The 121,854-nt window shown below is 41.8% G+C and overlaps 6 protein-coding genes and 2 long non-coding RNA genes across 23 annotated transcripts; 4 read left to right on the plus strand and 4 right to left on the minus strand.

Moving 5' to 3' along the window:
• Positions 1 to 7,925: 7,925 nt before the first annotated feature.
• Positions 7,926 to 8,639, minus strand: LOC148648213 (uncharacterized). The gene is made up of 2 exons (XR_015926807.1): positions 8,517 to 8,639; positions 7,926 to 8,120 (listed from the first exon to the last, which is right to left on the minus strand). It is a non-coding gene; the product is annotated as an uncharacterized LOC148648213 (long non-coding RNA).
• tp53inp2b (tumor protein p53 inducible nuclear protein 2b) lies at positions 7,956 to 22,816 on the plus strand. Of its 5 annotated transcripts, none has more exons than XM_088608302.1 (5): positions 7,956 to 8,097; positions 14,728 to 15,040; positions 15,834 to 15,851; positions 16,206 to 16,341; positions 17,069 to 22,816. In XM_088608302.1, the coding sequence occupies exons 2-5, from the start codon at positions 14,917 to 14,919 to the stop codon at positions 17,319 to 17,321; spliced, it is 531 nt and encodes a 176-aa protein (XP_088464428.1). In that variant the 5' UTR covers positions 7,956 to 8,097; positions 14,728 to 14,916; the 3' UTR covers positions 17,322 to 22,816. The 5 variants fall into 5 exon arrangements, with proteins under 5 accessions (XP_088464428.1, XP_088464427.1, XP_088464430.1 ...); XM_088608301.1 differs by lacking the exon at positions 7,956 to 8,097 and adding an exon at positions 8,683 to 8,969; XM_088608304.1 differs by lacking the exons at positions 7,956 to 8,097; positions 15,834 to 15,851 and adding an exon at positions 8,683 to 8,969 and having other exon boundaries at positions 16,209 to 16,341.
• A 1,769-nt stretch (positions 22,817 to 24,585) lies between these two features.
• On the minus strand, positions 24,586 to 44,577 carry ncoa6 (nuclear receptor coactivator 6). 3 transcript variants are annotated; one of them, XM_088608297.1, is made up of 15 exons: positions 44,437 to 44,577; positions 41,991 to 42,263; positions 41,484 to 41,639; positions 41,028 to 41,150; positions 40,629 to 40,757; positions 36,983 to 37,783; positions 35,969 to 36,112; positions 34,538 to 35,834; positions 34,161 to 34,282; positions 30,888 to 33,884; positions 30,380 to 30,433; positions 30,102 to 30,135; positions 29,701 to 29,742; positions 29,292 to 29,455; positions 24,586 to 28,138 (listed from the first exon to the last, which is right to left on the minus strand). In XM_088608297.1, exons 2-15 carry the CDS (start codon positions 42,220 to 42,222, stop codon positions 28,086 to 28,088), a joined length of 6,348 nt encoding a protein of 2,115 aa, XP_088464423.1. In that variant the 5' UTR covers positions 42,223 to 42,263; positions 44,437 to 44,577; the 3' UTR covers positions 24,586 to 28,085. The 3 variants fall into 3 exon arrangements, with proteins under 3 accessions (XP_088464423.1, XP_088464424.1, XP_088464425.1); XM_088608298.1 differs by having other exon boundaries at positions 41,991 to 42,230; positions 44,437 to 44,534; XM_088608299.1 differs by lacking the exon at positions 29,701 to 29,742.
• Positions 44,578 to 46,048: 1,471 nt separating this feature from the next.
• ggt7 (gamma-glutamyltransferase 7) lies at positions 46,049 to 58,332 on the minus strand. 2 transcript variants are annotated; one of them, XM_088607519.1, is made up of 16 exons: positions 57,707 to 58,332; positions 56,796 to 57,212; positions 55,935 to 56,161; positions 55,392 to 55,543; positions 54,368 to 54,485; positions 53,939 to 54,006; positions 53,177 to 53,250; positions 52,746 to 52,939; positions 52,314 to 52,401; positions 51,712 to 51,839; positions 51,444 to 51,538; positions 50,889 to 51,041; positions 50,536 to 50,653; positions 49,794 to 49,931; positions 49,314 to 49,413; positions 46,049 to 48,726 (listed from the first exon to the last, which is right to left on the minus strand). In XM_088607519.1, exons 2-16 carry the CDS (start codon positions 57,013 to 57,015, stop codon positions 48,563 to 48,565), a joined length of 2,037 nt encoding a protein of 678 aa, XP_088463645.1. In that variant the 5' UTR covers positions 57,016 to 57,212; positions 57,707 to 58,332; the 3' UTR covers positions 46,049 to 48,562. The 2 variants fall into 2 exon arrangements, with proteins under 2 accessions (XP_088463645.1, XP_088463644.1); XM_088607518.1 differs by having other exon boundaries at positions 57,676 to 58,332.
• A 1,796-nt stretch (positions 58,333 to 60,128) lies between these two features.
• Positions 60,129 to 71,031, plus strand: cyld2 (cylindromatosis (turban tumor syndrome) 2). Of its 4 annotated transcripts, none has more exons than XM_088607514.1 (14): positions 60,129 to 60,240; positions 61,122 to 61,573; positions 61,739 to 61,865; positions 62,430 to 62,671; positions 63,233 to 63,401; positions 64,016 to 64,145; positions 64,579 to 64,686; positions 65,585 to 65,664; positions 65,821 to 65,887; positions 66,304 to 66,433; positions 66,884 to 66,992; positions 67,486 to 67,604; positions 67,949 to 68,153; positions 69,329 to 71,031. In XM_088607514.1, exons 2-14 carry the CDS (start codon positions 61,163 to 61,165, stop codon positions 69,511 to 69,513), a joined length of 2,082 nt encoding a protein of 693 aa, XP_088463640.1. In that variant the 5' UTR covers positions 60,129 to 60,240; positions 61,122 to 61,162; the 3' UTR covers positions 69,514 to 71,031. The 4 variants fall into 4 exon arrangements, with proteins under 4 accessions (XP_088463640.1, XP_088463642.1, XP_088463643.1 ...); XM_088607516.1 differs by having other exon boundaries at positions 64,019 to 64,145; XM_088607517.1 differs by having other exon boundaries at positions 61,122 to 61,561.
• A 127-nt stretch (positions 71,032 to 71,158) lies between these two features.
• Positions 71,159 to 79,776, plus strand: LOC148648218 (protein spire homolog 1). 3 transcript variants are annotated; one of them, XM_088607521.1, is made up of 16 exons: positions 71,159 to 72,420; positions 72,698 to 72,729; positions 73,291 to 73,473; positions 74,495 to 74,620; positions 75,015 to 75,077; positions 75,174 to 75,338; positions 75,769 to 75,846; positions 75,940 to 76,069; positions 76,850 to 76,974; positions 77,518 to 77,581; positions 77,778 to 77,893; positions 78,189 to 78,287; positions 78,396 to 78,463; positions 78,755 to 78,782; positions 78,985 to 79,124; positions 79,270 to 79,776. In XM_088607521.1, exons 1-16 carry the CDS (start codon positions 72,168 to 72,170, stop codon positions 79,436 to 79,438), a joined length of 1,839 nt encoding a protein of 612 aa, XP_088463647.1. In that variant the 5' UTR covers positions 71,159 to 72,167; the 3' UTR covers positions 79,439 to 79,776. The 3 variants fall into 3 exon arrangements, 2 of the variants coding, with proteins under 2 accessions (XP_088463647.1, XP_088463648.1); XM_088607522.1 differs by having other exon boundaries at positions 77,823 to 77,893; XR_015926637.1 differs by lacking the exon at positions 78,755 to 78,782 and having other exon boundaries at positions 79,270 to 79,405.
• Positions 79,777 to 81,840: 2,064 nt separating this feature from the next.
• On the minus strand, positions 81,841 to 87,822 carry LOC148648219 (uncharacterized). 3 transcript variants are annotated; one of them, XR_015926825.1, is made up of 3 exons: positions 87,128 to 87,822; positions 83,205 to 84,794; positions 81,841 to 82,116 (listed from the first exon to the last, which is right to left on the minus strand). It is a non-coding gene; the product is annotated as an uncharacterized LOC148648219 (long non-coding RNA). The 3 variants fall into 3 exon arrangements; XR_015926824.1 differs by lacking the exon at positions 87,128 to 87,822 and having other exon boundaries at positions 83,205 to 83,425; positions 84,537 to 85,141; XR_015926823.1 differs by lacking the exon at positions 87,128 to 87,822 and having other exon boundaries at positions 83,205 to 85,141.
• top1b (DNA topoisomerase Ib) lies at positions 87,822 to 118,027 on the plus strand. 2 transcript variants are annotated; one of them, XM_088608424.1, is made up of 21 exons: positions 87,822 to 88,045; positions 88,369 to 88,393; positions 99,564 to 99,660; positions 102,699 to 102,813; positions 104,236 to 104,294; positions 104,698 to 104,790; positions 105,553 to 105,625; positions 105,776 to 105,876; positions 106,477 to 106,592; positions 107,034 to 107,155; positions 107,856 to 107,978; positions 108,749 to 108,936; positions 110,070 to 110,214; positions 110,542 to 110,685; positions 111,311 to 111,496; positions 112,344 to 112,412; positions 112,913 to 113,027; positions 114,349 to 114,476; positions 115,772 to 115,866; positions 115,963 to 116,112; positions 116,646 to 118,027. In XM_088608424.1, exons 1-21 carry the CDS (start codon positions 88,013 to 88,015, stop codon positions 116,746 to 116,748), a joined length of 2,280 nt encoding a protein of 759 aa, XP_088464550.1. In that variant the 5' UTR covers positions 87,822 to 88,012; the 3' UTR covers positions 116,749 to 118,027. The 2 variants fall into 2 exon arrangements, with proteins under 2 accessions (XP_088464550.1, XP_088464551.1); XM_088608425.1 differs by lacking the exons at positions 115,963 to 116,112; positions 116,646 to 118,027 and adding an exon at positions 114,581 to 114,722.
• The last annotated feature ends 3,827 nt before the right edge of the window (positions 118,028 to 121,854 follow it).

Below are 121,854 nucleotides of genomic sequence, written 5' to 3' on the forward strand. Positions count from 1 at the left end.
AGCTGGGACTTTTTTAAAGCTCCTCATTACTTCCTAGATATGACATGATGGACAGTGTGAGAGCAAATGCTTGTCACAAAATGTGAGCTTGCAAGTTTACACATGCAAACGTGATGCATGTCCACAAAGACACAAAGGTTCACCAATTTTGGTATATACATACAGCAATTAACAGCGTATGATGCCACTGTTCCCTGTTAAGAAGAAGGAAAACACTTATACTTACTGTAAAGCACTGTGAGAATCCACCTTTAAAGGTGCTATATAAAATAAAGTTATTTTTATTATTATAATTATAATATCACAACTATAGTGTTAATGTTACAACTATACGCCACTGGACTGCATGACTATAGTTTTCACATCGTCCTGATAGTTTCTAGTATACTGGCAAAGGAGGTTGTGTTTTCTACTGAATCATAGTTTTGTGCCTCATTTGGGAAATGGTCTAGCAGTATGTAGAACAAATCTTGAAAGCTTTGCTGAAATCTCTGTTATAGAACAACCTTGTTTCAGCGGTGGTAGCACAATGGAGTATTGAGTCATGACTTCAGAATTTTGTTTCTGTTCATACACTGGACAGTGCTTTGTTGACCAGATTCTGGGTCCTGTGCTTCTCCTGTCGTAACTATGGCAGCAGCATAATCCATCAATCCTTTAGCACATCCCCAAATATTAAGGGCACTTTCTGCTTCAATCAGGAATCAACAACAGACTGGCCCACTGGACCTATGAATTGTGTTATTGTTTATATCAGCCACCACCAAATAATTTGGCTGACCTGGTTACTTGCTTTTCGGATCTGTCAATGCCATTCAGTTGAGATGCTTGTGTCCTAGGTAATGATAGCAGCACTAGGTATTGACACTATACTGTAAACAGGCGCCGTCCTTCGGATGAGACGTAAAACCGAGGTCCTGACTCTCTGTGGTCATTAAAAATCCCAGGGCATCTCTCGAAAAGAGTAGGGGTGTAACCCCGGAGTCCTGGCCAAATTTCCCATTGGCACTTATCAATCATGATAAATAATCCCCATCTATGAATTGGCTTCATTACTCTGCTCTCCTCCCCACTGATAGCTGATGTGTGGGGAGTGTTCTGGCCCACTATGGCTGCTGTCGCATCATCCAGGTGGATTCTGCACACTGGTGGTGGTGGAGGGGAGTCCCCATTACCTGTAAAGCGCTTTGAGTGGAGTGTCCAGAAAAGCGCTATATAAGTGTAAGCAATTATTATTATTGATTATATTGAAAAGAGGTTCTTGATATGAACAAACTAAGTGAACCACAACATATGTAACTTTCCAACCTTTTTTCAGAATCCTGGTCACAAATGTAGAACAAAAAGGTTACAGACAACCCCACATTTTGAAGAATACATCTACCTTTAAATTTTCTCGTGTTTATCTTGAAACTAAGTTGTATTTTGTGTTAAAGGGTATCATTTCAAATAGTACTAATAACACGGTCATGCGGTTGCTGATCTTGGACACATTGTATCTGAAACAAGATGATCCTCATGGATATTTCCATCCTGTTTCTAACCGTTTCTTCCTGTTCAGGTTCGCGGGGGAGCCGGTTCCTATCCTGGCAAGTCCTAATGGATATTTATCAAACTAAATTTATTTCAAACAAAGTTTATTGAACACACATGTGTTGAAGAAAAGGAGGACTTGCTAAATTCTTCACGTATTTCAGAAGAGCGCACTGGAAAACGAGATTGAACAATAAAAGGGCGCCCTCTGTTGGCTTCAGGTGGTTAAGTGACTAACAAAAATAAGTGCTAAGACGCGGGGTGGCGCTTCATCACTGACCAAGTTGAGGAAAAATAAAATTTAACATTTCTTCTTTAAAATGTAATGCACTGAAACCTACAAAGTAGATACATTGTTTGCTTCGAATGTTTTTTTATGCTTAAAAACCTGTTGCAGGTTGTGCATAAGTTATGGAAAACGATTTTTTTCATTGAAACTCACAAGGCAGAAAATGGAGTCATGTTCTTGTTCATTAAATTTTCCAGTACACCATTCAAAGAAAAGAAAAGGTAGGCAGCCATTTGCATCATTATGGTTTCCTATGTGGTTCGTTTGGTACTGTCTAATGTTCCCGCATGAACTTATTTATCCATTAAAGAGCAGTTACTGAAGAAAATATGTCCAAAACTAAATTCAGTACTATACACTGTAGGGAGATACAAATCTAAATGGAAAACATGAATAAGCAAGAAGATGTTTTAAAAGGTGCAATACTACTGATGTCTTTCTTTTGTATTCTCTTTTGTATCTACTTTTGTATTGCTTGTCTGATCAAATACAAACAAAAAATCCAGAAATACATAGTAAAATATATTGCCTTCAAATGGACTAGATGTACTACGCTGTAGTGGCTTGTTCTGTGAACAAGGACAGCCATTGTTCAAAACGCTTAACTAAAACAATGTAAGCAGAAAGAATCATCTTTCTGTGGATCTTGACAGAAATGTGAGTTTTCTGGCTGTGCTCAAGGCCTGTGTAGAGTATGATTGCTCATGTGGGGAGATTTTTTGGAATCAGTTATCATAAGGAGGCAATTGAAGACAGGTAAACTGAACCTACACTCTAATCATTTCAGACCAGAATGCCAGATCTGACAGGGTGTTTTAAAAGCGACTAATTATAATGAATACAAGGCTCTGGTCTGCACTATGCATGATGCAATACGATAGAATCATTACATCACCCAGTAGAAGAACAGCATACACCTGAAAGAAGAAACAAGTGGTTTAATTTACATATATAAGATGATTTTCAAAGCCCTTTACTCCAATCAAAGCAAAATTCAAGATTTCATTCCATTTCACAGATGTGGAAAAAAAAGCACTTAATACTGTTTTAGTCCAACACGGTCCTAAACCTTCAATCAGAGGTGTCTAGTTCTGGTCCACAAGGGCTTCAGTGTCAGCACGTTATCAAGTCCTTTTAAAGCAGCAGCACCTGGAGAGTGCAGAGAAGCTGGGAAACTAATAGTCAAGCTAGTAATCTGCAGAAATGCCCTCTCTTTACAACCAGAACTGGACACCTCTGTTTTTGTTGGACTTAATCTGAAGACTGAAGAAGTGATGGATATACCACACAAACTAAGTTGCTACCCAGTAACAATTACTAAAGGCAGCAAGTGGATACCTGTTTTATTAGAAGAAACTGCCCCGGAGTAAATAATTCACTTTAGCTTTTAAAATAAAACTTCATCTTTAACCATGTTTTGGCACAGTAGCAGTATCATCGTCCCCAGTTATACGCCACCAAAACTAACTGAAAGCAGCCAGTGCACACAAAATCAATGTCAATCTAGTGACATCTTTCTCATTTGCAAGGAACCTGATAACACTTACAAAGCAGGAAGTGACACTAAAAAGAAACACTTACAGTATGTAGCATTAGCTCTGAAGCAGTATCCCTTGGAGTGTATCTTATACATATACAGTATAGATTCCCTGGCAGCCAAATTAAGATGTGCCCCTGTTGAACCTGCCTAGTGAAAGGCGAGCTGAGAGACTCATGGATATTGAATACTCAGTTATATTTGAAGGGAAGGCAAGAGTTATGTAATTTGGGACTCTATGACCTCACAGTTCCATCACACCATATTCTATGGGTTGACATGAACCTCTGAATGTGCCACAGTCTGCAGGGTCACCGCAGAGCTCAGGCTGGGGGCAGGTGCAAGGCCGGGGTTAATAAAAGTTCTTTTTATTGATGGCAATCTTATGGGACTGAGAGAAAGAGTGGGAGTCTTGCATCAGATGAGCTATCCTAATCCAGCTAGGATTAAAAATAACACACCCATAAAGCTTCAGAATATTTCCCACAGGGGCCCTGTGCTGTTTTTATTCTGCGTTACAGGCTGTCTTTGCTTTGTTTCCCCCACTCTCCCAGTCCAAGGGCCAGCAACCACAGAGACCTGGTTATGCACTTTTACTCATGCAAAGAAGCGGCGCTAGCAGTCTGGCGTGACAGCTGAAAGCTTGTTACATGATGCTGTCTTGAGCATTTTAAATGTTAGGCTACTGCACTATAGTCAGGAAACCGGTTATATCTTTAAACTCAGCTGAAGATAAGTGTCACGTTAGTTCTATTCAAATCAAACTGAGCTGTGGTGAATAATCATAAATGTTGTGTTCATCAGAAATTATTCAACCTTCACAACATTGTAGTGGTTTAGACAGTTTTCTTTCTGGATTTGGTGTATATTATCTATTTGAGTCTCCTTATGACTAAGAATTATAAAATGCGAAAATTAGAACCTAGAACTAACAATTATACTCTTAATTACTTTGCATAGAATAAATGTGTATTGCAGTGTTTCAGTTACAAAATGTTTTAAAAACCCAATGCAATGACATCGGCACACCTTGTTGCAAAATATTGTTTGACCATGATTTTCCCATTTATTGTCTACATTATTTTGCCTGACCTTTCTACTGCAATAGGTCTTATCTGCTTTACGTGTGTAGCTATGTGTCACTCAAAGACAAAAAGAATTTCTAAAATGCACAGCAGTTATAGAATGCATATCCTTAGGTGCCTTTTGATCCGCGAATTGTGTGCTGCTTGCTCATATGTGTCTACATGTTTTGGTTTCTTGTTCTGCACAAAGACAAGTTCAGATGTAGAGACTGACAGAGCACATCATTAAAACAGAAACTTAAAGCTATTCACCATCAATCTCAGAGACAAAAAGCAGTAACATGCTGAATTTGTCTAGGAAATAAATGAAATTTAATTCTGCAGGAGATCAAAGAGCTTGCAAAGGGAAGATGGGTATGATCTTTTTGTACACTTAGCATCCCATCTCACTTAGCACCTCATAATTAAAACAGCTCACCCCAGTGCGGTCTTCTTTTATTCAAGTTGAAAGGCCATCTTTATAACCTTGCGTTAGACAAACAGAAAACAACCCCTGGGAATGGAAATACACAGATAGTCTCATTAGAATTTATAGTAATTCCTGTGTCCTTTTGCAATACATTTAAAGGGAAAATAATGCAGACACTGAATTTATTAAATACACATTTAAAGAACGGTGCACAAATCATCTTAATAGCATTTTTTTAGTTTTTAAGAATTTAACTCTTCATGTCCTGTCTGTACTACAGTAAAATAACATTTTATTTTCAGTGTTATTTATAGGTGTCAGTTACTGGAATCAATATGTTTTCCTCTGGCTTGTTCTTTTATAAAATGATTAAAATACTGTGTTATGTAACTTAATACTGTATATTGTTATGGCCTCCTGCTAGCAATGCCATTGTATTAGGTAATGCAAGTTACTGTACCTGAATATTGTGTGTTTCTTAAACAATGATGGTTAATGTTACAACTATATTTAGTGTTTATAGCAGGACATGGGAAAACAATAAACATATCCTCTGCCAGGTACAAAGATTTCAAACTGTGATCCATGCTTCAGTAATCCTATCTCCTCAACACTTCTCTCATTTCTTGCTGAACATTTGCATGTAAAACTGGCCCATGCAATATTAGCTCTACCAGAACATTTCACGCTCATGGGAAGTTATTAAAGCCCTCAAGGTCTTAAATGCTTATTTGGTGGTGTCATATGTCAACATTCCTGAATCTGGAATTAAAGAGTGACAATGTTCAAATATCTCCTTCCTTGTGAATGTGAAGTTGTAACAATAGCAAAACTGTCTGAATCTGTTGGGTCTACTGCAGATAAAATGCACTTCAGTAAATTGTTCCACTTCTTATCCTTCCTGTATCCTATTACTACTCAACTCCAAATCCCATGTTATAGAAATCTATGTTCAAGGTCAGGGCCCGAGTCTAACTAGCAGAAGCTCACATGAGGGATTATTCCTCCAAGAAATCGCAAGGGTCTCGGGTTTCTGATAGAGTAGACTTACCTTTCTGTGTTCAAGGTGTTAATGATGATGATGTGTAGTGTTTAAATCACTGTACATTAAAACCAAACAATTTAAATAATATGAATGATTTGCCTAAAAAATAAATTACCTTCTATAATCTGAGTCTGAAAAACACTGATAATTGTTTGACCTTGACACTACTACAGCATGCTGGAAAGCTGGTATTTGCAAGCAAGTATTTGTGCTTGTGTATGTATCTGATTATTGGCTGCAGGCTCCTTCTTTATTAGGCTTAAAAAGACAAATGACAACCAGAATTCCTTTCTGGGTTCAGCTTGTACTCAGATAGAGTGCTGTTCAAAACTCCAGAGGTGATTGGCTGGTTAAATGCTGCATTCATCTTCTGATTGGCTACTTTTCTTAACCAGCCTTTAAAATAAAGCTACTCAGTGTTAGTGACTGATAGGGAGATAGGGAGAGAGACAGAACAGGAAGATGGAAGTACTGAATTTGCATAGGGAAGTTAAAGACACAGTACTCTCCTGTGATCCTCCATCTTGATCTTGTTGCACTGATCAATGTACTGATTTCCCTGTCACCACCATTTTATTTTGGACAAAACAGCAAGCCATCGCAAGTCTTCGATTAAGAACAAACATGTATATTACATTTTACAATGGCACTATAGAAACATAATGTATTTCCCAAACAAGGTATTTTATTGTCTGGGAAGAGAAAGAGCAGATGCTTAAAAATCTAAAATTTTCTGGAGTTTTGTAAACTACAATAAATCACATTATGTAGGGATTAGGGTAGAATGATGCTCCAATCAAGTATCTTAAATTAGATCTATTTATAAATAGGATGTGATTGAAAGCTCTTCATCCTGTTATGCTAAATCTGGATATTTGATTATGTATGTAAACTACATATGGCTTCGACCTCACTGTAATGGCCAGATTGCAAGAAACTAGGTCAGGCAACAAAGCCTTTCTCCTTTAGACTGTGCCTGGAGCACATACTTTTTCATTATTTCTTTCTACTAGCCTTAGAATGGCACTTACTGACCAAAGCGTACAATAGTTAAGGGAGGCAATGGATCTCAGAGCTGGATCTATTAATTGGCTGTATATATATAGTCAGATATAAACACCTAAACACCTATATAGGAACATAATAAAGGTTACAAATGACAGAAGATGTTCAGCACAGCTAGCCTGTGGGCTCCTGGGAGCCAATTGATCCGATGATCTTGTCTGGACGTTTCTTGAAATAAACCAGGGCTTCATCTCCAACGACGTGGCTGTAGAGCCTCTAGTCTCCCACCATCTGTGTAAACTACCTCCTGGTCTCTGTGGTAAAAGCACTTCCACATAGTTTCCACTTGTGTGGCTTGCTTCGGGTTTCATTGTTGCGCAGTTGGGATTACTCTGTCGGTCGTTCCTTCTGAGGATTTTGAATAATGCCTGAATTAGATCCTATTCTCTGTTTAAGACCAAAACTCTGAAGTGTTGGGTATTCCCTCATTATCAGAATGCATCTGGTCGATCTTTTCTGGACTGATTCCAGAACAGCAATATCTTCTTTTTTTTTTCAAACATAATGAACAAAATTGTACACAGATTGTATTCTAAATGAGATCTTTACTAGAGTATTGTACAATTGCAATATATCACCTTCTAACTCAAATTTAAAGATGTAACTATTTATCCTATTTATTCACTTGCTCTTCTAATTGTTTTTCCACATTGTCCAAACACGAAGACAACGTTAATAGTGTTGACAAATAGTGAATTTTTTATTGGTCATTTTTTCAAGCATAGCATTTCCAAGTTTTTCTCTCTAATTCTATCTGCATGCACTATTCTACACGTCTGCATTAAATGTCATCTGCCGGTGTTTGCGCAACCTTAATTATCACAATCTTTTCAAATTTCCTTTGCAGCTTCTACAATGTTTGCTATTCCTGCTACTAGGGTTTCATCAGTAAGCTTCATTGGCTTGATAAGTATACCAGAATCTAAATCATTATTAGAAATGATCTCACGTACACTGGGGAGATAATAAAAAACGGCTGTTTTATTACGTTAGTGACTAAGTCACAATAAGCGCTGGAGATGATGGATACGGTGATGGATAACGAGGTGAAGGATACGGTACATGTCCGTCTTGATCGGACTCGGCTGGCTGACAGGAAGAAACTGGTGCTGGAATGCATTCCGTGAAGAGGGTGTGAGTGGAAATATTTCATCAGACTAGATTAAAAGAAGATATAAACTTGCTAGGGAACAACGGAAACAAATGAACGCTAAAAATACGTACAGAATGTAATCAATGGGTTATGCAAATTAGCCCCCACTTTCCTTTAGTTCATGGCTGCCTATTCATGAGTGAAGCAGCGCAGATGAGAAAAGTCGTATCGTGTTATTCATGACCGTACTATCAAAACATAAAAATATATACAGATAACTCGATTTTACTCACGGTAATGCGATTCATATTTGCGTGTTTTTATTTTGAAATACTGATAATACGTTATTATAACGTCTGTTACTATTCTAGTGAAATTAATATGTAAAGTTAGGAAAGGGTTCAAAAATCAGTATAGTGTACACAATCTTGTGTTTATAGTTCCGTATTCAGCGTCTTACTAGCCTGGTGACGTAACATGAAATCGCTCCATGTAGTGAACGGTTGACAGTTCTCTTTCTCCGCCCTTCACCGAGGCCGCGCCTTATAGCTTGTGTAACTTTCCGATTGGTCGTTAAATACGAAGTAGGCGGGGATTGGGCGGGATTTAGGTATTGTGACATCACAATCAGCTGTTGGTATGTTCTAAATTCTGATCCAAGGATCAGCTGGGCGCAGCAATAACAGAAAAAAAATCTGCAGGAAAAACCAAGGGTAAAACTGCAGATTTGTTAAGAACAGCATCAATGCAGTTTGAATGCACCACTTCTTCTGAGAAGAAAAGCCTTTTTATTTTTTTAATGTTTTAAGAACTACCTCATTTCAAAGCTTCCTAAAGCTGTACTTGACGATTGTTGTTTTTATAAAGTATTTTGAACGTTACGTTTATAACTGAAATAATACGACAAAGGCAGGTAAGATGTGGGATTTGTATCTACTCTTTTACACCTGGTAGTGTATTGTGAAATATAAAGAGGTTTGGACGGTGTCCTTATTTATTCTATTCCAAAGACATCATGTTTGCATTGTCGAGAGCAGAAACGTCAAAAATACAACTGCAGTGAAACCGAAGTGTGATTTTGGACATTAATAAACGGCGAATCATCATCCGAGTCGTTACATAACCTTTTAAATGTGTGTATTTTATCACTTCAATATCACTGTGTAGTAAAGATCTTTTTTTTTAATTCAATACCTTCTACACGATCCCTATATATTTCGGCTTACATGTCACAGGGTCTTTCTAATTCAATATTAGAAAGATTAGACTGGTAATTCCTCTGTAGACGTAATGCAGTTTTTTTAAGAGGTGAACCTGTTTTTGCATGTACCGCTTCACCTGAGAATTTCGAAAAATCAAGAATCGATCAACCCTGTTCTTTCACATCATACGGCTTAGGCAGATTTGTTTGGCGGTGTTTTGACACATTTTAGAAACGGAAGAAAGGAGATCTTAACGCTTTCTCCCGTTTTTCAATCGGTTGTTTGCTCTGCAGGATCGCTCCAAGGTTTCCCTTTTCTATGAACTGTATTTTCTTCAGATCGTACACTTGGGGTTATTGATACTCCCCCCTCAATCGCCGCCGTTGTCTTCATCCTGCCATTTCCCTGACCTTTATGTAAAACCAGTTTTTAATGCGGTGGGATATACAACCGATGCACGATAATGCACAGCGTGTTTTTTTTCTGCGATACATGTATTATTTTACAGACACCTCCGTCTTTTAAGCGAAAGCAAAGCCTTTGTTGTTTCTTAACGGCCTTTTGTTTATAGAGGTAAACACTGTTACCGGCTGTCGCTAGTGCGCCCTTGGAACAAGCCGTTCTTTCGTCTGTAATTCTGTAGCTAAATACGGGAGTTAACAACTGAAGCACACAAAAACGAAAAATGCTCGAATTGAAGCCTCTTATTTCCCGGGGGATGTGTGCAGTTTTATTCACCGACTGCATGGCTGAAATGTTTGAAACGTACAGTTTGGTTTTTTCTGTCTCATTTCTCCCCCCAACCCCTCGGCTGTCCTTGGTTCTAAACGCATAGATGAGGTGACGTCAGCTCATTACCGTGCGTGCAGGCTTGTTTTGTTTGTACGGCTCTTTCCACTTCAAACAGAGCTCCGCCTTCTTGGGCAACAAGAGTGGCCTTTAGTAGCCTTGCATGCTGGGATACGTAGTATGTCATGCCCATCCGTCAGGATGTTGATTTAGGCGTAGGGAAATAACTGCTTTGAATGTCATAAGCCTAAAGCCTGATGCTTATCTCCCGCTAGCTGTCCCAGAGTATCTCTTAGCATCATGGATATGTTCACTGTGAATCTCAGTGTACAGCTTTGCTTCGATTTCGAGATCCAACAACATCTGGCTGCAGACTAATTCTACTACTCTACTACAGAGTAGTAGTTTTACTCGAAAGATGTGCTGTGTGATCAAAGTTTTTTGTCCTTCTAGTTGGCCAGAATACAACTAATTTAAATTTTATTTTGATTTTTTTTTTACTTGAAGTATTTTAATCTTTAATGAAGCTGGTGTTATGTTCTTCAATTATTTAGTATTTCTATACTGCTGACTTGTTATAGTCCTAATTTATAATCTATCATCCTCCAGTATTCTTCTCATGAACTGACATAATGTAAATATGGAATGAACTTTCATAGGTAAGATGTGGGAGAATTTACAGTAAAATTCTGGATTTTTCTCCCACTTAACTTTTCAGAATGCTCCCACCCTACGTGACTCAGAAGACCTTTCTTTGGTTCCATTAGAACTGGGAAGCATTAAGCTTATGTTAATAGCTACTCCACCCTTCCTGTATTGTTAAAAAATCTTCTGATGCAATACTGTTAAAAGCAAGCAATGGATCTCTAATTGGTAGGTTGCTCCCTTAGCAAAATACCAAAACAGTTACACCTTTTTAATAAACTCGTGTGATCCCTGCTCCCTTAAGTTATGGTATATAGCACAATCAAAGGACTGATTCATTAATTTACTGATTTTAAAAATGCTGCCACTCAACCTATCCTTCTCTAATTGTCACAATTAGCCTTTTAGTAGCTTCTAGTAGACCCAAAAATCTTCGCCTGCCATTCCTTTAAGTTCTCCAGGGAATCAGCTTTGATATCATGATTGGGTAGCTTTTTCCAGACTTTCATAACTCTTTGAGTGAAGACATATCTCCTGTTCTCATAGATAGATTATCTCAGAAAACACTGGTTCCAGGTAGATCACAAGGGTATGGGAGAATGTCTAGTTAATTAATCACAAATGATGCCTTCTGTCAATTATTTTCAATAGCTAAAATCCAGTGTCATTCCGGCAATAATTAGCAAATGTGGCTCACTCCTTGTCAGGTGAGGTGAAGGCACCAGGGTTCAACCAATGTCTCAATGACTGTACAATTTAGAAACAGTAGTTGTTGTTTCCACACCCATTTGTGAAGTACGCTTGTCTGACAAAGCTGAGATGGTTTCTAAAAGCCCTCTGAACCAGTGGAATACCCCCACCTCCTTCTCTTGGTGACAGCGTGCAGATAGAAGCTAAAGCAGAATGAATGTGGTCACAAGATTAAGAAATTCCTATTAATTACCTGAGACCCAGCTGCAGATGGAAAAAGGCATCATATGCTGTGCTCTTTGTAAATAAGGGCACAGTGATCTTATGATATTTCCTCGGGGATAATGATTAAAATTGATTTCATACTATTATTATTAATCAACGTGAATGAAAATGAAATGCCATTTTCCCAGGGTATTTCTTCTTGGAGATCCCCCCTTTTAGCTACCTTGGCTGATAAAACAATATCACTCATTTACCCATTCTGATCTAAGAAAGACATGCAAAGTAATATAAATGCAAATCATTAGGAATCATTATGCTTTGAAATGCGCAGCATGAAATTGGTGCGCTAAGCTTTCAGCAATGGAACAAACATCTCTATGTGGCAAATGTGTAGAGGTGTAGAAAAAGAACATTTTCACCTTTTCTACTAGTAAACAATAGCCATGGCAAAGACCATTGACCAAGGACAAATCTACTAATAGATTTTTTTTAAGAACACTAAAGTCATTTTAATTCCAAACGTTTTTGTTTGGCAGTTTCCCTGTTCTTTACAGCTTTTTATTGTGCAAGAAGGGTACAATTTATATGGGAAATCATGGCACTACAATGTGCGCAGACCTCAAAGGCGAAGCTGTTTAGTTGTAATGGATTCCTTGAAACAATGACAGGAGAGGAGAGCTTGGTCTCTGTCTGCTTCAAACAGATGGCAGTGCCCGTCTGGATTTAATTAATAACCAGATTAAACAATATAGCACATCGCATGCAGGAAAATGCAATTCCCACTTGCTTCCTAAGCAAATGGCAGATGGAAATGTCCTCAGCTCAGGTCTACATGCCACTGTCACTTGGATCTGTTTCCATTAGAGCACATTGATTGATTATTGATTGATAAAAGTTGATTTTTTTTGCTGATTCAAAGATTGGATTCCCCCATTATCTCCTACTGTCTCTTAAGTCTACCTTGCTGCTATTTATGGGAGCACTCAGAGAAGCTTTCCTGCTGGACTCAGTACTCAGTGTTTTGTTTTACTGTGCTTGCTAGCACTCCTGTGATACCAGTACTCTGTTTGGGGTTACTGGTGTGTGTAACCTACCAGGAAGGAAAACTGTTACTTCCCACTTCCATCTCTGCACAAGCGCATTATTTTAAGTGATTTAATATGTGTACCATCAGATGAAGCCAGTTTAATGTAGACACTAAGAAGCTGTCTATTTTCTGTTTCCTGAGACGGGAGTGTCTTTTATTATAATCAAGAAAGTTGTCTCCTAGTGTAAAAAAACTGTAAAATAAACCAAGAGTCCTGTCCTATAGCAACGATGATTACGTCTGATTCATGGCATCCCAGACAAGAGGTCTCCAGCAACTGTTAACAGTTTACCATCACAGTTATCCCTTTTTCTACTTAGGAGTTGATCAGTTAAGCTATCTTTGAGACTGTCATCTTGATGACCACTGAAGACCTATCTCTATCGCATCTCTAACTCAGTGATTATCCTTCAGCATCGTCAATGAAACATTTGGAAAAACAGGATTGTGATTAGAGCACCGTGAGAGAAAGAAAGAGGAGAAGGAAATCTAGCATGATTGTGCTTGTTGATGTAGCTGGGACTGTCTCTTTCTATGGAAATGAAATCTTCTTGTGATCACCCATCAGATTTTGTTTTCCTAAAAAATAGCATTTAGCACATTTATTGTTTAAAAGTATTTGGTGTTTAAAAGTATTTGGTGTTTCCTATAAAATAACCATTACAAGAAATAATAAACTTAGTTTCTTGAATTTAATCCTCCAAAATCTGAGCATATGTGTGTCATATTTATTAGATGGGGAAAAAAAATCGGCAGTCACCAGGTTCAAAGAACATTAAACTCATTATTAATGCATGTCTTGTGTCTTATGCTGTCAAAGCTGTTCAATGTAGGCGTAAAAAAGCGTGAATTCACAAGCTTGGCAATGAGGATCCTGGAATCTTACTTTGAATTTCTTAAATGGCTCCTCATGCCACCACCCTTTTCTGAATTCGAGAACCGTGGAGTCACAAGGTGGAACGGAGGATGGCAAGAGATAAAACTTGACTCCTAGTATGAGTTTTGTTTCAGTTCATTGACAGCAAAAAAATCGGAAACAAGGTTCAGAACTTTCTCAGCAGCTACTGAACACAATTTGTAACAGACTCAAAGATAAGATATGAGACATGACAGAATACATTATGTGCGGTTCAAAAGTTATTCCATTTGATTTTGTAAAAGAATTCCTTCATATCCATAGCTGCTGAGTAGGACTAATGACTATCAAAATCTAATTAGCTGTGAGAATGTGCCATAAAAGGACACTTTTTGTAACAGTCACAAGATTCCATTTGAAAGAAACTAGCTGCTAGACTATACAGGCTTAATTTTTTACAGTTCAGTTGGCCTGACTTTCACAGCCTTTTCAGGATCAGCATGCACAGTATATACCAAACTTTCAGAGGGACACTTTGGGCAACAGCACATATGAAGTGCTTAATAATACGTATTCACACACGTGCATTATAATATTGTTTTTGAGTTTCCCTTCTTTAGAGAACAATTCCTCATTGGTCCCACTAACAAAATAAATCCAACTTAAAGAATCTGAGTTACAAGCAGAATTTGATTTTCAAACTCACACATTTATATACAGGGTGCTTAGAAAACTAGATAGCGTCTTACAACAACTTAATCATGAAATCTATGTATCATGATTTAATGATATTCGGTTTACCTACAGATAGGACTATGGTGAGGACAATGAGAGAATGACCAGTTGACTCTTCATTGGTCAGTTTCTCTCCCACTTGGGTCCATTCTTGGCCTGCATGGATGGGACAACATGGTACAGTGCACAGCTGTGTGAAACTACTCAGTTTCACCTATAGGCGCACCAAATTGCTCCAAAGCCTTTTACATGGCAAACGCATTGAAAATGTGCAACACAAAGGTTTAGTGATTCATGAACCTGAACCGTAACATATAGTGTGTAGCCTGTGGTGCATTAAAATAGATAAGAAGTGGAAGCTGGCAAATGTGTTGAATTCATAAATAGAAGGTATCCATGATTTATCCTCTCTGTCCCTCTCTCTCCAACTCTGTGAAAACAGGCCTTTGCCCTAACACCACGTGAGACCTCACATTTGCACTACACGCTTCCTTGCCTGGACTGAGATTTCTGCCTTCGGGATCAAGAACAGCCAGCACAGAGCACAGAGCTTCCAGTTCTCCCATTTCAAAAGGCAGCTACGCGGAGGACCTCCTCCTCTCCTTCCCGCAGTCCCGGTTCCAGCCGAGCCATGTTCCAGCGACTCACCAGCCTGTTCTTCGGAGAGGTGGAGGAGGTGTACAAGGAGTGCAGTGGACCCAAACCCTGCATCTCGGAGGCCGACGAGGATGACTGGCTCCTGGTCAGCCTGCCTGGTGAGTCTCATTGCCAGGCTCTTACAGCCATTCCAGAGGAAGGGGTCTGTCCTGGTCAAAGGTTCATAGGTTGTCTAACATTTATATTATAATCAAGGCTAAATCAGTCAAACCAAGTAATTTAAGTAATTTAAAAATTTAGGCCAGGAGTTCTGAGTGGGGGAAGAGAGAAAGTGATCTATTGTGAGGGTGGGGGAAGCCCTTTTGCTTCCTATATTTTATTTTTACTTCCACTGTATAGGCCCCTTCAAAAGCAATGCAAAATATGAAAATCCACATACAACCTCCAAGTTATTTAGAACTGGAGGGATAGAATGCAATGTAAAGGATATCACTTTGTTGAAGACATCAGAAGTTTGGAAGTGTGATTCCCAGTGTCAAGAATCAAACTGAGGCCATGCTTTTGTCCTTGTTTCTAATGCTTAACTCATTTTTTGGCTTTATCACAAGATCTAAAATTACTTTGCATGTAACCTGGACATCAAAGTCACCAACAGCCACAAAGCCTGTCAGAATTTAAACCAACAGCCCCGCTGGTTTTATTGAGCAAGGCAAGGTTTTAAATTGGCCTTCCTCCAACATAGGGTCAGGAGCGACAGCAACTAATAACTCCTATTTTTGTTTTTTCTCTCCCACTTTTTGAACCACCTTCACACTCCTCTACTGAATGTGTGCGCCCCTCATAATGCATGCACTCCCTACCTGCATTGGCTCTCCTGCGGTTATGCTACTAAACGCTGGAACGGCACCCACATGTGTGTGGATGCTGCTGCCTTGCTGGTCGCTGCCGTAGCTGCACGCTTAAAGGAAGGTGATTGGGAGGAGTTGGGACAGGGCGGGGCTAAGACACCACCGCTGGAACATTCCAGTCTTGAGAGCCACTGGGTGGGGGTGGAGATGAGAGGGGTTTCAAGGACTGGTACCCCCTCACCTTCCCCCCATGGTTACTGCAGGACAGGCCTAGGCAGGGCCAAAGCTCTTGAACATTCATCCCCTGCCACCCCCCGTTGGTCAGTGGACGCAGTACTATTTACCAGCCCTTTTCCTTGCCCCCGAGGCTCCACCCCTCTGTCCCCTGGGTGCCAGAGTGACTGTAGCAGTGGCTTTGAGCGCTGCTGTATGGATGAGAGCTGGTTTGTCACCCCTCCCCCCTGTTTCACTGCAGAAGGCAGCACTCCTGAGGCCAGCCCCATGGAGGATCTTCTCATTGAGCACCCTAGCATGTCTGTCTACGTCTCCACCGGCAACCAGTCTGTAGCCGAGGAGACGGGGAGCCTCGTGCTACAGGAAACCAGTCAGAGGTGAGTGGCTCAAATACCTGTCTACAGTCTCTCAAAGGCATTCTGTCATTTCAAAAGGGTTGAGCTCAGTCACGCTTTGAAGGCTTTAACATGCAGAAATATTCCGCTAGTTTTGAAACCCTGTGCCCTTCAAATTGCTGCAAACTTCTCCCGAGAACGTGGTGGTCCAGACCTTTTGATAGTACTACAACATGTCAGCTCAACCCTCTTAATCCTGAGCACTCTTTCACATGTATTCTGTCAAAAAGCCATCTGTTCAGATGGGAAGACACCTTTGACTCTGTAGTTCAATGCAGTAAACCCTGGCAGAGCACCAGTTACTCCTGTTCTGGCGATATTTTCTGCAGTTTAATGAGACCAGCCATGTTGTTGAAGCTGATACCTTGGTTTGTTTCAAGAACCATTTGGGTGAGATAACATCAGCTGTTATGAGTGCCTCCCTTTTGTTTGTAGTTATTTATGTATTTAGTAGATGGCAAAAAAAAACACAATTTTAAAGCTGTTTTGGGCAGTATTTTAAAGTTTAATTTAAATTTATTGTGGTTGTATGAAGATAATAATACAACTGTGCAGCTTTACTATATTGTACTATTTACTTTCCTGTTACTTTATTAGTCCTAAACCCACCATCTACTGGTGTAAGCAGGACAATTTCGAAGCCTCACTTTGCCAGCAGATTTGAATGACTTGGTAATCCCTGGCTGTGTAACCCCCCTTCCCTCCCCAGGGTGGACCCCGCCGTCTCAGCAGGGCGGGCTCTCTCTGGCCGCCCGCCTCGCGGCTCCGCCTCCCAGGCAGCGGCCTTGGCCAAGGTGGCCCAGGTGAGCCGGGTGCAGAGGGCCAAGGCCCGTTCGGAGCGGCGCCAGCTGGGCCGCCATCGCCTGCAGCGCCAGAACCGCCTCCGCGACCTCCCGCGGCACAGCGGGCCAGCCCGCGGGGGCTTCCTGCACCAGCCCTGCCAGCGCCGCTTCAACTACTGAGGCCAGCGCCATCACCACCATCCCCCCCCGCCCTACAGTGTAGTCAGCACAGGTCATTTTAACCTTCGAAATAAAACCACGTACCACTACTAGCTCTGCAAAGATGTCTACATTTGCATTGCTAATATGAGAAACTTAACCTTTCGTGCCCACCAGCTCTCACTTTCTCTCTCTCCCTGGATTAGTGGTGGGCAACCTGGCGCAGGACAGTCTCGTTTAGATGTGGCCCCTGGAAACTGTGGACTTTAAAATCTGGACTAAAATCGGTTTTAATAAGGTGCTGTTACAACCATTTATAGTAATCCCTCAATATATGTGCTTTGTTTGGTCCTCCTAAGTTAAAAGGTTGTATAAGGGAAATTAAATGACTTCCTGCGTTATAATCTCCAATTGGTTCCAGAGCGCACAAATGTTCCATGAAACACGCAGACTTTACCTTAATACAGCACTGAATGGCACCTAAGTATGAAAATGATAACATTTCTAATTAATTCAAGTAACGTGCATAAAGTTATCGCTCGATAAACACTAGGTAGAAAAACAATAACACTCCTGCTCATTTACAAGTGCAGTACAGTAGTTACATCGTTAACATTAGTCGTTAGCACATGCATAAACATTAGGTACTATCCTGTACTATACGCACTTAACACACACAAGCCTTTATTATAAAGAAATCCTCAACTTAAAAAAAAAAACGGATTAAATTCAGCATCCAAGAAGATGAGAGAAAAGAATCTCAGCAGTGCTGTACGAGAGCCCAGCTCCTAAGAGTGAAGATCTGTTCGTTAATTAAAAAAAAAACAGTATGAACAAACACTCATATAGGGGTTGTTCATATAATGAGGAATTACTGCACTATAAAAAACATTAATTAAGGTTTCCCGTGGTCCTGCTGTTTCTTGTAAGAGTTGTTGCTGGAGGCTGAGGCTAACCTCCAGGGCCAGAAATATAAACCTCCACTCTTCCCTGTGGCTGCCACTCACTGTAGAGACCACAGATGAGAACCACGTCCCTTTATCTTGTACTGTCCCAGCTAACAACCCAGGAGCTGAGTAATGCTCATTCTAGTTACCATTTTACATTCTTACCCAAGAGTACATAGGGGTCGAAACCTGGACTGAACACCAAGAGAGACTTTTGGGGAAAGGTTAAGTCTATTTCAAAGGTCTACCTCTTTTCTATAAAGGGCTTTCATACAGTACAGTGCAGCTGGATGTCTCCCTCTTCAATCTGACTGGAGTGTGTTTTCATATTAAAAGTCCAGTCTGATATAAGAGTTGTCATGAGGCATCAGCGGAATGTCTGACGCTGTTAAAGCAGGTGGTGTCCCCGCTAGAAAGGCTGAACGACAGGAACTGTGATGCCAAGTGTTAACATATTAAAAAATATCTGCCAATTCCCATGAGGTGGAAAACAGCAGCAACTCAGGTTTCAATTGCAGGATTGGCTTTCTGTCCCGCAGCAACTAAAGGGTAGAGAAACAGGTCAGGTGGAAGTTAAATGAGTGGTGTGGAGATTTTTTAATACTTCGAGGTTTTAGCATGTAGGTGATGTGGTAAGAGAAAGAGTAACAGATTAACAGGATGTCAGTGAAGAGAGAGGAAGAGGAAGGGAAATGGAGCAGAAAGGAAAAAAGACACAGCAAACCGTTTACTGTAAATAGCAGTTTCTTTAACTTTAAAACCCCAAAAAGATTTGGCCTACATCGCTCATTAACTTTAGAGTAGCTAATTAATCTGAGAATCCAAACCAGCCATTTCTTTATATATGATATAAAGGTACAGTATATGATTGGCTTGGTTAACGTGTTCCATGTATAGCCACAGTTCTTTGTGTCTACAAATTTCCCAATTTGTAGCCAAAGGAAACTATTTATACAAGCAAACAATTATAGCATGAAACACTTCACTGGACTTCATTCAGCTTAGTGGATGAACTAAGGATTGCTTACTAAGGAAAAGCAAGGAAATCCATCTATGAAGTGAAGCAATGGTATCATTATGCAATACAAAAATTAAAACATCACACTTTAGTTTAAGGGATGCCAAAAATAAATGTAGAATCTGTAAGGAGTTATTGTTACTAACATGCAACAAATCTACAGCAGGGGCAGGTTGTTATCATAAGTACAGCTCTCTACTAATGTTTTATTAACAAATTCCAGTTTTAAAACTTTTTAAAAAGTCATTTACAACCACTACTCTGAAGTACTACCAAAACAAGGTAAATATACTGTATATGGAATGAGACTTGTCTCATGCTGCGGAAAAAGTAAATATTCAACTGAAACCCTGCCTATGAATCATTTTAAGCTTGAAAGACTTTTAGGTTTTGCTGCATACAAGCTTGTTAGCTGCCACCATCTTATCATGTGCAGGTCTTAGTAGGTGTTGCATTCAATGAGCAACTGAAGACATTTATTGGACAAAAATTAGTCCAACCAAGGATCCTTTAAGATCACAGGAGGTCAGATTATAGATGATATATTTCTTCTGCCATTTATTGTACAACGGTTTCAAGATGAGCAAAGTAATGGACAGATGATAAGACAGACTACCTTTATCTTTATTAAGATTGTTGCATGAAGCCTCTCCTGTTTGAAATGTCCAGACACTCAGTTTCAGGAACAGCTGTCAGACGCTGCATTATGTACAGTATGAAAGCCTTTCTTTTCTAGTTCATGAGTTCCACCAGTTACAATTTACAGCATTGCCTAATACAGCTGATGTCATGACAGCACACGACATGACAGTGTGAGTAACACTACAGAGTACAGAGTACAAAGACCACTCTCCTTTCTCATCCTGGCTTGTGTTAACGTCAACATACATATGTGTATGTTAAAACTTTCTTCTTCAAGCACAGAGAAGAAGAAATGCACTTCAATCAGGTAAAACGCTAAATGCAGTGTAAAGACAAAAAATCCGATTTCACTTTAGCGATCAGTATTTGTGAAAAAGAGAGCTCTATTGCGTTCACATATATGATTCCTTGAAGTGTTTCCATCACTGAAGCATGTGAAGTCTCATGAGTCAGAATGTGACTGTTTCATTGCCTTTTTCTTTAGAAATAGATTCAAATGTAATAATGTCCTCCACCTAAAGATATACATATATTTTAAAAAATAACTATGGTGCTGAAGTATATAAAGATATACTTGTCTGTAAATTATATAAAACATGGATGTAAGTTTGCATAATGTTTCACATTCTTTTTGAGTCAAGTTTTAGCAGTGTGCTGTTTGCTGTTATTTTTTCTGAACAGTAAAATCTGTGTGTGAGAGGACTGTGATGTCGAAGAAAAACTGAAAAGTTCTTGAGATGCTAGAAAATTATATCCGTGATGTTCACTGTACTTTGTTTTTTCTTCTGTGAGTGTGTTGTTTTTGTTAGGAGGTTTTAAGACAGGGCTGTTAACATTTTTCAGTACTTTTACATTAACTCACCACTTGACTGCTTTGTCAGAAAGAAACCAAATTAATCCAGCTCAGCCTATGGCATTAAGCCTACAGCTTCACAACAGTAGCAGAGTTAGAAAAACAAGTTTATAACATTACATAGTTATTCAGCTGCAATAAAACCAATAGAAATTTCTTACACACTGCCCTCTAGTGGCCGTGAGTGTATGTAGTTATATAAAATCACATGGTATAAATTGTATGTTTTCAAAAAATGTTTTTGCAGTTTTTTTTAGTTCTGTGCAATTCAGTGGGAATGAGGGTGAAAACATATTAACAATGTTTGAGTGTGATTAATTTCAGTCTATAATTGCTAAGTCTACTTAATGCTTTTATACTGAGATTCCACATCTTGCTTGCTTTTAAAGTGACCAAATGAAATCTACGATTAGAGTTCTAATGAACAATTCATAATTTTGAGATTCATATTTCATGAATTTTGAGATTGTGTCTTCCTACAGCCAGAATATTACACCCCTGGCTAGTATAAAACAGTTTAAAAGCTCTAGAAACCACTTCTTCCCATCTGTTTGCGAATATTTCAAACTGCAAAAACCTCTAAATTTAACATACAATCTGCCGCAGTCTAGTGGTAGGTAAAGCTCCTAGGGTTGTTACCTCATTTAGAATCTTTTTTTTAAATGAAAAACTAGTAATATCTACCTGTTACTAGATCAGATCACATCCAGCGTTTTTCTTTATATGATGGCTGATTCTTTGTATTAGCTTTTTTTAGATATTATGTCACTAGGTGTAATCCTTCCAAGAAGGTGCAGTAAATTGGGCATTTACAGGTAAACGCATATCCTTTACAGAAAACCTTATGAAAGGTAATGTACTTAACACCACATCAGGCCAGCTTCTGCTCTCTAGTCCCTTTCCCTCATTGCTAAACCATAGTGCCTCTTTGGTTCGCCTGTCTTCTATTTCAACTAGCCAAGGGCAAAGAGGATGATTATTACCAAGGCTGTCTTCTGCTCTCATTTTTCCATTTACTGTATGTTTGATGACTGAGAAAAGGAGCATTTCCACCTTGCAGTGCTGGAGCCCAGGGTTCAATTGCCGGGATGCTGTCTGTGTGGAGTTTGTATGTTCTCCCCGTGTTCACATGGGTTTCCTCTGACCGTCCCAAAACATGGATGGATGTTTGCCCGGCTCATGGGGGCAGCAACTTCCTGTTGCTGTTACCATAACATTTGGTTTTTACAGGACAGGGTTGTTAGCCTTGTGCCCAACCTCCAACATGGAGGACCTGGCGCCCGACGTGGGACACGAACCCACTACCCTGAGAGTATGAGACTCATGCTCTACCAGCAGAGCTAGCTGGGGCCGGGGTCCAAAAACATACTAGCAGGTTAAATGGCTTCTGGGAAAATTGGCCCTGGTGCGAGTGCCCTGCAACGGACAGGTCTTGTCTAGGGTGAATCCCGGCTTGCACCCATTGCTTGCCAGGTAGGGCCCAACTCCTCCTGTATTGGACAGAACAGTTAGGAAGCAGATGGACTCGAGAGTGGACAAGCTGCCCTAGGGTGACAAATTAGTGCGCAAGGGATGCAAAGATTACACAGTGTGAAAAACAGGGAGGAAGGGGGCATCACTAAAAACTTGCTTTTGTCTCCCATTTTGTCATTGATGTGGTTGTGCACTTATAATCCTGGGGGTCAAAGTTTAGGGTCTTACTGGCAGTGTGTCATCTGGTTTAAGACTATTGCACCTCTAATGTGAAATCTTATTTTCTAAGGTATAAGACTTTAATTGGTATAAGACTCTCTCTCCTCTACACACCAAGAAGAAAAAGAGAAAAATTAAATCCCCGTTGTATCCTGTACCTGAACATGATGTATCTGATATTCTATGGTGTATGTGCCTTTCTTTTCTGCATGGTTTGTGATGTTTTGAATACTTTTCTATCCCCCGAGGATACCAGTCTGTGACCAGCTGAGACCTATGCAAATAAAGGATGGGTGGTCCAGCACCCATTCTGAACTGCAGGTACTAGATGAAAGATCAATAAACACTCAGGATGAAACCTGAATCATGTATTCTCATTTGCATCACGTGCAGTCAGCTTTTACAACCGGCATCCTCCTTGGTTACAGTCCACACTGTAAGTTCAAACCACTTCCATATTCCAGAAGGAAATTCTTCCCAACTCAGTGCTTCTGGAGAACCAAAAGCATTGTCTTGGTGAAGAAGTCCTGAAAGACTTACTGATACTTCTATTAAATTGGGTGATTTTCAAAGCTGTGGTATAGGAAGTAAAGGTTTAAGATGTACTGTATGCACTTCAACAAGTTAAGCAGCTCCCCGTCTTTAAGGTTGGTGCAGAACAGAGCAGAAAAAAGCATTTTTCAGCACTAACACAAGATTTGATTGTTTGATAGATCAATTGAATGAATAAAAATGATAAAGGCTTACCTATTACTATTATCACTTGCAGTTGCAGTACAAGGCTACATCCAATCTTATCCTGTGGACCTCCTAAATCCATCGCACAGGGGCAACATTACAGCAGGCTTTCTAAGTCTCTTTAAACCATCAGTCACACACAAACTCAGGAAGAGGGTTCAAATCCTTCAATGTTAACGTGAGCCACTTTAGCACCACAGATAATGGTTATTTCTGAGTCATGGGGCTTACAAAACATACTGGACAGGATCCCTAGTTCACTGAACCTGAGCAGTACTGCCTTAACCTGTGAAACATACGGTCAGATGTGCTCCATATGTTGACCTATAGATTATTTCCACCTATATTATTGAGAAGAACCAAGGAACAAGTTATGTGCTGTCACAAAACCATAATTTGTTGCTTTAAAATTAAGAGAAGATCTACCATGATATGAAGAAAATAAGAGCCATTTTTTTTTACTAAAAAGTCAAAGAATTATCACATGGAATTTAAACATACACAATACCTAAAGTCAATTAAGAATAGGGTATTTAAGTTCAACTAGATCACTTAAAAGTGACATTTCGTCTTAGAATGTCATCTTTGAACTGTTAAACTTTAACAGACCTATTTACACACCTGTTGGTTTGTCAGATGGAGAATCTAGAGCGTGCTTATTGAAGAGAAAGCAAAGCAAAAATGAAAGCACAGTGGATGATAGAGGTAAGTCTAAATCAAGACAACTTGATTTTATTATCAATTAACATATCCACAATCTAAACCCACATATTGTTTAAAGACAACTAAGTCCAAGAAGTCCAAGTCCTTTACTGGTTACATCATTGGGATTTCATTTCTGAAAAGTTATTTTTTTTCTAATGCTGTACAGTTATCGGTCAACACAGCTACTGGAACATAAGACTCCTGGAAGGCTACTGGAAGAAAACTGCAAAACAGGTTTAAGAGAACACTGTGTTTTTCATGGAATGTATTCTTTTAAAGTAATTTCAACCTTCAAGCTGTAGAAGGTTACAAAACCTGTTTTTTCCTGTTTTGTACCACACAAATTTGTAGACTATTTCTTAACTTTTGTAATTTGCATTTTTTCCCCAGCTCCTGTGCAGTTCTGGAATTCTATTAAGAACTCAACTCATTTCCTATTGGGCCCTACTAATCCTCCATTAAAAGTCAATTTCATTACAATCATGGGAAAAAAAAGGATTACAAATGAAATTCAAAATTCCAAATGAATACTACATTTGGCCATTATCTTTTAAAGTTATCAGGAGGTTCTGTGGTTGACCATTATATTGTTAGATCTTTTTTACAGCACACATCTATATACAGTACAAGCTACATTAATTATGGACTCATAAGGAAAGAAAGGAAACAAACTTCAAACAGGAACACAAGTAGGAATTTTCCATTTAATGCTCATCTGGATTAAATATTGCAAGCCATAGACAAGCAATGTTTTAAGGAAATTGTAACATTTATTGTGAACATCACACTATTACATGATACAAACCCTTAAAATAGTCATTTAAAAAAAATTCATGTGTTTTACTGTGGTCCATTTCTACAACTTATGTCAGAAATATTCTACAAAAGTATTTACAACCACAAAAATAACAACCAATAAAAAAAAACCCTAGGCATTGGTACACAAATTAGCTTCTATTCACATACAGTACTTAAGACTGAAAAAGCACTTTCAAAGAAAAATAACATAAAAGCCCAAACTAAAACATATTATTTTTCATATAAATTTCTACCCCTACAGTTACATGGGAGGGCACACTCAAGGGTAAATTTGCCCAGGGAATTAATATTGGAGATGCTGGATTCTGGGGGTTTTCTGTCAACTTCATAAACTCTAAAACCGACACTTCATATACTTGTATAGAGAAAGAAAAACTTGTCCCAAAACTACAACTGAACATGGCATCACCTAAAAAATACTTCTTTCCATGAAAGGGGAAACATTTTTATGAAGACACTACTTTACTATGATCTAAAAACCACCCACTGTGACAATGAGGCAAGCGAATCGCACACTTTCACTCTTATGAACCGAGAAACTGTTTGAAGCTGCCTGGCTGTGATATTAACACCTGGTGAGAGACGCAACACTGTACACATGTGAATTGGTCAAAGCTAGTGCCTCCATAGGTAAAAGGAGTTTCTGTGGTGATTTTTTTAGTTTTCAATATACTTGTTTGTTATTTCTTATTTCCGGTTTTAAATTTCCATATGCAGTTGGGTTTGCCAAAACCTCTGTGAAAGTTTTTTAATTTGAAGACTTTCTCTAAGAACTGTTCTTGCATTGCAGGGGGGGGGGAGGGGGGTGGCTACAAAGATTACGTATCTCCTACAATTACAAATACTCCATCTCCAGCACACTAATCCCAAGCTTCTGTAACTGTACACTGTCTCAGTACTACATAACCACTTGAACAAATCATATACAGGTAAAACCTGATTGTCTTTGCCTTAAAATCATCAATACAAAACATTCAGTAAAGACCACACTTTGCAGGTTATGATCTTTTGTAGGTAGACTACCGCAGCACAAAAGGGCCTGTGGTTATAGGTTCTCTCCACTCAATGATCTGGTTTAACTGTAAAATTTCATCCTCATTCATTTGGCAACAAAAGAAAATAAAGTTATTCTTTAAAAAAAAGCAAGTATCACTTCAGTCATGGATATTAAGTAGAATGATGTATCATGTGCCACCTCACAATAGCTGACTAAGGGCAGAATTAGCTTAAATCAATTTGAATTTGACACTTACTGAATATTGGTTTATGAGACAGGACCAATCATAGCAATAAGTGAACTTAGAAGAAAATGTGCATAAAATCAGTGACAGGTGGCTTTATTAACTTTAGTAAATCCAGATTTTTAAAAACTATACAGAAATTCTGTTCGGGTTTCTGCCAAAAGGTTACTGCATGACACAGCACTGTTTCTCTAGCAAAAAACTGTGCATAGCCATTTAGTATTTTCACACTAAAGTTCAAAACCCCTTTTCTCAAACGGTTCACTATTTACTATTGGTTCCCATTTGAAATCCATAAAATAATTAAGAAAAAAATCCAACCTTTTCTTTAAAACATAATTAGCAAAATCAGTAATAGTTAACTTCAGAAAAATCAGTTCAATTAGCTGATAACCTAATCAATGGAGTGAAAGAAAGTACATTATAAGTGGGAATTTTCAGCTTTCTAAGATATGTCCAAATTCAGCTTTAAATATACCCAGTACAGTAAAACATGGGCCTGTAAAGTGCTTTGTGGACACAATGCAAGATGTGTAGGATGTGAAAATCTATTTGGGCTCACAATTTAAAAAATAAATACGTAATATCAAAAAGCAAAACTATAATTTGGAGAAAGAGGAAAATAATCTTCCAAAGCACAAGAATACTAAAGCCATAATTATTGTTTTTGAAGCCGTACAGGCAAGGGGCTCCAGGATTCTTTTGTCCTTCAAGGAAATGGGCTCCTCAGAACACAGGCATGTAGCAGCCATGGAAATGAAGATGCAGTGCATTATTTCAGCTGTTTCCAGCTAGAGAACCAAGAGCCACTCACAGGGCCTCTGACATAGTCTGGATAACCCCAGACACAAAGGGAGACCTTTCACCTTCAGTCTAGCCCTGTAAAATCAACACCCAGACCACAGACTGGTTCAGGTGGCTCCACAAAAATGTATATATAAATGTAAGTAATTATTATTAAATATTAACAGAGGATTTGCCTACCTACAGTTCAGCTTTAACTTTAAAACACCAGTACCACTGTTTTTAACTGCTCCCAAACCAAAACCGTGTCCAAGATTGCTTAATGGGTCCTTACAGGGAATTTATTCAAAAGCAACCCCTGTCTGTAGAAGGTGGAAAACTCCTTATCTGTTCAATTTGCTTTATATGTTCAGCATCAAGTTCCACTTTACAATCAATTTAACCTGAGTGAGCACTCCTGGGTTATTTGTTGGGTTATTATTCACCTGAAAGATCTAAGACGTAGGCTCCACATATAAATCCGGCCATTAACATCTAAAGTAAACCAACCCACAAAATTGCTGTTAAAAAGAGAGCCTGATGAACCGTTTCCTTTTGAAAATGATGCTGTTTAAAACTTTAGCCAATTACTTCAAAAAACATCCCACAGTCTCAATGACAAGATTTCCCTGCTCAACACATTTAAAATGATGCGCTAAACTCATGGTTCCTCTGATATAGTGAATTAGTTAAAAAAAAAACATGTGCTTCCGGCTCTTTTCGCTGTCAAGATGAAGAGGAGCACTCTACACATACCAAAACGTAAAATACCAGCAACATAATTAACAGCTGAACATCGTCCCAGTAAACAAAGCATGAAGGCATATACACAGAATAGCAATCTTGACGTGCGTATTTCCGTCATTTACAGCTGGGACGAAACTATAAAATCAGTCACATCAGGACTATGATTTGTGTAAAGAAAAGGAGAGATAAAATATTGCCAAATAGAAAGGACAGAACACTTAAAATACAAGAATCAATTTTACTGCTAAAACAATGGAGAAGCAGTAATCTACCCTGATGTGTGTTAATGGCTTCCATGATCTACTTTAAACAGAGGAAGGTAGTATAAAATTTAATTCAGAGTAGCAACAAAAATTATACAATAGGCATTTTGATGATCAGATGTCTGAACAGAATTATTCCAGCATTTGAAAAATGAAAACTCTTCTAAATTAAAACTCACATTGCTGCGGGAAACAACACCAATATTATAATTATTAAAACAATCATCTGTACACAGTTATTTCTTCCATTAGAAAGAAAATTAGCCCAGGAAAATAAAAAAACAAAAATGATCAAAATTCACAAAAATGTACAATTCACAGGTTAACAGTACAGGGGTCATTTTGATTTCCTTCGCTTGGCTTGTGTCGGGCTGGTGCCTGTGTTTGAATCTGTAAAGACAGCAGGGAGTTTAATTTAATTAAGGAATATTAACCAAGGGAGTATGTATTTTTTAAAAAACAGCTTAAAACGTTCCTCAAACTCCTGGAAAACCACATTTGTGCAATGTTGTTTTTTTCCGCATTTTTGGAGGTTCACTCTACATAGCAAATGGATTTCACAATGTTTTGTAACCCAGTTTTCCAAAAACAGGACCTGCAGGTGCACAAACCATTCTGGCAACAAAGAACCAGGAGGGACCTTCTGAAGACGACTTGGTGAGCTCCCCACAAAACAGTCAACCACCTACACACCCCGTCCAAATGCCCTTCTTGTTAAACCTGAGCGTATTATTTTGCAGTCATCAAGTGCAGGCTCAGAATGGGTCACAGCGACGAGTCCTCTAAAAACACATCTTAAGGTCCTCTTTAAGTGACCAAAATTTGAATCAAACTGTGGGGAAAGCTGTTAGGCCCCATAATTAGTGGAACTGGATATTTGGGAGAAACAAACCTACCGAAACAGCTGCCCACAGGGACCAAGACTGGACACTCCTGTGTCAGACCAGGGGTTCCCAAAACTGAAACTGGGGGACCTCTATCTCTTCTTGCTTTTGTTTTAGCTGAGTTCTTAATTGCAGGCTAATAGAATTTCTATTTTGTGTCATATTTGGAAATTTACGAGTTTCAGAACTTCCCTTATTTAGGTGCGTTGTCTGAAATGTAGCCAAGTCAGCCGCCGCAGATGGAAAAATAAACGCTCATTGTGGGAACGACTGATGCATCATTTCATTTCCAGCTGTGTCTGTTCTTCAGAAATGAATACGTTTAAAACCCTTTTAGTCATAAATAACAGTAAGCAAGTGTTTTCTCCAGACAGAGATTGGCTGAAGGTTTGTCTGCTGTTAACTGCGGGAAACAATTTGCTTCAAGCAGAGCGTTTTTTGAAACTCGGTACTGAATGCAGAAAGAAACCAAGTCTAAACAAACAAGCCGATCAGTTAAAGCCCTCAAAGAGCATCAGTGATGGAGAGCTGGACCAGCAGACAGTGGGTTGGGGAAGCACTATTTTAGAGAGACAATCCGGCAGTCTTCTCGAGCCCTGGTCACTCGTGCTCCGGGACCCCGGCCCACCCCGCAGTGGGCAGCGATTTCTCCTCTGTACCTTTCAGGGCAGTGCTGGCACTGGCCGCGCCCGGCCTGGCCGACCTCTTCCTCTGCCCGTTCTCCGCAGCCTCCAGCGGCCCCGCTCCTTCCTCCGTGTCCCTGTCGGCCCGGGAGCTGCGCCTGATCGAGGCCTTCGGTTTCTCGGGCACGCCCTTGGCCTCCCTAAAGAAAAGCGGGAGGCGCCGCCATTAAGGACAGCTAGAACAGTCCCTGCGCATTCTGAAGACCTAGGCACCGCGTCTGGATTGCTTTGGGCTGCGGCTTTGATCACACCAGACTGCAGGGGTGTACAGGAGAGTGTTTCTCTTGTGCTGTTTTTCCCCACCTAACACAGATACCGTCCGACTTCGCCTGATCGTATAGGAATGGCGACGTCGTGTGCAAGACCAAGCTACGCACATACATACCTCGGGTCAAGATGGACAGGCGTCTTTCTTTTCTTTACAGATCTGTTATAGAAGTGGAAAAACAGCAGTAAACTAATATTGAATAACATTTTTAGAAATGTATCATCTAAAAACTAAGTGATTCGGAAGTCTTACACTGACACAGAGCAGCTCGGTACACCAAATTAGGGAATGGAAATGGAAAAGAAAACCACCAGAGTTAACCCATAAATCATAGAATATACTGAATATACTATTTACTTCCATCTGATATAGAAATACTCAAGATCCCTAATCAATATAGATTATTTAAACTCTATAACTATTTAAGCAGAGAAAATAAGAGGGCCTCCAACAAAGGTCAAAATCATTCCTGATTTTTTGCTTTAAAAGGATATCTGTAAATTTTAAAGACTTCTTACCCATGTTCTGTTACAGTAGCTGCAGCTTCATCGCCTGTGAAAAAATAAATGTTACTACTAATGACTTACATTCAAGCAGTTTCCCTTTAAGAACGATCAAAATAATTTAATTTAATTTTTTTTAAAATAATGTGCTAAGACTTTACTAAAAATAAACCCATGTGGTTTTACCCATGGTATATTGCAAATTTGATCCTTTCTCATTAAGTAAGAAAATAATGAATTTCTCCATTGTTTCACTTGTTATTAAGAATATGAAGCAATTATGATCGGCTTACCAGTTTTCTCAACTGTAGGGAGCTCTTGCTGTGTGGGTTCAGGCTGACTGGATGCTGAAATCAAAACAAAGGAACTGGTGAAGGACAAACATTGAGGTAAACATTTGCACATAACTCTCGAATATTAATTATCATGCATTAACTGCAAGTATTTTTATCTTGATGTCTGCCACTGCTTTTTTCCTATGCTGGATGATAGACATAAACATTAAGAACCAGTAAGTTCCACAGAAAGCTCAGTTATGAGGTTCAGTTACTTGTATTGTTTATTGCTATAGAAGCAGCAGTTAGCACTCACTGAGGCCAGTTCAGCTCTTTAACACACCACTACGCTGCATCATGATCGGAAAGAGCAATGTTAATTTTCTAAAGTAAATATGAGGTTTAAAATTGGAACTTTGTTAGCAGTTGAACAATTATTATTCTTATTCCTCCGCTATGGCTAAAGTGCAGATGAAAGTGGATTTTATCCTGTGATAATGATTATTTCTTGATTGAAATAAATTACCTGTGCTTTGAGTGTTCCCTTGCAACCCTTTGTCCTGTGTCGGGTCCTTCTGTTGCGCTAGCTGACTGGTCTCGGGCACTGGAGGAATAGGAGGACCCTCTGTGGGAGTAACTGGTGTTGCTGATGCAGGCGAGCTGCCCACAGAATTAGGAGGCCCAGCAGCCGATCCAGCAGATGCAGGTACAGGGGCAGGAGCAACTTTCAAGGGGGCAGGACGCTGTTGCTCTCCCTCAGGAAGGTTGGTCTGTGCACTCACATGAGAAGCCTGATGACATGGGCTCTCAACAGCTGATCCCGGCTTTGCTTCAACCACAGGTGGTGTTGGATGGTCCTCATTTTTTGGTGTAGATTCAGACACACCCACACTTGTTTTGGTCACACCCATCTGGCCAATTTTCTCAAGCTTACTCTTGCTTGATGTAGCTGTAGGAGACATTGGGCTCCTCCTGGCATGTACTGCTCCTGGACTGGCACAAGGTGGAGGACTAGTCAGAGGCTGGGAGGATGGGGAAGGAATGGTATTTGGACGTGGTGAAGGTAGCTCTACAGGGCCAGGCTTGGACAAAGGAATCTCAGCATGGTTCCCTTCTTTTGGAGTTTCGTGGTGCTGCTGTTGGGACTGGTTAAAGACATTCGCAGGAGGTCCCTGGCTTGAAGATGCCTGAACCTGTCCCAGGACAAGAGGGCGAGTGGTCTGGGTATTGGGTGGGTTGATGGAGGCAGGCTGAGTGGTTGTAGATGCTGGAGAAAACTGAATATTAGATGGCATTTGAAGTGGCCCAACCATAGTGACTGGCTGGGTCATCACATTTGTACTAGGAGGCATGGGAGAAGCAGGCACCTGAAAGATGGGGTTGATGAACACTGGTCCTGTAATAAACTGAGCTGGGCGGGAGGTGGCAGGGGCCGAGGTGGACGCCTGACTTTCAGAAGACTTAATATTCTTATTAGGCACAGTTACTACAGTAGACACTAAGGTGGGGGGAACATGAGTTGAAGCACTAGTAGATGAACTGATCTGATTGGAGGTGACAAAAACCGTGATCTGGCTGGAAGGAATGGAAGTTGATGAGGCTGGCCTCTGCATGACAGCAGGCACATTTGGCACCGGGTTGGTATTTGGGAAGGTTTCTGAATCATTCACAACAGCAAGAGTGGCTGCATCATTGCTCTGTGAAGTGCTAGGATTCTGAACGGCCTCCTGATCCCCTGCAAACCGAGGAGACACTTTCCTATTCTGATCATCTTCTTGAGGACCATCCAGAATGGGCTGTAAGGAAACATTGGGAGCGCCTGAAATGTCCAGAAGCTGGCCGAGAGACGTCGGAGCATCTCTCAGAGTAGGAGAAGGAGCAGTTTTGGAATCCTCTGGAGTTGAAAGCAGTGGCTGAACTTTCTCTGGAACAGAGGCATCTCGTCTAGATGACTCCTCAACTATAGACTTCTGTTCTTGAGAAGCACGGGGACTTTTTATCTCTGGTAACGAGGGGTCTCTTTGAGACTGTGCTGTATGGCGTGCTTCCATTGCTGTGGTTTGGCCTTCCTTGTTCATTTCCGTAGGATTGCCAAGGGGAGAAGGGAAAGGGTTCTGAATGTGCTGCGTGCCTGAAGTACTGGATGGCACAGTATTGCCAACAGAACTGGGTAAAACTGGAGGTGGATTCCCTAATATATTTTGGGGATTCACCATGGGTTGTTGGTGCTGGGGAGAAGTAAGAGCAAGCTTGGCCTTTGCATTTTGTCTTCCAGGACTTGGGGTTGTCTTACGACTAGAAGCTGGGCTGGACCGCCTGCTGTTGCTTGGGCTGCTCCTCTTTGCAAGACCTCCTGTGCTAACCTTCTCCAGCTTGGTGCCTGTACCACCTGCATTGCTGCCTGAAGTGAAAGTCTGTTGTCCATTGTTACTGTTACCTAGAGACGTTAGACTGGACGGAGCCTGTCCAATGGCTTTCAGGGTGGTAGGGTTAAGACCCTGCTGGTCAAATCCTCGATTCAGATTGGGCTGCCTTGGGGGCAAAGGGATATTAATCTGAGGGGGGAAAAGGCCAGCAATGGAAGCATTTAACCTCTCAGGAGAGAGATTGATTTCAGAGGGTTCTGTGCTCGGAGGACGGTTGGTTGGAGTATGTGGATAGTAGGGCCTAGGACTGGCCCGGTTTGGTGTCTTAGGCCGAGAAGCCTGCGAAGTGGTGGGAGCATTGGGAAAATGAAGACCATGTGAACCAGGTATGGGACCCGACTGCTGCGGCTGCTGCAACTGATGCTGAGGGCTAGCACCCTGATGCTGGGGAAGAGGTGAAGGCCCAGGCTTCATCATTAGCTGGCTAGCACCTGGGTTGCCAACTATCTGTGGTCCACCATTTCCAGCCTGGTGACCCATTTCAGAGGTTGAACCATCCTGCAGAGTGTGCATGCCAGCAACTTCCTCAGAGCTTAAAGATGGGACAGCCTGTGCTGCTTCCCCAAGAGGCATTCTCCTTGCAGCCAACTGTGGGTTTACCATTAGAGGACCTCTGGGTTTATCTGGGGAAGGAGGAATGGTGCCTGATCCTTGTAGACTGATCATCATTGGCATACTGCCTTGTTGGGGAACTGGCATCCTCTGCCCATCTGTTGGATTAAGGGACCCTCTAGGCTGAGGTCCTCCCTGAGGCAGAGGTAACCTGACTGATTTGGGATCCTGCTGCATCATAAGCATCATCATCATTTGTTGTTGTTGCTGTTGCTGCTGCTGTTGTTGTTGCTGTTGCTGCTGCTGCTGTTGTTGCTGTTGCTGCTGCTGCTGTTGTTGCTGTTGCTGCTGCTGCTGTTGCTGCTGTTGTTGTTGCTGCTGTTGTTGTTGCTGCTGGAGCTGATTCTGGTGCATCTGAGGTTGGCCCTGGGACATCACCCCTGCCTGGCCTGGTGGCAGACCCTGCATCTGTTGCTGCTGTTGTTGCATGAACTGAATGGGTATTTGCTGCAGGGTTCTTTGGTCTCCAGGTTGAGCAGGAAACCCTAAAAACACCATATAAAGACCAATGAGTCAAGGAACCAAATACAGAACACAGAACACAAAACACAAATACAGATGTTGAGCAGATCATCAACAACTACTATATACCTCTTCCTTGTGGGACGTCTACACTTCTCTGCTTCTGCTTTACCACCAGCCAGGAATTTACAACAGGCCCCAAGTGATTCAACTACTGATTTTTCCCCAAAACAAAAGGAATATATTGGATTAAGGCTAGAATGTAAATAAAGCAGCGAGTTCCATGTTCTACTACTGACCTGGAGGCCTATTTGTGAAGTCTGAAATCTTTGGGCCAGCTGTGTCCATTCCCACTCCTTGCTCTCCAGTCAAGGCCTGTCCCTCAGCATCTTCCATGCCAGGAGGTCGTCCATCAAGTCCACTAGAGCCAAAAAAATGCCCCTCAATTAAAACATTACCCCTACAAAACCAACTTTTCCATTGTGTTTTATTTGTAATATAATGGCAGAAAAACTATTTCGGTCCTAAAACTAGGAATTTAATTACTCATTTGTACATGCATGCTTTTAGCATGCGGTCTTAAGCTTAAATCAATATGTGGGTAAACTCGTGAAAACAGGTTTACACAACGGTTTTACCGTGTCCGCAAGAAGAGAAGATACTGAATTTTCCTCACCCAAGACCATCATCTGGCTGCTGTCCTGGTGGCCCACCGTTATTGGTTTTCTTCTTGCGTGGTGGTTTCTTCTTCTTGGGTTTGGTCTGGTTAACTCCTGTTTGCTTTCCCCCTTGACCAAACTGACTGGCCGAAATATCGCTCTGCAGCAGGTTGACCAGAAGGGGACTGGTCAAAGTTACATCTTTGTTTCCAGGGAAGCCACCAGGTTGCACGCAAGGACTCCCCATGGGCATCTGACCGCCAAACTGGGTATTGAAAGGCATTCCATGACCAGGAAAATGTCCATTACCAACCTGCATATGAGAGGGGCCCACCATTCCCTGTTGCTGTGGTTGCTGGGATTGGACATCTGGAAGCATCTGCTGCAATGCCATCTCTCCAGCACTACTACTGGGGTCACTAAGCTGCTGTGGCTGTTGCTGTACCACCTGTTGTTGCTGCTGTAGTTGTTGTTGCTGCTGTTGTAACTGTTGTTGCTGTTGCTGTAGCTGTTGTTGCTGCTGCTGTTGTTGTTGTAGATGTTGTTGCTGTAACTGTTGCTGCTGTAGTTGCTGCTGCTGCAGTTGTTGTTGTTGCAGTTGCTGCTGCTGCTGCTGTTGTTGCTGCTGCTGAACCAAATGATGGCTTCCTGGAAGCCTCATGGGCTGTCCATGGAGGCCCATTACTTGGTTGGGGTTGCCATTCATAGGAATTTGTTGCGATTGTTGCGGCTGTTGTGTTGCTTGCTGTTGCTGCTGTTGAGCTAACTGAGTCTGAAACTGGACCAGACCGCCCTGCACATTAGGTGAAGGCCCCCTCATGATCTGTCCTTGCATTACACCTGCCTGACCCTTAGCTCCAAATTTGTTCCCTTGTATCTGACTGGCAATCATTTGCTCCATCATAGCGTTCTGCGGCAGGATGACCTGATGACCCTGGCTGCCCATTACTTGTCCATGACCTATCATGGTCTGGCCCTGCTGGGGCATCATCTGTTTTGGAGGAGTCATTCCTCGCTGAGGAATCATATTTGGGTTCTGCCCCCCAGTAAGAATCTGCCCCTGGTTGATGATCTGAGCCCTGGATAGTACTGTCTGCCCACTTTGGCCTTGGACCATCTGACCTGGGGATGAGGGGATGGGCTGATGTTGCATTCCTATCATTTGGGTCTGGATGCCCTGTGAGGGCTGCCCCATGCTACCAGCTGCAGTGCTCCCAGGAGGCTGGTTGTTCATGCTACCATGAGGACCCATTACATTCGGCTGAACATGGGTTCCCTGCATATGGTTGGATACAGAGGCAGAGGGCTGTACACCTGGATTAGAGAACAGAACATAATACAAAATTAGAAAACAACAAAACAAAAATCGGGCTGCATTTTCTGCATTCACCTGATGATCTATGATCAAATTCAACATTTTCTGCAGAATTCATACGGGATACACATACCTGCATGCTGAATGCTCTGGCTGCTCTGAAGCTGGGGATTTGTGTTTACAAGGGTTCCCGAAGTGCTAGGTGTCACTTGGCCCTGAAGGAAGTTCTGGTTGCCCTGTAGATTTTGGAACCCCATGGGCAGTCGTTTGGGAATGCCTAAAAAGATGACAGCAATACGTAAGATGCATCTGCAAATGTACTGCTATTACTTACTCTAACTCATTTTTTGTATGTAATGAACTGAATTAAAAAACAAAGCTATGGAATCATATTTATTCTGCAAAGTTAGAATATTTTAAATAGGCACTGAATATCTAAAAATTAATGATGAGATTAAAAGACCAATATGAACAGATAGCTAACTACATAAGTTGTGCTACATGACAAATCTGTTAAATACTGTAGATTATTTAAGGGGAACTGCAGTCACAACTTCTCAGACCGGTTATAAAATCTCATCAACAAAATAAATTTTGCAAATACCGAATTAAGCACAAAATCCTGAATTTTGTGAAATTACTGTACGATCACCACATTGTCACAAACTGCTGGTCTTGCCACGGGCGAGAGCGAGAGTTGGTGAGGATCGCAACATGAAGCAGCCCTTCCTGCTCACTAGTCACAGCCTTTACTTAGTAATGCGATGTACAGGCGAATAAGTACAGGCTGTGCAGCAGACATTACACCGCAGAAATGTTCCAAGGTGATCTGTAGTATTTGTCGGCAGAACCGTCTCAAAGTCAAGACCAATATTTCTATTGGATTAAAAGAGATGTATGGCAATATGGCTCTGCGCATACCTGAAAATGTTGTCTATTTAGTGATGTAAATTGGAGGATTTATACATGATCATGTACATTTTACTTTCAATGTAGTTTGAAATGCACTCATCGATGCCGATTCTCTCTAAACCCAAAATATAAAATAAGTGTTGCAGTTCCCCTTGAATCACTATTACTAGATCCCAATAAGTCAGACATAAAGGAAAGTGAACAACACTTGGGATTGGACAGAAGACCAACTTGCCTCCCATTCCAGGGTGGGATCCCTGAGGGATCTGTCCTTGCTGGGCCATCACCATAAATCCAGGCTGCATATTTCCCTGCGGTCCTAACACAGCCCTGCCTGGGGAGCTGACAGCCTGGGGAAAGCCCTGCGGGACTGGGGGGCGAGGGGCCAGCTGAGCTGGGCTCTGTCCCATCATCGGCGGTGTCCCAGGAGAGCCCTGCTGGAAGGGCGAGGGAGAGGAGACGGGGGACTTGGAAGTGAGGTGTGTCTGCGGGGCTGCAGAAGGAGGTGGAGGTGGGGGGCCCCTAGGTCCAGCCACCACAGGGGGTCCCTGGAGGTTTTTGGGCTGAGGGGCTGCAAACTGGGGGTTCCCAGCCTGCTGAGGTTGCTGCCCCATAGCATTGAAGGCCTGTCCAGCTTGCTGGCTGCCAAAAGGGTATGGAGGGGGAGGATGACTGGGGGTCTGAACCGTTGCCAGGGAGGGACGTGTTGCCATCTGCGCTGGGGGCATTTTCTTCCAGGCAGGTCCGAGGGGCCCCTGGGCTGGCGGGGGCTGGAGAGCGCCCGAGGGCAGCTGGTTCCAGCCCGCTGGAATGGGGATCTGGTTGGGCGGCGTGAACTGAGTGCGAGCGCCGCTTAACGGGGGGTGCTGGGGCTGCTGTTGCTGCAGCTGCTGGAGGGCGGCAGGGTTCATCTGCCTGGCGGCCTGCACGGTCGGCATGTGGTGAGCCTGGGCCTGCAGGGGCGCGGGCACGTGAGGCGGCGGCTGCACCTGCTGCTGCTGCCCAGCCAGACCCGACAGCAGGGGGTCCATCGTATCTGGGAGGAAGAAGCCACAGGCACAAAGATTAAAACCCAAATCGCTCCGTATGCGACAATAAGTTATCACAACAAATATCTAGAAGATGCCGGCAACTTAACGGACTCCAAAGATTTCTCATAGACTCGTAGAAAATCATACGAATATGGTTTGATTTAAAAAAAAACATAAAGCACGTGTTTTCCTACATTTTACTTAAGAGTTTTAAAAAATGATTTGCTTGTTAGGAAATCGCCGTAAATTTTGAAGGGGGGAAAACCACCAAAGAAAAACTATATTTTTATGCTCATTTATCCTTTTTGAACCAAAAATGCACAAGAAATAATTCTTCATACACATTGTTGAAGACAACAATGACTGATAATAATGTGATGCCGTCTAAAGCACATGGCCTGAAGTGGACGTTTCCAAAGGGAATTTGTTAAAGCTGTTTTATTGAGGTAGAGAAGTGAACAAAACTCAATAAAGCAAGGCTGAGCACCCGCCTTCAAATGTTGCCATCCTGACCAGGTGGCACTGGATACAACTACACAAAAGGGCTCACATTATTATATAGATAATATTCATTTAAATTGTTACAAGATTCGAAATTGCACCTCTCATACTTTTTTTTTACTTAAAAATAAGGTTGGCATTAGTTGCCTTTTTTCTGATGCTCCTTAAAATGACCTTTTCCACTAGCTCATCGGAAATCCATCCATTTTCTAACCCCTTCCTCCGATTCGAGGCTGAGAGGGAGCCAGAGCCCACCCAGACGTGCAACAGGTGGAAGGCAGGATACACCCCTGATGGGATGCCAGCCCACCACAGGGCAAACACACAGACACGTTTTGCATACTTGAAGCCAATCAGCATGGTTTTATACTAAGGAAGGGAACCTAAACAGCTGGTGGAAACCCACACGAACACAGGGAGAATATAATAATAATAATAATAATAATAAATTGCTTACACTTATATAGCGCTTTTCTGGACACTCTACTCAATTATTATTATGAAGCTCAGCAGGTGTGAGCCTGGTCAGTACCTGGATGGGAGACATCCTGGGAAAAACTAAGGTTGCTGCTGGAAGAGGTGTTAGTGGGGCCAGCAGGGGGCGCTCACCCTGCGGTCCATGCGAGTCCTAATGCCCCAGTATAGTGACAGGGACACTATACTGTAAACAGGCGCTGTCCCTCGGATGAGACGTAAAACCGAGGTCCTGACTCTCTGTGGTAATTAAAAACCCCAGGGCGTTTCTCAAAAAGAGTAGGGGTGTAACCCTGGCATCCTGGCCAAATTTCCCCATTGGCCTTTACCAATCATGGCCTCCTAATAATCCTCCTCTATGAATTGGCTACATTACTCTGCTCTCCTCTCCACTGATAGCTGATGTGTGGTGAGCGTTCTGGCGCACTATGGCTGCCGTCGCATCATCCAGGTGAGGCTGCACATTGGTGGTGGTGGAGGGGAGTCCCCATTACCTGTAAAGCGCTTTGAGTGGAGTGTCCAGAAAAGCGCTATATAAGTGTAAGCAATTATTATTATTATTACATGCGGTTCTTTTTTTCCCTGAGTTGTTTTTAAATCTAGCACATTCCATTTTTCAAACTTCTAATGTGCATAATCAATGAAACGTGTACATTCTTGTCATTATTTCTTAATGCAGCAGCATTCCATACCATTATGCAAGAGGATACTAATGTTACATTTACAAACTCTATTACAAACATATTTGGCCGATGAGCACCTATACAACTGAGTCATTCACATATTTAAAAAAAACAAGTACCGTGTTTGCCAAGTTGTGAGCAATCAATATCCATTTAACAACACTTGATATCCGTCAGTTTATGATATCATGTACCAAGCTTCATTCTTTGAACAGGTAAAATCATCATCACCATTTCCATTTATGTGTTTGTCTTCATGTATATTACCCCCACATGAACATTTAAGCATTTCTGATTATCTTGGACTGACTAAAACAGAAATGTCAAATATAAATACTTAATAATAACACAAAAAAATGTCAGAGGCAACAATGATAGAAGTGTTAGCAATGATTCCACTTTCAGGGCAATTAGTCTGAGAATGAGACACTGGCTCATGTATTAGAAATGCATTATGACCACCCGATTATGTATTTTCACAGACCAAATATTTCAAAAGGCCACTGACATACCAAAATAAAAACATACTGCAAAACCACTGAAACATGAGATAATACATACAGATTTAAACAGCAACAATTAGACTCAAAGAGGCTCAAAGTAGCCTATTGTTTACATCGTTTCCTTCATATTCTTAATATTCACAGCAGACAGAATACAGGAGTCTACTGTACACCAAGAGTCATACTGATTTAGAAAAAGAGTTCCTGAGCAGTTAACATTAAAGTGCTTTGCACAAAATCAAACAGTCACATCAATCACATCATGTGACCGGTCTGTTTGACCATTTTCCCTTAAATACAATCAAGGATAAATGAGGGTTTTGTAAACAACAGCTGTACTATTTACTGTTCACCAGAAGAGAGGTTTTGAAAATATTCTGAAGATCAAGCGAAGTACAATATGGTGGTTCAATAACACTTCCTCATTCAGATATAGGCTTGCATAGGGCTTTTAGTACCTTTTTTTCACCATTTAGTAAAGCCCGGGAAAAAGGATCTCAGGCATCTGTTAATTTTTGGAAAGAAATACTCAAACAGTACTTTGAATATTTACCCGTCCGATTACATTTTTTTGGTGACGAAGAAAACTAGCATGTGGATAAAAAAGCAAGACCATGCACCCTCTGTCTTAATTGATCACAGCGGCTTAAGCCCACCCCTAGAGAACCGAGCACGAGGACAGACCCTACCTGTGTGGGAAGGAGGCCGCACCGTCTGCACCCGCATCTGTGCACCCCCTCCTGGGACCAGCAGCTGCGCCCCCATTCCTGGTCCGGAGGTCACCATGGACACAGAGGGGCTATTCATCCGCATGGGGCCTGTAAGAAAATAACCATCGGCAACTATCGGAAGGGTCACGTTAGCTCCCTTCTTGCTTTTTCTTCATCGATTTTCACCAGGCCCTGACACTCAACCGATTATTCTCCAAGTGCCAAGTCAATAAGTGCTTAGGGCACAGTTAAAGGTACTTGAATGTATCATCTATATCCAAAACCCACAGTTTAGTTTTTGAACAACATACATGCAGCGAGTGACATGTTTCTGATGATGCTTTGAATAATTATTAGAATAGTCAGTAGAGACTGTACCTGGACCCTGCTGCATGGGGAAGCCCATATCCATTCTCATCTGATTGGCTGCCCCTATGGGTCCATTGACTCTGACCTCTTGACCTCTGTTCTGTGCCAGAGCTACATTTATAGCACCTTCCCCTAAACACAAACACCATGATTGAAACAGAACATTCAGCATTATATATACATTAGTGAACTACTGGAATCAATGCTGCACGGGATCTGATCAACAGTCACAGCATTAGAAGCAACACATTGCTCATGTGGTCTTGTTCTGCATAACCAATTTGCTGAAACTAAAAAGAAAAAATACATCAACGGAAAAAAAAATTCTGCATATCATTGGGGAATGTTTCCAAATGATGATAAAGAAACTTCACACAGAAATCCGTGGAACATCTGGTTTAAATATTTCTCCAAACCCGGACTGCAGAAATATTTCAAAACGGCTGTCCACCTGTCCTAGCTCACCTTCTATCTGCACAGACAGGATGCCCAGATCGCGCAGCTGCTGCTGGTTGTTCTGCGCGATCAGCCGCAGGCGGTCGGCGGCGTCCCGGGGGATGTTGAACGTCACGCGCACGCTGTTCCAGGGCTCCAGCCGCTGGGGCAGCAGCCGCTCCGAGTCTGCCCGGGCACAGGAGGGAAAGACGGGTGAGAGGAAACCACGAAGAAGCCCCGCCAACGCCCAGCCGCGGCCGGTGTGAGTGACAGAATTCGCAGTTAAGGCACTGAAAAGTAGGAGTTTGCACTGATGTTTTGTTTTATGTAAATGTCCATACCTGATGCTGGATTCTACTACCCTAGTCACACTATTACAAATTTCCACTGTTACCTCTGTACTTGGTTCTGTATAAAAGCATAGACAGATTGTGATCCAATATCGTTTTCCCAGTGAGATCAAATCTTTGCTTTTATCCATAATGTGGTGGGTACAGTGTATTTTAATTCTCACAATGCTATCGCGTTGTTGCTCACCTAGTTCCAGCATGCCTGGCATACTTTCTAAGAAGTTGTGCAGGTTCTCCTGGAAGTCTTCATCACCCATGTTGCCCTTAAAGGCGATGAAGATGTTGGAGTTGTTGTCCTGGCAGCGGGGCCGGGGTGAGAGGTCATGGTCATCCTCCACCCCAGAGTCCAGCCCCGTGTCTGGTTCGCCCACAGGTGCTGTCCACGCTGAGGGTGGCTCTCGGCCCTGCCAGTCTGCCATTGCCCCTCCTGTAGAGCAGCGAGGCTTGATCAAAACCAACCCTGCAGAACCGAGAGGCATTGTGGGAAGGGCTTGAGCTCAGGTTCACACAAGTAACAGCCAATCAGGTGCAGCACAAAAAAAGGTCAAAACAGACTACCTGACAACCTCACAGTGCGGCTCACAGGAGCTGTACAATGGGCCCAGTACTGTTAAGATCTCAATTACATTTATCAGCTATGGGAAAAAAAAACATTTCAGGAACAAAAAACTATTTTTAATGTTCTCATAAACATTCTAAATTGAATGAACAATTATTGCTCCTAAAGGAATGTCTTGCACATCACAAAGCTCATACACAAATACGACCACAATATAATGCAGCAACAATAACAAAGTTGTTTGGTGTTTGGACCACATTCAACGTCCAGTACCATAAGGGTTAAAAAACAAAAACTGGTCTTACAAAAATCCAAAAACAAAACTAATGTGATCCCTACCTACAAACATTTTAATATAGAAGAGTTGAACGCTTTTAGGTATAAAGGAAAGAAGTGATCTCTTAGTCTTTATACAGAAGATGCAATACCTTCTCCCTGAGGATAGGAAGGTATATTCTAAAAAGAGTGGAGGTGAGGGGTCATCTCAGATTTTATGTGCAAAATTAATAATATATCACTCCATTACTGAGTCCAGGATTGTGGAAGTAGTCTTGCCACCAGTCCTGATCACTTTGTTCAATTTATTTTTGAATATAGGACAAGGCACCTCCCCAGCTCTGAATACAAAAGGTTAGACCTCTCTGTATAAAACATCTTATTACAAGGGTCAACACTGTGCTTTCTACGCTGCTATATCGGCCTTCATGAGCGGTTGGAAACATGACAGACATGCACCATCACAGCTTCCAAAGAAGCACCATCACTGAAGAAGAATGCACAATGTTTCTTCAACTTTTCAGATTATAGAGAAGTTCAATGCAATTTTCCTTCAAAAGAGGCAATCCAACTGAAGCTCAGCTCTTTGACAGAAGAGACTGGGCTGGACCACACAATTTGTGACATTAACTATAAAAATAAGAGCATAAAATGATCGTACCCCATGGTCATTCAGCCTACCTAAGCGAAAGAGTATTCAGAGACCTGAGTTTCATAATAAACCCCTTTCTTTTCAGCATTTTTACATGCAGAAAATAAATACCAGATACCAGCACCACACACGAATTCACACAATCTTGACCTCCAAGAATAAACTGAACAGATAACGCAAAAGCATGACAGACAGCAACTGACAAAAACGACCTTTACGTCTAGGAAAAATGAATAAACCCTGCATGGATTTAATAATTTAATAATAGAGTCAACAGAAGGAGTAATTATTCCTCCTCAAAAACAGTTTATCTTTGGCAGTAATATGACCAACAAGGAATGCAGAAAATGCATGTATATTCGTATTTAAACCACTATAACGAATCCGAGCAGCTTATAAGATAATTCAGTAACATTTAGCAGTCTGTGCACTGTAGTTATGTACAAGATACAAGAGCGGCATTATTGTACATCTTAAAAAGATCATATACAGGAACCATTTCTCACGAAAATACATTTCTTTAAAAATCTCAATATAAATTTGAGTTCAAGTAAAAAGAAACAAAAGCTGTGATCGTGACAGGAAAAATATAAGTTAGGGTTTTGACACCTTAAAATAATGGTTTGTAAGAATGATAGCACCCATATTAAAATGCTGCATATTTTGCATTTGCCGAGTAATTTATTTCCATCATTTCAAACATCACACACACTGTTGGCTTCCAGTCTGGAGGAGATGCATGCGATGGTTACGGTGGAGATGTTATCCCAACGATGCGCGTCAGCAGTCAGAAGAAAACCCTTTTTGGTGACATTTTGGTTTCAACCTGCAGGTTTCCGAGACGCGAAGGCGTCCCCCCTGCTCGCTTCAGATCGAAAACCGTACGACAGACGCGAGCTCGAACCCGAAAGGAGCGGATTTCGTTTTCCGCCCGAGATTTGCGATGTATGAACGCAACCATCACAGGCCCTCCGAGTTTGGTTTTCCGCCACCATGGATGTGCAGGCTATACACCGGCTCCGCAGCCGGAGGTCTGAATCTCTGCCATAGTCGGTAAAAACGCCCTCGCTTTATTGCAGTTACACCTTTTAATCTTTTTCTTTAAGCCAAGCAGAACAAGCACATAGGCTGGGTTTTAATCCTTACCTGATCACTCCATTGGAATCAACTCCTGTTCGGTAACAAAAAAAAAACGGAGCAGGCAGCCGTGACAACAACACGAAGCGAGGGGGGGGGGGTGGGCAGACACTAGACAGCCTTTTCTCGTTTTCGCCCTATTCACAAATCAATCTGCTCCTGCTTCCTAGCATGAGGCGTGTAGTGTTAGGCTGCGCAATTGGCGTAAACGAATCGTTCAGGGCGTCGTGCAGATTTATCTTTTCGCTTGCCGTAGTTTCCGCCGATGGCGGTGATCTCTGAGCTAAGGAGAACAGGGGGAGAAGTTAGCTCCGCAACAAGGGACGAAGCTATTGGTTGTGAGCTGCTCTGAAACTCAGTAAACCGAAATCCTCTTTGACAAAAATCGAACCAATAATTGATTTTACAGTCTACAGTATAGTAGTGAAGGATTTATTATAGCAGAACAGGAGGGTACGACTTAGTTCTGCATTTTGTTATATTCGCTGCTACACTGTGTAATTTATTACCTAATAAAAACATGTCCGACGTTACCTTGTAAATTCACACTTCCGTGATGTTTTGTCGCTTCGCGCGTGTGTGTGTGTTGGCGTTGAGCAGCAAGAACAACATTTTGTTAAATTAATGTCTTGCGCACGCAAACGACTTTATTTCTTTTTGCACTTTGCTGTAAATGCTAATAATTGTCGTTCTTATCACTCGCAGCACACGAAAGAATCACAGACCGAACAGAAAATAGAAATGTTCCGTCCTCCAGCAGTATCAGCGCACTTCTCTTACTGTGGCCTGATACAGTAAAACTAGTTTAAAGAAATGTATGATTTCCTGACACTCTTTACATTGTCCTTATTGCTGTTATGGGTTATAATAATGTCATAGTCGGATTTATAACGCCTTATTTTGCCCACATGTATGCAACCACTTAAACCAAGTTATACAACCGGTTTTCTGCAAATACGTAAATCATGATAAAGTAATGGAAATAAAAAAACTAGCCACAGCATATGCCCTGATATAGAATTGTTTTAAATCGATCACCTGTGCATTCCAACATCGCCATCAACCATAGCGCATATAAATGCATATACTATATGATATAGTGCATATAAATCATAACTACGTACAAAACCACAATGACCTTGTCTCGCAGCTTTTGTGTTTCATTCTAAAACTAAAGCTTGGGTACCTTATCTGTGGAGTTAGCTTGGTCTCGCATCACACCCATGGGTTTTTTGTGAGTTATCTATTTCTCTCCCAACATCCAAGACACACTGGCTAGTTTAAGAGGGTACCTAAATTGTCCATGAGACACTTGAGCCACTGTGTGTCTGTACCTTGCAATAAACTAGTGTCCTGTCCAGTTTATAGACCTGCCAGTTTGTAGATAGCCTCCCGTTTCTGTTAATGGATTGTTGATGTGATTTTGTAACACAATACAGTATTTCTAGATTGTATTACTGTGCTTTTCCTCCTTAAGTGTTTTGTTAATTTCAGTAAAATATGTCATTACTCTTCACACTGCTAGTTTGTAATTAGAGTATAGATTGCTCAAAATTAAGAACATATGCTTGTGAAGAAGGCAAACTTAAGGTAGGTTAAAAAAACTACATACTACAAAACACACAGTCTTGACATGTTTTATTAGAAAATCTATTAGACCTTGTACATGAGATGAATGAACATTGACTGCTGGCAACATCATAATCTTTTAAGCATTATTTTATGGCAAAAAGGCATTTTTAAGTGTCAGCTTTATTAAAAAAATAAAGCGTCATCCAGTTTTGTGAACTGAAGGTTAGTAGCCTTCCACTACAAGAGTACTGTTATAAAATACAGTACATTGACACCTAGTTCATTCAGTCGTCCCTTTTCTTCCATTAAACTTTGCTTCTTTCTGATTGCTAAATACACATGACTAATGTGCAGAAGAACAGGCTGGGCAAACAACAGCACTAACATTTTGATATTACAAAAGATGTTCTGTTTTGTAATACAAATGCAACATTACAGAATGAACAAAATGAGGAACGGGTTTGATCCAAAATGGGATGTAACCTTTTTAGGTTCAGTATTTGGGCTACAGATAACAACAGCAGCCAGAGCAGAGCAACAGCTGCTCAGAGCAGGAGTAGCGTATGAGAGGGTACCAGCAGAGAACCATCGATTTAATTGATCCAGAGATTTCTGAATAAACTCTGTTCAGCTAATTGACATGATGAACCTTGTTAACACAAATTCAAATATGACCTGTTTTTCAGATCTGTGAAAAGCTGTGTGTATAAGCAGAGCATTCAGAAAGTTGTCCTAGACATCTAATTTCTCACAATTGTCCTGTGATTTCTGCCTAAAAAGGGAATTTGTACTGTAATGGTCCCTGTTGGGTATGATTGAAACATTGTGTCCTAACGGTATGACTAAGCATGGCATGTCCTTCAAATGTACAAACTGTTAATCTTATTGTTAATCTAACTTGTAGCCCCAAAGGTTTCTCTTTCTTCCTTCAATTTAACAAAATTAAATTGTGTCTGCGTTTCACATAGTCGCAAGCATCGCTGAACTGGGCCAGTAATCTCAGTGGAGTACTGTACGTTTGAAAAACAAGAGATCTAAATAAAGTGTAATCTCCAGGAACTACCCTTATCCCCCAACAATGACTGTATATACCACAATTATATTAAATCTAAGATGATAATTCTCAGAGTGATAATATCAGCTTCTGACAACATACATTAAAACTAATACAGGGGTGATCACTATAAAACACATTACTTGTGATATCACTAGTTCATGTCCCACTGCATTTATTGACTAGAACTCTACTGTGCCAATTAAGCAGAGGGTATAATGCAAAGTAAATCCAAATTCCTAGGTTAATGTAAGTCTGTCATGGCTCCTAGTTGAACCATGTACAGTACAGTTTTAGTGTGTCAAATATTAAGATATTAAAGTATGCTGTGTTACAGTGACAACAGTACAGTAATGCAAGCTCCTTTATGGCACTTTGACTTGGTTACCTGGCTGGGATGGAGAATTAAATTGCCAACTGCATAAATAGTTTCTTAATATTTCTAAATTATTGATAATTTCTGCGGTAGACTTAGGGCTTGACCTTAACTGATCTCCAGATCTTAGTGGCAATTATTAACATAATCAGGGAGTCCTGTTGCATAGCTGACTTCAAGTAAAAATTACTAGTTACTAGTTCGAAGAAGAAAAACCGATTTCCTATTTTAATTGTGTATACATAAAAAACTAACCATGTAACATTACAGACATTTCTAATGTTCAGTGTAAAGTTAGGGTTTTTCCATTCATTATACAAATGTTATGAAACCATAGCCTGTCAAATGTTTGCATCTCTTTCCATGAAAGTCTCCTTTTATACCTATTGTTTCAGTCTGCAAACTTTTAGCAAAAATGAAACTTCATTCTCAGGTACTAAAATGACATCCTAAGCATACTGTACCATCACTTCAAATATTGCATTTACAGTGTACATTCAAAGCATCCTTCTGGACATTTCTACCGGCAGTCAGCTACGATACCTTACATTCTGTTCTACTGATAATTTGCCAAAATCATCCCGTAAGTGGCACAAAATGAAGCAGTACATTACATTACAACAGTAGCGGGACGGATGTTTTAAGCATGTCATGATTCAGTCATGTGAATTTCCATCTCCAACAGGTCCGGCCCCGATCAAAAAACCTCTTGGACAGATTTTAAAAATTGACCTTCTGAATTCTGAAAGGCGAAAAATGCACTTTAGATAAAGCTTTGCACTATCATTACGGACACCTGATGGGCGCACGGCGGATGACAGGAAATTCTCAGCAGCACATGACGCCCCTCTTTTGATACAGGGCAGGGTGGAAGGAAAGGGGGTGTATGTCAGTTCTTGGGGTTGGCCTGCATTGATGGTCAGTGGTATTTACAGTGTAGCAAGTGAATGCTTCTGACTAGACAAGACTGCAACGGTGAAACTGCTGTGCAACATGCCCTGTGAATATGGCAAGAATCTACAATAAATATCGAATCGTGCACCTGTCTGCAGGATTAGGCGAAACAGCTGGCCCCTCCCTAAACTTGCTGACACTTCATGCTCCCCCCGCCTGTGACCAGACCCCCTCTCCCCTTAGGGGGTAGTAATGGCAGAAGCATCGAGATTTCGGGGATCCTTCACGGCGATCATGAGGTCATTCGTCCTCCTGGTGCCTTCGACCACTGACAGGACGTCTACCCTCTTGACATTGTGTCCCTTAATCTGCAGCAACTCCACGTCTTCTTCGGGGAAATCACCTTGGAGACAAACCCACAAAGGGAGTGTATGAGATATACACACAGAAAGGCATTTAAATATTTTATGATGTGCTCAGGCATTGCAGCCCATACTGCCCTGACGTTTTCCTACAAGCAAGTAATTGTACTGCAGCGTTAACCCAAACTTTGAAAGCGTTATAAGCATCCATGACTTCAGCATCAGAAAGTTGCTCACTTCAAGTAAGGGTGGCATCAACCCCAATCCTATGCCAGAAATGTAGGGCTCAAGATGGGACTACACACAACATGGGTGCCATTCAATTATAAGGCACTGACACACACCAGGAGAAATGATTAATTTAGAGACAACAATTAACAGAAAAAGTGTGCCCACCGAGGGTGGAAAGACGTCAGACAAATGGCTGCAGAAAACTCCCACAATCACAGGGAGAACACACAAAACCCACATAGAAGGCGTCCCAGCCCAGAACTGAACCCAGGGCCTAAGAGCTCTGTGGCAAAAAGTATTTCAAAATTCCAATTAAAAACACACTCTTATCTTTTCTGAGCACCAACAAAAAAGAGGATGCTGTAATCCCTAGAGTTTAGAGAGCATGGGAACTCACTGTCCACTAGGAGTGTGCTGTTCTGAAGCTGTGGATGAAGCCTTCCGAAAGACAAGCTGTCATTGAGGTTCTTGTGGAAAGACAATATATTCATCAAAACCTGCAGACGTAAGCAATAAACGAAATTAGTCCATCTCCTCAAATGTAGGAGGCTCCAGAAAATTCATTTGTCTGAGTTTTGAATAGGCTAATTTGAACTGGTATTTATTAACCCAGAAAGATTACTAAAACCATTAGGTAATAGAATGTGAATTTCAGTATAATTATTCATTCTATAAGAAATGTATTTTTATTTAAAAAAAGAAATTTATTAAATATGTATTGTATGAAACATTAAACGGCACCTGCTGTAGGCTTTCTGCATTCCCTCTAGTGCCGTATGAGACATACTGTACATTTGAAAGCAACCTGAGTAAATCTGCAGCTGTGATTTAAGTTACTGACACCCAGATTTCTACATCCAACAGACACTGAGCTGACCTGAGCGATGCTGCTAAGTGCTCTGTCTCCGCTGGAGGAACCCAGGGACAGGTAGGTGCCACAGAACCCCAGAGATGGTCTCACCACAGTGGGCAACAGGAAAGACACTGGCCTCTTCCCGGGCTGAATACTGTTCCGCTGTAAGAGAAACCCATTAAAAGACTTTAACTAACATGGGCAAGAAGACCAATGCAACAAAGCATGCCATGTCTAAAGTACCGATACAGAGACTGTTATTGAATTTTGTTTCACTATGTCTTCAGAAAGTCCTGGCAATCCAGACCCCCCCCCCAGAAAGCATAAGGTATGTAGTGGGACTGTAAACAGGACTGCTTTCTCCCTGGATGGGATAGTGAACCATCGCAGGGACACAGATAAAGGGACAATTCAGAGTAGCCAGGTACCTGCTTATCTCATGGAGGGAGGTGAAAACCTGCACTAAAAGTCACACTACAGTTCTGTGGTTTGTGTGTCCTGCACATATAGAAAAGTCTATCTACTGGCATTAAAGGTTATGTAGTTTACACGGCACAACTCTCTCAGCATTTATGCCAAACATGATTTCCCTTCATGTATGATTTGTTGGAAAACTCTTCTGTATCTGCATTATGGAGCTCGATATCTGCGACTGATGGATGCACATGTGCATGTCTATTTAATACTTCTATAATTAGAACCAGATCAGAGTCAATTGTGAAAATATAATAATGTGATACTTGGTGATTGTGGAAGGGGACTGTACCGGAGCAGGGGGAGCAGAACTCTGTGTTTTGTTTGGCCAGGAAAAGTCCAGCATCTGACTGTTCAGGAGAATTCCAGAGGGAGTCATAATTCCACTTCCAAAGGGACGGTTTAGAGAGCTAAAATTACAAGACAGGAATATTTCTTATTTCAGACAGATTCCTGCGAGAACACACACACTGTCTGCCTGTAAAGGCAAAACAGCATTAAACTCTTCAAGTGTAAGCTGTATTTAGTCTTGTATGCAAAAAATAATAACCAGAGTCACTTCTGCTTTCTGCTTGATTTCAGCTTTCAGCAGCACACATTCATCCAGTTAAAGATCTGGTGTAGTACTATTGAACAAAAACACACCTCATAACAGAGACAATGAAGTCGTCTGATCCCATGACCAGAACCTGGCTGGTGGCTCGTCCAGTGTCCAGTGAGTAGTAGGGGACATACTGGTCAGGAGGGAGTGTCTGAGAGTCACTGATCTTCTGGCGAAGCAAAGCCGCCTCAGACTTGCTGGAAATCAGAAACAAAGGCCCCTTTCACAATCATAATAAATCTGCAGGCTTTCGTTTATCCGTGAGGTTTCTGCAACCTCATTCCCAGTCCCCAGTGACACAAGTCACTGAACTTAAGAGAAGAATACAGTACTCGGTGTATGTCCTATATGAATTTAAACGATGAATAAACAATAAGTATCTATGAAACAATAAATAACCCATTTAGATTACAAGGGGAACATGCATAGTTCCCACGCTAAAGTTAGCAGATAAAATGCCCTGTGAATTACAGGAAATGTTTCAAAAGAACTGGAGCATAGTGAAAGCAGTGATTTAGCTTGCAGTGGTTACCCATGAGGAGGTTTGACTACTCCCTCATCAAGCACCCCCAAACCCCCCCGTCAAGCACAGGACTTACCTTAACATCTGTGACACTGCCTCGGTTAAATCACCAGAGGAATCAAACAAGGGGTCCCCCAGGTTGCTAGCCTGGGCTAAAGCTATTTTCAGGGACTGCAGAAAGAAAACGCGGAAAGAAAGAAGAGGAAAAGGGGAAAGGATTAAAGCTCTTCGAGTTTCAGCAACCTTCAGGTCTGAATAACAGAGTTTTTAACCAGATGAAAAGAGTGGAGACCCGGCTCTTGCTTTCACATAGAGCAAAGAAGCAACAGTCAGCACTGCAGTACCTCTGCCATCCAGTGGTAGGTGCTGTTTCTAGGGACTTGGCTAGTGATGTTGAAGCCTTCCAGAATATTGAGAGCAGCAATCAAAGCAGCCCCAGCGTGTGGTGGAGGAGAGGCTAAAATCTGATGACCTGCAAAGGTAGAAGAGGAAGGAGATGTGTTACAATGGTCAATGCGGGAAAAAATAAACAAAAAAAAACCACCACGAAATTCAGTTCACTTCATTAGCATTCCTGATCGACTGCTCTGTGCACTCTTTCATAGACAATTGTGTTTCTTATTTGTTTCATACATACGCAATTCCGTTTTTACAGCAGCACTCGGTGAAGCATAATCTCTTTTCTCTCACTCTTTATACAGCACTATTTAAAGTAACTTTGAGAGATTATTTGGAATGTTGCTATATAAAAATAAACCGTATTATTATTCCATAGGAGCACTGTACATCACACAAGGTACAACAGCAGTATCTGCAGCAGGGATTTGAACCTGTAACCCATCAATTATGGTCCTGATACAGTACGTGCTCACTGTGCTATACCATTCCCATCCTGTAAACCATTAACCTCTGCAATTGTCATTTCATGCAGGATGGTAGCATTTACCCTGGTAGAGACCCTCCACAGGCTGCTTTAATGCAGTGCTGTAGTTTGTGAAATCCTCTTCTGTAAGAACTCCATCTCTTGCTTGTACCTAAACAGAATTAAGCATATAATGAAATATAAATAAATATAACAAAACACACAAAACCATAATGGTTTCCTAGTTTAAAAAATCAATAGAATGTAAGAAAACTTTAAACCTGAAACTTCTAAAAAAACAGGAGCAAAAGACAAGACTTTGAAGAGCAGTTGTACAGTAAAATGAAGCAGGTCAGACACTTAACCACAAAAAAAACTATACAAAATCTCCAACACTTATGATTTGCTCTACATTCAGATTTTTGATGATCAGACTTTTGGATACAACATTTTAAGGTTTACCAATTCACAAACAACCTCTGTAGAACAAGGAAATCACCTCTGAGCCTTACTTGCCTCAGCAACTATTTCCTGAGTGAGATTGCTGTTGTAGAACTCAGATATCCCATTGGCTGCAATCAAATCCAAGATGGCCGCCAAGTCTAAGCGCCTCATGAACAGGCCTGGAAGCACTGACTGCCCCTGATTGACAAAAATCTCCCGAAAACTGTCCGACATGTTCTGATCCTTCACTTTAGACAGAGCGTCCGCTGGGGAGAGGGAATAAATTAGAGGTAAGGTGAAAAAAAAATTAACAAGAACTGTTTCTCTGGTTCTAAACAAGACCTCTAAGGCCTCTAGCATTAAAAGACTAACAGTTTTACAGGCTGACAACCAGAAATGCCCGCAAGAATTCTAGTTTGCTTCTCGTTTGTTTCTTTTTTAGCTTGTTGAATCCGAGACCTGTAAGATTTTATAAGGAGTACAGTATGGTGTGCTTCCCTCACCTAGATCATGAGTGACATTAAATCCATTTCTTGCAACATCTGCTGCCATAGTCACCACCTCTTTCCAATGCAGTCTGGGAAAAAACAAAAGGTTTTAAAGGAAAGGGGTTATTCTTTTATTTGATTTCTTAGGATTATTTCAGTAACATTTAGATTAAAATGGAAACTCAAACAAACATCCAACAACTTTAGATCAGTTACTCCTATTGTTATGCAAGCGGCTTCTAATATCTTTGTAATCTCTGTGTTGTTCAAATCCCCCAGTTTAACAATCTGTGTTGGAGTTTGAAAAATCTGCCTGGCTTTTATTCATTCATGGCACAGGCTGTTTAAACCCATCTCTAAGACCGACTGTGCTTTCACTACAAATACATCCTGCTGCCTGAGGGGATTATGAATCTCTAGTGCTTCAGCAGGTGTATTTGCGTGTGAAGATAAAGCAAGTTTGGTCTTGGGAACAAAAACATTTTAGTGGTCAAGAGAAAACTAAAAAAAAAAGAATTTTCTTTTCCATAGAAATTTACATTTTGTGATTTTCTAAGAAACATTGTGGAATATGTACATATTTCAACTCCTACAAAAAGCAACACTTCTTCTAATTGTGCAAATGTTGAAAGATATACATCACTTTACTAAAACACATTATAGCTTTTTCTATCATAATGACACTAACTAAAACACTGTTCTTTTCATGGGAACAAAAGTCTGTCCCCACTCCTCTGCCTTGCAATGCTGGATATAGCCACAAACTAAGCATTTTACCTTCCATATAACTGGTGTGCTTGGTGCATCCCTCTCAGCATGCCTGGGACTCCAACTAACAGTCCAGGCTGAAATTAAAGGGAAGAGCTCAGTGACTAACAGAAGCTTTGAAAAACCTTATTTTTTTCCACATATAAACTCTTTACACACGAGTGCTGCTCTGCTCAGAGGCTTCTTTGGCTAAACAATAAGAAGACAACAGATTTACTCATTTGCATTACTCAAAGCAAATATGTGAGATTGCTTGTCCCTAAATTCTACCAGAACGAACGACTTTGAATGTTAAAACGGTAAACTGAGAGACGTGGAAGCTATCCATTCAAGGATTAACTGGTAGTGTCAGTACAAAGCCCACATTTAAGACAGCAGTCCCCTTAAAAACAGAATACACTGCGTTCATATTCGCAGCTCGTGACAAGATGATTTTACTTTCTGCTCCAGATCGCCCTGAAACATCTTCTCCTGGATGGCTGAGGGCGCCGTCTCGCGGAAGTCAATCACGCGGCTTTCGTTCTTCCGGATGTCATGAACCAGCATCACTCCGCCACTGCAGAGGGCAGAGAAAGAGCAGGTGACTGAACGCCAGCCCAGCCTGTGCCACCCCACCTGCCAGCTTGCCTCCTCTCACTGAGAGGATCAATCGCTCAGTCCCGCCAGTTGCTACAATCCCAGGGGGTCTTCACTCCCTTCCCACAAAATCTATATTGGCACACGCTCAGGGATGCATTCCAGTTTTCCCTTGAAAACAAGCCGGGATAAAAATACGATGATGATGCACTCTGGCAATGTTTTAAACTACAGTATGCACACAGGAACAGCACACTGGAAGATTCTGGAAACTATTATTCATTCACAGCTAATCTTTGAAAGCCCTCTCTGGCCTCTTTTTGAAATCCCAAAAGATAAGATACATTTCTTGCCACTTTTAAAAATGTGATCACAAGAGCATGTTAACAAACTACTTCTTTCTTCATCAGTACCACCATAGGCATGATGCTCAACACAACATGACAGTGATTTCACATGAGAACATTTAGTACTCTTTTTGTTGCTAATACCTTATTTATCCAAGGATAAATACAGCTATTTATCTATTATGTATAATCTTGGGTACAAAAATTTTTTGAACCTATTTGGTCAACTACAGAACAAACAAGACAACTTTTTAAACAATTTAGATTTTGTGCATGTTTAAAGAAAATTACTTATCACAGTAGTGTATTTCAAGTCCCACAAAAAGACACGTCTTGAAGAATATTGAGAAATCTGGTCAACAATAAGTCTGGGCAGATGGGTGTGTACACCCACAACCCTTTGTGTCAGAGTTGCAACACTAACTCAGTTCCGGGAATGGTTGGAACCAATCAGAGTAGTTGGAATGCTGACATACTGTATGACAGAGGATCCACGAAAAACACAGCCCTGTCCAAAGCGCCACTGGAGCTGTACTCACCCCCCTATTCCCGAAATGTGTGGGTTGATAATCCCCAGACAGAGAACTGCAGCAATCGCTGCATCCACAGAGGAGCCCTGCTTGCTCAGCACCTCTGCACCAAGAGACGTGCATTGGCCCACATCTGTCACCACAGCACCCTGATTGAAGATCTGCAGAGAGGAGAAAGGGCACAGCTCACCAGTGGGCTTAGATAGTGCTGGTGCCCAAAGGTCCACACATGGAGATGACAGACTGAACGTGTTGGCAGTGTTTGACTATTCCACTATTCCTAAGGCCAGGATGGGATTCATTTATTAGCATCAAAGACATTAAGGAATGTGTAGGTCTTCCAAAGAAAAGAGATTAAATCGATGTTGATTAGTCGATTATGTTCTTGCAAAGCCACGTAGACTAGAAAGAAACCAGAAGAAAATAAGGAATGCAACATTAAAGAAATTCAGAAGAAGAATTTGCATTGTATTTGTAAAGAAATCCCACTGCTGCCTCCCTAGTTTGGCAGGGTTAATGACTAGGAGAACCGCCTGTCAGTCCTGAACGTGCCTGTGGGTCTCCGAAGTAGATCTGCATGATGAGAGCCACAGTCACCCCCGTGGCGAAGGTCAGGCAGGCGGTGATGATGATGGTCAGCCCATCTTGCCTGCAGTTGCAGTCCCCAGCCAGGGGGTCACGCTGTGTCTCCCGCAGGGGAGTCAGGTCCTGGCTGGCCAGCTCGGAGGAAGAGGAGGGCAGCCTCTGCAGCCGTGCGGTCTTCAGGAACAGATCTGGGTCTGTCAATGGAGGGGGGGTGGTCAGGTCAGTCATATGTGTTCAGCCTAGAGCGGTGCAGAAATCTGCAGGCTTTTCACAGGAGAAGAGGTCTAAACACAATCTATTACAGATGACTAGATCACCACCAACCCACCAGGTTGTGTTGGTTTTGAAAGTGGCTACCCACAGTACATCCAAAGACTATTTCTGTCACAGCAGTATCTTGGTAGGATTTTCTGCTGCTTTTTATGTTATTGCATATTCAGTCGCAGTTTTCAAATGGATAATTCGGACTGGTTCTGCAGTACGGGATGTGAAACGCGTTTTTGTAATGGCTTCATGGTGTTCATTAGTATCTCTATAGCACGTTACAATTCCGTAAGAGATATGTACTATTTACAGGACTGAACTGTAGCCCTGGAAAATTCAAATTATGTTTCTAAACTACAACAGAGTCTTTGTATGCTACAGCCACGAGATTTATTGTTTTTCCTACATGATTCCCCAAAAATATTTAAGTAAATTTGAGTTAACAACTCCTGCGAATACGACAGCGATAATACAGACGCAGCGCTATGATAGTGCATTTTTGTTCGCCAAGGAGACGCTAATAGGGAGATCTTATGACGCGAAATATGCACAGTCCGTACGTACCTGTGTCCTGCTCGCTTAGAAAGTTGTCGTCCTCCTTTCGGGATTTGATATTATTATCCGCGGAAAGGGCATCGTCCTCCGGCAGTCGAGGGAAGCTTGTGATGCTCATGTAATCCACGGGGGAGTAGACACTGCCCAGCGTCGTTTCCTGACTAACGTCCTTCTCTGCCATATTACCGCTGGAGTACCCGGCTACGGCGTCAGCGGCAGGCGTGAACATGAGCAAATCTTGCGTCTCCTCAACGATGTACGGCCAGCACCGAGCTACATGAAACAGATCTGCCGGACGGGCTACACTCCTCCACGGGCCTACTCCCCTTCACTGAGCTGAAATCACAGCCCCAGATCAGATCAATAAAGATATTTACAAATTCGCCAAATCCATTCCATTATTGTTCATTATTTCCATTTTCAATCCTGCAAAAAAAAAAGGGGGGGGGGGGGGAGGTGGACGGTAAAGACACCGTACCCTGTTTCGCATGCCGTACAATTCACTATGGACAGAAATCGGAATATTCAAAACGCCTATCTAAAAATGAATAGATTTCCAAATGACGCGTACACACTGGAGACGTGATGTACATGGCGCAACCAGTTCAACCTGTGTGTCCGCTCATAATTCAATTGGTCTCTAGTGCATTATCACCGCGCTCCTACTGCGTTGGGTGATGGCGATTTCGATCCGATCTAATACACAGAGGAATTTGTCAAAGATCGCATTTTTTGCGACGGAGGACTGGCACCATCCGATGTGGCAGAGGATGGAGACGAGCCGGTGGCACCCGGAGATCGTACTCCTTTCATTTCATTGAGCCGGGCGCCACCGACGCACCGTCCGTGCTACCGACACAAAAGATCGCTCGGCACCGTCACGACTTACGAGCACATGTCAGGGCGATCCTGTTGCAGACCTGGTGGAGTTTGCTCCTCACTTTTGTGCTGGATTAACTGCGGCTCTTTCGCGTTTGTTTGTTTTTTAATACAGGGTCTTCTTGCAGCCTTCACAATAAAAAGCCGGGGATCAGCTGACATCACAGAGAATATGTCACCGCCTTAAAGGTGCAGGACTCTAGGAATTCCGTGGAATGCAAAACGAGTTCAACAGGAGCATTTGGTTTGTACTCCTCACCTGTGTTTGAATAGGATCCCGTAGCTAAAAAGCCCGTCTCAGTTTTTATACCAACGGGACAGAGAGCTCAGACAGGATTTTACTTTATGCTGGCACCTGCAGAAACCACGCTAATATCGTTACTGAATTTGTCTATTAATACCCCCATTAAAAATAACCCGACATCCAAGTAATGACCATAAATCAAAGAAAAGTCTCACTCTAACAATGATAAATAACGATGTTAGCATTGGCAACGATGATGAACAACTTCTATGCCGACAAAAGTCACAACGAATTTTTCATTGCGCACTACCAGAATAGTATACCTATGGGATGCAGGTAGCTCGTATTAAGCGCTCGTTATTTGCGTGATGTTGCTAAACAGGTTTTGTGGAAACCACACGAGGCAGGTCCCTATCAAATTCCCAATATTCTAGAAAGGCCGTGTCTTTTACACACCTTTTAGTAATCCTATTTTCACCTACACAGGACATATCACAATGCTACTTCGTTTCAAAACACAGCCGCGCCTCTGGTGACTCATTAAAATGACAAAACCTGCTGTAACCCGACAGACATATAGCAACGAGCTGTGCAGGACAGAGTTTCTTTCGTAATGGGTGCTGCACTTCAGTGGTAAATGAAATGCGTCCCCTCCTAAATGTGAATTGCCTTGAGATTCTCGGGGGATGAGAAGAAACGCAAGGAATTGAATACATATTTACACAGGGGTACTGTTGGGGACATTTTCATAAACTACAAATAGTATGTGATTTAGCTGTCTCTTCTCTGGTGACATTTCTATTTGTCGGGGTGCTATGTAATTGTTAATACCTGTTTTAAACTCCTGTATCTTAAAGGAAAGTTCCCCTTATCTTATTTTTTTTTTAGATAATCCTGTAGGCCTAGCAAAATTAAAGTCAGTCTAGATACCATTGGAGAATATACAGCAGCTAAATATACAGTACCATCATTATTTTCCAGTGACGAGGACAGTGGGTGTAATCCTGATGTAAATCAAATTTAAGGCTACTTGGATAATAAGCTATGCACTAAACCTATTATTACTTGTCAAACCACACAATGAAGAATTACTGGGTTGTATTCTTTCAACAACTGCTTGGAGAGGCAGACTTCTTTAGTGCCCTGTTAACATACAAGCACGTAATTATGAATGCACAAGCAATCGAAGAGGTCCAAATTAATATTTGTTAAGTTTTACCTTGACAAATACAAAAACAGTTTTCATTACACTCATTTTCTCTGGAGCTAATTGGGTTTGTTAGTTTTTTTGTTGGTCATTATAAGGTATTTATAATACAAAGAACTACTCAATGAATAATGTTAGAATATGGTGAAATTATTTTTCTCAAGGAGCCAAAATACATATCGATAGCAAAAAAATAGTAAAAAGAAAAAAGTCCTTGGGACCATTTCATTGTAAAAAATAAACAGTACTACTGCCGGTATGAAGATTGTATATGAAATTTTGATATTATTTCTATAATTATTAACATTTGCGTCTTTTGGAGCGGCGGACACATAGCTATTACTCCCTCTAGTGACAGGTTTTGAAATGACTGGTCGACATCGTCACCACAAATCCAATTTATTTCTTATTGTTGAAAAAGTAAAGCACCCTTCTCTTATTGTAGCAGCGCAACTACAATGGCTTCACAACAACTGAATATACGAGCAAGCTTTATTCCGTAGAAAAATGTTTCCTAAAACAGAACTACAAACCACCCGTTGCAATCTGGATTTAGATAAATCAAATTGTATTTGGAGGGTTTGCGATTAATCTTTGCTTTATGAACTTCTTTATCTTGAAAAATGTTAATGTTTTTAAAGATCAACGTATAATCGGTTCATATTGTCCAAATTTTATTTTGTTATTCATTTTGTTGCACTAAGCAAAATTACTTTTACGTCCTAGTAAACACTACGCACGTTGGAGTTACAGCGCCGTGGTTATCAGACCTAATATACATCTTTTTGCTGAAATAAAATGGATACCAAATGTGCTTTTCCCATGAGTAAGGACAAAATTACTCGATATCAGAATAGAAATTAATCTTCTAATATTTATAACTGTTGTTCCAAATTGTTAAACAACATCATGAATAAAACATGAAATTATACTAAAAACGTCTTTTAACGTTAACTTTCCTTCAACCTCAGTTCATGGATCATTTATTTCACAACGGCGTCACTTTGAAGACGGTCCCTGAAACAGGTGAGGTGAAAGTTGAGCTCGGTCATAACTTCCTGATCTGCTCAGACTAAACATGGAAACAAAATGAAACAATAACTGGGGAGAACATCAGGAACTCAGTAAGTTCGGTAATAGTGTTCTTGCGTTTTGGGTGTCTTATGTTTCAGTGAAGATGCTTATCTAAATCAGTTAACAGTTCAATTATGAATTTATAAAACAAAACAGAATGGCAGATATAGATCATATTAAAAGTTGGGGTCGGAGTTCGAGCTTTTGAAGACTTGCAAATGAGGATTGTTCTGCAATATTGAGCGTCTGAAGTTTCGAAGTTGCAAGTTTCTTCCTTTTCAGCACTGCAGAAACAAACAGAAACATCAGCAGGGACTAGGGATGGTGGTATCATGCTGCATGCAGTAAAAATGCACTGTACGTTGTTTTCCTATTTCTACTGGTCGAATGTGGATTTCTTTTTGCTTTATAATTTCTGTTAAGAATTCACAGCTTTGATTCATTGGGTAATGCACAAACCCTGAAAAGAAAGGTTTAGGAATCTCCCCTGATCCTTTAATGCATACTTACTGTAGCTCTTTTTGAAAAGTCTCTTTAGGTTAAGAAATGAATTTTATGTATGCAATGAAAGCTGCTTAGTAAGCAGATCTGTCTGACAGGTTCTGCCACTCAGTGGTGGCGAGAGTGAAATATTTAGAAAATAATTCAGTTGATGTGCACTTGACAACAAATACTTTCTTCTCAAAACCAGCTGGACTGGAAAGAATCTTGCATTGACAGCGCCCCCTTGATGTTCTGTTTCAAATGAGAGAACATTTAGTTCAGTAAATCAGTAGAGGCCAACTTTTAATTTGCCAAATGACTGATCTCAAAACATGTCTATCATGTTCATTCTAACGTATCCTGCCACAGTTCTGCCTTACCACAGTTATACAGTTCATAGAAAATGTGTGAGCACAGGCATGTGATGAACGGTCAATGTTTTTAACAGGACGACAGACATCTGCAAAGACGCCATCTTGGTTGGCGATAATGGATTCCAGATCAGAGGAAGAGAAGTACTTCATTGTCATGAAGGCGAAGCCCAAGCCAGGGAGCTTTTCCAAGGGCAGCATAGGCCGCATAGAGAGTGAGTCCCAGGACGAGGTGCAAGGCCCTGTCTTCGACACCAAGGGCACTCAGAAGCTGAAGAAGGAGAACGTGAGGCTGCTGTCTGCACTGGAGGCTCAGCTGCTGCTCCGGGTCTCTGCCCCCGGGAAGAGGCTGCAGCTGCTGCAGAGGGCGGAGCTGTTCCGGGCCATCTGCGGGCTGGCGGAGGGCGACGTGGTGGTGGTTCAGCAGAAGAAGGAGCAGCGGACAGGGGTGGTGAAGGCCGTGGTGGAGCTTGTGAAGCACGAGGCCAGCGGGGAGCTCAGGATGCGAGTGTTTGAGGTGAAACTTATGGTGGGTGTTGGTGACGATCGATTGGGTGGATTGCAGCAGAGCACTTCTGTAATAATAACAGACTTTATTTTATGTCGCGCTTCTCAAAGGGTGTTACAGCAAGAAAAAAAGGTACCTCAGATATGTCTGTATACAAACTTTTTTTTATCTTACATTTGGTTTTAGGACCCAGAGAAAAAACAACCTTGCAAGAAGGAAGTCTCTCCTATTTTGTGCGGCGCAGGAGATATTGTCGATGTCGTAATTGATTCTCCACGAAATGCACTTCTCTGCTTGAAGAACCAACTGGAAGGTGGTTTTCTATATTGCGTCGCTTCAGCCAATAGAAATCTTTTGTGTAGCTTTGTCAGCTGTCCTGATTTTGTGCTATGTAGATTTAGTATGAGGTAATGTTCCAGTAAAGCTTGATTTGTAATTAATGTAAAATACAGATGGGCTCATTATCTTATACAGTACTATATTTCTTTAATACTCCTTCATAATCTTGTGACCCAAGTGTTTGTGGAGTGGCTTTGCTAGCCAAGCTCTTAATTAACTGTTTACCTTTATAAGTAACTTGAAATATTCAACACATTAGCAGTTGAAATCAAGGGGGGCATTCTAACTAAGCCAATTCTCAGTCTAGTGAGGTTTTGTGTTAAGTAACCGAGAGCTCTGCTGGACCAGCAGACACTTGTGTTGGGTTAGTGTAAAAACTGAAAAGACGCTCACAGATAGAGATGGTTAATCAAGGAAGATTGAGGGCCAGCCTGTTCGGAAGCAGAAGACTCACGTGATGATGTGTTGGACAGTTTCAGGGCTGTCCTGCGAATTGCGCAGACTATCGAAGACGTGCTGCTGTTTCTGTCCCCTGTAGCCTCTAACGTGAAGGATTACTCGGGGTCTGACTCGGGTTTGAAGTTGCAAGTCAGGGGAGTGCAGGCAGGTAGGAGCCCCCCGATCACCTCGGACCCTGGCCCAGCACTGACACCGCACCCCTCGCTGGAGGTGGGCTCCATGGTGGAGATTCCGGCCGGAAACGGGGCCATGGTGTATGGAGTAGTACGATGGATCGGGACCCCTGAAGGCAAGAACCATCCCTGGGCAGGGGTCGAACTGGTGAGTGCCACAGCGGAACCACTCCAGGCTGGGCCTCTGCACTGGGCATTAAATGAGCTGTTTTGGGCTTCAGTGCTACTGTGATCTGTTCATAAACCCTCATGGGCTACCCAGACTCATATAATGTAACAGTGATGGGTTTTTACATTTTCATTATTATATGCACTTCATCCACCTTATTTAAAAAAACAAAAATATTTCCTGTTTTGTCCACATAAATCAGTCTGATGTTTAGATAAGATCTTTTCGCATACCCCAGGTTGCTCTCCATGAGACACAAAGACACACGGGACAGGGAGAGAAGCTTGGGGTCAGAGCGCAGGGTCAGCCATTGTACAGCGCCCCTGGAGCAGTTGGGGTTAAGGGCCTTGCTCAGGGGCCCAATGGAGTAGGATTCCTCTGCCGGCCGCGGGATTTGAACTGGCAACCTTCCAGCCACAGGCGCAGATCCTTAGCCACAGAGCCACCGTTTGGACATATCTCTGTATTTTCTGTTATTCTGTCTTCTGTGAGTTGTAAATGTGTTTCTGTACTGAAAAGATGTGATCTACATCGCCACAGGATTATGAAATGAAAGGCTGTTCAGACGGCAGATTTGGGGCTCAGCGGTACTTCACCTGCAATGGAAACAAAGCCATGTTTGTCATCCTGAAGAACTGCTTTCCAGACAGCAGGTTTCTACCCCTACCTCCCTACAAGGAAACTCTGCCACGCTATGAACCACATCTAGGTGATGCCATCCATCCACTTTCTAACCATTTATCCACTGCAGGGTTGCGGGGCAGCTGGAGCTGGAGTCCAGCAAGCAATGAGCACAAGACAAGATACACCCTGGGCCAGTTTTCCCAGTAGCTAATTAATTAGCTTAGGTTAAGTCTTTGAACTTCAGTACCTGGAGGGAACCCAGGCAAACATTGAAAGAATATGCAAACTCCACACAGATAGCATCCCAGGAACTGAACCCAGGTTCCCAGCACTGTGCAGCGGCAATGCTAACAAAATCTCAAAGAGCAGATGGCTTGTTGTCATTCCTCGTTTACTTGGGGACCTAGGCAGGTTTGTGTCGTTATACTTGATAGATATGCGTTAGTCTGTCTGATTTAGAAAATACTTTTAAATCACCATTTTAAAAGCTAAAATTTCACTGTTAAAAAAAAACAATAAAAATACCTCCACCTTTTTTTCCATCTTTGTCTTCGTTTTCTCCTTCGTCATCTTCCTGTCTCCCTTTTGCTTTTCGGTTTCCTTCTTCCTCTCCTGGTGACCAAATTGCCACTTAGGTGGCAGCTGCTGAACCTTTCTGTCTGAGGTGCTGATGCAGAGGTGTTCTCTGTGTGTGCCCAGCAGGTGGTAAAGAGGCTGATGAAGACATTCCCCCTTTACGCGAATCAGAAGTGCTGTCACTGCTGGAAGGCAGGATGAGAGGCATTCAGGGACACTTTAACTCCTGCTACCTTGATGCGTCTCTTTTCAGGTCAGTTACTTTCACAAGGATTCTCATGTGGGGATTGGATTAATCTCGTCACATGCTTTACAGACCCTTATTTATGTTTTATACTGCAACATATGGTGATCAGTGTTGAAAATACTTTTTTAATTGGACATCTTTTTCTACTTTGACTGCAAATCAAATTAAATGATTGTTCTAGAGGCATGAAAAACATGCACGTGTATTCAGTTAGCCCAATCTACTCTAAAATGGACTCCAGATGATTTTTTGTAATATGTCCGAGGTTGCAATCTGGTGCTGGTTTGTGCAGGCACTGGTCACTGTGCAACAGTGTGGTAAAACAACACGCACTTGAAGCTTAGGGCTCACGATAATGGGCATTTCACCAAAAACATGGGGGAATTTTAGGAAAATCAGTTTAACTAATGGAGGTCTCTTGCTACCTGTGCCTTTTCAGTGTGTTCACTTCATCCATGGCTCTGGATAGTGTGTTGCACTGTCCTGCTGGCACTGAGGGACACATCCAGAACATACTGAGGAAGGATATCGTCAACCAGCTGAGGAGGTAAACTCAACCTGATAATAGTGACAGCAGATTTAATACACAGTTAACAAACTCCTAGTGCAATATCTGTCCTTGGTTTCATGACTCTTGTAAGAAGGTTATGAATCATACTGTAGATGCGAATGATGATGAGTATAATTCCTTTGGTTTTTTTCTTTTTCTATAAATCTCTACAAAATATCACAAGTGGTCTGCAGTCAACAAGATGACCTTTCTCTGGCTTTTTAGAAACAAAAGGGCTTGTTCGAGAAGTTTACTTTTATTTACTGAGCACAATGGGAAAAAATCACATCTGGACGCAACAGCTTTCATCTGTGTACGCATTATTGCATTTGAAAGATTGGGACTGACTGTGGTCATTAGAGAACAAAGGCAGCAGTGTGGAAGGGTGGTTAGGGTTCTGCATCTATAACTGCAGGGCTGTGGGTTCAAATCCCAGATGAGACACTGCCCTTGAGGGAGGCACTTCATCTGAATTGTTCCAGTAAAATATGCAGTTGTACAAATAGCTGCAAACATCATCTAGGTGGATGCTGCACATTGGTGGTGGTGGAGGGGAGTCCCAGTTGCCTGTAAAGCACTTTGAGTGGAGTGTCCAGAAAAGCACTATATAGGTGTAAGCAATTATTATTATAAATGTATGTCAGTTTGGATAAAAGCATTTATTTTGTTTTGATGTTCCACTGATCATTTCCATTTAATTTGAAATTCCATAATTCAATTTGGATTCAAAGTAAATTCCAGTTAGATATGGATGCATATTCTTCACATAGATTTGTTGTTTACATTAGTACACATTTTTAAAAACGTGATTTCTGCTGTTTGATTAAATGCAAGAATAAACACAGCATAATAAATCAAAGTGGTTTGGGTGAAACTGACACAATTCCAATCCCAGACAGGGCTTTGTTCCTGCTGAGAATGTGATGAACTTCAGAAAGCTGCTAGGATGCAGTTCATTCCTCTGTGAAGAAAAAGGTAATACCACAGTCTTCTTGTCTCATTACACCCGTTTCTGTTTTATTATTTCTCAATTCTGTGCAAACACTCATTTTTCATAATTCTGCAAGTCTCTGCACTCAGCGCAGGATGAAACCTTGGGCTGTGCTCATTGTTGTCATCACTTCCCCTCAGACCCAGAGGAGTTCATCAGTACTCTTCTGCATCAGGTCCTGTCTGTAGACCCACTGCTGAAGATCAGGTATGAAACAAAACTACATTTTACAATAGATTCCTCTGCAAAATATCATAGAATATTCACTACTTTTATTTCTCTGATAGCTAGCAAGGTGCAGGTTACAGTATATGTTATTGTACAGTAGTCTATGTGCTTCCTCATTTTCTTCTTCCATGTCTCAAGTGTATGTGTCAACTTTAAAATGGATTTTCTCCCTAAAATCTAAGAGGGCTCTTATTTTTTGTAGGCTAAAACTAGGTTCTTGTGTTTTAAATATATTTTTATGATCTTTATAATTCAGATCAGTCTTTAAAAGGATACTATGTCAATGCCATTTAATTACTGTTGTTAGAAAATCATTTGCATAAATATAGAACAGACAAAATCATGACACTGGGACATAATACATTGATGTGCTTGAAACACACCGTGTTTTTCAGGTCGAATGGTAAGACCCAGGATTCCTATACCTTCCAGATCATCCTGGAAAAGGAACAGGTGGCGAGCACACCCACTGTGCAGCAGCTGCTCGAGACCTCCTTTTTGGCCTGCGATCTCAAGTTCCAAGAGGTAAGCTCTGTGGGTGCCATCCGTTCAAGTTGATCAACCTGCATGAAACATTCTGACAACATCTAGCATCTCGGAAGCAAAGCGGAAGATCCAGAACCTCTGAACAGAAAACAGTTGAAAACAGTTAGGCCATTAGAAAAACATGTTTCACACTTAAAACACAGTAGGCTCCATCTAAAAGAACATGTTTCAGGTATCAGAAAGTGTTCGTTAAAGTGGATATATCATAGACTAAAAAATGTAAACAGTGCTTGGGTTATGTATTTCTGTGGGCTTTTACAGTGTCTATGTTCAAAGCTACTACTGCAGTGCTGCTTTACTGCTTTAGCCTACAATGTAATTAGTACAGCAGGCATGCAGTTGAAATGGCCTTGCTGGAGCTAGAATCAACTAATTAACTCTGAAAGTTCAAATACGTAATTCATTCATTAATTCATTCGTTCACTCTAGATCCCGTCCTGCTTGATTATCCAGATGCCAAGGTTTGGAAAAAAGTACAAAATGTTTCCTCAAATCATTCCATCAACAGAGCTGGATATTACAGATCTTATACATAACAGTAAGTGTGCTCATCTGCTCTATAGCCTATAACATAGGCTTATACAGTATTTTCAATGACACTATAATACGTCTCTACAGCTTATCTTATAAATCATAGACACAAAAGTATACTCTAAAAACACCTGGCTGATGATGTTTCTTATTTTAAACAACCTTAGGAGTGAGTCTCAGGCCTCCAAACCGATCTGGTGGTGATTGTCGAACTGTAAGATGATTGAGGAGGGCACAAAAGCTTTAAGAACATTTAGTCCATCTGGCCCGTTTGGTAGTTACGAGCCAATTGAAAGAAGCCAGGGTGACTTGAGTTTCACACTCCAGCAACCCATCAGACAAAATGATTAAATAAAGGACTGTATGTCTTTTTTTGCATTATGGTCAAGTAGATTTTTAATGAAAAGGTCGGGTCTAGTCCACAGAGGGAGATAAATAGTCTAGAAGGCAGAAGGCAAATAGTTCCACTGAAGAGTCCCTCTTGTCCTGCCTCCTCCCAGACCCGCGAGAGTGCTTTCTCTGTGGGAAGCTGGCGGAGCTGGAGTGCTACGATTGTCTGAGGGACCCCAAGCTCATGCCTGGGAGGATCAAGCAGTTTTGCAACCTCTGCGAGAAACAGGTGAGCTGTGGCCGTCGGTCATGTGTTTGGGCTCATTTGTTCTTCAGATACTGTTATACTCGGTTCCTATTTCTGATCAGCTTTTTGTTTGTCAATGGGATTGCTCCGTTCCTGGCCCCATTCGCTGAATTCAGTGCCTGTCCCTGTCCAAGAGCTTTCTGAAACGCCTGTCTTACCTAGTCCTGTCTTCATTTCCTGCTGCCTGGTGTGTCTGCACATCGCCTCCCAGTCGTGGCAGCACATCCTATTGTTACGCCAAGGGCCCAGTGGTGGGCGGTTGGGAGCACAGTGGGCTAGGATGTGGGCAGTGCTGAAATGCGCTGGGAGTCTCGTCTCCGTGTCAGGTCCACGCTCACCGGCTGCGACAGGACCACAGGCCCCGGGGGATCTGCTACCCGGCTTGCCTCAGGGAGGGTGACCCAGTGCCGAGGCTGAAGCTGGAGCTCTTTGCTGTGCTGTGCATCGAGACCAGCCACTACGTGTCCTTCGTAAAGTACGGGAGCGGCAGGGACTCCTGGCTCTTCTTCGACAGCATGGCCGACCGCTGTGGTGAGACTTCTCCTCCGGCCTTTCTGTTCTTAGTTATTGCAAGCTGGTAAAGGAACAGGTCTGAACTACAGTGTTGCCTTTGGTCTGGAAGATTTATGGACTCCGGTGGCCTAGTGAGCTGGATAGAATAATAGGGGTGTTAAACTATGTTGACATATGTTTGGACTGAACATATGGCTTACCTAGTCATTTCAATAATAATAATAATAATTGCTTACACTTATATAGCGCTTTACTGGACACTCCACTCAAAGCGCTTTACAGGTAATGGGGACTCCCCTCCACCACCACCAATGTGCAGCCCCACCTGGATGATGCGACGGCAGCCATAGTGCGCCAGAACGCTCACCACACATCAGCTCTCAGTGGAGAGGAGAGCAGAGTAATGTAGCCAATTCATAGAGGAGGATTATTAGGAGGCCATGATTGGTAAAGGCCAATGGGGAAATTTGACCAGGATGCCAGGGTTACACCCCTACTCTTTTTGAGAAACGCCCTGGGATTTTTAATGACCACAGAGAGTCAGGACCTCGGTTTTACGTCTCATCCGAGGGACGGCGCCTGTTTACAGTATAGTGTCCCCGTCACTATCATGGGGCATTAGGACTCACATGGACCGCAGGGTGAGCGCCCCCTGCTGGCCCCACTAACACCTCTTCCAGCAGCAACCTTAGTTTTTCCCAGGAGGTCTCCCATCCAGGTACTGACCAGGCTCACACCTGCTGAGCTTCAGTGGGTTGCCAGTTGTGAGTTGCAGGGTGATATGGCTGCTGGTAAGAACTGTTTCTGTTCTGTTAGATGTTTGATTGAATTACTTACCTTTAAGTAAAATAGATATTTGTATATAATGTCAGTATGAACTATGGTTGTCCGATATAAATCACTAGACAGTAAAATTTGCTACATATACAAATTGAAAAAAGGACAACACAAACCAGCAGACACTAATTCCCAGTGTGGAGAAGAGGAAGAACACAAGTCTGTATGGACACAGTTTTGAAACTTCATCCTCTGTCATGTGTGTTGATGGGTAATGTAGTCTGGGGTTCAGGTATTCTATATTTCATTGTTCCTTGGTGCAAACGTTGCATAATACAGATATTGGAACTTACAGAACAATTTTAGAAGCTGACATTGACACGTTTTCTCTCTGTATGTTTGAAATCCCTTTGCAGGAGGTGAAAATGGCTACAACATCCCAGAGATCAGGGCATGTCCACAAGTGGGTGACTTTCTCTCGCAGCCTGAGGAAAACTGGGCTAAACTCGACCTATGTTACCTTGATGAGTTTGTAAAGAGGCTGCTGTGCGACTCATACATGTGCTTCTATCAGTGCCCAGCCCTCTCACTGTACAGATAGCCGAACATGCATAGAGATCTGATAGATCTGTACAGCCCTCTCACTGTACAGATACAGTAGCTGAACATGCATAGAGATCTGTTAGATCTGTACAGCCCTCTCACTGTACAGATAGCTGAACATGCATAGAGATCTGATAGATCTGTACAGCCCTCTCACTGTACAGATAGCTGAACATGCATAGAGATCTGATAGATCTGTACAGCCCTCTCACTGTACTGGTAGCTAAACATGCATAGAGATCTGATAGAGCTGTACAGCCCTCTCACTGTACCAGTAGCTTAACATGCATAGAGATCTGAGAGACCTGTACAGCCCTCTCACTGTACAGATATCTGATAAATCAAATCATTCTGTCCAGCACATTATCCCTGCTGAAACTATGAAGAAAAGAAATGGAAAACAAGATTAAATCAAAGGTTTGAGTTCTCTTTCAGACATTAATTAATAACTCTTGGCAAACAAATGTCCACCATTAGATACCAGGTTTGTCAATTTCAGCTGGTAGTTGTGTTTATTTGTGTGATTATGGTGTTAGACTTCAGGAAGAATTTTATTTGACACTTAGCACTGAACAGCATTAGTTATCCAACACTACTATCACTTAGCTTCACATATCTCACACTTTTCCTCTGTCTCATCTGTAATTTGAACAGTCTGTTTGTGCCTCCATTGACATTTAGCTCTATTACATTAAATCCAGATTTTTTTCTTTTTAAATAAATGAAATTTCTTGAAGTTTTTCCCTGGGATAAAAATAAGTTGTACATTTATACCCAAATGGTATATGATAACATGGATCCATTTGTATAAAAAATAGAAGACAGACTTTCAATAGGAACAAAATTGCATAACAAAGCTTAGAGACGAGAGGCAGTTATTCAGTCTACCTGTCTTGTTTGTTTTTAAGTAGCTGTTTGATATGAGGGCCTTATCCAGCCACTTGAAACACATCAATGGAACAGCTTCTGTCAGCTGTCTTATTCCAGACCCCCACAACTCTTTGTGTAAAAGTCGCCTCTTGTTCTCAGTTTTAAATGCACTTTCATGTAGTAACATGCTAAGCTTGCTAAAAGTCCAGGCACTATTTTAGTTTCACGGTTGTGTTTGGATCTCATAAAGAGTTTTCAGCTGAAACAGTATTTAATATAAGGCTTGAGAAATCAGAAATTCAAGGTGTAATAGGTGACCATAAGCTAATTACATTGCAACAATGTGAAGTGCAATGCTGTCTCTGTTTGATGAGATATACTCTTAGGAACCTAAGTCATTTAGTTCTTCAAATGTTGCATTAAAGAGTTAAAGAGTTTCCATAATGCAATCTAATTATTTTTTTAAGAATTAGAGCTATTCATTTAAGTAAAATACCTTGTTCTGAAATCAATTATTATAACAGAATTAAATATTTTTGTATTCTGTATAAAATGTATATTGAGGTACATGAAGGAATGATTCTAAAGATGCCAAATACTGTGATAATCTTGGAAGAATGGATAATAAAACAGAATTATAAGTGTTTCTCCTTTGTTGTATTTGATTTTCTACATGTACTGTATACATTTATTTGCAGAAATGTTATATTAAACAAACATTGCTATTCTCACAAACATAGTTCATATTAAACAAACATTATATTCTCACGTAGTTCACCCAAACAGACTGCAAATATATTAAATGTTTTTTAGCGTTCTGAAGTGATTTAAAACTGATGTAATCAATAAAAAAAAACATTTACACGACAATGTCTTAGAAGGAAAGTGTGATTTTGATATTTGTAGTTTAGAAAGTTGACAGTATAACATTGCCAACGATTTTTTATAAAAGTGATCAAACTTAATTCGACGATTTCCTGTTTGATTAAAACACACAGGGCTGCCCGTGGTAATAAAATTCGTGATATTTTTGTACACATAAAAATAATCAGGGAAATCAAACATCCACTTGGCTTTGACTAGATAAATCAAAGATTAGTTTTCTTTAATGCTAACGTAGTATTGGGCAATTAATTGCAAGTCAAGGAGATGATCGCTCCGGGTTCTGCTCGTGGGTGAATTACGTGCGCATTCTTTCAGAGTGTTTGGGATCATCTGTTCTCCGAGCATTTTAGAGGAATGCAGAAAATTAAGTGGTTTCTGACATTTCTAGCCAAATATCTGAAGCATTAATTTCAAATAATATTAGCTATTCCAAAGTACCTATCCTTCTATTATGGTCTCTGGTAGAAAATGGAAACGAAAAAGGTGCACAGCAAGTCAGGAACCGTTCCAAAAGCTGGAACTTTGGACGCCTCAAATTTTAAAGGATGGCCAATGGCAAACAATTTTTGTTATGCTTTGTCAAAGTTTTGTCAATGCCAAAGTCTGACTCGATTTTCCTCCCGTATTACTACAGGTGAGTACCAAACGTGATGCGCTAATTGGCCAAAACTAAATACGGTGCCGCGCAACGCTGGGGTCCTAATTACACTGAGACAATTAGGAAAGGCTGAGTCGCTGGTTCTAGTTACAAATGCCCTTTGTGCTAACTTTGGTTGGTTGGGTAAGTGATTTGTTTTGTGGGGACCTGCTGTTAAACTAAACACCGGTAATAAAGGAAAATACTCTTAGAGAACAACAAAAAAGTTACTCGAAACACAAGCGAAGGCCAGGAGAAGCATGGGGGATTCTAAGTGCCTCTCCGATAGCTACCACATCTCTCTGAGCGAGATTCTGGAGCTGCAGGGCCAGCCCGTGAGCGAGGAGCAGGCGTGGGCCCTCTGCTACCAGCTGTGCAGCCTGATGGTGCAGAGCCAGCGCCTGCAGGGCTGCGGGGACCTCTCTAGGTGGAAGGCACCCTGGATCACCGGCATGGAGAGCGTACTGTTGAAGAACGATGGGACGGTGGTCCTAAAAACAAAAGAACGAATAAGTATGATTTTTTGTAATTGTTTGGCATGTGTTAAAACAAGATTGTGTTGTGCTCACCAAATAACGTTGGTTCCCATTTAAAAAAAAAGCGGGGTCTAAGGTTATAACCTTCTACGATTATCTCCAAGTCTAATCGTTTAGAAATTGTCTTCACACATCCGCGAATTCTTTTTTTTTTAAGTTTTCCCCGCAAATGCAAGGCAAATATCTTCTGATTAACCGTAAGAAGCAGCGAGGGGTCTTTAATGTACTGGCTTTAATGTTTTATTCCGTTTCAGAAGGATCTTTTGAGCTGCAGACCGAAGATGATGTAAGTTCAGAGACTTTAATAGTATCTGTGACACTGCTTTCATACGGTGTACACATGATGGGTATGAGTATGAGTATGAGTTTTTTTTTTGGGGGGTGAACAAAGCGGAGGCAACCCTGGCCAGAAGTACCAGAACTTGGTAGGTTTTAGATTCACCTAAGATGCACCATGGAAGATATTCAGTGAAGAATGCTGGACACGAATATTACAGTAAAGGGCCAGGGTTGTCTTAACCTGATTGCTGGGCATGCAATTTTGAATCCATAACTAAGGAAAGTAGGCTCTAAATTTGATGGGCTACTGACTCACTCCACCAACCTGGTCAAACCTGTGCAACTGGTATGAGCCAACATGCCTCTCTTGATGTATTGCTCTGCAGTAGTTTTATCAGAAGTAAAAATTCTGTGAAGGATGGCGAGCGTAGGTTTTGGGACGGTGGTATTAGTTTTCTCCCGAGAGTGAGGCAGTCCTCCTACAGTAATACCCATACTCTAAGTCCACCACTCTTTCCAAACACACTTGAGACCTCCAAAACTGCTGTTCTGCACTTGTCCTCTATAGATGGTGGATTTTCTGGGAAGAATGATCTACTCCTGCCTGGACTGGGGTTTAGGCAGTAATGTGGAGAGAGACCTGAGTGAGACCCTGGAGATCCTCATCTGCCAAATGACTAAACTGGACACCAGCCACAATAGACCAGGGGAGCCTTTCCAGCCAGTCTGCACGTTCTCTGAAGTTATTCAGGTGGTGTTCTTCCAACTCCTATTTGTAACGTTCATTCCCATCTCGGCAGAGTTGGATCCAGGAAGGTATACACCTGTGCTTGAGCACTGTAGGAAATATGCTGCAGCAGGAGCAGTGGGTTTTAACTGTGGCTACCTCTGCATGCTACTGTAGAAATCCTGTGGTGGTTTTTATGTAATTTACTTCCAGAACATGTACCTCTGTGGTTGTCCAGTGATGCTGCTTGTATGGGAAACCAGTGTTTGGACTTTTTCTAACTGTGATTTCCCTCCACAGTATTCATCATATGTAAATTAGTATAATTATATGTGCATATTGGTGTTTGTGGACATTTATAATATACAGTACATTCCTTGTACAGATTTAAATTGGTCATGCTGTCCCTCTACTTACCCTAATTTTAGAAATGTCTGTGCTGAAGGTGTTTTCTTCCTCTTGTAGCAGCAGGAGCTGGAGAAAACAAAGGATTTCAAGTAATATAATTAGGACGTTCCTAGAGCAGGGGAAATGAAGAAATCCGTAAACAATGTAGGGTGGTGGATGTGGTTGAGAAGATGCGAGAGGCGAGGTTACGGTGGTATGGACATATCATGAGGAGGGATGTTGAGGAAGTAACAAAGAGGGTAATGGAATTTGAGGTGGAAGGTAACAGAGGAAGAGGCAGGCCTAGAAAGAGATGGATAGATTGTGTGAGAAAAGATATGGAGGTATGTGAAGTGAGTGAGGAAGATGTGCTCGACAGAGACAAGTGGAGAAGAGCAACCAAAGCAGCTGACCCCAGGACAGTCTGGGACTAAGGCTGTGAAGAAGAAGAAGAAGTTCCTAGAGCAGGGGAAGCTAGCCTTTGTTCATCCATTCCATTCCAAGCCTTTCGCTCAATGAATTCCTAGTTGGTGACATTCAGCAGTGGGGCAGTTTGCATGGAAGTACTGGCTGCAGGCAGGAAATGGAAATGACAGTGCAGTCTACACTGAAATATACAGCATGGTTAGAGGTGACTGGTCTCCTGCATGTGTTGCAGGTCTGTGAGGCCCGCCTGTACAGCCCAGCTATGGCTGCACACCATTACAGAGCCATCTGCTCCATACTGTTTGCAGAGACTGTAGACATTTGCCGGTATCTTCAAAAAATACAGAATGCAAAGGAGGTGAGACTGCTAGGTTATCCATCATTTTGGTACTTAAAGCTTTTACCTTCATCTCCGGGGGCTAGATTTTCAGGGCTTCAGTTAAATTCACCCATTCAGTACTGAAATATTGAGTTTTCCTAGGAGGTTCTCACTTTGGTCCTTGACGAAGATTAAGTGCAACACTTATACAAAATACTAGCCTTCAGATGCCGTTGATTAATTCCCGGGTGTATGACTCTATGTGCATTAGTATTGTTCACATGGCTCAAATCTAGCGTGTCCATCCTATTAGAGCAATAGGCTAGTGTGCTTATGTCTCAGGCTCCACTGTCTTTTTAGAAACTGAATAATAGCAGGAGGATACTTTCACTGTTGAATACGTAGCTTTCACCATTGCTTTGAATCTCACCAGACTCTGCAGAAATTGGTGAATAAATCGGATGGCAGCATTGTAACCCCTGTTACGACAGACTGGGTAAGAAAGAGGAAGGTTCCCTAACATATAATGGATTAGACTGGGAATTTCAATCCAGTTTTGGGAAGCAATGGTGGGTGTTGGTGTGACTTGCAGGTTTTCACCTGGAAACATGTGATTGAAGAGCTGAGGACAGGTGTGAGGCTGAAGTCCAGGTCGGAGTGTCGCAACGTCACCGCGCCGGCTCAGGCCCCACTCTCCCCTTATGAGCAGCTGCTGCGTGATATTCAGTCCAAGAGGTACACTCTCCGCAAAGTCAAGGTGAGCTTGCACCGTGTGTCCACACACAGGACCACGCCATTAAGAGAGGTTTTCTCAGCCATTTCTAGTGTCCAGCAAGTTGAAGAGACCCACCCTGGCCCGTAAAAGACCACAGTGAAGAGACTGAAGTATTTAACAATGAAGGGGCTTTCTAGTTTTTAGCTGCTCTTTGGGTAATCGTTGTCATAGCTGGCTAAGGAGAGACAGAGAGAGCCCATATTTAAAGAGACAATTTCTGTCCTCCACATTTTAATCTGTGCTCTGAATAAGAATCTGCAGATTCTTGGGAGCCCAAAAGAAGAACTCTTTTCTTGTGAAAACAAACTTCATTTACAAAGTATGTGTTGCACATTGGAACTCTATACAACATGAGAAAATTCCGATATGACTATATGTATATATGAATTTTCCACTCCTTTTCCTCCTTCAGACGGTGGGTAATCTGCCAAAAAGGGATCCCCATGAAGCTCTTCTGGACTTTGTTCGTTCCAACCCCAGACTGAGGCCTGTGAGTTGATGGACAGGAAGCTTCCGGAGATATCTTGTAAATGTATTTCCCCAAAGCAACACAATACAATCTTTCCCTAATTATTTCCTTCAGGCATCGGACCGTAAATTAAAGAAGCGTCCTAAGGAAGCAGCCAGTCTCCATGAGCTGCTGATGGAAGAAATCCGATCTGCTGCCAAACTGCAACCATTGTCCTCCCACAGGAGGAGGGCAGCTTGTCAAGGCATCGTGCTTCCACTGCCTATCTGTTAAAGACTCCTTATTGCAGAGAGGGATTGAGGCTTGGTAGACATTCCTCTAATATGGTCTTTCCCTCGTGCTGAAAACTCCACAGAGCCTTGCAGTGTAGTTAGTACCCATTGGAGGATTAGTGCACCCCTGATTGATGCCTCTGCAAGCCTGCAGTTGCCCCAAATTTTACAAGGGCCACCACTGAGCAGAAAACCGAGAGAACTCTGGCTGACTGATGCCCAACTTACCCTAGTTGCACTGTGCCAGTTGTGCAACACTGGTAAGGAAGTTCCAGTCACAGTCAGTTAATGCCTGCTCTGGCTCAAGACTGTCATCACTGGATAGCAGATTAAGCTCTGTGGGGCTGACAAGTGCCAATACTTATTTTATTTGCTTCCACTGCTAACTAGTTAGTCCATCATCTGGTTTAGTTAATTGCGAAGACATTATCTACAGGTACTGTATAAACTACTCATGACATTCACTGCACTGCAGCAGAAAATACATTACGCACTAATCAAACTGTAAAAATCACTTCCCATAAATGAATCGTAAAACAAAAGCAGTTTTCCCATCACACTGGTAAACAGCTGCTCAACCTTATGTCCCTTGTCTGCTTATTCTTTTAGTTATGTGCAGATTGACCACAGAAATGTGTTTAATTCACAAAAACTGTTTTTGGTGTGTATTTTGCATATGAAGATTGTGTGTTTGGGTAAATATTATACCATTACTCTTAATGTTTTCTTCTGTTGTATCTTTTTTTTTCTAGAGAACAATACGTCTCCACCGAATTGTGTTATCTCAGTGTCTGTTTATGAGGATTCTTTCTCTGATGACTCCTTCTGCCTGTTGAAGCCTATTCCCACTCCAGATCTCAAGGAGTCAGGGTCTGAGGTATGGAACCTGTACATCTTCCCTGCATAATATCGCCCAGCAAGCTTTCTAGTAAAGGGGAACTAATTATAAGTATGAAGGTGATGAGCGCTTGCTGTTTCAGTTGAAGAGATTTGAAAGGGTAAAATCTTTTTAAAGCAAATTCTAGAAAGTATAAAAGTACAGTTTGGTAATGGAGTCTTGTTCCAAACAGAAATTGTCCACATTGCCCTCTAGAATTGATCTCCTAGTGTTCCATCTCTTTTTCACCCCATTTTCAACTCCACTACCCAATATAATTTCCTTTGTCCTCATTCCCCCTCATCCCCCAGACACACCTGAAGAAGGCTTACAGCTCTAACATTTTCTTTTGCCTCTGCTTGGCAACTCTTGATTCACCTCTACACATTCCTGTACTGCTCGCCACTGTAGCCCTGTAAAGAGTATTGACGTCTTCAACCAGTGTTGTTTTATGTAGGTCATGCAGAAGTCTCGTCAGCAGGAGAAGGAGAGGAGCTGTCTGGTGGTTTAACTCCTGACTTGACCTAGTCTTTTGTCTGACAGGAAGACAGCAGGTATTTGGAGAACAGTGATGAGAAGCTGTGTGAGAACGCAAGCAACAAACCAGGTAACAGCTAGATGTAGTGTGGAACATTTGTGGACTATAATTGTGTTCCCCCAACCCATCCCCAACAAAAGTTTGGATCTGGTCAAGGGTAAACTCGGCTTGCTTGCAAGCATAGATGTCTGTTCATCTTTCTTTTGGCAAGTGTATGCATAGGGTCTCAACTAAGCAATTCCCAGGTGATTACATTTTCCCATAGATCGAGATCTGAAGTTCTTCCCTTTGCTGTCGTCATCACCGATAGATCTGCTGAGCAACCCATCTGGACACAGGAAAAGGTCCAAGTCATTTGACAGCTTCGAACTCGAGAAAAAGGTAGGGTTTCCATTTACTTTTTTGCGGTCAATTAAAACAAACCTGGGAACCATGATTAATAAAGAAGGACTAGAAATTCCTGGGAGGTTCAGCAGGATCGTTCGTAGTTACAGTAGGTGTAGATTAAAGAGTGTGTGCCAAAAGGTGGTAGTGCACAGGAAAGGAAAAGGAGATTTCAATATCTGGCATGACAGGTCGAACATACAGAAACTTGTTTCCTTTGCAGTTTGTGTTTCAGATATTTGATTTCCGTCTGTCTCTGCCATCATGACCCCATATCTGTTTCATGCTGCAGGTCTGTTTGCCTCTTACAATTGCAGACGTGATCAGGGTGCGTCAGGCAGAGATGGGGAGGTTGCAGAACCTCTCCTACAACAGCTACACTAACTTGAGGGTGAGTTATTTAATGAAAGTGGTATATACTCTCATTCTAGAATTTTTTTGCTTCTTTTAAAGTTTTCTCTTATTTGGATTAATGCCATTAACCTGGTGTCCTTTTCAGGTCTGTGCGTGTTGCCAGAAGAGGAGCCTATATTTTACCTGGCATAATTCTTGCTACTTTTGCAACAGGTAAGCTGTTATAATGTGAACACTACCAGTCTCACGTTAGGGTAATACAAACTCTGGAATTGTACTCCAGATGTCTGCATGGGGTTTTCTGCAAACTAGGGGCCCTCCAGTAGGTATTGGGATACTCTAAAACTACCATAGAATTGTACACGTTTTAGTTTCTTGAAGAGATCCATATAACATTTAAAAGCCCTTTCTGGCAAAATGTATTGAGAAGGTAGATTAGTGGGTCTGTATTCCCTGTGCGTGCTGTGTAGTATATACTGATGCCAAACGGTTTTATTTTTCCAGGGTTGTGTGCCCAGAGTGTTGTATTGAGGTAAGGTTTTTTTGTAATGCAACCTAACCCCCCCACCCCCTTCCCTAGCTTAAACACTCACACTTCTGGGGATAATAAGCTGTTAATGGCCAACTGCTTTGCAAAAGACTTTCCGAACCTCAGGGATTCTGTTATTCCACTCTGTTCACCCTGAAGCGCAACGTGAGAATAAGGGCTTTATGATGCTGTTGTCTGTTTTCAGATGCTGTTGCCCAACAAGTGGTGCATGAATCTCCCAGTGAGCTTCTTCAAGAAGATCGTTGTGACTAAGGAAGCACTGCTGATGGGCCAGGACATTGAAAACACATTTTGGCAGGAGCGGTGGTCTTGGGATAGCACCAGGTAATAAAGATGGCCACTCTAACAATTCCAGTAGTTCTACTTTTGCTATATTTTGATAGCTTTCAACTGCCACTCTTTTTATTCTGATTTTAAGACCTGCCAAGAGGAATTTAAGCTCTTTTTTTCTTTTTCTTTTTTTCTAAAGAGTTCCTCTGGTCCTGGAATCAAGGGTGATTAAAACAGCCCCACAGCACAGACTGGCAATGAAGGACTGGTACAGTAAAGACATCTGTGTGAGGTGCAAGAACTTCCTCGTTGAAGCCTGTGATGCTGTGCTCAGTCTACGTGCTCCTCCAGTGCCAAGAGAAATCTGATTCTTCTCGGAGATGCAGTTTAAGCTTGTCCCCCCTCTCCCCACCCAAAGCTTTTTTTGCTAAGGCTTGTCTCTTACACCACCTTCAGCACTTTCTAATTGAACTCCACCAGCTTCACACACTAAGTAGAACTGTTCCGTTTCCTCTTTGATATGTGCAACACACTCCTCACTAGTCACATGACACTTTTTTTAAAAGCACAAATTTTTCCATGCTCTGATTTTTTTTCCCATGTTGTTTTGTTCATAACATCCCATCCCGCAAGCTTTAGTGTTTTATAAGGCTTTTTAAATGTTTTTAATATGATTGTGTCTGAAATAAATGTGATTTTTCTGCTCTTTTGCCATTTTATCTATGACACTGATTAATTGCTGTTAATGTATTTACTCTTTTATTCACTGAGTGGTGCCTTCTTATCCATGTACATGTCAGTCCTTGCTGGGCATTATATAATTCAAGGCATTTACCACTGTGACTCTGCTTCTGGGCAGAGCTTTGAGAACTCCGGTGTAATGAAGATCTCATTCTGCTAATACTCCCATAGCTTTTTCTTCAAGCTGCAGTGCAGTCTTTGACAGGATTTTCTCTGAACGAGCAGCTGAAAGCCGACCTTTGCAAAACAATTTCATTTCATCTTATCACTGCATATTAACAGAATTCCTTATCTGAGATTTTACTATTGTATCTCCTTAGTCAGAGCTATTAGCTAAGAACTCTCTGGTGCAGTTTGTTTTTAATGGCACGTGTTGAAAATGTTTATCCTGAGGAGACTGAAATGGGGAACAGTTCAGATGAGTCTGGTAAAACTAATTTGGTGCTTGGTTTTTTTTTCTAGCCTTGCTGCCTTCCAGTTTCTGTGAGAATTCCAAATGTGCAACTTTTACCTTTACCCCACCCACCCAGTCTCTTCAAGAAAGGTTCCAAGCACATGTGGAGTCTTTTCTCAGCCCGTATGCGAAAGAGTGTCCTGTACACTGCCTTAGCTCATCATGCTGTCAAGTGCAGCACAAGACCGTTACGAACAAGAGGCCATTCGCCCAATCTCGTCTGCCTGTGACTAGTCTTTCAGCTATATCCACGTGCTCAGAACAATATACCTCCCATTTCTGGGGCTGAGAGTTTCAGGAAATTTATTTTCTAATTGCAACGATGGAATATTCCAACGTTCACCTTGTGTGCTTAAATCAAAGCAGTACTTTTAAGGTACCCTTGCATCTGCCTGAATCTCCGAGAGTGTGATCTCACAGTCTCTGCATTCTATCTTATACTGTAATATATATCTGGGTAACCACTGAAAGAAAAATAGCAATTCTAGCTCCTGTCCTGTTACTGTACCAATTGGGTTATAAAAACAATCTCCTGATATCTGGTCACTCTTGACATCACCCTAAAGTGTACCATCGAAGTAATGGATTAAACCAGCTGTTTCACTGAATGCCTAGCAAGTGCAATAATCAACATGGATTTTTTTTCTGGTATTTTTAAATGATTTTAGCGTTTCAGTGCAGAAATATCTAAAATGTGGTCTACATTGACCAGTATGAGTGGTGGGTGTGTGTGCCCCTTTTTGCTAAAGCAAGCCTAAGCCTTAATATATAGTTACTTTTGTTACTAAACTACAAGTGCAAAGAAGAATAGCCCACCATTCTTTCTGAAATGAATCTAGCACAGATACATTACAGACTATTAACTAATATTCAACTGTTAATATTGACTATAAATATTTAAGTTTTGGTTTGATTTCATCCTGGATGGTCCTACCACACTGCCACTGTCTTGAAAATGGGTTTCTTAGCCAGAACAAAGTGGTATTAAGGGAGAAAATAACGCCCCCTTCTGTACAACAGCGGAATTGGAAAAGTTTCTAGAGGTTCTTCACAGTAATGTTTTAGATAAATTCACTTTATTAGCCATATACAATTTCTTGTATTAGGAATTTGTCTTTTCGCATACTACTCTCCATGAGAGACAGACAGGGAGAGAAGCTTGGGGTCAGAGGGCAGGGTCAGCCATTGATACGGCACCCCTGGAGCACTTGGGGTTAAGGGCCCAACGGAGTAGGATTCCTCTGGCGGCCACGGGATACGAGCCAAAAACCTTCCAGCCACAGGCGCAGATCCTTAGCCACAGAGCCACCACACCGCAAGTTTTATGTGCTATTGTTCTATGACTTATAAATTGTTCATGAATATCTTCTGAAATACTGATTTTTTTTACATGGCACCACATTTTTTCTCTTTGAAATACAGATGAGGTATGCAAATCTGACCAGAGTCTCCTATGGTTGCACATTTCACCTTAAACAAATTCCACTTCAGGAGTTTGATGAGTTCTTATATTTCACTGTTTATAAAGCTGATGACAAAAGACTAAATTGGGAGGACATTCAAATAGGGCATCTCTTCAGTGTGGGGACTGTGTTATTTATTCCAGTTTGTTATACAAACATTGCTGTGATGTCCATGACAGTGGAAATTTTTTCTCGTGGGGTTTTTTTCAGTAGGCTTGCATTAGTCACAACGAGATAATAAAATAGATGTTGTTCAAGTGTCTTGCTGGGTGATTGGCAATCAAAGCTTGGATCACTGCACTAATACTGCTGGGCTCCACCTGAAGCTTCTTCTCTGCAACCTGCTCTTGCAAATAGAGGTCTCCTCCGACATCTCAGGACCTTACAACTGCATAAAGAAAAGGCTGTAAGGTAAATTTTTCCTTGCACATTGTAATTGACTAGAATCCTGAATCAAGCTGCACAAACTCTATATAAACGGCTATTCTTAAACTAAAACTATGCAGACCCGACATTTCAGTCGACTGTCAGGATGTGTGATGTTTTAGTCTTTGCTGCTACATTTTATTCTTTGATTTTACTTTTCATTTCAGACCAGGGTGTGATGGAGGTTCACAGCAGTTTTGTTCAAATGAAATCAAATTCAGCCTTTTACATTTTAAAGCTTTCAGAGCCTGTTTTGAAAGTTTCTCTGAACTGCACTTGACTTAAGTCACTTCGTGACTGTATTAGTTTGAACTCCTACTATTTTGATCAGCTCTGCATTGCATTATTCGATGCACTGTTTTGCTTTAGCGCTGTTAGTTCCATAGGACTTTTTGTAGGAGGTCAAGTTTTTAAATATTATTAGATTATTATATTAATGGCAATGACATATTTTACTCCTGGCTGTAGCCTTTCATCAGGTTTGTTTTTCCATCAAGGTTATTGTCACCCATTTGACATTCTGCAGAATCATAGGCAAACAACAAAATCATATTTTAGACCTGCAGTTCTATTAAATATTGTTTATCCGGGGTTACTTTTAAAATACGTTTTTGCTTCCTTCTAGGCTGGTGTGTCAACCCTCTGAATGGTGATGGATTACCTCTTCACAAACTCCACTCTCAAGTCTCTTTCTAGCAACCAAACATGCATGATATTCTACAGGAATTGTGACCATAATCCTATTGGGATCCATTTTTGGTTGACTTTTGACGTTATCACGATACTCCTGGGTCTCCCAGCCAATATCGCTGTCCTTTGGCTTCTAAGAACAAGCAGGTTCTCCCCTTCTGAAATACTCGTCTTCCTCCTTGTTGTGAACGACACATTGTTTTGTTTGAGTCTGTTTTTAGACTTATCGTCTTACTGGTTTAATGACCCCTCGATGATATACACCACATATTTCTTTTCTGGGCTGAACCTGTTTGTGAGACCGCTGCTCTTTTCTTGCATCTGCATCGATCGCTGCCTGGCTGTGTTGCACCCTCTCACCTATATGCTGCTCAAAGAAAGCAGAGCCAGGCTGGTGGGCTGTGCTGTGGTGACGGTGGGCTGTCTGGGCCTGTGCCTCTTCATGTGCCTCACCGTCTACAGATATGCCTTAGAGTACGTAGCCTTCTCCATCCCTCCTATGTTCATGCTCATGGTTTTCTGTAACCTCTTCATGGTGAGAGCCTTGAAGACGTCAGGCCCAGGTCTGGAGAATACGCACCCTGTGAAGAAGAAAGCCCTGAAAACTATTGGAACTCTCTTAGCTGGAATAGTGATGTTCTATTGTCCACTAGTGCTGGTTTCTTTTGCTTATTTAATCACCGGTAACAACTACTGCACTTTGTCGGACAATATGGCTTGCATTTTCTTGCCACTGGGCTATGGGTGGGTGACCTTAACTAGCTGTCTGGGGTCCCTTCATTACTTACACTCAGCAGGCAAATTGCCCTCTTGGAAATGGACAGGGGTAACTGCAAAGGGTCCGTAACTGATCTTATATTGTGATCTCTTAATCTTTCATGGCCTGAATTTTTGTTTTTGTGCATAAAGTAAGAATTGCTCTTTGCAAAATAATAAGAGATTTTTCTTTTGATAGAAAAAAAAGTCAAAAATATAATAGAGTAATATTTACAGGCAACAGGAGTTAGAGGTCCCTAAGCCATGCGTGCAGCAATGCGTAATGCCCTGATGTTGTTTGGTTATTAGATGATGGATTTATTTAAGGTGTGCATGTAGTGTTTTATTATAGGGATAAAATGATCCATTTTATACATTTTTCAAGGAAGAGTGAGACACGTCACTGACTAATGATTCAGCTGGAATCAAGAACCAAAGCGTTCAATGAAAAAACAGACGTGTGGTGAAATTAAAAAAGCAATGCTTTTTCATTCATGCAAAGAAAAATTTTACTGGCACACAATTCACATCTGGCATGTTGGAAGATTAACTCTGGCCAGTGTCCACCTGGATTCTGCAGGCTAATGTCTTTTTTGATATGACTCTGCAGTGCTGCCATGCCAGAAGCCCAGATTCAGAGTTTATAGATTTCTTTTAGTGATGTTTTAAAGTCCTTTCAGGCCATAAAGGGTTTTTAAATACATACACAGGCAGATATGAATGTTAACACCCATTTATCTTAAGCCAATTCTGTAGAACATCTTGGATACCACTTCTTTGTGTAAAAGGGCATTTGTTACATCTAATAAATCAATGAAAAGCTTTGTTTTGATAAATGCATGCTGTCAATCTGCACATGTGACAGTTTGCAAATGTGTATGCCTGCATTGCATGTCTGCAAGAGGACATCAAAAAGTGCATCTGGGAATTACTCACCTTGTAATTTTTAGTATAGGCCTTTTTCGCATACACACTCATCTGCTACCACTTCATGCAAGCTTAATGCCCTTGTTGGTTGGTTCCCGAGCCATTCCTGCTGCACCAGTAGAATGTCAAAGAGCTGACGCCTTAGGGCTTCCTCCTTTGGACCAAACTGGACTGAAAGGAACAGCTTAAAACGAGCTCTTCAATACACTGCACCTCTCACTGTATGCTTTTCACCTCCAGCAGTTGCCTTTTTTCACTGCAAAGCAACTATGCAGTGGAAGAAGCACTCTGAGCTCCTGTGTATATATATCTAACACTGTACATATGAATGCACACACACATAAGTTTCCTTGGCTATATACACTGTAATAGAAGGTTAAAATCTAGAGGTATCAAACCAAAAGCTGCAGTTGCAAATCTCTCAAAATGTTAATTTAGTTATTAGAATAGTGTAATGAAAGTATCTTTGTTGGAAAACAAATTGCAATTTTTGTTAATGCTTTTGATGAATTTTTAAACTCTTATATTCTTATACTTTAATTTTGCTTATAAACACTGTAGACAGGTTTCGGAGAGAATATTTGTGAATTTCACCGTGTCGCATATGGGATTTGAACCCAAGGTGGGCTTTTTAGATTTCTCTGTTTTCTGCCTAATGACACTAATAAACTCCAAATGTTAAAAAAAATACCAATGAAAATCAATTCCATTGTAGATGATCATCTTTCACATCACAAAATAAGGATAAACCTATCGATAAACATTTGTTTACTGTGAATTATAATAGATGATTACATCTACTGGGGAGCACTCCTCACTCCCAGGACCAGTTTGTGCATTGCGTTCGAGAATGCAAGCTGTGTCATGCAAGCTGTTTGCTGGTATATGCTCAGTTGGTGCTGAGATTATTCCATTATTCCTGGGTGTGCCACTGACTGGTGGTGTATTCTGTTTTTTAAGAACTTTTAACAGCTTCCAGCTTCTCTTTGGACCTCATTTATCTTAGTCTCACTGTCAATCAGATATCTTGCATTGCTTACGTTCTGAGATAAATTAATTCACTTGCTTAATTATAAAGGGTAGCATGAAGGCGCATTGGTTAGCATTCTGCCTTGCAGCACAGAGCCACTGGGTTGCTGTATGACGATTGTGTGTTCTCCTCGCGTTGATCTAGGTTTCCTCCAGGTGCTCCTGTTTCCACCCGGAGTATGAAGACATACTGACAGGTTAACGGACTTCTGGGAAAACTGGCCCAGGTGTGAGTGTGTGTTCCTGTCTGTGTTTGTCCTGCGATGGACTGCTGAACTTTCCAAGGTGTGTCCCATCTTGAAAATGAAAGGATGGAAGGATGGGCGAAGGGCTGTTTGATAAGAGTTCATCACTTTGTTGCTTTCTCTGTTTTTTTTTCTATCTGATCCACTGCTTTGGAATGCCATCGCGCAAGTAGATCAGAGTGAAGAAGGGAGAACCTGATGATTATCTGAACCATTTCAACCGAACCGGTTCATGAATTCACAAAGATCGCCACTAAGATCTGCAGGCAAAGTGTTTGCATGTGTACATGACAATTAATATATTAAATATTAGAAAGAAAAGAATAAAGCTTGCTGGGATATGGTCTGGCTCCTCCTCTACCCTGTATTGTAGTATTTAAATGATGGATGGAATAAAAGAAAAAAATTGAATGTTGTTATTACATTTTTTTTTCTAGATGTCAGGGTGTTAATTTTCAAACTGTGATCTTTTACGTGTCCAGTTGACTGTTACAGGAGTCACGAGAGTACATAAAATTCACAATTATAGATCATCCCAGAATAAACCATGAATGACTTCACTTGAACTTCTCATTTTACACAGGGCAACACGAGGCTTACCACAAGTTGTTATTCAAAGTGTAGATAAAATAAACACCTTTAATTATACACTATATTTATAAAGTTTTGTCTGTCCTTGACAGGTTAACCTGTAAAATCTGACATGGAATGTGCAACATTCATGATTTCCTTGATCTTTTCCTCTCAAAAGTGGCCTGGTGTTCTGTCTTGAAACTACTAGAAGGCATGTTATATCTTGTATTTATACTGTCTTTTTCTTGCTGCTAATGTCACCTGTGTTTGTCATAGTAAAACCAAGTTCTATTGTTGTGATAGCAGTGAATCTCTAATGTGCAACTGTGTTTTGACAACAATTAAAGAGAGGAAGGCAATGTTGTTGTGTCAGTGGAATTTCAGGTTTAAAAAAGGAACTGTGTTTTTGAGAAATTCTGAAAAACATGACCTCAATCATTACAGCCCAGGTGACTTGCAACAGCAGAAAGGAAGCTATGATGTAACACTGTGGCTTCTGATTAGCATGGTATCTGGTTTTAATTTCAGAAGCTCTTGCATGCTCACTTTATTCAGGGGAAAAAGAACAGAGCCTTTGATTATCTCTCAAGTACGGGGATTTTACATCTTATGAAGAGTAAACAGAGCCTGTATTTGATAATATGGCCTTTGCTGGCATTCAATGTTATTTGGCTCATGCAGCTTTGATTATGCACCCATGATGAGAACTAGAAACAAGGAAACAGAAAAGCATCAGAGCTACTGGAAACCTACCTTGAAATCACATCAGAACAATATTGCTCCACCAAATCGATTCAACCGGATACAAACACTCTTCACAATTAGGGACACAATGCCAAGCATAGTGATGGGGAAAGTACTGCAAAAAGGCATCGGATGAGACGTAAAAAAAACGGAGGTCCTGACTCTCTGCGGTCATTAAAAATCCTAGGTAGTTTCTCGAAAAGAGTAGGGGTGTACCCTGGCAGAGTATAACCCTTCAAACTCTTTAAAAACAAGCGTGCTATGACTAATGTACATGTCTCCCTAACATGTCTTTGTTAGAAAATAATCCAAAGTAAGTTATTTGTACTATTGTCTAAAGAAAATCAGTTTGGCAACTGCAACGAAAAGGATATTTCAATCAACACAGTGACACGCGGAAAAAAACAACAACAACAACAACAACTGGTCGGTCTTAACAACTCCCGTTTTTAATAATAGCGAAACTCGGTACAATATCTACCAACGTGACGCGCAGCTCCTGCCGTGCGCTCGCTTTTGTGACGTGAGGGTTACATCGCTGCTGAAACCCCACGAGTCGTTTCCTAGGTGCGTCCACGTGTGTGTATTTCTTGGAGCTGGCGCAGGGGCACGGCACATTCACACATCGGCCGCGGAGATCTTCATTGCCACATGGCTAGCGGCTCCCCACGCTCGCACTAGCAGTGCTGGTGTGTGCACGCAAAATGGGGAGGAGCCAGTAGGCCGAGACGCATTTTTTTTTACCCATTTAAACGAGCTGAGCATGCGCAGTTAATAAAAAGTGGGACTTAGTCTGTTACACAACTGTTTCTTTCTCCATTCTGCTTACTGCTCCTCGCCGGCAATTGCTCTCAAGACATTTCATACTTTAATTTTAAAATAAGGAACCAGGAAATGAGTGGGGATCAAGTTCACAACGACTCCCAGGTAACGTTACATGAAATATGTTGTGTCATGATCAGTAGACCTCGGCTTTGACAGATATTTATATTATGTTTAAATCGTAACCTTAAGCTGTAATATAGTGAAAATTGATGGTAGAAAATTGAACAAAATTGCTTCGTGTCCGCGATCAGAGAGTACGTTGGTTTTAGGAGCTGTTGGTGGTTAACTAATAACTTTATAAGAAGTTTAAAGCCATTTTTGTGCTAGAACAATCTATGAAAAGCCATTTTCGCATAACCTTAGTTGAAACTTACTGTACATATATTTTTAATAATAGCTTGACATCTATAAATATTTTTTTTCAGATCGACACGGGATCTCGGGTTAATGGTAAGTATTGTGTCCCCACCAAATGTTATGTAATTATACTTGCTCATTTTCTATATTTTACTCCCGTTAGTGATGAGCCTGTATTCTGTAGTTAGTTTTTTAAGGACAGAAATGGCGTCCCAGAGACTAAGTCCCTTCTCCTTTACTCTCAAGCTCCTATTGTTCAAATGGAGGGCTTATAAACCACACTTAAAATGCTCCGTTTTTCCAGATGAACCCGGATTCTGATAGGGATGGATATTGTTTTTCCCAAAATGTCCCCCGATTGCTTCTGGAAGGGGCTTATAAGGGCGTATTTTGGTGCCGAAAGTTGGGGTTTGGGGGTTGAGGACTTAGTCTCTGCGCCATTTTCTTTTTCTGTGCTTAGTCTCTCAGTGCCGAGAACACAAAGTGCAGATCGCCGTGATATGGAGGTATGGGGATCTTCTTAGGAACGGTTTGTAGGAATGAACGCGTCTTTTTTTTCCTTTTTCTTTATCACAGTGCAATATGAGGGGTATTTAATTACATTTATTTTCAGTTTTTATTTTTTTAAGAATGAGATCTTTAAATTGTCCGCCGTTATTAGAATATCACACCGGTTTGGGGCATAATGTTTAAAATATTTTTTTTAGACAGACCCTTGGCAATTTTTGGGGTTCAAACGTTAATGCCAGAGGGGCAGTTTAAAAGTGCACAGTTATATTTTACTATCATTAATGAAGGATGTTTTCCTTAATTGAACCCTCGTAATTTTTAAATACCACCATTAGCTGTTGAATTATAAACTTTCAAACTTATTATGAAAATAGGTAACCGGAGAAAATAGTACAGTGAACTTTATTTTGGCTGCATTTTGAAGAATACTGCCTTGAATTGGGTTTCTAAGAAAACAGCATAGTTTTGTGAATTTAACAGTGTTACCCATTGTGTCATTTTAACCAAAAGGATGCTGGGGTTTTGAAGGTGGTAAGGATTTGTGCAAAACCTCATTTGGTGAAATATGCTTTTGAACTTCAGGTTTGACCAGGAGGCTAAGTTATAAATTGAATTATTTTGTTTTATTAAAATATGTTTCCAACGTCTTCCACCTCCAGACTTCATTGAACCTCCCCATAGAGGTGACCTATGCTGTCAGAGACAACTTTTTAGTTTTAAAATCAAAGTGTGTTGGATTGCACAAAATGTGTGTTTACCGGGCACCTGTGTAAAAAGGAAACATCGTTGTCATCTGCACTCCTTTTTTTAAAAACTTTTGTACAGGCTGGAGATCCCGGGTTTTCCAGAACTGATAAAACTGTTCAGTGTAATTTTAATTACCCTTTAATGAAAGTTAGGGCTAATAAAGAGTAGCTGAATTTCAAAATGTAAATGGAAGATTCTGTTGTACTGTTTATTTTATTTTTTGCTTAAACTTATCCATTTGACTTTTGTCTTTTTAGTTGTCTTTCTTTCAGCTTACTTAACCTGCTTGCTTACATTCTATGAGACTAGTTTGTCGTCGGTGATGAGCAGCACTTTCTCCACAAGTCGCATTTAAGAAATGTTTTTGTGTCGGGGGTTAAAGGGGGTGTATTATTGTATGGAAAGCAGGTATCGTTTTTTTTTTTCATTTCAACCCTCACTTCAGCGACCGTTTGGGACCGAGGATGAAACTTCAGTTCAGTATATAGTCTTGCTTGTTTGAGAAGTACTTCTCTGTTTTCCTTGGAGAAGGCCGTCTTTCCATTTTAAACATTTTGAAATGTGGCCGACGGCACACTGGTTAGAGAATAATCTTGTCTTTATGTTGCACTTTAGTTGCCACACGGTTCTGTTTACAGTGTATGTTAAAAATTAATTTGCTGAAAAATCGCTCGCAATTAATCACGTAAAATGTTCTTAAGGTCGACAAAGACTGTTCCAAAGTTGAGTGACAAGACAGATGGAGGCTTTAGTAAACCACTTCTTCAACAAGAACACGGGCATCCTATCTCTGGAGTTGTGAATGTGTTGTGTGGGGAGTAGCAGTGTTAGCGTTGGCAGCTAAACCTAAAGAGGTTTACCCCAACCACCACCACCACCGAGGCCCTGAATGACTGAAAAGTGTTACAGTTATCTACGCTATATACAAAAAATCCAACTTCTTATTCCTAAAATGAAATTAACTCCCCACTTGCATGTGAAAGAAATTGCTGGTGGGCCTTGGAGTTGTGGTTGTGTGAGTGAATGCAGTGCCGTTGTTGAGAAAGCATGTTGTGATTGTTTGGAGGTGACTCTTTTTTGTTTTTGTTTTTCCACACTGCAATCATTCTCCTATCCTGAAGTATACGCGTGCAGTGTTAATAGAGGTAGGCCAGTGACTGCGTTCTTTCCTGTCTCGCACAGAAATCTGCCGACCAGAGGTGCAGCAGTATTCAAACCAGAGCTTACACTGGGCTGTTTTAAAGTTTCCCTGGGCTCTAGTGTGTGAGATTGAAGGCAGGCACATGCTGAGCCTCATGTGTGATCCTAGTAACTCAAAACCTTGTTCTTGGAGCAGCTCACATTGGAAGCTCACAGTATGTGCATTCCACTGTCAAAGCCTCAAGAAGAGGGACTGTAGAACTAAGGGACTGGTGCCCAGTGATCGTGATCCTGTTTTTCCTGGGGGTCGGTTAATCAACCAAGGTCTGGGTGAAAAGCCACCTTGAGATTAAGCAGTCTAAATGGGGTCACAAATGAAATAAGTTGGCTTGGAGATCCCTGACTTCTCTGGTCGTCAGTCATGCCCTTATCATCCAGGTCGTTTTTGACATGAAGCTGTTTAATTGAAGTACAAGTTACGTTATTGAAATAAACTAAAGCTGAGCTGCAAACCTTATCTTAATTCATTGCTGGTGGTACATAGCTGGCAATGAAGGCAATCAAATACAGGAAGCATGTTAGAAATTGCAAGATGGTTTATTAGGGGCAGCTTTTTAATTCAGTTTTATTGCTCTGCAGTTATCCATATATGAATGTTTGCTCTTCTGTTAATGCTTGACCATGACCTTAGCAGGCCTCCAGGCTTCAGCGTTCACTTGCTCTGATCCTTGAACTGATCAGTATTGCTTATTGATTAGGGGGAGTCTTTTTGGAACTTAAGGGAAGTGTCAATTAGAATAAATCCCTTATCGGATTTAATTAGGAGTATTTGGGGATAAAATAAGTTTTGTGGTGTCATGTTAAAAATATGGCATATATCCTGAGCAATAAGTTCTGTGGTCAGTTTGGGAAGGGTTTAACACTCAGTTTCGGGATTTATTTAAAGCTTGTTTAGTCTGTTGGGGAAGATATGGTCACCTAAATGCTATTCCACTTTCTTGTGTGAAACGTACATTGTTAATGGGTCCTCAGTCTTCGCATTTCTTTGCTCACCAGTTTAGTTACCACTTAAAACTCTGTTCTTGAGAGAGCTGCAATGTACAAATTAATTTCAGAGTCGTGTCACTTTGTATGTGAAAGCATAGTCGGTATATTCCTACATTGCATTACCAGGCTGGATGGGAAGGTGACCTTTCTTTGATTTTGTTTCATAATGTGCATTTTTTCATTCATGGAATGCTTTTTGCAAGTAAATGAGTCTTCCAAGGCTTCTTTTGCAACAGTTACATTTCTACAGAACCTTTGATGGTGGCGGTGGATAAGTGATTGAATGTGGTTATTGTATTTGAGTAATCGGTATATCCGATAGGCTGTCCTTTACTTACAGACCTAGGCCTGTCACCTCAGTGTGCATAAAATCACTGAAAGGTGAACGTAACAGAGTTGGAAATGGTAGTATTCTGCTAAATGATGGGTCCCAATATTTGTGGAAGGGGTAAAAACAATAAGGAAAATGTCAGTTTAAAGAATTTTTTGTTCCGCGAAGGCTTGGGTTAACATTGAAGCATTTGAGATTTGAATATCCCTAGGATAGGTAGGATATTTCCACAGACCTGTGAACAAGCTGTAAGGCACGCTTTTTTCTGTAATTTTCTTCTCACTTTGCTGTGGAGAAACAAACAAACATTGCAGTACATCATATGTAGGTTTCCAGAAGACTTTGTGTATTGATACAGTGGTGTATTTCAAATGCAGACTGCAGGGATACACTGGGATTGGGTGGGAGGACTGGGAATTTCTGAGAAGACCACAAGGCAAATAAGTGCTGTACCAACACTTCAGAGCAAGAACTAGCCCACGATAAGAAGAAAAATCCCAAGGCTGGGGCTCGGTGATGAAGGGGTCTCTTTGGTGAGGGCTGGAGACTTGGCTGAAACAACTGCCTGATGTTTTCGGATGTTTAAAAGTAGACTCATAAAAAGATCCTTTTATCACCCGCTAAGTAAGTTTTCTGGGAGTTATTTCTGCAGAGGTCTGAGAATGTTAAAGCTGGAATTAATTTTGGGCACCCCTCAATACGTTCTAAAAAGTTGCTCTTCTAGAAGAAAGCTGAATGTCCTTTTGGTACAGTGCATGTGTTTATTTAATCTAGAGCATAGAAACTTTTACAAAGTAGGTCTTTTAAATCTCTCATAGTTGTTAGTTGGAACTGTTACTTTTTACATTTCATTGGTAAAGTCCTTTTTGTGGCACCAACGGCAAACTTAATTTTCAAATGCCATTCCTGTATAGGTTTTGTGTGTGTATAAATCGTTTCTGATTTTAAAGTATACATGTAAATTAATTTTTCCAGCTTTTACAAAGGTACCTGCAAATGACTAACGAGTGTAAATTCAGCCAAAAATGGCTATTAGCCTGTTACAGATGTAGTCATAATAGCTGCTGAAGCAAGAGATCTGGCGAACATCTTGACATTACAAAATATGAATTCTTCAGATAAACCTCTTAAAGAGATTTCATTTTAAGGGTTCAGTATTCTTATCTGCTGTATCTCCCTTTCGATCTTCCTCACCTTCTGAATGCTGTGAGCTGTGGCTACCATTGCATCATTGCAGGTGAATCTTTTAAATCGTGGAATTACTGCAGTGGGTCGTTTCTTTCTGCTACGTATTGACTTTACAGTGTATTTCAGCCAAGTATCTTTATACATTTTAAATAAGGTTTCTTATTTAAATGGCACTTTGTGAGCTGGATACCAGCCCTTTCTGTGAACCTGCTGAAAATTCATTTCAGGATGGTTCTGTAAAAATGGGGGGCAGAAGTACTTTATTAAGTGTGAGTTATAAATTTTTTTCAGGTTTTGATGAACTAGAGCTGGTAAATGCTGTTTTATATTTATAATTTTATATCCTGCCTTGTGCTTGTTGCTTGCTGGGCTAGGCTCCACCTCTCCCCATGACCCTGTATCAGATGAAGTAATTAGAAAATGGATGGATACCTCCTACAACTCTTCTTTCATATTTCTTGATTCCCTTATATAAATGTCATTCCACGCCTCTACATCCCGTTTTTCATCAAAAATGAAAGACGTTATTGCTGTATTACAAATATATACCATAACACCAAAGCAATACAGCTTGAATAACTAGTTGTCTGGTTCTTGGTGTGTATACTATGTGTCCTTCATGTTTTTTGCCCTGTTGAACGTCTGATAGGAGAGTTGTTCTGGGTCCAGTCTGTTCAGTAGTGTTGCACTAATTGATTCAGAGCTTGAGAGCATGTCTGCAGTAGCATGTGCAGAGCTGTGTCTTTTAAAAATTATTTTTTACTAAAATAAGGTTGGATGCACACCGTTATTGATTTCAAATAAATAGTTAAAGAGTTTTCAATTTAAATTGATGGGCAGAATGGCCTCCTCATTTGTAACTATTCTGTTTGTATAGTATTGTTTAGTACCCATTTTCAAGTAGGCTACAGTCACAGGCAGTCTTCCACCTCCAGACTGGGCTAAGTGCATTCACTTGCAATGTTCCCTGTTAGTTGCTGCTACATTGATTCCTTGTTGTACAGTTTGACATGGTGTCAAACTGAAAAATATACCAAGTTCAATAAATATTTATTAAGCTGAATGAACAGGACCAGTGTTGTCTGCACTGTTGTATTATCATTAACAACATCAACCCCTTTTTTTCCCTATTTATCACATGTAAAAAGTAATCATGCTTTAGCACAAGAGGGTGCTGTTTTCAGGAATAATTAAGATACTGGACACATTTGTTTAAATAAAGCTCTGCCTCCCTTGAGTGTTTAGCACAAACCTTCAGGCTGAACAGTTATTTGTTTGCTGTTCCTTGATAAGGAAGCAGAATGTTTTGTTACTCGGATGTCCGTGGTAATGATCCTAAGAGTAATTTGCTGCTCGCTGGCTGGGAAGTGAAACTCTAGCAGTGATACATGGGGAAACTGTATTTTAGTGTGTAAACATCCTTGTGTTATTGCAATAGAAATAGAAATTGTTAAACGTTGTGCAATTAAGAAGTGGCATGGCTATATATAGGGTTGTCTTTGATTTTTAAAAAAACTGTTTCACTGAACACAATTACAAAATCCCAGCTTTTGTGATTTTCTCAGTTCACGGTTCCTGAATACATTGACCATTGTTAACATTTTTTGCAAAGATCCAAAATACATTAGCAAATTGAAGTGTATTTTTTTTTATCTTTCAGTACTTCATACAGTATTTACATTAGCTTTCCAATGTATTTCTGAATCAAAACAAAATTAGAAGTCTTCAAGTAGATTTTTGAAGGCACACATTATCAAACAAGGCTATTATCCAAGGACATTTTATTTTTCCATTCATTGGACACTTTGTTGTAAATTTATGTAGTTGAATATGTCTCAACTATACAGTAAGAGTGAAAGATGTGAAAGAGCCTCTTCTTGTTTGTGATGTACCTAGCTTGTTTAGTTGATAGTAGCTAATATATCCAAGGCTCTCTCATCCAGCTGTTCCTTAAAGGAAGTCAGGGCATCAACAGTGTGGCTGTTTAGCTTGTTCCAGACTCCCACAACTCTTTGTGTAAAAGGTGACTTTTCCAAGTTAAATGCCCTTCCCCATTCAATGTGACTTCAAAGCACTTTGTCCTTTTGGGGTTCAGAGTGGCCTTTTTGTGCCTTAATGTCATGTTTCCGCAGGTGAATGAACTGTACAGTGTGCCTGTCTGCAGCAGCAGTGCACACTAGACTTGCACGCCTTGCCCCTTGTATTGGAGAAAGGTGTGTGCACATCCTTGAACAGATTGTTTCCGATTTTTATGTTTTGTAAGTCAGATGTGTAAGTAGTTTTTGTCGTATTCTGTGGATTGCTTTGATAACTGAGCACATAGTTTCAAATGTCCCTTTCAATTTAAAAAATGCCACATGGTAGGATGATGGCCTGTCCTTCTTAAAGAGGAATTTCTTGGTGGTTTAGCCAGACTTGATTTTTGTAGTTGTTTTTTTTTATTCAAGCGCATAAAGGGAAGGCAGAATGCTTTGTTTCTGCCTGGCATACATTATGCATCTCCTTCGCTAGGGATGGCTGTGTTGTCGAGCGTGTGTGCGGGGTTCTTCCCTGTGTGATGTACATTGTCGTACAGTGTTTGCTGAAGGCTTGGCCTCGAGAGGCAGGCTGTCTAATGATATTGTTAAGTGGCTGACAGTGGGGCTTGTCTTGTAGCAGGAGCCGTCTGCGCGCTGTGACACACAGACACGAGGCACGGGTGGCTCTCCTGTCCCCCCTGCTCCTTTCCCCCCATACCCACTTGGGGTCTCGTGGGAGGCCGATTCAGAAACCACATGGCTCAGGTGTGTCCCTAAGAAGATGGTGGGTGGGGGGACTCAGTTCATCTGTCAAATGTTCACCTGACCCTGGACTATGAAGGCTGTTGGGTCCTTTTCCTATTAGCTTGGAAGTGCTTAGTCTGACTACATCCATCCGTTTTCTTAACGCCTACTCTAATGCTTAATCGTTGGAGCCGGAGTCTGTCCCAGGGCGGGGTACAGTCTGGACAGGATACCAGTCCATTGCAGGGCACTCGTATATCGGCACACTCACACCAGGACCAGTTTTCCCAGAAGCCAGTTATCCTACCCTTTTTTATTCATTTGTCAAGCAGGCCTATATACATTTACAGTTTTTAAACGGCTGTTAATTGACAGGCACTCATGAAGTTGCAGTATTTTGCCTCTTTAGGACGGGACATGTCCCAGAGCTCTCGGTTATAGTAGTAGGAGCTGTCACAGCGTGTATCTGGGGCTCAATGTGCAGAACTACTGTACTGGACTGAAGCAAAAAGGCAACCAGACTGCCCTTTGTTTAATTGCCCCCTCTGAAGCTACACATTGCACAGAATTTCCAGATGAAGGGACTCTTGGATTTCTGTGAAATACACAGCAGTTCTGCTAGTTTCCTGACTTCCCCAGGATTTGAAATGAGAATTGAATTAAGCGAATTATGCAGGGGATTATGGCATGGTGGCCTTTAGAAGAGCTGCCTGTATTTCCTACAGTGAGGGTGGAACAGAATTTAAAGGGGTTAATGTAGATCCTGTTAGTGGGAACAAGAGGATTTGCTTTATTTGAGTTATATTTAGAATATTGTTTAATTTTGGTGGTCACCATACCATTAAAAGGAAATTGTAGCTTTAGAGTTCAAAGTACAGCGCCTACAATGATTGCGAGACTCTGGATTATCTAATGCTGGCTAAAGAAATTCTTCTGTCTAAAAGGAAGGGGAGGGAGATTATATATAAATAGTACGTTCTAAGCGGAATGGTTAGGATATACCTAGGAAAATGCATTGGTGACACAGACATAGGATCCCAGTTTGGACTTTCTTAAAAACTCCCTTCAAGTCTTCATTAGGAAGTGCTTAGTCACACCCAGGTCTGGGTGACTGCTACAAAAGACCAGATGTTTGCAGGCTTTCTTGTGCGTGTATGGTGTAAAATGCTTTTACATTTTTTCGTTTTTATTTTGCATTAAACGGACAGTTTTTCTGGAAATGAATTGTCCTCGCATGCTCATACACCCTCTTCTAATTTTACACAGCCCTTTTCCAGTTTTCCTTCACTCCAGACCCGTGTGTCTGAAAGGAAATTTATACATACACTGCTTATAAACTTCTTTCACTTGAAAATTAATTAGTAATCAGTGGCATCACTATCCCATCTTTTTCACATTTTACGATGTAGTGTCTTCCTCTTGTGTGATTTTGCCCAAATCACCCAAATTTGTTGGAACAGATGCTTTCCAGCCACCCTGGGCGGTCAACAGGACGGTGTTAATTTGTGTATTTTGGATGCCTGCAGGCAAGAACCTATAGCAGAAATGGTCAGAAAATCTTGTTCTTGGATGGATAACCGAAGAACAAACCAAAATGGCCCCAGTTTGAAGGCTATGTGTATTACTGCACCCAGGTGTAGTCAGAACAGGTCTTTTAAATCCTGCCTAAACTATAGTTGGCATCTGGTAAACTACACAAGGGAGATAAGTGTTCACTTTTGTCTGTGGAATAAACATTTAAAAAGTGTCCACTGAATTGCCGTGATTTCAGGTTCACGTTTTCCATCATTTCAAGAATGAAATTCCTTTTTCCTGTAACTGGAACGAGGTTGCCGTGTTCGGGAATGTCTCTGCCGAGTCTCCCGGCTCCTGTCGATGACGAAGCGAGCCGGTGGGGGGGACAATGTCTGTCTCGGCTCTTCCTCTGAGCCATCCGCCTCCTCAAGGAGCTGGCCAGCCTGTGTGGGAGTTGGGATTCCTGATAAGGACGCAACGCTGAGTCACTCCAGCCTGCTCCAGTGTGTTGGAAAACACAAAAGTCAGCATTTCAGGGAAATTTTCCCTCCTCCCGATTCCTATCAGAGACGGGGCGGCGCAATCTGGCTGTGCTCTTGAATCCTGACACTTCCACGGAAGTTCTTTCTTAATTAGGGAATTAAATTCGCCACCCATGCACGGGAGTCAGGGATTTTAGAACATTTTCCTCGTGTGGGTAGATGGAGTATTGGAATTTTTGTAAAAATGTGTTTTTCCATGGGAATAGAAGTAAATTGCTCTCTCGTTGTTGACAGGTATTTTGTGCACAGCCGTGATGATTTTGTGCACAGCTAGTGACTGCCCCGATCAGTGGTAATAATATGACCAAAAGATGTCTACTTCTCTTATTGTATCGCAAGCATAAAAAATATTCCTTTCCCCATCATCACCTCCGGATTTGTACTTTGTTGTTTAGGTGACCCAAAGGCAGGGCTTTGCGAAGCGATTGTCTGTACAGGTTTCTGAACAAACTGAAAGAGTCCCACTATGGTGGTTGAACACTGCGCGACATGAGTGTGAGCTGTTCAGTACTTACAGCACTGCAATGCTGACCTAGTATAAGTGTGATCTCCGAGTGTGGAACGGGGTTTTTGTATTGGGGCTCTGAAGTCCTTTTTGTTCTCGCGTGTTCTTCTCGTGGATTTTGTTCTCGCGTGTGGAGGCAGGATTTTTTTTAGTGATCTGAATCCAAAACGACTGCACTCATAAATGCAGAAGGGAGGCGTCTTGGGCCCAGGGCGAGGAGTGGCTTGCTGGCCTTGGTACTGCTCTCGCTGTGCTGCTGGGGGCAGTGGGAGATCAGTCCTGCCGTCTCTACTCCACTGCGCCGGAATTCCCTGGAGTTCACCTCTCTTCCGCTGCCTTGGGATCACACCAGGGGCCGGCTTTTAGATACCGGAACGAGGCGAATCCACCCAAAGCGTTCTGCGGGATCGCTGGAAGGTGTTGATGGCCTTCTGCGTGATGCTTTCTCACGCGCGTCCTGGAAGCTGAGGATTTCGAAAGAAGCCTTTCGGGAAGAAACGAAAGTTCCAATCGACGGACTTCATGAGCTTTCACCTCCCTCTCCGTCATTGAGAAAATGACTCTCGAACCCGATCGTGTTGGGTTGGCGCTGTTCCCTGCACTGCTCTCCGATGGACTTCCTGCTGTCCGAGTGATTTGTGACTAATTGCACAGCGCTTTAGCAGCCCCGAGAGCTGGAACTGGCTGTGCATGGGCGTTGGTTGCTATAGTAATAGCGACTATAGCAGGTGCCATTGTCTGCACATAAAATAAGTTTTTAAATCTTACGATTGTCTTGCACATTGAGCTCCATGTCATCAAGTACAGTACTCAATTCCCAGTTTTATTGTTTGCGTTTTAACAGCTATTGTCTTATCACTTGAGTGTTTTTTAACTAGGGGTGACTTCTTCTGTGAGGGCTGGCTGAGTGTAGTTAAGTGTAGTGCAGAATGCTGTCTGTATATTCATGTGTACTGCTTTTTCTGTGTCTTTGCAGATTCCCATAGACACAGAGACAAGCATAAGGACAAAGAACACAAACACAAAGACCACAAGAAGGACAAGGAACGGGAGAAATCCAAGCATAGTAACAGGTACCGGAGTCGCTGTGTTGGTCAGTGTGAGAAGCAGGGCCCCTAGCTTCTGTTACCACCACTGTCACGGGGGGGGCACGATCTTGTTTATCCCCCTGATGGAACCAGCTCCTTTTTTCTGGAAAACCATTGGTGCCGTTAGTCAGTATGTTTGATGAGTATCATAAGAGACCTGTCATTTGGTGTCATTTTTGTGGGTGACCATGTTATGCAGCAGTCAGTGATTTGATTTGACCCGTTGAACGTCACGCTTGGTGAAAATCAAGGAGGTAAAACTGAAAATAACCAATATGTCTCATTCACACCTGAAACTTAAACAGCCTGTCGGTGATGAGCTATAATCTGGGTCACAATGTCCTTGTTGCACAGCATTACATGGGTAAAGTCATGGGATTTCATTTGCTGTCCTTTCTCAAAGAACCCCTTTCTTGCAGAATGAGAATGTAGATGCCAGATTCACCAGATTGGGCCCCATTTAATAGTTGTAGGATGGGCAGGGTCTATATGTGTTGCATTTGCAGCTCAGAGACAAATCAGCTGACTTGTTTGTCCTCTTGTGCAGCCTGGACTGGGACAATCCCACAGCACATCACAGGTGTAAGCTTGCAATACTAGAAACACATGCAGCCACTATCACTAACCCTGTGACTTTCACAGCAGATACCCTGTGGATAGCAAATTCTGTTTGTCATCTGGGCCACAGAATGTCAGTGCCTCTGGTACAAAATTAAAACTGTTTACCTGGTAACTTCCTGTAGTTTCTTTTGATGCTTAGTGTATGGATACTGGGAATACATGCATCTTTACATGTGCATATGGGTGAACCTGCACATGTAAAGCTGGGGTCTGGTTCCCCTTTCATTTACCCCTTTTTCTTGGATTGGGGGGGGGCAGATTCATAGGCTTGTGATTAAATTCCTTGTTGCTCATTCTGCACATGAGCTTCACGATTCTGCCTTGAGTCGGAGAGGTTTCACTGGGGCCTTATCTCGTACGTCCTGAATGACTGCCTGCTCTGGCAGGGCGGAAGAAAGCCGGAGAAGGTGGTCATTCTAACACCTTGCTCAGGCTTGTTTTGATTGGCTGGTTATACAAGGGAGTCCTGCATAGCCCACTGTTGGTGAGTTGCAGTCTTTTATGCTTTATAGATGCCCTCAGATGCTAGATGTTTAAGGGCATTTACAGCCCATGTGGCTTCAATTAATCATTTGTCCAGTCTAATCTAACATACCACATGGAGTGAAGTTATAAGATACTGATGGCGACTCCCACAGTGGTATGGAAAAGCTGGCTTAAGACGTTAAAACCAATGGAAAACTACACAAAGTCTGTGTATTGACTGTAGTAAATGTTTTTTGGACAATGAAAGTCTTCATTTTTGAGAGGACAAGCGATACAGCAATTTCTACGCATTACGACATGAGCTGGCTGTTCCAGTTTTTTATGGGGGGAGGGGGGGATTGTGGAATCTAATATTCATATTCGTTTTGCTACTGAAATGAAAAATAACAGCAAGGCATAAGTATTGTAGGACTTGCTGTATGCCTGTATGTGTGGGGCGGGGCACTGTTCGGAGCTAAATGGAGCAAATACTTCGAAAGATCGTTTTTCAAATGAAAAGGGTATTAGGAAAGTAGTACAGCAGTTAATGACATAAAAATGAAGTTGAAATTTCTTTTGTAGAAAGGAAAGTTTATCCCAGCCTGTCTCTTGACTCTATTTTTTTTTTTAGAGACTGTTTAAGCTTCAGGCTTCCCTTTCAGCTGTTTTTATTTCTTGCACACAAATGTGTTTTGCTTCGACCACCCCCCATCCCTGCTGTTCTGTAGTGGCAGCCACTAGGCCTGTGGGTGTATGTGAGGTCGCAGTGTTCTTCACTTCAGACTGCTGTGCTCAGCCAGTATCAGACTACTGACTGACTGGGACGCAGGTCCTGGGCTTCCTGTGAGACCCCACCCAGTGGAGGCCGAACTAACTGATCTACATGAACCATAAAAGTCCAGCGCAAATATAAACACTTTAGTGTGTCATTGGTAATCACACCTGCCCCTGTTTCAGATGGGCTTGTCTGGACTGCTTTAGTTAACAATAACTGCCACTAACTGGTTTGCCTTTCACCCCACTGTTGAGGTCTTGAACAATATCCTACAGAACATCCGCCCCACGAGTTTTGAAAACCACGACAGACTCAAAATACCTGTAGCAATTGACGTTTTGGTTAATTGCGTTCTATCGCCTCCAAAGTTGCCAGTGGCTGTTCTCAAGCTTCAGTTCAAGCCCTCATTGCTGTGGAACAGCCATTCCCACTCAGGGTGGGGGCAGGGTGGGACAGTTTGAGTGTCTGTCTGGGGCCTCAGTGCTGACTGGGCCTAGCTTTGTTCTCTCCACAATGCCTTCCTCCTCTCTCTGACTTTGGAAACAAAGTTTCCCTGTCACCCGGGAAGTTTGTCTATTATCTGACTGCCATTGAAAAGCTTTCCGGTGTTCGGTCAGACCTTCTTGCTCCAGCTAAAATTGCGAGTGACTAACAAGACGTTTTTAAACCAGACGGTCTCTTGCTAGTGTATCGCAGCGCCTCTTTATAAAATCCTACCATTTGCAAGTCTGAAGTTGGAGTCTGTGTCTGAGAAAATGGAGAGGGCATTTAGAAGAGTGTATTGATCATTAATGGAATTGCTTTTCACAAAGCTTTGCCAGATTGACTTTTGATTTTACATCTGTGTGCAATTTATACATTTTTGTCTTTAGTCCTTGCCCAAGCAATTCACTGTGGTTCGGAAACTGGATATGGGAAATATTAGAAATTGGGGTAGCTAGCCTTGACTTCATTATCTATTAAAAGTGATACTTTTTGTAAGTCTTAAGATTTAACTTTGCCATATAAAATGGCAGCACCAAAGAACGTAGAATGAATTGGTCATAGTACTTCTCTTAGTGTGCTCTCCTGATGTGTCTGGAAGAGTGCCTTCTAAATTCACATTTTGTCTTGTGTTTTTACAATGTTACTTCCTTCTTTCTTAAATGATCCTCTCTTGCAGTGAACATAAGGACTTCTCAGAAAAGAAACACAGAGATAAGGACAAGCTCAAGCACAAAGACGGTAGCTCAGAGAAACACAAGCACAAGGACAAAGAGAAACGAAAGGAATTCAAGGTGAGTGTCAAGGTAATTCTTGTGGATAGGGTTCCACCTGGGTTGCTCTCCAGAAACAGTACTCTGCTGTGGTCCCTTCAGAGGAGCTGTTACTGCATCAGCTCTGCGATAACTCATTTCAAGATAGAAGTGCTAAGCCTGGTCACTGAAAAATCTCCTCCTGTGGTCTTTCAGCTGGGCCACAACATCAACTACAGATTTAATGCCATAAAATCAGGACAGTGAAGTTATAGTGGATAAAAGTTTAATGGAAATAAAGCTTATTTTCTACACTATTCTGAATTGTTCTGGAATGATTGAGGTTGGTCTGTAAGTTTTGTTGCATTCTTCAGTGTAGTTCCCATTGACTGCTGTGCACTGTGCCTGTTTTGTTGTGTCTTTGTGCTGGTTGAACTCTTCAGGTTGTCTTTCTGACAAAAGCTCAGGTGATGGCTTTGGGCCTTTGTCATTTTCCGTTCTTCAGATTTTAAAGCAGACAGCAATTACGCTTGGCCAGGGACGATCTCTTGTGCTGTGAGTTCAGCTATAGTCCTAGCTGTTACTGTGACGTTGAAACTGACGGTGTTAGGCATAATACTCCTGGAGCAGTACTGTGTGGCACAGCAGCGAGTCCTCATGGCTCCCTCTTCATCTTGGGAAACGGATGCTATGATTTGATAGTGGATTAGCAGAAAGCATTTACAGATGTGTTGGGCTATGGGGACTTGATGGACTCTTTGCTCTCCGGGTTCTGGTGGTGGACTTGTGTTAAAATGCTTGTAACTAAAGTGGCCTGAAAGTAGGCCAGATCCTCACTGATGACTTACAGGGATGATGCCATGATTACTACCATTGGTACAGAATTAGAGCTGACATTCCATTCTGCAGAGAACTTGGACATAGCTCAGTGCTTGTTGGAACACTTCCACGCTGTGCTGTCACCTACTTTGAGTTGATCTGCCATTAAGATCTCATCCCTTGCCCTCACATCATCCATGATGGACGTTAACATGGCATTCTGACCTTGAATCGCCATCAAGTATGCAGTTGTTGTCAGCCGACTGCTACTGCGCAGTATTAGGGGACTCCATTGCCGTTCATTTTAGGGGATTTCAGTGATTTTATTCTCCCTTATTTCACCAGGAATTTGGTGACAGACCTTTGCTCACTATTAGTGAGATCTGGATTTTTAGGAGCACATTCTCAATATAGCTGTAGTTCTTAAGCTAAAGGAGGAATTGGGATTTTTTTTTTGTTCATGGTAGATTTGTGCAGGACATTTCCATGAACCATTTTTTTGTGATGAGATTAGCCACTTCTTGACCTATCCTCATAACATGGAACTAGGTTTCATTTCTGTTAGGAGTTAAGACTAAGTCTTTAATGTCTTTGAGAAAATATTGCTCCTTTGGCAGTGACTATTTTGTTTCCTCCCCCATACAGGTCAAGTCTCCCAGTCAGGAAGATAAAGTAAAAAAAGAAAAAGAAAATGGGTTTTCTAGGTGAGTACTGTTGAGGGCCAGCCGTAAGTTCAAAAGAGCACTGGAGTTCTGATCCTCTGCAGGAGGCAGAATTGTTCCTGGAGACCCCATAAGAGAACTAGATCTTGTTTCGATCAAGACCCCAGGTCCTTGTTCTGTAATACCATGGAACCACAATTATTATTAGAATGGTATATCATTTTTAATGCCTTGTTCGTTCTGAAGTATTCAGAAATGATCTAACCATATTAAAGGAACAGTCTGTATTAATCTTGTGAAGCACAGTTTTTTTTGTCCTCTTTGCTCAAAATTAAAAAGAAGAGGGAATCGCAGCCGATGTTTCATGCGGCCTCGCGGCAGAGTTCCAGCTTCTTTAACTGTTCAAAGTTGATGTAAAGACTTTATTTCTTTCTTGTTTCCTTAGTCCTCCTCGCATAAAGGCAGAGCCGGACAGTGATGACTATTGCTTCTCTCCTAAACACGAGAAGTCACTAAAGCGCGAACGGGATGACGATGAGTGAGTATCTCTTGGCACAAAGTTAGAGTAACTCTGCTCCTGGCTGCTGTGAAAACTCTCTGGATTATGCACTTGCCTTAAAAGGTCCTCTTGTGGCATTACATTTATCAGGTACAGTTTGATTGGAAGCATTTGCCTATGATTTTCCTCAAGTTCTAGTCTATCATGCGGTCTTTATTTTTGACGCATCAAGATTTGACCAGATATGTACCATGGGCGGCACATTGGTATGGTGGTTAGCACATGTGCCGCAGCTTTTGGGTCTTTGGGTTAAAATTCATGGTCTTTTGTGTTTTCTCCTGCCTTCCAAAGACCAGTTAATTGGAGTTTCAAATTGTCCTTGTGTTTGTGTATGTGTGTCCTGCAATCCAATGGAGCCCATCTAGGGTGTAGTGCTGCCTTGCTCTTCCATGATAGCAATCGGATGGAAATCCTTAACAGGAATAAGTAGCTTTCTGATGACGGATATACAATTAGTTATCGGTTTCTTAAAAATAGTATTCCTTACAACTCCTTAAGCCTTGTTATTCACCCACAAAAATCCCAGGGTCTATCTGAACATTTATATGCATATGTGGGTAGTTTTTTGGCACGTTAAGCTCGTTTTATTCAATTCAGGTAATCTTTAATAATTAATCCAGTCCTCTAAAAGTAAAACCATTCAGCAGAAGTTAAGAATTTGTGGAATTAAGGGCTCAAAAAGAAACTTGCTTTAGTTTGAGAGCCTGCTGGCTTAATATCCTGGATGTTTTTTTCTTGCAGCACTGAATTTAAGCCAAAAAAAATCAAGACAGAAGATGAGAAGAAGGCCAAGAAGAGGAAACAAGAAGATGAGGTATGTGTGAAATTCTCATGTTTTTGTAAGTCGTTTTAAATGTTGGGATGGAGAACTGCACCGTGGAGTACTGTAGTTGGCCGTGGTGGTTCCGATCTAGTGTCGCCTGTTGTTCAGTTTCTGACGAGTGCTTGTTTTTTTTATTTTTAGGATATCAAGCCCAAAAAGAAGACAAAAGACAAGGATAAGAAGGAAGGAGCTGCTGACGGCAAGAAGAAAGGAAAGAAAGAGCCTGAGGAGAAGTGGAAATGGTTCGTTTTGCAGAGTTTGCTTGTAAAGCACTCTTGTACAGCGCCTGTTCTGCAGTTTAGGGGCATCCTATAAACTGACAAAGAGCTAGATTTCTTTTTTTAGATCGTCCACCAGAAGTTCCCATCACGGCAGTGAACTGCAGCTGTGCATCCCTTCTTTAGCCTCGCTTGACTTTGCAGGTTTAGGAATGTCTTTGAGTTCTGGAGTCCTGAAGGCAGCACAAGTTTTACTGTTAATAGTGTTTGGCAGAAGGCCGCTAATGTGACTACAAGGAAAAAATCTGTTCATATTCAGAAGTGACGTGAAAAAATGCCCTCCCCCCCCCTCTTTTAAAAACATTTACTTTTTGCGGCATTAGATTATTTTAAAGTTTTGAAAGGTTTACATCTCCTGAACAGCGCTGTTCTGTCAGACTTTGTGAGAGGTGGTTTTGTTGGGTCAGACGTGTTGCAGACCCCAGTAGAGTAAAAAAAAAAACACAGATGTGGTCTGCTGGCAGAAGCCAAAGGCTGAAAATGGCAAATTAAAGTACACAAGTCTGTTTTTAACAGCAACCGGACAGCAGGCTGTTAACCCTTTTTCATCTGCTCTGGCTGCAGGTGGGAGGAAGAGCGGTACACAGATGGGGTGAAATGGAAGTTTCTGGAACACAAAGGTCCAGTTTTTGCCCCTCCCTATGAACCTCTTCCCGGTAATGTCAAATTCTACTATGACGGTAAGATTGGACTTTCAAATTTTTTTTAATGGCTACTCCACCTCTGCATAGCAGAAAGTCAGCTGCAAGCCAGGCTCTAAGGAATGAGTCAGCAAGAGTTTGCAGCTGGAGTTTGAAATAAAAGCGAGGTTTTGGTTTGCTCTTATTTGGAACAGCAGATCGAATGAATCCACACGTTTTGTGTCCTTCTGGCCTGAACCCCTGTGCCATTACTTTCAAAATTTGAATGGCCTCATCTGGCCCTAAAAAGGCTTTCATATTGCTTGTTCACATCCAGTCATCCTGATAGAAAAGGCTAGTAAAGGAGTATGACGGATTTCATTTCATACTCGCCTCGTTGTACAGAATAGGTCTTTGCAGCCACAACTGCAGACTCTCTGGGGTAGAGAAGTATTGTTTTCCATTGGCACTTCCCTGATGAAGCTGTTCCCTTTTCCACAGGGAAAACCATGAAGCTGAGTTCTCAGGCAGAGGAAGTGGCCACCTTTTTTGCCAAAATGTTGGACCATGAATACACTACCAAGGATATCTTCCGGAAAAATTTCTTCAAGGACTGGCGTAAGGTATAGGGAATGCTTTGCCTTTTACGCCCTTTGGAAAGGTGTTTTGTGCCCAGAAATGGAGTGCAAATGGAGATTGGGGAAAGTTTCTGACTGGGAGTGTTCCACCCTCCCTCCCTGCATGCATCCTTCCCAGCGGGGAGGAATTTTCTCCAGAAATCTTTTTGTTTTTCAAGGAAGTGTGTTAAGTCTTCCAACATAACATTCAAGGTTAAAATGTTTCGTCTTTTAAAATGGGTAAAAAGGATGAGAAGTGGCTGTTCTACACTTGCTTTGTGCCTAAAGCGCACAAATTGTATTTTTACAGGAATGCGTTTGCCTTTCTCAAAATTGAAAAGCCACTGTGTGTGTAGCACAGGGGAGGTTAATGTTTAAAATGTAATCGGTATTCCAGCTCCTTAGTGTTTTAGTAACTAATTACTCCCCAGTACTGTCCGTCTTCACATACGTTGTAATTATATACATTCATTTTGTATATCACAGTTGTTGAACAGGTATTGACCTTTGCAGTAAGTGGCAATTATAAAGAGGGAAAAGCTGAATGACTGAGCATCATTTTCAGTCTTCTTGTGTTCCATTATTTTCAAGTGGTGAAGTTGGGTGGTGATGTGAGGTCACGTCGGTTGTCGTCGCTGACAGCGGCCAGGTTAATTTTCGGTGGCTTAAACGAAAGAGTAATTGGATCTTTCTCTCTGTGCCCCAGGAAATGACGCCTGAGGAGAAGTCCATTATCACTGACCTGAATAAGTGCAATTTCACAGAGATGCACGAGTACTTCAAGGCTCAGTCTGAGGCCAAGAAACAGATGACTAAAGAAGAGAAGCAGGTGCGTAGGCTACCCAGTGTGCACGCCTGGCTCCACATGTGCGAGTGTTCAGTGTGGAGACGGGCAATGTAGCTGGGTTTTTCCAGGTGAGCTTCGGTACATCAGGGAGTAGGAATCCAAAGGAACGTGCTTCTACGCTTAAGCTGGTTAAAAAACTGAACGTTTTTTTATCAAATGGGGTGGAGAGGGCAGCTTTAAATAACTGAGAGCCCAACAAATGTGTCTTTTAAAGGGATGTTATTTGAAAATATTGAAACTCAGAATGAGGACTGATTGTAGGGTAGGAGAAGCCCCTCTTGTCTCCATGTAGACAAACCTTATCTGAAAATATTGAAACGCAGCCTGTTGGATTGATTTGCAGAGGCATCATATCACTTCCCACGTGCTGAGGAATTTCACGCTGCGGCCTTCAGCTGGCAGTGTTGTGGGTGCTGGTTTTCGGGACACAGAAGATAGTCTTCGGCACGCTGGTGTTCGTACCCATACTGCCAAGTGCAGAACAGGCTCTCTTGTGCCTTTCAAGGCTCGTGCTTTGATAGGGACGATGAATTAAAGAGTAACCATGTTTGGTTTTGAAAGTTGGAGAACCTTGCGCTTTTACTAGGAAAAATAGTTCTGTTGCCTTTACGGGCTATTGTAAAGTCCTCGAATGTGTAAAACAACCTTGGATACATCAAGAGAATTGCAACATGACAAGACCTTTTAGAGCATAGTGGGGGAAGTGCTGACGAAAAATACATCCAAGTCATGGCAAGTGACTTCTCTTGTAGCAAATCAAAGAGGAGAATGAGCGAATCCTGCAGGAGTACGGCTACTGTGTGATGGACAACCATAAGGAGCGCATCGCCAACTTCCGCATCGAGCCCCCGGGGCTGTTTCGGGGCCGAGGGGACCACCCCAAGATGGGCATGCTGAAGAGGCGCATCCGGCCGGAGGACATCATCATCAACTGCAGCAAGTGAGTGCTCACGTGTGTGTGTGTGACCAGGTGCTGGGGGGAGCTGCAGTGACTGTACAGCACCCAGGGAATGTTAGCTAGCCTGGAATATCCAGGTATGAAGTCTGATTCTGCTCCCACTGTATAATCGGCTAGGTTTTAGAGGCAAACTAAAGAACTGTCTTCTTGATTTTCTGTTTCGTACAAACATTTAGCTGTTGTCAAATGATAGTTAATATTATCGACGGAGATTTTTTGGAACAGTACAAACTTGGCTTCCAGTTGATTAACAGTTCCCCACCCCCCCCAGTGTACGAGACCCAGATTTTATTTTCTTTTTATGTGCTTTGCTGATTAGGTGCTATAGCTATAGACAGTGCTTTAGATAATGAGATATTGTTAGTTTTTTAAGATCAAAGGGTTTCCAAAACTCCAATCTGGGTTTTTCATAGCAGCAGAAACGCCTTTGGCTTTATTCTGCCTAAAACTGCAATGGAGATTCTACAGGACACCCGTGCTCCATTCCCAGCATCGTTGGATACTGGCCTTTGTTTATGGAGCTTTCTACTTCTGGGATCTGTACTGCTGAGGGGGGTCGTCGAGTACTGCTGCTAGTGTGGTTATGTCTTTACGGCACTGTACTTGTGGTGTCGTAGTAGGGCTTTATTGTGGGAGTCCTTTGCTTTAAAAAACTTGAAGGGAATGCCATTTGTGGAGGGGCAGGCAGGCAGAGGGGGAAATGTTTTGCTTGGGATTTGGTGATGAATTTGAAACGTGGTGAAAAGCGAAAATGTTATAACTTATCAAGTGGCTCAGGTTTACGTTAGACTGCAGTTAGTCTGTGCCTTCAGAGGAGCAATTTTATAGGTCTGCATCTTGACCTGTAGTACCTGACAAAAGACGGCATGGAGGTTTTTGTTGGTCTATCAGCAATAAAATAATACTTTCCTGGGAGGTAATCAAGCCCATGTCAACTGCTTTAGTTCTGCTGACCAATGCATTACCAAGCCTTTCAAACTTTCAAAATTCTTATTAAAAGAATTAAAAGAATATTTTAACTTTAGAGTGTTATATTTCCGCACATGGTGCATTTAAGGCGGCAGTGCAAGGTTAACTCTAGGAGCTACCTCCAATTCGTGCCTCTTTGTCTCCAGGGACTCCAAAGTTCCCAAGCCGCCTCCCGGTACCAAGTGGAAGGAGGTGCGTCATGACAACAAGGTGACGTGGCTGGTATCCTGGACGGAGAACATTCAGGGCTCAATCAAGTACATCATGCTGAACCCCAGCTCCAGGATCAAGGTACATTGGAAAGTCATGGCTTGTGGCTTTGATGCAATACAGAATTCGAACTGTTCTGCTTTTAGTGCTAGTTTGTATTTCTAGGAATTTGGACTTGCGTCTGAATTTGTGCAGTAGGGCTTTTTTAAAAGCTGTCAAGTTACGTCCAAGAAACGCACAAACGTACAGATGTCAATAGGGGAAACAGCTGATTTGCATTGGAGAGGTCCGAAGCAGCCGTTCCTCCAAGTAGGTGCTGCTGTGTCCGTGTGGACACATGCCTCTCGGGGCCATGCTCCCCGTTAGAGCGCTGGAATGCTCAGGTGCCTGTCCCCTCTGCTCCCTCAGGGAGAGAAGGACTGGCAGAAGTACGAGACGGCGCGGAGGTTGAAGAAGTGTGTGGACCGGATTCGGAACCAGTACCGGGAGGATTGGAAGTCCAAGGAGATGAAAATCCGTCAGAGAGCCGTTGCCCTCTACTTTATAGACAAGGTGAGCACATTTATCATCCAAACTGTATTCTGAGGTTAGCTCTAACTACATACTTTTTACACTGGAGCCGCCCACAGACGAAAGACAAAGGGAATTTGCACAGGAAGCTTCTCTTCCCGATTCAGGAACTTTGGCACTTCTGAAAGTCATAATCATGGGTTTTCAAGATTGGCTTGCGAAGTCCAGCAGGTTTCATTCTACAGCCATGTGGAGAAATCTTGCTGTCGCCTTGTAGATAGATGCAGCCTTGTTTTTTCACTGCGAGCCCAGGTATAGAGGAACCGTTTGGCAGCGAAGATTTACAGTTCGCTAACATCTTGGCCTGCCAAGGAGAATATTTCAGGTTATTAGCGTGTCCCCACAGTTCGACACTCACTGAGATACGTGTGAAAGGAAAGGGATTTGAAATACCACGACGGACCAATTGTCATGGGGAAAACGTCCTTTTCTGGATTGAATCTGTCCTGATTGGGTGGTGGTACATCCGCAGACTTCTTCCTTTTTGCGGACGTGCCAAGGCCAACACCCATCAAACCATCAATACTCTTGCCTGTCTCTGGCACGCAGGCGCACTGCGAGTCTCTCTGCAGTGCAGGGCTTTAACGAGCGCCTTTCTCCGTCCCAGCTGGCGCTGAGAGCAGGTAACGAGAAGGAGGAGGGGGAGACGGCGGACACGGTGGGCTGCTGCTCCTTGAGAGTGGAGCACATCAAGCTGCACCCCGAGCTGGATGGCCAGGAATTTATGGTGGAGTTCGACTTCCTGGGAAAGGACTCCATCCGCTACTACAACAAGGTTCCTGTGGAGAAGAGGGTAAGAGAGGGGGGAGCTTGTTTTCCACTCCTAAACTGCTCCTGAAGCGTGACGCTGCCAGTGTAAATCTTTAGGCTTGAGACCAGGAGGGAAATGTTTTTCATTCATTTGGTGAAGAATTCATCGATGGCTGCAGTAGACCGTTGGCTGCCCTAGTACTAATGTATTATTTATACAAGGGAAACCTCATAGTAATGTTAGAATTAATGCAATAGTAGAGTTAACACTAATTAGACAGTTATAGCAGTAGAGGTAAAAAAAATTGAGTGAAAGACACAGGAGCACCACAACAAAAGATACTTGAAACTTCGTTTTTGTCTCCTAGGGTTTGGGAAGTGCAGGATTGAGGTGAGGGCATATTGTAAGAGTACGGAAAGTTATTGATTGTGTGCTTCAGTTGTATAGCCGAGTTGCAGGCAATTCAATACTTTCTAACTTCCTGGTACGTGGGTGGGAAATGGCAGGTGTAACCTGTCAATTGTTTTCTATATCCTCGTAAGGTGAGCTTTAAGAACGGTTGACGTCAGTGCCTTGGGAGCTCCCTTTTCACGTTATCAGTCTCTTCTGACGTACGTGGTGGTGCCTACGGGTATTTTTGAATGGCTGTGAGGAATTCCCAGAGGGCAGTGGAAAGGAGCTGGCTCCCTCTTGTGGGCTGTGTTGCTCACTGCGGCCAGCTCCCTTGGCCTCATCTTCACAGATGCAGTAGATTCACTACAGACATTTGCTAAACGAGAGAATAATTTTGATCTTGTCTGTAGAGCCACAGTTGACTACACAGTGGTGGTAGTAAGTTTTGTTTGGTTACTGAGTGCAGTACAGAATTTCTGAATTATTTCCCTTTTAGGTCTTCAAGAATCTGCAGCTCTTCATGGAGAACAAGCAACCTGAAGATGACCTCTTTGACCGTCTCAATGTAAGGAGGTATCCATGTATAAAACGGTCTAGTCTCTTTGTGTGAGGGTGTCCCATGCACACATAGCTACTGAAAGCATTTTCCTTGGAGTGTAATTGTAACAGATGTTGCAGTAAAATAACTTGGCACTAGAAACTGTCGCCAAAGTGAATGCTATCACTGATTTTCACCAAAGGAAGATAACATGATTGGTATAAACCGTGAAGTGCATATAACTGGTATTCAATATAATATGGTGATCGCGTGATTATTTTTTGTTTAGTACAGGCTTGCAAATTATTGCTTTCCTCTAAAGCCTTAGATTGTGGTTCTCCACACTAATGTCTTAAAAGGCTGCAGGATCTAGTGGTTTACTTCACAGTCTGGAGTCACCATTTGGCCTCTCCAGCACTGGTGCGGGAGCATGGTTCCTGTGCGTAGAGACAAGGTGCTCAATAGAGCATTAATTTGTGGGTTTTCCACCCCAGAGTCAGCAGTTTTATGGTCTTCTTTTATCCTAGACCTCCATTCTGAACAAGCACCTTCAGGAGCTGATGGACGGACTCACAGCCAAAGTGTTCCGTACCTATAACGCTTCCATCACTCTGCAGCAGCAGCTCAAGGAGCTCACGACTCGTAAGTCTGACTCGGCCTTCTTCCTCCGGGGTTTTCAGCCAAGTCAGCTGGTGAGAGCTGACCAGGAGCAGCACTCCGTGTGGTGTACCTACTACTGTATTGCTGTGGTGGAGGTATTTTCAAAAGCACGACTACAGAGGTTTGGATCCCCCAGTTTGTTCTGACTTGAAGAGCATGATGACCTGCTGAAAGTGCCCAGGGCTTCCCCAGCAGTGCACGCAGCGGGCTGAGAGCCACCTGGATTGGGTTATAATAATAATAATAATTGCTTACACTTATATAGCGCTTTTCTGGACACTCCACTCAAAGCGCTTTACAGGTAATGGGGACTCCCCTCCACCACCACCACCAATGTGCAGCATCCACCTGATGGGACGGCAGCCATAGTGCGCCAGAACGCTCACCACACATCAGCTATCAGTGGGGAGGAGAGCAGAGTAATGTAGCCAATTCATAGAGGGGGATTATTAGGAGGCCATGATTAGTAAGGGCCAATTGGAAATTTGGCCAGGACACCGGGGTTACACCCCTACTCTTTTCGAGAAGAGCCCTGGGATTTTTAATGACTACAGAGAGTCAGGACCTCGGTTTTACGTCTCATCCGAAGGACGGCGCCTGTTTACAGTATAGTGTCCCCATCACTATACTGGGGCATTAGGACCCACATGGACCACAGGGTGAGCGCCCCCTGCTGGCCCCACTAACACCTCTTCCAGCAGCAACCTTAGTTTTTCCCAGGAGGTCTCCCATCCAGGTACTGACCAGGCTCACACCTGCTTAGCTTCAGTGGGTTGCCAGTTGTGAGTTGCAGGGTGATATGGCTGCTGGCTAACTTGGGTTAACTTGTGTCCGGCAGGGTCACGACCTGCATTGGCCCCTGGGCCTTGACAGGTGCTTGATGGGGGAGCTGCCCTGCTCTTCCTGCTGCTGTGAACTCTTCTGTAAGGCCCTGTGGAGCTTGCAGTCTGTCAAGTCACAAAAGGCTCTGATATTCGGGGGGTGTATTGGACAGGTACATAGGTTGTGGATCGATAATTTCAGCTCCACTTAGTGGTCCCAAATGGACAGTGTAGACAAAAAGGCAACTTAGATTTCTCAATAGTTCAAACAAGGTTCACGCTATGAGGTTGGTAGGTCATTGAAGTTGTGCTTCAGTTTATCCAAGTTGCAGGCAATTCAATACTTTCCAACATCCTGATACTTCTGTGAGGAATTTGCTTCTTGAGGAAGTGTCAGAATACAGCTTTCCTTGAAATTATCAGTTGGATTCCTCACCACAAGAAGCTTCAGTCCTAACAGGCTCTTTTTGTTTGTTTTTTAGCTGATGAAAACATCCCTGCTAAGATCCTATCCTACAACCGAGCTAACAGGGCCGTGGCTATCCTATGTAACCATCAAAGAGCGCCACCCAAAACCTTTGAGAAGTCCATGCAGAACCTGCAGTCAAAGGTACAGAGAGGGGATTTGAAGCTGGTTCCAGTGGGGTGATAGTTGTGTGTTTCTCCTGAAAGATGAGCCAGTAGCATGATTAAAATGTCTGTGTTTGTATTTAGAACGCATTGTGCACTCCAGGTGGGTCTGGCAGTGTGCAATTAAAAAGGCCATTAACTTCACAACCAGTCCTGCTTCAGAAAAAGAAACAAAGTGTTACTGAATGAGATGTATTTTCATAGGGACAGTAAACTGTAGACCAAGGTAATGTGATCTTTATCCTTTCTGTCACCTTCTTCACTGAAAGTTGTTATGCTGCAGGGTGCATGTGGACCACTGAGATGACAAGTTTCAGAAGGCTATGTTTTAGGGTGGCCAGCCAAGTCTTTCATGAGTTTGCAGAACACCCATTTTGAATGGGTGACTATTTAAAGTACACCTTGGTGTGTAGGTTTGGGGTGGCAAGTGTTTGCTATTTCAAGAGCTGATTATTCTCTCCTTTAAACACATTATCATAGCAAATATGCATCTCTACATTCCACCCCTTTGTCCCTTGATTTTCAGTCTTCATGATTTAGTACTTTTGGTAGGTGAAGAGAATTCAAATTTTAACTCCTTACCACGAAGGCAGTCGCCTTTTCTGCTAAATGTGGTGTTAATTGTGCAGGTGTGTCACCATCTGTAGAACCAAAATGTCCACATCTAACTAGAAGGACATAAAATAGTTCACTCCACAGCAGCAGGTGTAAAATGCATGAGATATTGAACTGAGAGAAGAGTAACTAAATGTAATGCTTTCAAAATTAAGTCTCTGATTCACACTGTTAGATGCTTTTCTTGACCATCGATGGTGCACACTATGGAATGAAAATCAAAGGGAAAGAACAGGAGTAAGCTTGTATTTAATACACTTTTACATTACCACATTGTTTTAATTGTTTTAGCATGTTTAATGACAGAATAATCATAAATCCCCTTTAAGAAGCTTTTGCCTCTTCATGTTTTGCTGCTGGTGTCAGCATTCCTAATGTGGACTAACTTGAAGTTCTAGTCACATGATGAACACTAAAACTCTTCTTAATCTGACAGATTCCTGGAATGGCATTCTCTATTCCAGATTTAGCCGGGGGTTACATTACGGACAGATGTAAATAAGTCAATTTAACGTTCCTATATTTGTATGGTATTGAACTACTAGCATGATCTAAAGTGAACCAGAAGGCCTAATAGTCCTCATTACTTGAAGTGAAACCTGCTGACTTGGCGCCAACTGGCCATTCCTCACAGATCACATTCCTTCTTGCTCGTCACAGATTGATGCCAAGAAAGATCAGCTGTCTGATGCGCGGAGGGAACTGAAGAGTGCCAAGGCTGACGCCAAAGTACGGAGAGACGAGAAGTCCAAAAAGTGAGTATTCAAGCCGCAAGAAGCATCAGCAGGGCAGGCTGGTCAGTGGACCGGGGGAGTTCACCAGCTCTCCTGTTGTACTGTCTCTTCCTAAAGGGCTGTAGAGAGCAAGAAGAAAGCCGTTCAGAGAATAGAGGAGCAGTTAATGAAGCTTGAAGTTCAGGCAACGGACCGCGAGGAGAACAAGCAGATTGCTCTGGGCACATCCAAGCTCAACTACCTGGACCCACGCATCTCAGTAGCATGGTAAGAGGAAGCTAAGATCCTGTGTCTGAAACACTTCTATCTGGTGACAGATCTGCACAAAGGATCGCTTGCTGTCAGACAGGTAGTTCAGAGTTAAGGTTTAAGATTGAACTCTTTTTTTTTTTTTTCCTTGCTTTGTTTTCTGATTTGCAGAATTTGAAAGGTGTAGATCTGGCTAGACGCTATGGTGATTGAAAAGACACTCAAAATGATTTCTCGAGTGACACGTTTTTTTTTCAGTTCTGTGTTGGAGATCAAAGACCTGGAGTATATTTTTAATTTTAATGTAGCTTGTTACAGCATTAAATGGTTATTTTCATTGAAACAAGCTCTTATTTTACCATAATTCTAGTTGGGGGTGGGGGGGGGGGGGTTAAATCAAGTATTTCTCATTACATTTACAGGAAGGTATCTCATTATTTTAGATTTTGGCAGGAGAGAAAAGTTTGAGATGCCCTTTCTTAAGCAAAACTAACCTTTTGCCTGCTTTGTCTCAATTTTTCTGATTGTGTTTTTCCCGCGTTTACTTGCAGGTGTAAGAAGTGGGGTGTGCCCGTCGAGAAGATCTATAACAAGACTCAGCGGGAGAAGTTTGCCTGGGCCATCGACATGGCAGATGATGACTTTGAGTTTTAATCCCCTTTGCGGTTTTTATTCCGTTTTTAATTTGTTTTATAGCATAACTAATTCCACCACGCTGGTCATCCTGACAAGGAAAAGAGGACGGGGCAAAAAGGGAGAGAGGAAGGTGCAGGGATCACGGTAGGCCTTAGGGTCAGGGGTCAGGGGTCAGAGGGAGGGGGGATTCGGAGGTCAGCAGGAAGTGTCTTGGTTTAAAATCTGCAGCTGAAGACAACGTGAGCAGATCTGTCAGATCTCCTGTCCCCCTCCTTCCCTACCCCAAGACGCGATGCAGCGCACAATGACTTGACCCTTCACTAAAACTGGCTGATCCCTCAGCTGCGAGGTCACGACCTTGCAGCCTTTGAACTCTGTGGTCTTATAGCTACTGTATTAAAAAAAAGAAAAAAAATCATTCTGTTTATAGCCCTTGGACTTCTCAATAACTTCTATATTTTAATAGAAAAATCAAGGAATTCCTTAAGCTACACCTATGTCAACAATGAAAGAGTCCTTTTGGGTTGAAATAATTGTTTTTAATTGCTGACCACAAAAGCTGTGTGTGGATGGGAGAGCGTGTGATGTTTTAGTGTTAATTTTAACTGAACTTAGAACTGTGTGGACTTCAATCGGTGAAATTTAGCACGGATACTGGAGAAAACAGTTTCTTAACTATTTTACTCTTTTAGAAGACAGAATGTGAATTTTTTTTTCTTTTTCACAGTTTCTATCAGGGAATTTCTTTTGTTTTCAGTGTAAATGTGAACTTGTTTTTTATTTTGCAGTAGATAGCAATCCCCCAGTATCCCGAGTGTCCACATAGTTCTGAGTCCTGCATTTCGGTTTTAATTTTATTTCTGAAGACTGTTTTAAAAGGCTAAAGCAACAACTCCCTTATCTGTTACTTGAAGAAAAAACTATTTTATTGTATCGTAGGGTGGGCATGGATTTGTTTTTTTCCCCAAAAGGTCAGATAAAATATGTGAGGGATATCAACTTTGCCAAAAAAAAGTAATCTAGTGAGTTACAGTTTTAGGGCTTTTATTTTTTGTATTTGTGTAAAGATTGAAAAACTTTAAAGAAAATTTTAATGTGAATTTTCTTCATGAATTTTATTCTGGACCTTTTGTTTTTCTTTTTTGTTTTTAGAAAGCAGTGTTAGTGAAATTAGCCGCTTTTATTATTTTAATCTCTTACTGGCTTAACAACTTTTGTCTTAGCCTTCAATCATGTTTTTTTTTGCCTATTTTGTCAATGTAGGTTATTTAAAAATAAAATCCTACAACTTAAAGTCCTTCTTGTGTTTCTGTTTTGTATGTCGCACCAAACGCGAATGGGACAGAGTTGGGTGCTCTTGTCATGTCATGCAGTGAAGCCTAAAATGAGTAGAAGAATGCGCAAATTCTTGAATACTTGAAGTTTACAGGAAATGTATGAAGGGGTGTGGAATCCATCGTGAAATTGCAGCAGGTTCAGATCGTCAGCCTCCATCCTAACAATAATGGGGTAAAACTCAGTCTTTTAAATGATCTGGGAGTGTCCATAGTTTCCACAGAGGAAGCAACAAACAACTTTTTCATAGAAAATATGCTTGAATATTAACGACCAAACATGATTTAACAGTTGATGCTAGTGTGCATCAACTCAAAACCTCTGGGAATAACACCAGACAGGGGGAGTCAGTGTTGCTGGTTTTTCTCTAAATACCATCGTATAGGGTTACATACTTAGGCAGCCTGTTTTGGAAGTTGACGAGATCTTCAAAGAGCTCCCTTTATTATGCCAGCCGATGGACTGGCTGGGAAAGCTGATTGTATTGATGAACGTTTTAACATGGCAGGGCAAGTGTGCCCAATAGCAGATGCTCTGTGTGGTAAGTTTGAAAGACAGATTTCCTCTGGAGACATGATATGCTTTCTAAGGATCCTGTATGAAAATAGGTTAAAATATCGCGTTGTAGTTCAATCATTCCTACTTTTATTGTACCAATTCGTTTAATGCCTGCCTTGTAAAGCAGCAGGGATTGTGTTGTAAGCATCCACGGAACAAGATAAAACATTTCATTCTGAATCCGTAGGATATCTGCTGGAGAATCGACTGGCATGTGCATGTGCGATTATGTTTACACAAGTTTTATGACCTGTTGTAACTCCAACCTCTGAAGCCCATACGTGCACGTTCTTTGGTATGTTATGCTCAAGTCCGCTGAATATTTAAAGGCAAGGTAAAAGCTCCGTGACGTTGTCCCCCCAACTATAGACAGCACAAACCATGAAACCCACCTTATTCGTTAGTGCTACGTCTGCCGGTTTGTGCAGTTAAAAGTCGTGTTTGTGCGGCTTTCGTTTCTGAGATATAACGCCTTGGTTTTTCGCGGTCGTGACATCACTCAGCTCCCCTACAATGTCGTAGGAAAACCAAACCGGTCTCATTCGTTAGTGCTACGTTTGCTGCTTTCGTTCCCGAGATATAACGCCTTGTTTTTCCGGTGATCACCTGACCATGCACGGTGACTTTTACCTCCAGTGACCCCGTCTGCCGAGTTACAGCGCTCTGTTACAGTTTAGCTCGTACCCTTAACATTTTAAAGACAATCAATATCCATAAACATATGAGCCTCGTTACATGTGAATAATCCCAAGACATGACGCAAGACAAGTTTTAATGTATGTAAAATCACCGTGATTGTAAGATCTATGGTTTTTATTTTATAAGGCACGTTTTCCTTTTATTTCCCTACCGTGACACGCTGTTGCCAAATGCGTAACTGTGGGATACCATGGCGACAAGACCTCCGCAGCATGTCATAATAAGGGACCCCATGTATATCGCGGCAATGTATATAACGACTGGTGCCTTGCTTCCATGCCACCCTGGCACTGCTGTGGCAACAGAGGTCTCATATCAGGACAGGATATAGACAGATAGGACGTGTCGTGTCGCGATATATGGACTTTGTGTCGTGATATAGGTTCAGCATATCCTGTCAGGGTATGTCCTTTTGCAACATATGGACTCCATGTCGTGACATGGGGGCGGGGCATTTTGACGGGTATGTCATATCGCGATATAGGGCCTTTTATGTCGCGATATGGGGCAGGGCACTTTTGATGGAGTATGTCATATAGCGATATATGGGCTTCATGTCGCGACATGGGGGGTGGGCGTTTTCAGCTGGGCATGTCATATCGTGATATATGGCCTTTCATGTCGCGATATGGGGCGGGGCACTTTTGACGGAGTATGTCATATCGCGATATACGGGCTTCATGTCGCGACATGGGGGTGGGCGTTTTTCGCGGGGCATGCCATATCGCGATATATGGCCTTTCATATCGCGACATGGGCGCGGGGGCGTTTGTCATATCGCGATAAGTGTACTCAGTCTCGCGACATGGGAGTAGGTTTTTAATCGGGGAACGCCATATCGCGACATGTGGGCTCCATGTCGAGACATGGGGGCGGGGGCGTTTTATCCGGGTATGTCACATCGCGATTTATGGGCTTAATGTGGCGCCTTGACTGTTATGCGCCAGTCGTAATGGGTATCGTGATGTGATCGTGATGCGCACTTCTATCGTGACAGGTTATCGGAGTCGTGAACGCGCTGTGGATGCCATGACATTCTTTGTCTGCTATTCAGTTTTGACCTCAGTGCGCCTTGATCAATAATTGGAAACCAATGGATGTGTTACTGTATATCCAGCGTGCTCATACAGCACACACGGTACACACAGAACTTCCGCTGTGGCGCTTTACCCAATCAGTGTCGATTCTCACTCTTCACCCAATCGCTGCCCGGACTGTTCGGGGGTTTAGCCAATCACGGGGCTGAGAGCTGTTCAAGCTAGCAGCGCCTGCTGGATCGGCTTGTTTATAATAATAATAATAATAATAATTGCTTACACTTATATAGCGCTTTTTCTGGACACTCCACTCAAAGCGCTTTACAGGTAATGGGGACTCCCCTCCACCACCACCAATGTGCAGCCTCACCTGGATGATGCGACGGCAGCCATAGTGCGCCAGAACGCTCACCACACATGAGCTATCAGTGGGGAGGAGAGCAGAGTAATGTAGCCAATTACTGTCAATGAGAATCTGTTTTTAATTTTAATTGCTTTACTTATTTGCAAAATAACTACATCGGCTTATTTTTTAATGTCTTTATTGATTCACAATCTCCCGTACTCTTCGAAATAAATACATTTTTATTTGCAATATAACTGCTTTCTTTAATGAATTAATGGTATTTGAACAATTTTAATCGTATATTTAAGGTAGGGGAAACACCTTCTGCTTTTTACTTCAAAAATGATTAGAAATGTAAAGTCTGTGATCATTATATTATTATGCTCGTGCTTTCAATTTATTTTGTATTGTTAAATTATATCGATCTTGAAACTAATACCTAAAAATGTGAAAATGGGCTCTCGTGTTATACCAGCGGTGATTTGGAAATGGTCTCTTCACCAGTGAAAGGAGTATACAAGCAATACATTTTCGAGAACATGGTTAAAAAATTAAAAGAAAACACCAAACCCAATGAACTAAGATAGTAACTCCTCCCTAAATGTAAGACAGTTTATATTCGTGTAAAGGCTGCAAAGTCTGGGGTCAACTGATCAAAGATCACAACTGAATGATCTGGTGGTCGTGACTTTTATTTTGACAAATTGCCCCCATTGTTTTCATCACAATCAGGGGTTCAAGTACCGAGTTTGTTGGTCCCTGTAAACTTCATTGTAGATAGTCACGTGATTACCCGAAAAATCAAGGCGCTATATCTCGGAAAAGAAAGCAGCACAAACTCTACTTTTAACTGCACAAACCGGCACAAACGTAGCACTAACAATTGAGACCCGTCCGGTTCCCCTACGACGTTGTAGGTGTCTGAGTGATGTCTCACACACACCCCTCCCAAAAAAAGAAGGCGCTATATCTCGGGAAAGAAAGAAACTGGGAAGTTACTTTCAACGGCACAAACTTTAACAGAGCGCTTGAACTCGGCAGACGGGGTAAACCCTGCATGGTATTTATAATACAATATTTCGGCCGGATTTTGAATCTTGCGTTTTGCTATAAAATATTAACTTCAGAGTAACTCGTAAAACTACTGAG

The sequence above is a fragment of the Lepisosteus platostomus genome, chromosome 15 (assembly GCF_059453375.1).
Source record: "Lepisosteus platostomus isolate fLepPlt1 chromosome 15, fLepPlt1.hap1, whole genome shotgun sequence".
Lineage (NCBI taxonomy): Eukaryota > Metazoa > Chordata > Actinopteri > Semionotiformes > Lepisosteidae > Lepisosteus > Lepisosteus platostomus.

What these genes read in the sequence shown, in the direction of transcription:
- tp53inp2b (XM_088608300.1), top strand. Translation starts at nt 15,938, where the DNA reads ATGAGAGGGGTTTCAAGGACTGGTACCCCCTCACCTTCCCCCCATGGT. An exon ending in CTACAGGAAACCAGTCAGAG is followed by an intron (nt 16,342 to 17,068) that starts GTGAGTGGCTCA and finishes TTCCCTCCCCAG; the next exon opens with GGTGGACCCCGCCGTCTCAG.
- ncoa6 (XM_088608297.1), bottom strand. Translation starts at nt 42,222, where the DNA reads ATGGCAGACTGGCAGGGCCGAGAGCCACCCTCAGCGTGGACAGCACCT. An exon ending in CCAGAGCATTCAGCATGCAG is followed by an intron (nt 35,835 to 35,968) that starts GTATGTGTATCC and finishes TCTCTAATCCAG; the next exon opens with GTGTACAGCCCTCTGCCTCT. An exon ending in TGCCAGCACTGCCCTGAAAG is followed by an intron (nt 28,139 to 29,291) that starts GTACAGAGGAGA and finishes CTGTCTTTACAG; the next exon opens with ATTCAAACACAGGCACCAGC.
- ggt7 (XM_088607519.1), bottom strand. Translation starts at nt 57,015, where the DNA reads ATGTTCACGCCTGCCGCTGACGCCGTAGCCGGGTACTCCAGCGGTAAT. An exon ending in CCTACCACTGGATGGCAGAG is followed by an intron (nt 51,539 to 51,711) that starts GTACTGCAGTGC and finishes TTCTTTCTGCAG; the next exon opens with TCCCTGAAAATAGCTTTAGC. An exon ending in TTCATTGTCTCTGTTATGAG is followed by an intron (nt 50,654 to 50,888) that starts GTGTGTTTTTGT and finishes TTGTAATTTTAG; the next exon opens with CTCTCTAAACCGTCCCTTTG.
- cyld2 (XM_088607514.1), top strand. Translation starts at nt 61,163, where the DNA reads ATGGATTCCAGATCAGAGGAAGAGAAGTACTTCATTGTCATGAAGGCG. An exon ending in TACAGATCTTATACATAACA is followed by an intron (nt 66,993 to 67,485) that starts GTAAGTGTGCTC and finishes GCCTCCTCCCAG; the next exon opens with ACCCGCGAGAGTGCTTTCTC. An exon ending in CAGCATGGCCGACCGCTGTG is followed by an intron (nt 68,154 to 69,328) that starts GTGAGACTTCTC and finishes ATCCCTTTGCAG; the next exon opens with GAGGTGAAAATGGCTACAAC.
- LOC148648218 (XM_088607521.1), top strand. Translation starts at nt 72,168, where the DNA reads ATGGGGGATTCTAAGTGCCTCTCCGATAGCTACCACATCTCTCTGAGC. An exon ending in AAAAACAAAAGAACGAATAA is followed by an intron (nt 72,421 to 72,697) that starts GTATGATTTTTT and finishes ATTCCGTTTCAG; the next exon opens with AAGGATCTTTTGAGCTGCAG. An exon ending in GAGGAGGGCAGCTTGTCAAG is followed by an intron (nt 76,070 to 76,849) that starts GCATCGTGCTTC and finishes TTTTTTTTCTAG; the next exon opens with AGAACAATACGTCTCCACCG.
- top1b (XM_088608424.1), top strand. Translation starts at nt 88,013, where the DNA reads ATGAGTGGGGATCAAGTTCACAACGACTCCCAG. An exon ending in AGAGGAAACAAGAAGATGAG is followed by an intron (nt 105,626 to 105,775) that starts GTATGTGTGAAA and finishes TTTTATTTTTAG; the next exon opens with GATATCAAGCCCAAAAAGAA. An exon ending in TGACTAAAGAAGAGAAGCAG is followed by an intron (nt 107,979 to 108,748) that starts GTGCGTAGGCTA and finishes CTTCTCTTGTAG; the next exon opens with CAAATCAAAGAGGAGAATGA.